We start from the raw sequence: 144,179 nt of genomic DNA on the forward strand, positions 1-144,179 counted from the left end.
CCCATTTCACACAATTGGCCAGGTGTGTGAAGCAGGGTTATAAAATAACTAGTTGGTCCGACCACTCTCTCATGGAAAACATTCACAGAGTTGCACTTGTTTGTACACACGAAAAGTGACGGAAATAGTTGTGTAAAGAATAAAGAAAGACAATTTAAGGGAGAAGTTCAAACTGCGTCAACTTTCACACTTCTGCTTACCTGGCCAGTTGTAGCGTGAAGGTGAGATAGTCAGTTTTAAAAGTTATTATCGCACATGGCGCCCCCAATTCTGACGTCAAAAAGATGTGAGAGGAGGGGGTTTCTACAGCTGTTGGGTCATCCAAAAACCCTTTCTGATATAAATACTAACACTTTAAGGCAACCTCTTTCTCAAGCCCTGTTTTTCATTCTTTACACAAACTACTTAACTACTTCTCTCACTTTAAGTGCAACACTATGAATGACTTCGAGGACAGACTCTCTTAAAGTGTCCGCCGTTATCCCCATATTTAATCATCATCCGTTTTCCCCTCCCTCTATGACGGCAGGCTTTTCACCTTTTAGAACAGCCATAAACACTTCTGCCTTTAGACATGTTCAGACAACAGTCACGAAAGTACGAGCCAATTGTTTTCAAGCATGCCCTTGCGTTCAGAAGTCTCTCAACTTGATAGAAATGTCGTACTAAATCACTGGCGAGCCCATTTAAAGCAAAATGAGAGAATTGAAACAGAGTTTCTGAACTTTGGCACTAGCACAAGTTGAAATCAGTAAACCAAAAATGGCTCACATCCTTCACACTGAGCGCCTGCATAAATCATCAAGCCTAATCATTGTGTACAGTTCCTCTCTCTCTGCCTTTCGTTTTTTTTTCTTTGTTTCGCTGAACCTTGTGTACTTCTCCTTCTTGAAACGCAAGGAGCATTGAGTCATTTACTGGCAGCCGCAGGAGATGAGGGCTGAAATTGCAGGAGCAGACATTTCCATGGCCAAGTCTCATACGGCAGCACAGCTAGAAATTAATTAGAACAGGAGATGAGAGTGAGAGAGAACAAGAGAGAAAAAGAGAGGGGGGAGGTAAAGAGAGAGAGAGTGAGAGAGAGAGCGACAGACGGGAAGGGATCACAAGGAAAAATACAGACACGCACAGTAAAAGGATGCTGTGCAAAAGCATTGTTACTTGTGTGTGTTTGCGTGCTGCCTCGCATGTGAACACCAGTTGTCCTCTCTCGACTCTGCCACAGACAGGCGAGGGGAACAGTGCGATCCTGACACAAATCCTTGGTAAGGGTCCTTTTTCTGCCCTCCCTCCCTTGCCCTTTTCTCTTTGCCATCAGTAAATCCGGGTTTCACTACAACTTAAGCACTTAGCTGTAATCCCCATGAAGAGGCGATAGCCCTGCACAAGTCACTTTTCCACCATTAAAGGCATACAATAGGGGCGTGTAAGGGACTCACTTAAATGGATTGAGCACAAAGCCTGTGCTTGATAAGTTTTTAGCTGGGAAGAATCCGCCATTTACACCCCTCCTTTTGTGCATTCTCTTAGATGTACTTGTCTCAACAGTCTAAGCCGATTTTATCCCTTTTTTGCGTTTGTTTAATTCCTGCAACACAGAAAGGCTTTAGAATATGTCCTATTTCTTTCTTTCTCCCTCTCCCTTTTTTTCAAACAAATGTCACAGTGAAAGATTTACAATGGAGGATATCTCTATCCACTTCCTCCAAACTAAACACAGGGGATGATGTCCTCTTCTTGATATTTCCAAAGCTCTCACTTCAAATTAAGCCACTGTTTCTAATCTTTTAACATGGCGCATGAGCCGGACTGAGGGGAAGTATTTTGATATGCTCGTCTCCCTTGGACGAAAGGCTGCGGAGGAAGTGTACTCCAGACTCTTCAGAAAACACTAATACCCATCATCCTCTGGGCACAAGGAAGAATGCGCTGCGATACGGCTTATCAAAGCAAGAACACTAAAACACAAGCAGCCAAGAAAAGAGGCCAGGGACAAAACCGGCATTGTTACTGCTCGTCATTTGCACACTGGCCATAGAGGAACATTTCGGAAAGACAATCCACAGTTGTCGCATGTGAAATCAATTAAGGAGAGAAGCCGTACAAAACCAGGGTGGAGGATCAGTCTGAGGGGGACTCACCAAAAACCAAGTTCCAAATCTTTGGAGAGTGGGTATTTTGTATATTCAAGGACGTGAGAGTAGTTTTTTTGGGATGCATAGAGGTCATTACTTAGCACAAGTTGTCCAAAGAATTTCCGGAAACACCTGCACATCCCACTCTCTGCAATGTAGCGGCACTATAGTCTATTTTATTGGTGGATACCAGTGGTTAAAAAGTTTATGTACATATTTTAAATGATGGGCTTGTTGCTGCTCATTAATCCCTCACTGATCTGTGAAAAAGTCCAACGCCTGTGTTTGTACTTGCATTTACCTCAAGACTCTTTTTAAAGGCCTCTAAAGGAAGTGCTTTTAGTCTGACAGACAGATAAAGCCTGGCAGAGAGAGAGACAGAGCGAGAGAGAGAGGGACGCCGCTAAGTCGTTGAGAGCCGATCTAATCCAGAGGTTTGAGTGTTTGCCACTGCCACCATGTCTTAAAGCAGATCTCAGTAGGAGGTGGTGAGATGCTCCTCAGGGCTCAGGACTCTAATGGTTTGATTAAGCTCATCCAGCCAGGCCTGTGCTGCACAGACTAAACCTCCATTTAAGGACCAGACAAAGACAGGACCGCCGGGACGGATAAGAGTATTAAATCTGACTGCCAGGCTCACAAACACACAGATGTAGATTGTACACATCGTATAAACACACATACACACAGACACACGCACGCACACACACACACACACAGTAAGTGTTTGTGCATCACACACAGCAGCAGCAGCAGCAGATCTTATAAATATAATGTTAGTTAGTTTTACTAAATTCTGAGTTACTTCACATTAAAGGGAGATTACTCTTTGAGATATTGAGTCACTATCATTTGTGCTGTCATGTCAGTTGTGGAGTGTGTGTTGTATTAAAATGCAAGACACAACCACTATTGCAGTCTGAAAACAGCAAGTCAATCTAATATTATACTTTTCTTTCACCATGATGGTAATGTTTTTCGGTCTCAGTTCGTTTGTCTGTTTGTCAGCAGGATTACGGAAAAACTTCTGGCCTGACTTTCATTGAACTTGGTGGAAGGGTGTAGAATGGAGGAATCCATTAAATGTTGGAGCGGATCCGAATCACTGAGCAGATATTGAAAAGGCCCTGGCAGGGTTCTTCTTCTTAAGCATGATTTGTAATGAAATAATCACGAGGAAAAACAGAGATAAAGAAAAAGTCATTAGAAGAAAAGTAACCTACTATATGATCCCCAATGCTGAAAATAACCACATCATACATACAGTACGCACAATGCAACGGCACATACACACAAAAGAAAAACTAAAGCATGTGTTTACATCTTTAAAAATGAGTATACATATAATAATAATATTACATGCACACACAGAAACCAGTGAGTTGCCTGTGTTCAGCATTGTTTTGGAATATAAAGGGTTAAGTCCACCAGCTCACTCTCCCTGACTTTGCTGGCTGGGCTGTAAGGCTGCTAAGTAGCAGCTGTCCACCTGGCGAAGGAAGACCCTTTTGCTGACACACACACACACACGCACCAAAACGCAAACACACCAACATAGACGTACACATATATGCCCTCTTGAGGAGAAACTGCTCTCGAACTCACGCTCACACACGCCTGTCTGCATGTGCACACACACAAACACTTACACACTCACTTTCGTGGAGGAGAGGCCCAGATGGTCAGGGAGGGGAGCAGTGCCCAGTGTCAGTGAGAGAGAAAGAGAGAAATGGAAAGAGAGAGAGAGAGAAAAGGGAGAAAGCGAGATAGGAAGAGAGTGAGGTAGTTGGAAACAGAGAGAGGAGGGACGGCAGCCACACTCGAGTGGAGGAGCTGAAACAGGAAGACAACATCACACCAGTTCAGTCAGCCAGAGCTGCAGACAGACAGAAAAAGGGGCCATCTCTGTTACCAAACACACACAATCTGTAATCACATGCCTCCACTGAACTGTAGTCTCCACCAGCACTTTGAGGTCCTAATGACAACAGTGAATGATTTAATTAAATGAATAGTTCAACATTTTAGGAGGAGTTTTCCTGAAAGATAGCAGAGACAGCCAAGCTTAGCATAAAGACCAAAGCGTTGTATAAAGTAAATTACAACTACCAGACTGGCATTTGTGATTTTAGGGTGAGTTAAGTAGCGTAGCTATCTCTTGACGTCGAACAACCTGACCAACGGCTGTTGTTCACCAAGAAATAATAATTAAAGTACGCAACTCCTCCTACTGAAACAACAAACGGTCTTTCTTATATTTAGATACGTTGTGTTAACTAGAAGCGAGAGCACGAACCTCCGACAAAGCCATGCTCTATGTCGCAATGTTAATGAATGTGAACAAATTATTTGTGTATCCGCTCCGTGATTCGGATCTGTTCCGAAATGTTATGGCTTCATCCTTGGCCCATTCTTTGCCCTCCCACCAAGTTTCATAAAAATCATGCCAGTAGCTTTTCTGTAATCCTGCTGACAAACAGACAAACAAACCAAATTATAACCTTCTTGGCGGAGGTTATAATTTGGCTATAGAGGTGTTGGTAGACATGTTTTTCAACTTTGGACCGAGCCAAGCTTCCAGTCTTTATGCTAAGCTAGGCTAACCATGTCGTGAAACCAGCTTCATTCTTGACTAATATCAATATTCTCATCTAACTCTATGAAAGAAAGCAAACGAATGCTTACTCCAAAATGTTGTTTAAATGACACGATGAAACCAACGGGCGGTAAAGTCATTTCAAACAATGAGACAAATGAAAACGTTGACTCTAGTTTCGCCTACGTACTGTAGCAATATTCAACTGATAAGAAAAAAAGGGTGAAAAGCAAAACAAAGGCAGGCATCTGAGCAGTGAGTTGTTTCTGGGATGTGAAACCCTTCGTCCAGATGGCGATATTTTTTTCCAGCTTTAATTCATTTATTTCATGTCACAGTTGTGCTTTGATCGCTCCTCTCTAATAATTAATGTGGTTTTGCTGTGCGCTGCTCTTGAAGTCATTGTTCCAGTCTCCGCTGTACCAACGCGAGCTGGCTTTGACTTCTGCACCTGATGGGAAAAGCACCGCGCTCTCCCCCTCAGCTCACCCTCCTTCCCTCTGTCTATTTATCCATCTCTCTATTACTTTCCCCCTCTTTTTATCTGAGCTTTGAATCGTCTCAAAGGGGGTCTCACTCACTGTTGCTTTCACACATTTCTACTTGCACACACACATAGAGAAACACACACATTGGCCTTGTCTGGTGTCTCTCAAGAGTGGTTGGGATACAGTGGTTGGCATGTGTCACTCATTCATTATTGATTAGATCCAGCTGCCATCATCTACAGATCACTTAGAGTTACACCATTGTCTCCGTCTCACACATTCAAACTTGCTTGTTCTCGCTCATTAACTGATCTATTTTCTTCTTCGCTCAGTTTATTGTCTTGCAGTCATCTCAAAGTGTGTAATTAGTTTTTTGCTATAATCATTCCTTTACTGACTTTTTATTTCTTTACTAACTGTCCACAAGAGAGGGAATGGGTTTCCTCCAAAATACACACTACCTCTATGATGTAGAAACGTTTTTTATTATTATGGCTGCAAGATTTAAAACGAGAGACTTCAATCACACACGTGAGACTTTGCTGAGTTACACCCAGCTCCCTCATTACGCCTGTAAGTGAGTAAGTGAGTGTCAAAGACAGTAGTAATGAAAACATATTTGGGTGCCACTCTAATAAAGGGACCACGTATAAAAGCTTTCTAAATTATAATATGGCTTTATAAAAGGGTAATAAATAATTCACTGATGTTGTATAGATCAGTTATATGTAGGTCATTAATAATGTGTTAAATCTCCCCCAGTGTAACTTTGTATTTTTAACTCTTTAATTCATCAGGAACTTGAACAAGAACCGTCTGGTTCCAGATATATTTGCCGATTACATCTCCAATTTCTTTTAGGGAATATAAATACCACCAAAGACAAAATGATTACGATCTATAGAGGATGTGGTACACAATACATTTACTAATCAACATTTACAACTGCAAATCTTTTACACTTTGTCGCTAAATAATACATTTATTTACAACATTATGATTGTTACATTACATGAGCACAATCTCATGCAACAGCAATTGAAAGTGATTTAAAGAAGGATTAAATAGCAGAAAACATGCTACTACTTTATGAAGGGGGGAGAGATGGAGATGCACTTGTTGGTTGAAGGTTTAGGGGGGTAAGAAGAGGGGGCCTGAGAGAGACATGCAGGGAGGATAGGGGGGGGGGTTGCCCTCTGCAACATATCCACTCAGCCATGTCTGTTCTCAACACCCCCTCTCACTCTCTTTCTTTTTTTTCCAAATGCAAGTCACCGTGAAAAATGTGCTGGTCCAATATTTGCACAGAAGTGGTGCTGGGACAGGCAGATAACCTATCAGTATTTGAGTTTGGCTTCCCATGCTCCAAATAGCCATCCTCCGCCTGTTTAGCTTATTGATTGGCTTGGCAAGAAACTAGGTCCCCTCAGCAGTGACCAAGGTCATACAACACATGGACTCTGTGCCACCCATTCACCCCCCCCACCCCCTCCCTCAACACTACTACCACCCCTTCAACACCCACCACAATCTCTTCCTCTTCCTCCTCCTCCTCCTCATTTCTCTCTTTCACACACACATGATATGCACACATGTATGTATGTATGAGCGGGCTTGTGTGGATGCATTCACTCTATAACACATACTTGCACAAAGGGAGAGGCATTAACAATGTAATGACGTTTTAAATGTGGGAGCTATAAAAATTAGTTGCATTAGTGCTCAGCATGAAATCACTGAGAGTCCAGAGAGATTCAGGAGTGGTTCTGTGAATGGTCGAACAATCATTTGGATTTTTCTTGTGTAGAACATTTGCAGTAGGGCAGGAGCAATTGTCTTGTTTTGGAAATCGTAATATGACATAAGTGTTCCTGGTTATACAGGCTGCATCAGAGTAAAGTGATGTACTTTTCTGTATTCATCAGACTGTTATAGCTGTTGTGTTATTTGCCTTTACCCTCTTAGTCGTTATTTATCCAAATCACTAATGATTATTTATCAAAGATCTCATTGTATAAATATTTTTGCGAAAGCACCAATGGTCAACGCTACAAAATGTTTGCAATATCGATAATGAGGTATTTAGTCAAAAATTAGATTTTCTCCATAGCACCCAGCCCTAATTTGCTGACAGTTACATTTATATAAATATATATATTTCTTTTTTTAGCAAAATACATAGAAAAACTTCCTTTTTTATGCTGAATTTCCACATTTCATGTATTATGAGAAAAAGCTTAAAATGCATGAATTTAATTAACATGCACCTCTACTTTACTGCGTGTGTGTGTGTGTGTGTGTGTGTGTGTGTGTGTGTGTGTGTGTGTGGTGTGTGTGTGTGTGTGTGTGTGTGTCTAATGACTCAGGGTATGGACCAGAGGCAGCGTCCTCCACTCCTCTGTGGGAGAATCAATGAGATTGAATTCTGAAGGTTTTCTCAGGGGCATCAGCCCTGCTTGTCAATACTGCTCTGTGTCACAAGTGCATTTTGTACACACACATACGCACATATACACACTCACACTTCCAGTTCACTGTCCCAAGCCAGACCTCTCCCTCGCCCCTCCTCTTCACTTCATCTCCCGCTTTTCCAGCCCTCAATTAAACTTGCCCCATTTTTCACATCCCTCCCTTTATCCGCATCACCACATCTTCCCACTATTTCTTTTTTTTTTAACTCAACCCTTCTGGTCTCAGTGCTCTTTGTCTTTCTACTTTTTTACCATGTAGGAATGTTATAATTAGTAAAAGTGCTGCTTATGAATTGCATTGTGTGTGTCCTATTTGATTAACTTGAACACACTAGTTCCTTGAGCTGAACTCATTTGTCAAATTCAAATTAAGTTATTATCTTAATTAACAAATCTATAGTTAGTGGAATACAATCTTAGATTAGTTGATAGAAAAAGTTTATTCTTGACCTTTAAATAGTTGTTAAAAAGCTTAACTCTTACTGCTATCATGTGACTGAGTTACATACTTGATGAAAGGAGAACAGATGAAACTCTGTCCGCTGAGGAAGACCGGTTGAAAGCTCTAGGAAAAGCTGGTAGGTGGACGTAGAGTTAAGACTTAGAATATGTTGTTTTCATGTTTGTAATGCTCTGTACTCACGTAGACTTGAGTTATTTCTACCTCAGGACATACACGGATACTGTAGGAAGCAAGGAGGGTAGGAACAAAGAAAGGAGGAAAGGAAACGAGAGAAAGGAAAGGAAAAATATACCGTATAGTACTTATAAAAGCAACAAGGTGATACTTGATTGATAACATTACTTGGAAAATTCTGGTCATTTTCAACCTGATGCTCATAATTGTAGCCTATCTGCCTGTGGGTATGCAAACTTATCACTTGCCCCTCCCCCCCTGTTGTAGAAACACATACCGCAAAACAATGTATATCAAGGCAAGCGGCACAAATTTGACCTTAACCATTTGAAAGGTTGTCTCTAAATTCTACAGAAATTAGCTTTGGATTAGTTATTTGAAATCTCCTTTGTGGGGAACTTGCTGGTTGACCAAACTTTAAAGCTTTAAAAGTCTGGCTCCTTGCATGGAGGTCAGAGGTGAATTACAGAACAGCATCTCCGAAACTGATAGGGATTCAGAGTCTTGCTCATGGACAGTCGAGCACAACAGATATTAAACCCCATTGCTCCGGTGTAGTGGCAGTCTCTCCATTTTATTCTGACTTTTACTTGACTACAAATCAAGAATAGAACAGACAGTGTAACCTGTGGCCGGTAGATCATGAGCGGGACACGCTGTGTGATTTATGACCGCTGCTGTGATGTTCTGCCGCGTTCCACTGTGACAGATATTCCTGATATTCCCAGAGTCCTTGCTCGGAAACCCACCGGGCTCTGAGGGGAATCGGCCAACACCCCCACCCACCCCGTTTCTAATTTGAAAGGGCCCTTGAATACCTGCTGGCTGTGGGCTAAAAGTCACACACAAACACACAGATACAGTTGATACACACACATAATCACTGACTGTTGCGCTTAAATATGGCTCTGGGGACTTTGAGTGTCATTCTCCGGGAGGAGTGAAGGCCCCTGGGCCACAGCTGTGTGTGTCTGAGTCCGATCTGGTATTCTGCCACACGGAGGGAGGCCTTGGAGCCTGAGGCTTGCCTGGAGGCTGCAGCCAGGCCTTGAAGGACATGAGATGCAGACAGAGGAGACACTGCCCCTCTTCTGTACCAAAGCAACAGATTTTGACAAGCCACAAACAAAAAATGAAACTAGTGTACAGTGATGAGGAAGTGATTTCCGTTTAACGTCCTTTATGTTCTCTCTTCTATAAATACGCATTCATGTTCTTTCACCTATTCTTGCAGAACCACACTGCAGCCTCCTCCACATATGCGTCACTTACACCCTCCACACACACACACACACACACACACACACACACACACACACACACACACACACACACACACACACACACACACACACACACACACACAAACACACACACTTAGAGTGTTAGCCCCCGTCGCTAAACAGCTGTCTGAGATGTGGCAGTGTGGCGCACCCATGCTTCATCATTGTCATCTCCCCATCACCTGCATTCTTTCTCCTCCTTCGCCTTTTCCTCTCCATCCCTCCATCCATCAGCATTTTCAGACACAGGGCTCTGACAAGGGCACATCCATCCCCTGGTCATACATCACCTTTATAGGGGGATGGTGGAGGAGGTGTTGGGGGGGGGGGGGGGGGGGGGACGTGATGCTGTCCCAAACTCCTTCACAAGTTGGGACAGAGCCAAGTTTCTGTTTGTCTCTTTCCCTTTTTCCTTCGTGTCTGAGGAATGGGTTTCTTTTAAATCAGCATTCTACAAGGATATGCATTAAGGGTTAACATTTTAGGTGTTAAGTTTTGTGAACTTTGACCACAAGTATCCAATAGCAAGTCCTCTTGACTGTACTGACCTTGGAAAATGGAGAAAGCTATCGAAGCTTATTAGCTGTGTTGCACAGTCAACTTTTATTTAACCTCCTCTCTAAAGAGTATAAACTGCTGCGCAAAAGAGGAACAGTTTGCAGATAGTTATGAGACAAAAGTAAATAGCACAAATGCATGACCGGGCCTTAAGCTTTATTTTTAGACATCTATTCGAGGTCAAGGGTCAAAGATATGTAGTAAGAGAGGTGTATCGAAATAGGATTACCTTTAATCACCTATGGTAGCTCTACATCCAGCTAGAGACTTGTTAAGCATACCGTTTCTTGTTTTAACTTCTATTTTTGCCTCTGCATTGTGCTTGTCGTTTCAATAACTTTATAAATCTTTTCATTTGTAAAGTATTTTGCAGCACTGTGAAAATGTATCACATGATCATGATTATATATGGAGAGAAATATATAAATCAAACTCTTTGGTCTCTTTAGTTTTCCTCTTTGTTTACCTTCAGTGTGTTGCACAGCTTTAACTTGGAGGACGACTCCTGCTGACCCTGCCTCGCTCTTCCTTCAGCGTTCTCCTCTATCCCGTCCTCTCTATCCCGGTCTCCCTCACCTGTTTCTTCACTTTTCACACCTGGACTCTATTCTTGGCTGTTTGTTTACTGCTTCTGTTTTCCAAAGTCCCATCCTCCCTCTCTTCCTCTATATCCCCTCTCCTGCTGCACCATCTATCACTCACTCCCTCCTTCTCACCTCTCCCTCTCCCTGCTACCTTCTCTCTGTCTGTCCTTGCTCGCTTTCTCCTCTGGCTCACCTCTCATTAAGCCCCTGTGCCCATTGCCACCATGCCCAGTGTCCACCCACACGTCTCACACCTCTCTTTCTCGCTTTGTGTCTCTTATCTCTGTCCTTATGCACCTTTTATCTCATACTCAAGCTTGATCTCCTTCTATTATGTGGTTACTTTATACTTTAAAGTGAAATCTCTAATTAAAATGGACTAATTGAAATGGATACCGTGTAAAATGTAAATCAAAAATGCAAAAGAAAATGTTTTGCTCCTGCGACAAACTGCAGATTGCCATTGGGGTAGACGTTGGTTTATAATATTTACATAATTAAAAATGGCAGCTCATCTCTCTTCTCTGTTGTCCTATATACAAGTGACCATCCATAATCTATTCTGGAGCAGTATGTTATTTTCCATCGTTACTGAAATTATTATTCTAATCCTAATTGTGTGTATTGTATAACAATTCCTTTCTTATCTTGTGTAGAATAGAGACAACTAAATACAGTAGAAATCCGTAAGATTTGACAGAGTACAACAACTCCATGTTGTGCTAATATGTTCTTTCTTCAATGATAAACTTTCATTTGAAATGTTATGGGGGGGGAGTCCCCCTTTTTCGGTGACCTGTTTTAATAAACCCTATTGGGTTTCTTTCTTCGTCTTGTTATTTGTGCATTAAAACTAAAACTAGCAGTACTGTATGTGCGTCCTCCCCCGAGTCCGTTATTTATTATATCAGGACACCCTGGAGAAAGAAAATAAAGATACAGTGTCGTATCGCAATATTAGGTTTTGTGATACTTAAAAAAAAAAAGTATGTATAAGGTAGTGTATTCTTTATACTATGACAGTTTTCCTAACATTAGAAAATTGCCTTGTTTACAGTATTGCAATATATTTAATTGTAACCCCTATATCATGATGTGGATCATAAAGCCAGATTATTACCCATACAGAGCCTACCCTTGAGTATATTATTGTGCTTATGCCATGGCCGCCTTCCACAAAAACAGAAGCTTGCTTCAAAATTATCATCCATTTTTTAACATTTTAACCCACGTTAGGTACATATAACCCGTCAGAATAAACGTGTGATGTAGTAGCGAGCACTGTTGCTATGGTTACCTGAAATCAAACATATTTTCTACACAACTGTGGTGAAACTGTTGCCAGAACTATGTTTGAGGATTTGCGCTATATGATTTCAAAGGACACCTGCCAGCCAATCAGAAACGAGTATTCTCAGTGCTATTGTCAGCCTTTATGCATACAATACATCATACATCAGTATTTTAAATTGCCGCACCCCTCCCTCTCTCCCTCCCTTCCTCCCTCCCACGTACGTATGTGTTTAGATCACCCGGCAGCCTTACCTTGACCGTACGGCTCCTCCATTGATTACTGCCTATACTTCTTCGCTCAAAAACACAATGCATCACAAAGACCAAACTGTCCGTGAAGGGCTAAAATAATTGTTTATAATAGACCCTCCACTTGCAATGACAAGAGTGCTATGATGTGTTTTAGGGTGTAGACAAGAGCTCCCGCTTTGTGCTCAGGTAATTTTCTTTCCAGGCGTAAGTGGTCAAGGTCTGGCGTTTTTAAACGCATGTGAGTGATGTGGTGTGGGGGAACCGTATTGTTTCAGGAGATGCGCCAATGTCCATTTGGAGAGCAGCAACACTCGTCTCCCCACTTGAGGAACAATGGAATACACTTCAGAGATGCTGCGTATGAAGTATGGTTATGAGTGAGCTCTGACAATGGGGGACGATGTTACACAACACAAGAAATGGGTTTGGCTCCGAGAGAATTGAGGTGGACCCAGCAGACATCCTTGACATTCAGCGCTAATTAAAACCCGTTGACATGGTGAGAAAAAGACTGATTCACTGGCGGTGTTTGCAGAAGCATATGATTGCAGAAAGAGCTGCGGCCACTTTGAGTGCAGGAGAAAGTGGGCTGGAGTCACATGGAGGTAGAGAATTGTTGAGGTACAGTGAGAGAGAACACATTGTGTTGGTGTTTTGTTTGACATAAAAGCCTGCTAACAGCTACTGTAAACCAGGAGCTCTGCCAAGGCTCACAGGTGTCATCAGGGATCTGGCTACGTGCCAAAGAGAGTAGACCCAAAGGCCCTGAGGCTTGCCTGGAGGTGTCACCTTGCTGCAAGATGTACCAAAACATCACAGGAATGGGAAGAGGTCAGGAGAGAATGGAGATAACATCTGAAAGTGTGTGAGCAGGACAAAGAATAGCTACTGAGTATGTTTATTTATTTATTTGTCACTGTATCCAATGCTCAGATAGGTGAAAGGGATAGGGAAAGGAATTATTTTTCACACTAATTTGTTAGATGATATAATGACATGTTAATGATAGCAGCATCTGGCCGTTCCATCAAAGGTATATATTTATACTGAGAAAAAGACGGTAAAAAAATACAGCATGCAGAGCAAATGCCTTTGGTTAGGTCATAGTGTCTTCTAATGACCTCATTTACTAACAACAAACCCTGCAACCAAGCAGGCAAACACACAGCACAGCAAGACCTCTCCTTTATCCCTGTGCGACAGTGGACAGGAGGGAAAGAAGGATGGAGGGAGAGAAGCAAAGAGGAGGCCAAGGGAGAATAAGGATGGAGACAAGGAAGAAAGAGTGGGAGAAGAGATAGAAGTGGAGAAAGTGTTGGCTAAGAAAGAAAAAAGAGAAAGAGAGGATCTTCCTGGAGAGAAGGAGACAGCAAGGTAGCAGAGCCTAAAGGAGCAATGCCATCAAACAACACAAACACAAACACAGTCTCCGTGCGACTGCTCAACCTTGCCAAAGAAAATAGGTTACCTCGGTTTCTCCGGATGCCCAGGGAGAGTTGTGCCCCTGTGTCATCCTGTAAACATTTAACCACAACAACCTTCCCACAACACTAATCACAATACTTCCCAATAACACAGGACAATGTGTGATCTGTAATGTAAAGAGTGTTTTATGTGCACACTCTGGCAAACATTTTAAATGTTCACTGTAAGAACAAAAGATATACAATATGCCTTTTAGCTGGAAAATTCAAAAGTAATCACACAAACTGGGTAGATTGTCAGTTTCATTAACAAAAATTGTGATGAAAAGCACCTGCTTAGCTTAGCTTAGCATAAACATAGGAACAAGAGAAACAGCTAGCCTACCTCTGCCTAAAGGTAAAAAAATCCAGCCGCATTAATGAAACAAATATATCTTATTATATTTAAGAAATTGTCACGCGTATAACCCCGCATTACAACCCCCCCGTATAACTGTGAATTGTCTTTTTTTTAATCATGGTTTTGTGTCTTTTGGACAGAGTCAGGCTAGCCCCTTCCCCTTGTTTCCAAACGTTATGCTAAGCTAAGCTAACTGGCTGTTGCCGGTAACCTTATATTTAACTGACAGACAATAATAATAATAAGAAATTGAATTTATATAGCGCTTTTCAAGCGTGCTATCAATCCTCTCATCTCACTCTACACCAGAAAGCAAACAAGCATATAACTATTTCTTTAAAGATGTAGCCTCAGAATGCTAACGAGACATACACAAAAAAAAACCGCATAAAAATTAGACAAATAAAAATGTCATTGTTGAAAATTGTGATTAATTCTTTGTTGACTGAAACACTGAAATGTGACTAAAAGTAATACACATTTTTTTTGTCAAGAGACTAAAACAGCATTGGCTTGATGCAGTTGTACTTAGCATAAATGAACAACAGGAGCAGATTGAACTACAAAAGGCTCCCTTCCTTTCTTGACAGTGAACATAAGTGCATCCAGCCGTCCCTCCATCCCTCTCTCTCCTTCCATCCATCTGAGCATCACTAAAGCCCATCTTAATCTCCCTCTTCCACAATCACGGAACAAAGAGCAGAGTGCTGGCAGATCCTTGTTTTCCTAACTAATGTCGATTACATATTTGATAAACATGCATTTGCATTAGCATTAGCCGAGGTCAGGATTAGCAGCGTTCATCCTCAAACTGTTCTGTCTCTATGCTTCGCCTGTTTGTTGATCTTTTTTCTGGTTGTGCCTTTTTTTTTTTTTTTCTCCTGTTGTTTGTGGCCATCTGAAATCCTAAAGGACACGACTCCACACAAGCGACGGCACAAATATTTGAAAGGGTGATTAAAAATCGTTTGGGAAAACAGATTATTGACTGTTTTTTTTTCCTTTTTTTTTTCTTTTTTAAATCAATCTGTAAACACAAACAGACTGCTTTAAGGAGTCAAAGGGGGTCAGAAACAGTTAACATTTTATCTGTTAATTCAGATTTCACCGCACTTTAAAAGTCTCATGAATAACATTACTCATCAATTTGTGTGTTGTATCTCAGATTTACTTGATCCCTCAGTTTCATGGACCCTTATCCCTTGATATGTAACATTTTTACAGCTAAGTATTTCAACAAGTGTAGAGGCACAAAAAAGATTTGTAAGTATTTCATAAATGCCCTTCTTCTGTCTTTTTCTCGCTTCTGTACAATAGCAAAAAGAAAAAGAAAAAAAGAATTAGCTCCAGACAGCTGGGGCTCACGAAAAGTTTCAAGTGCCTCTGTTGACCGCACACAAAGACACTGATCTGCTTAGCAGGCTTAAAACTCTCTCTCTCTCTCTCCCTCTGTCCTTTCTTATGTCAGGCTCTTCCTAAAACCCTTCTCCTACCCCCCATACACACCACACAGACACACACTCTGAGATGCCTCAAACACCGCGGCCCATATCGCTCGTCCTGAATGAGGATCTTAAAGACCTCTTCCCAACCACCTATTAAACGGCTTAGAGGCATATAATTGTCAGCCAAACGCTTCTCTCCGAAATGGGTTTCTAAAAGCCACATTGTTCCTCTCTGCCACCAAAGGTTGAGTAATCCTGAGGCTTAAGCAGCATAGAAATGGTCCGTCTCATTCTGTTTTTCTCCAGCTAATAAGACCCTTCCCTTTATGAATACTCCTGCTTTAATTGTTTGACCTTAATGCTAATCAAGCTTTTGTCTTTCTTTGTAACTTCTCCGACAGACTTACTAAGTATTTGTTTCACATTTCCCCCTCTGTTCTGCTTGATCATTTTGAACGCATTTTCTTTTTTTAAGATTTGTTAAAATACGTCTTAGTGAAAAGGAGGGCAATAATAATTGGTGGCAATTATAGAACATTTAGTAGAGAATATGACAGAAAACTGATGTAGTGGTGAAACGAGGAGCTACATTAGTATCTAGAGTTGAACCTAATTACATTTGTGGAAAACAATATCGGACAAGAATCAATCAAGGAGTCCTGTGGCCACTGCTAATCTGATTTTATTAGTGTCCTTATTGCTCGCTCATGGATCTCAAACGGAAAAAAGAAATTAGCCAGTGACTTTCTCCGACGTCCGTTTGTTTTAATTGGAGAGATGACAAAACAACTGCTCTGGAAGTTTTGTTATCTGGAAGATAATTTAAGGGCCGGAGTACAAACGAAGTGAGGAGAGGAAAAAAGCTCCTTAATTAAAATGTTTTGGTCTCCTTCCTCCCTGAACAGACAATAACCATATTAGAGACCTATTAACCGTATCAACGCAGGCAGAAAGATGCACAAGATTCTGCCTCTAATAAAGCAGGATTTTATTCTCTGTTTCAGTGTCTTGGTTAGTGGACTCATTAGTCAAACTGCAACAACGCTGAGTTTTCTGAGGGCATATTATACATTTGAATTTGTACATTAATATGTGATTACTATTTGTTTTTCAGCTTTATTCATATCATTTGGTGGAAGAGATAAAGCAACTTGTTTTTTTCTTGTGTGTTTTACTAAGAATCAAAGCAGTCCATTTGTCCTGGACGACACAACAATGAGTTTTTATTCTTACATTTCCAAAAAGGCAAGTGCGCCTCCAACGCTGTTATTTATGTCACCGAGAACTTAAACCAAATAAAACGAGTTGAGAGATTAGAATTGTTCATTTAGTTTTCATTGAAGCCAAGTGATTGGTGGAAATGAAATCAGGGCTCTCCTGCTGGATCTCCGGGGTCGAGGATTTGTAGAGAACGTGATTGGTTGCTCGTCCCTCCGAGAATCGTCAAAGTGCTGGTCCATATGGACCCCTCTGACCCCTCCAGCCTCTTCATACTCCCAACTCCATGGCTCCATTTAGCAAACAGAAGCTGCTAAAGGACTGCTAAGTTGTACTTCAGCGGTCCTCCAGTCCAATCACTCATTTACCTGAAGTGATTTTATCACTCTCCAGAGATAATCATGGAGAGTCCGACACAAAGTGCTGGGTTATTGAACTGACAACGAATAATTAACAAAGTTACAAACCTTGTCCATGTTCAAGCTCTGTGTTAGAAGCATCTTAATAAGGTATTACTGGGGTAAGTTTGGGGCATAAAATATGCTTTATTTAGATGCAGTGATGTAAATAAATACTGCAGAGTTAAAACTAAACATTAGTCTCTAAGTAATGGACGGCGGATATCCTCTCCAGATGGATTTCTCTCTGACAAGTAGCTCTAAAAGGTTTTAGGATTTGTGGAGTGGGCATGGCCACTGGTTTTTGCATTTTGGGTCCTGCACTCGCAGTGGTTGGTCTGAGGGGAGATTTTAAGAGGGGAATTATCTAGAATGGAGAGGGAGGAATGAAGGCGATTTGTGTGTATCTCTGTGTGCGAGTGTGTGTGACAGAAGGGGGGGAGAGAGAGAGACAGACAGACACGGAGAGAGAGAGAGAGAGAGAGAGAGAGAGAGAGAGAGAGAGAGAGAGAGAGAGAGAGAGAGAGAGAGACCATGCTTCAGCAGTCCCTTTGGTCAGTGTGCAAAAAACCCACAGAGGGGCATGCACCGTTTTTTGAGAAGGCTGCCTGCATCAGCTTTGCTCAGATCTCCCCTAATCCTTCCCACTTGAACCTTATTCCACCACAATCTGCATGCCAACAGATTAACACAATACGCAAAGATAATTCAGCCGGCCCAGGACTGACAGTGATCTCGCAAATCTCTGAACGGCCAAGGGAAGATACCTTCCCAAAACCCAGATTAAGTCCACAGATCAGAAGCCTTAGACCCTCTTAGGGCATATATTAGCATTACTGCTGGATTCTTTATTTATATATTTATCTGATTTTAAAAAGAGATAATGCTGCCTGGTCAGCTTGAGTGTCACAAAATCTGCCTTGGGTAGGATGGAGGGATGAGATCACGTCCCAGATTGAGGGAGAAAGAGTGGGAGAGAGCTCTGTAATCCATATTATATGATGCCGAGAGCGAGGGAATTATTTAAGAAGCTCTTTGTTGTATTCTTTTTGGAAGTGTCATTTGGGGGTGGGATGAGGGCGGCCGTTTCTATTCTGTGACAGATTATGCGATTTCAATTAAGAGGCTGAAGATTGAAGATTGGAGAATTATGATTTCCATTTTCAAAGGATGTCAAATTGAGAGATTTAGATACTGTAGAAGGCCGAGACTGAGTGACAAAGCGAGACACAGAGGAGATGAAAACACTCACAATATGAATTTTGCACTTTTAAACAGAATAGGGATAAGGATTTTTGCTACTGTTCTTTTATATTGTAGCTGTGCTACAAAAGAATGGCATAGGCCAGTATTCAGCGCAGCAATGATTACAGTGACTAATAAATGAACATATGTTATGCGAGTATCAAACCCTATCCCAAGACTACAAAACTGTTGATGATTCTGTAAAACCCTGGACCATACGTGCAGTGTCAACGATTTTTTACTTCCAACGCCAACGTTTTTCACATTCATGCTTTCTACAATATACACGTCACTACGGTCTCGATAAGGATAAGAAAAATCTCCACTGGTAGTAATTAATTACATATATCTTCATGAGAGCATTATCTAGTGTGCGGACTCTGTTTTTTCAGTCTTTTACGCGTTCTTCTGTCCAGCACCTAGTATTTATCGTCTGGATGTGCATTACTTTCTAAATTCTTTTTTCTTATTTGAAAGAGGCCAGTCCGCCAGCACAGAAAATGGCAATAAAAAACAGAACAGAAAAGCTGAATCTGGCTCAACATTAGCCAACACCATGACATCTTCCGGCAAGGCCAATGAAAAATAAGTGCAAACTCATATTCCAGGTAGATTACGGATGAACTAAATCGCTGTTGTGATAACTTCCCAGAGTCGTGAACTCCATTGTCAGAATATTATAAACCTCTGTGCAGGGTTTGGGCGTCCAATACGCCTTCGAATCCATGGATGTGTTCACTCAAACCAGGTGGAACAGCACGCCTCCACCACCCCAATATCAAAACCTTTACCATCCAGCTCACTACTTTTGGGCACATTGACAATGGACATGAATTGTGACGCGGCATCGTTCAGTGTGAACATATTTACAAGGATACTGGGATTAAATATTGTATCAAGACAGATGGGAAAGAAATCTCTACCTCTCCTTTAAAGAAATGCAAATGTTTGGGGTTCATTCACACAAACACACACAATTGCACATTAGCTAAATAGACAACATCTAATATGAACAGCCCCAATTTGCATCTCCACTCCCTGAACTCATAACTTTTTTATTTTTTTGAGGAGAGGGGGGGTGGGGGGGGGGGGGGGGGGGGGTTTGGACACGAAGTTGCCAATCTCCTTCCCCATTGTGTTTTTCCCAGTGCAGTGCTGGGATAGTTTGGAGAGCTTGCTGTGTTCCCGCGGCGACAGACTGCGGCCCCTCTCTGCCGTGCTCAAGGGCCCTTGAGGCGGCCATTATCTGGACGCCCGCCTCGCTGAGGCATATGGGTAATTACTGAGCTAATAGAGTGATGGAGGGAGAGGCAGAGGCAGGAGCCTAGGCCAATTAGATGATGCATTAGTGCTCTGTCTTTTGTAAGCACCTAATGTGTGGGGAAAGGATGGGGTAGATAGAGAAAACGTGTCATTTCTGAAGGGTCAGGATCCTTGAGCAAATGCAAACAGTCTCTCTCTCCCTCTCTCGCACACATACACACACACACACACACACACACACACACACACACACACACACTTACGAACTCACTTGTGCACAGTAGCTGCAGACACATTCACACAAGCGAGTGTGCGCAGACATACGTAGACACTGAGACCACATTTGCACAATTGCACTTAGAATGTACCACACACACACACACACACACACACACACACAGATTACTGCGCTTTGTTTTGCTCTTTTCTCTAAGTGTCTGAAGAGTGTGAAGTTGTAATTATTGCACACTCTGGCTCTACCTCATGCCTGCATGTGCACATACACACATAAACATAAACACACACACACACAAACACACACAAATGCAGATGAGTCCAAATAAACGAGGAGACCCTGCCCAGTCTATTGAGGTCTGCTATGAGAATCCACTCCATCAATTACATTAAAGAGGCTGCCTAATGATGGCCACAGCTGTAATCACGCTCAGCTGAAGCATTTTACACCCCGCTTTTTTGTTTTCACCTATTATCATCCATCCCACAAAGGAGAGAAATTCTATCTCAAGCATCGCCACAGTGTTTTGTGTTAAGAATGTGCTTTTTGTCATCATCCAGTTTTGTCAGATTGTGAATCAGTGTTTTGGCAGTTGCAGCTGGAGTCATTGAAGTTGGCAGGCAGCGAGAGTAGCAGAAAGTTGTCAGTTTGTTGTGTCGAGTTTTTGTCTTTCAGTTTTTCACTCACACAGGTTGCAGCGTAACATTGCACTTTAACTTTTAAAAAGGAGTTTTACTTTCAAAATCTTTTCTTACTCAGGATGTGCTAAAACTTTGAGTCCCCTTAACGTCCCTATTGTCACCCAACTTTTGTAAACAGCACCACAAACATGTTCTCTTAAATGTCCATGTCATTAACTTTATTATTATTCCACTGTACAATTAGCATCAAAACAGTATCATCAAAGGGTGAACACAGCCAGGACTTTATTGGTGGACTAAAGCGTATGATTAACACTCTAAATCGACTTCATTGTTAGCACCGTAACAATACCTCCAAGGACCTTAGCTTTCCTCTCCATGCTGCCTGACCGAGGTGGCCAGCCACTTCAATATCAACCCCACAATTATAAACATAAAGAATGTGTGTGTTTTAGTGTCACGCTGAATATTGCACGAAGCATTGTTATTCTTTCAATCCCAACAGATGAAACTGTAATAGCCATGTATTATTATTCCCTATCAGAAATAGCATCTCTCATTATCAAACAAAAGACTCTATTACTGATATCATTATCAAAAGGGGAAACGGAGGAGGGGGGGTCTCTGGCTTTCAGCGTTTAAATTATTTTGTTTCACAATCCCTTAGTGGGATTTTACTGTTGTCGTCATTAGCATGTACGTTTTTTTTTTTAAAAACAGGTCAGCTTCACATCTTTGACCTTGTTGCTGCTGAGTGACAATGTGTGAAGTTAGTGGGCGATTATTGGTAATGGTGATGCCACTGCTGTCCTATCATGTGGTTTTTGTTTTATGGTGGCTGTGGAAATACCTTAATTGCACCTAATTCAAGCTCATCTTTGATGAGTAGAGGAGGGGAGGGGGATAAACTCAACTGCGCTTGAATTTTCGCAGACGCATTGATCTTTTGTGCAGGCAGGCATAGCTTCAGGGAGGTTCAAAGACATTCCTAGACTGAATCACCTTGAGGAGCTAGCTTCAGGCGGTCTTAGCTCCGCTGACACACAAATGAAAGCGGCTCACGGATGGGAGCTGGCATTAAAATATGTTTTAAAAGACCCTTTAAAATATATTGTGACCGCTGAACACAACCTTAGCCACCAAGGCATGTCTCACTCATGCAAATATTCTCAAGTATATGAATCAACAAGATCCTGAGGTTAATTTTGAAATATTTAGTTGGTTAAGTTGCAGAGAAGTAGGGATCATTATGACCATGGTTAACTAATGACTTGGGTATGTGGTCCTTGTAAAGCAAACAACATCTTATATTAACATAAGGTTTGCAAAATGATGTCCTGAATGTCTCAGTAGTTTTGACATTACTTCTGTCAGTAATAACACAATTATACAACCCAAGTCAACTGATCTGCCAAGTCAGTTCCCTGATCCCAGCACTTACTTTGATGAGTAAAATGTTATCATAGCCAATATAAATGATGGCTAAAACTAGAAAAATAAGACCCAAGTTGTAATAAATCAGGGGCCTACTTTATCCACCTTGCGTACACACATTTCTGTGAGTGAACGTAATGTTCGGCCATTTCTACAAATAGATTCGGATTGATCAGTTTCTTCTTACGCTTGTCAAGTGTGTACATTACAACTATTCCAGACAAGGCTTAGCAACAAACTCCCAGTGATGCACAAGTGTAATCTTGTTTAAATTACAGATACAACAACCCCAATTCTACCACCAACCATGCAAGTGTAATGTACGGATTGTACTACCTTTCCCTTCGGTTCATGTCTAGATTATATATTTTCTTCTATAGTACTGCATCATTGAGCACACCAGACATCCAGATGATCTATTAATGCCATTCAATTGTAATCAAACTGCATTAATAATGACCTTTATGTTTTGGTACCATACATTATATTTGATTGAAAGTTCTAATCCTTAATATTTCTATGTAATCAAACCCCATTTTTGTTACCTGTAATAGTCTTTTAATGTATTTAGAAAGTGTAATTATCTCTCTATATTAGTTTTTATTGGTATCCCAAGATGCATTCAGGTTTCCTATAACCTAAGCACAAGAGATTCAGAGGAGAATTATGCAGCACGTCATCATAATCATTGATGAGAGGGATGTGTCGGTAAATGGCACCATCATGATAATCCTCAAACTTTCCTTCATAGTTTAGTTTAGCTGGATTATATTCAGCGCTGTGGTGGTCTAGGGTTCACGGCTACAAACAGACACAAAGTTTTATGCATAGGTAGCAAAGGGGTAGCAACATTCTAACCAATCCCCTGTCTGCGTAGTATAAATGTGTGTTAGAAAGATTTACATACTTTACATAAGCCTAACACGCTGTGCAAATACTGCTCAGCAAACAAGACAGTGGGTTTACCCTCCTCTACATCCCGTGGTTGTTAGTGATACAACTGAGTAACGGACTCTGGGACAGTCGAGCCGAAAACAAAACACATGCTAATGCGTGACCTGGCTCTCGAGTCTCACCTCCTGCGATAGAGAGCCATAGTTCTCAAGTACAGCCAACCTGGTCCTTAATCTATCAATGGGAGGCCCTCCTCTCCCAACATTCAGACACATAACCATCCTTCCATCCTCCAGACAGAGAGCCCTCTCCTTTCCTCCTGAGCCACCAACCCACACAGTGGCCCCTGCCCCGGGTAAGACCAGTCCCCATCTCCTCTGGGATGAAGGGCCCTTCAGACGTCTACTGAGAAAGAGCAGAGGGGTGGGAAAGAGAGGCAGAGGAGACGAGCAAAGAACAGAAAAGACTGGAGAGGGGAGAAAATGTAAAAAAGAGAAATGACAGAAAGGTGTGAAAAGAGAAAGATTGAAGGAGGAGGTAAAGGAGATGAATATTGCATCGGGCCCCTGAGGGTTATGGCTATAGTTCATGTTGTGTATTAATGTGTGGAGCGCTGGTATTCTCTGTCATGCTAATCTCACTGTGTTTCTTTGTTGTGTTGGATGGTGTCTGCTAGTGTCACATACACTCATCTCTCCTCTCTTCCTTTGCTTTCTTCTCTTTATGTGCTCCCCTTTTGGAGTGGACGATCAGAGGGAGTAATAGGGGGTAAACAGTGCTGTTGTCTAAAAGGATCACATTTGAATAACTAATACATTGTTAGCATTAGCATACATTAATTATTCAGCCCTGCAAAGGTGCTAGCCATTTTCCAAATAAGCCTCAGTTGTTTTTTCAGTTGTTGTTTACAGAAGGAATGCTTCCAGGAATCAGGACACATGAAAGAAAAAAGAAAAAAGGAAACTGTTAAAAGCACCTCAGCTTGCCATCATGAGCTCTGTAGACCCTGGGGCTTAACAGTGCAATGTCCGTCACCGTTTCACATTTTTTATGGAACAATCAAAGTGGAACATTTCAGATGTGTGGCAAGTGTTGAATAGTCAGCAAGCTGTTTTTTTTCTTTCAGTTTGCTCCTGATTACTTTATCGGTTTGAAATCTTGGATGGGAAGAGAAATTGCGAGAGCGAGCCGAGCCAGAATTTCCTGGAGGTAGCATATCTCTCAAGTCTCAGTTGGTGTGGATGGAGGAGAGGAGGGGGATCTCCTCCTGCGTGTTTATCCACAGTAATCAGGAGTCTGTGGAGCAGGAGCGGAGGCTTGGCAGTGGGGGGACCCTGCCACATTAGAGAGGAATGAATAGAAATGTGCCAAGCCTGGCACACCAACACTTTAGACACAGCATCCTTTCTGATTTGGTCAAAACTTTAGGGGAGAGAGAGAGAGAGAGAGAGAGAGAGAGAGAGAGAGAGAGAGAGAGAGAGGGGAGGGAGGGAGGGAGGGAGCGAGAGAGCGGGAGAGAGAGAGAGAGAGAGAGAGAGAGAGAGAGGGAGAGAGGGAGAGAGAGAGAGAGACGTTGAGACTGTTAATCTGGAGCAAACTGGACCAATGTTTCAGTTTTGTTGTGTTGTTTTTTTCTTTTTTTTTCTTCTCTCCGCCCATGAACTTTTGCAGCAAAGCAATGGGGAGGAACAAAAGAAGCCGTTCTGGGTTGACAAAGAGGAGAATAGATGGTATGCGAACGACAAGCCGCCATCTGCTCTGGAGGACGACCAAAATCTTGACACACTTCAGCAATCCCACAATCCCCTGCTCCAGGAACGTTCCAGGCGCCCCATTCATACGCTCCCCTCCGCTCCCAGAGTCTGTGTGATTTCCCCCTTTTCTCTCCTCCTCAATTAAGTCATTAATTCCTTTCTTCGCCCCCCTCTTAATGACCGCAGAGGCACAAACAAGCCCTGGTTGCTTCCTATTGAGGCCCTGTGATTGGGCATAATTGCTGCGAGGGCCTAAGTATGGGGAAGCAGGAACGAGGGCGGAGGGAACCATTGTTTTTTGGGAGGAAAGCAGAGATGAAGATGCACATTAGGTGGGACCCTTCCTCTCTTGACCCGCGCCACATTAGTGTCAGTGAACATTCGTCTATCTGAGACGGAGGGATGATGAAAATGAATTGAACAAATCCGGACATTGAGGACAAAAAAAAAAGAAAATGCTAGATTTAGCTTCATAGAAAACACAGGGGACTGCATACATTTCCATGCTAAGCAGCAGATCCTTTGTCCACCTCCTAATTATTATGACACATCATGTCTTCATCATGCAAGTTTCAAGACTGCCATGTGTTGAGTGCTTCAGGGGGAAAGGTGCTTTTGTTGGCAGCAAAGGAAACCATCTTTCAAAAGCCAACCCCATGACTGCAACATCCATTAAAAACACCGAAAATGTGTTTACAAGATTTTTGAAAATAAGTGCTTTTTAGGGGGTTTATTTGTCGCAAGATGTGTGAGGTAATCACCTGATATATGCATGGCACACAGGATGTCTTTCTGCAATCCAACTACATTGTTTCAGGCAGGCAAGCTCCAGTTTTTGGACTGGAACTCGGTCCAGTTAAAGGAAGATTCGGGATTGGTTGTGACTGGTGCTGGCTCACTGCATACAGCTAACATCTAATGGCGTCTAGCTAGCAATGTCCACCAAGGATGCCCTCCAAGAGAGAGGGAGTCCAACATTCCACCCTGAAATCAGCTGTCTTGTTTGGCTGATTGTGCATTATGTGGCCATCTGCAAAAGAATAAGTGTGTGTGTGTGTGTGTGTGTGTGTGTGTGTGTGTGTGTGTGTGTGTGTGTGTGTGTGTGTGTGTGTGTGTGTGTGTGTTGTTGGGCATGGTCAGGGGGTGGGGTTGGAGTATCTGAGGGATGTGAAGGGAATTAGACAGTCTTTAATAACACATTTTGGGGATGAATGCATTTTTGAAATACTCACAGATTGCTCCATTTATAGATGTTGAGAAGTAGAAACAGAGAGAAAGAGAGAAACAGAGGGAGAGGGGGAACAGATATCGTAAATCTCCAGATTAGAGATTAGCCATAGTAACAGATTTAAAGGGGTGTCTGGTCCTCGGCCAGCCTGCTCAGGCATCTATCTGGCTTCTGCTGGCCGGGCCTGCCATGAACCTTCTAAGTAGATCACTCAACCCTTACTGGGGACGCCATGTTACCACCGTTATCTCCTATGGTCGCTCTTTCTTTCTCTCTCTCTCTCCCTGTTGTCGCTCAGCTCTCAGAACGGGAGACAAAAGGTTCTGCCTGAGTCAGTCCTCGGCAGAGAATGGGATGGATGGAAAGCATTTTGTCCACCCTTCCTGGCTGCGACTCTAGCCTTTTTGGGCCCTTGCACATGATTTTCCCCCTCAAAATAAAACTCCAAAGCCCCCTCGCTAATGTCCAGATCAGAGGAGCAGTTAAGCATCACTGCCGACAGCTCAGTTTGCTAGTTTCGGGAGGGGTGGAGGGGATGGAGAAAGGCGGTAGAGGGGTATTTACTCCTTTTTAACGTGTAATGGTGAGAGAGGGTGTTTGCGTGATGTAATGAGCGATGTTCCCCTTGGCCTAATGATTATCTTTAACGTTTTTAGGCCCTGTAAGCAGTTCTTATTGGGAACTAATTCCTGTTTTTACATGGGTGTAAGTAATCTGCTGTAATCGGCACATTCACCCAAACACACTCACATATGTATGCACAGAAAGGCAGGGGGTCAAATAACTATTACACACACTCGTGGTGTAAATCTCATTGAGGCTAAGCTTTAGGGGCTAGGCACAGGGGGTGGCTCCAAAGGTAAGAGGTTAAATATGATCTGTGGGAACTTTTACCGCCTCAGTCATTTAACCCCTTTAGATCTTTTTAATCGGTTTTAGAATATGTTTAAACAGACATTTTGGGCATCTGTTTACTTCCCAAATCTCTTGAGCATACGAGCTCATTGTCAACAGCTGGCCACAACTGCAAGTGCACTGATCCGGAGACTTCGTTTAAATAACAACATTATATTTAAGAATTATCTACTGAGCATCATTTTCTAAAAATGTGTTTAGTTATAAGCACATCTGCAAATTAAACTCTGTGTATTTCCTCCTTTTGACAGAGCCTTAAACAAAGACTGAGCTGCTCTATCTTGCCCTGCATTATTCTTCTCTAAGCTGCTTGCAACCCAGTTGTCTGATACAGAGATGAAATCTTGGAGAGGCGTGTCTCTGGACCCAGGAAGCGGTGGCCACTGATTGAAGAATAGAGCTCTTGGATGGAGGATGTGCTCTGGAGGTATCACATACACCCCAAAAGACGGCGGGACACAATGAGAAATCACAGCTCTTTCACTTTCCGTCCATCTGCCCGCCATGGAGCGTGCTCAGTGTGTGCCACTTGGCTTAATTCTGTCCCATCAGCCACCACAAAAGCCCCCCGATCCAATCGCAGGGAGAAAACCTGGGCCAAGACCATGAGACGGGGAGCCAAGGAACAGACCAGAATCAACAGCCCATTCTTCCAAGATCACACACATACACACACAAACACACACACACACACACACACGCACAAACACACACACACACACACACACACACACACACACACACACACACACACACACACACACACACACACACAAATAAAGGGGCAAAAAGAGACATGGAAAAGAATATGGATGGGAAAATGTCATGAAAAGTGTGGACAGAAAAGTGAGGAATATTTTCACCTTTAATTCTTTATTTCTAAAAGTTCAGCTAGCTCCAACTCTGCTTCCAGGAATGGATGAAGAGATGACAAAAGTCAAACAAAACGAGAGGAAAAGTTAACATATGTTACAGCTGGTAGGCCATTAAAAAAAAGAAAAAAGGCCAGAAGATCAGGGTAGAAAGATGAGGGCAAAAAAATGCTTTTCTCAAATTCCACACATTCCCTCCCTATCTCCCTCTCTCTCTCTCTGCTTCAGCCTCGCTCACTCTCTCACTCGCTGACTGTTAATTGTGTGAGAGCAGGTCATCAGTAGCAGTGCATTAGAATAATGGAAATAGATGGCAGAGACCTACGGATGGCAACACAAGCCATCTTCCCTATTTGCATGGCTGTGTGCTCCAGGACTATTATGTCATTATCACAGACCTCTGTGTGTGTGTGTGTGTGTGTGTGTGTGTGTGTGTGTGTGTGTGTGTGTGTGTGTGTGTGTGTGTGTGTGTGTGTGCGCGTGTGCGTGTGTGTGTGTGTGTGTGTGTGTGTGTGCGTGTGTGTGTGTGTGTGTGTTTGTGTGTGTGTGTGTGCAAACGAAGCTACTAAGAGCGAAGGAAATCTGAACTCGCACACGATTTTAAAAAATCACTTTAAATAGTATGTTGCTCAAAAACGTGTTGTAGTTTCCTGATTTATCTCAAACAAAGTGGGATTCCTGTAGCTAAGGTAAAGTTTTTCTCTACTATGGAATTTTTTGCTTTCTTACTAAGAGGAACCACTCTCATGTCTCTTCGTTAGATATGAAGATGGAGCCATGGAGCTAAGCTAACCGGCTGCTGGTTGTAAAAATGATTCCTTTAACTCAAAATCTAAAAATCTTTATGCTTTCAATTACTCTTTTGTAGAAAGTGGACTTTCTACAGAGAACAAGAAGACTTTGTCAATCCTTAAAGTCAACAGTTTTCACAACACACCATGAACAGAACCCAAAGGCAGGGGAATTCCCATCTTAGCCTAAAGTCTCTTCCACCCATCACCTTCTGACCCTGCCAGGCTATATAGGGATCCAGACATGGTCTTCCTCCGTTTCCAGGATGTTAGTAAAAAGCCCAGAAAGGCAAAAGAAAATAGTAAAACTCATCAATGACAGCATTTTCCCTCTTTCCTCCTGTTCCTCCTCCACCCCTGAAATGAGCGAGGCCTTTCAAAAGTGGCGAGACCTCATCAGGGACCCCAGACTTAAGAAAACAGTGCAAAGAGAAGAGAGGGATGACCTTTGACTCAAACAAGTGTCCTCTGCCTCCGCTGTACACGGCTGACACTTCCTGTACTCATCAGGACAGGGAAGAGAAGGCCACCTGCTAACCATTCACCCTCACCTCTCTCATGGCGGATGTGGTTTGTGTGTGTCTCTATGTGTGTGTGTGTCTCTGCTCTGTCCCTACTTAAATTTGATCCCACTAAAATAAGTAGTAACCTATTGAAATTACCACCAGCCGGGCGCTTTTCACTCTACTTTTCAAAAACAGCAGGAAACATACAAAGTACATGTTTTGATGGTGGCAGCCGGATCACAGCGCCGTTTGAATTAAAAAAATTAGTATTGACGTGACAAATCTGAGCAGTTATGAACATGGACAACAAGAGGCCATTAAACCCATCAGTAGAGTCTTCAGGCTGTTTCAGTAGCGTCAGAGATGTTGGACAACATGCATTTATCTCACTAGCAGCAGGCATTGTGGAGAAAAGGTGCGAGGTCTTTTTTTTCTGTGAAACCTCTTAGCGTCCCATAATCAGGAGTGATAATGTGTCTCATTCTATGCTAATGTGTGTGTTTTACAGCAATCAGGCGACAGGTGATGATAGCACGCGCTGAGAGATGTTCTGCAGGGTGCATGCTGCGGCGGCTGTGTGTGCGAGCGCGCAAGTGTGGACGCAAGGCACCATTAGTGACTTCCCAGGTCCTCTTCAGGAATACAATGGGCGGCAAAATTGCTTTAATGGAAAAAGGCTAATATGAGACGCACACACACACATGTACACATACACACACACACGAACATACCGCCTTAGCAAATCACTCAAGCCGGTGAGAGGTAGAAAAAGGGAGGATATTATCACTTACACTTGAAAAAATAGAGCTGGAGCAGAGAGAATAGACAGCGAAGAGAGAGATGGTGCTGCTCTTCTTCCACTTGCACATGCTTCCACCCACTAGAGTCAGTAGTTTTCCAAAACAGAGGCATACATTCTCAAGTTAAGATAGAGAGAGGGGTTTTTTTTTCTAACCTGTATACCATCCTTAAACATGCAGTTGTGATTTGTGGAGAGAGACCGGATGAAAAGAGAGGAGGAATGGCTATAGTTAGATATAATGGAACCTATCCTCTGCCGTTGCTAACTCCAATTGATGTTGCATCCGTTCATATCACTTTTCCTTTTTTTGTGTGAAATGACATCTTAACATGAAAATATGTTTTCCTAAAAGACAACTCAAATGTAGACTCAATAGAACAGATAAGCATATTCAGCTACCATCAACACGATGTCAGGCCAAATGAATGAAGCGGAAACAAAACTATTAATGATCAGGATAATCCCTTATAACCCCGGTAACATCACTTATTTATTTATTTTCTCAGATTTAACAAAACGCCTCCACAGCAACAGAAGACATTGATGTTTTGACAATTAGATTTGTATTCCTAATGTCCTAATGTCCTAATGTCTAGTTAGCTAATATTGATGTTTAAAATGCCCCAAGACACTTTTTTCCTGCTGTTTTCTAGCTGTTGCCTCATCCTCCCAAAACAGAAGATATACATCAAATGAGCGACACGAATGAAGGTCCATTAACCCAAATGTGGGCCAGTTTTAACACAGTTTTCAACCTGCAAGGAACACTACTTCCTGTCAGCTGCTGACTGCCTGGGCATAATGGTCTGAAAACCCATTGAATGTGCAATCAACTGAAGACAACTGATGTTCATTAGCATAACTTCAACAAACAACTCACGCTCTCTTTTCTTTGAGAGACAGGTCCACACACACACATGCTCCTGCACTGCTCGGTAAGACAAGGCACGTCCCTCCTTTGCTTCTAAATGGTCTCATATGTGCCCTGCTCAAGGCTGGCAAGGCCTGCAGCATCTGTTTGACTGCAGGCCATGCCATAAGGTGCCAGGACTCCAAGGATCCTCCACACTCCCTCAAGAACACTGCTCTACGCCCTGCTAACCCCACCCTTTCACCCCCTTTCACCCGCTTCACGCCTCAACGTCAAACATGATATCATGGAGTCCAGCGAACTCTGTGGCCTCTGCTCATTGCTTCACAAAACTATCTCTCCTCTCCCTCTTTCTCACTCATCACTTCGGTTCTACAGTTTCTTCACCTCCCCTGCCTCATCAAAGTTACCCTTCCACCTGGTTCCCTTCTTTCCCTAATCTCATCTGCCCCCACCCTTTCTCTTCTCCACCTCCCTGACACCCCTCCATCCTCCCCTCGTTTCCGTCTAATGCCCCCCTGTCAGGATGTGTGAGATGTCATCTACCTCCCTAATCTGCTTCCCCTTTTCCCCAGCCCCCTCGCTCCCCTTTCTCTCTGAACCTCTTCCTTTGCTCTCTTTCCCCCCAAGGGTGAGTTAGATGTCGTCTGGCTGGGACTGTAACTGTTAAGGCGGTGTGTGTGTGTGTGTGTGTGTGTGTGTGTGTGTGGTAACAGAGTGTGTAACATCGCCAGGAAGACTTGCGCCTCGGAGGAACAGACAGATTAGCAGGGTAGATTCTAGCTCCCAGCACGGCATTCAAGCTGCATTCCCAGGAACGTCTCCTTAACAAGCATCACATTCCCCTCCAGGTCGCCCGCAGCAAAACCCTCAACGCCGACCACAAGGAGAGGAGAAAGTGATCTGATGGCACTCTCTCTGTTATTTTTCCTTATCTCTCTTTTCTTAACAGGATATTCAACCCCTGTTGCCCCTGAGCTGCAGCTGTGAGATGTTTCTGCATGTGTGTTTGTATGTGGCACTAACAGGAGTTCCTGCTGAGGCCTCTTAAAGCCTTGATAGAGAATGGATGGAGGGAGTGAGAGGGAAGAAAGAGGAGGGAGAATAAAGGCCTAGAAGGAGACACAGTCAGGGGGAGGGGAGAAGGGGGGGGTGGTCTTATGACAGAGGGGGTCTGCAGCTAACAAGCGGTGTGGAGCCACAGAAGGTGTGTGTAGCCGAGCGTGAGGAAACAGTTGAGACAGCACAGGCCCACTGAGATGACCGTGGAGCTAATGCTATGTTAGTGAGCTGCTAACGGCATGCCTGGGCCCTGGCGCACAGCCCTTCCACACAGATCACAGAGGCCCACAGCACAACGAAAGGAGACACCTCAGGTCTGCGGGGGAGGTATTACTAGTGACACGTCTTTTGGGCACCGGTTGGGACTCCTTTACCATCTGAGCCTCTCGTATTATGACTCACACGCAGACATGTGGGTTATATAAAGAGACCCGTAAATGCAATGTGGCGGGGAAGGTGAGGTAGAACAACGCTCAGAGCAGGAAAAATAACAGGCACTTCAAATCGAGGCATAGGAAGAACGATTTATGCAGCAAGGCACCTTGGATAATTTGACTTGAAGGGAGCAGAGATATCTCTCAGGGTTAGCAGGCATTTAAGCTGTACTTAGACTTTCTCTCTTTCCCTTGTTCGCCTTAACTCTAGTGTCAAAATGCACACATTTAAAAGCATACAGTTGAACTAGTATCTTTTAAATCAAACACACAATTAAACATGTTCAAAGATGTCATGCAAAAATAGTTTTAGTTCCAGAGTTCTAACCATGAAACCACAATAACTAAAAATACAGAATATGCTATGGCATTATATGGAAGCAGACCATGGCCCTTTTCTATATGGGTTTCTTGGTCTTGAACAGGTGCACGGTGAAGATCTCAACAACAACAAAAAATACAATGGTCCAGCAGTCTAAACGCTTTTGTAATGTCCTGCCAATACTTCTTAATCAACATAATCAAGATTCAAGGATCAATTTATTTGTCCATAAAAACATGAACATCCTCTTCAACGGGGTTGGAAAGAGCACAGTATACGTAGTAGATAATACAAATATGCTACAGTTACTTTAGAAAATCTTTACTTAAGTACAAGTAAAGTGGCTACAAATAGTAAAAATGAACTTATGTAAAAGGTCAGTTAAAATGTACTCTAAATTAACACGCTACATTTTTAAAAAGGGAGTGGAGGGAGGGTAAACAAAAATGGTAAATTATGATGATGTTATATGATAGACCTATAACAAAATACAGTGCATTAATATGTCAACGTGCAGGCCTGCACATCACACAACAGAGCTATTCATTCTAAACCCTTAGTGCTACTTATACCTTTCTCACTACAGACTTACTAGATGTAACCAGCTTTTGGGAATTGAAACAAAAATGATTAAAAGCAGGGTACAAGCTGGCTTTGTTACAGTAACACTGGTGACTTCCAGCCTTACTAATCAGCTGATTGTTGATTGCATTATGTGTTCTTTAAAAAGACATCCCACTGATACTATATATGTTCTGAAGCTCTGAGGGCTTCATGCTGAAATGCCTCTGCAGGTTTGTCAGTTCGTTCAAATAAATGATCAATAAAGATCAAGAACGATTTTTGGGATAACAAACACAGACTAATAAATACCTGAAAATTATACATTTTTACAGTTTTTTTGTAAAGTGACTGACGTGAAGGATCAAAGGTTATATATGTTAACCATAAAACCTTTAGTGTGGCTTCATATAACCTCACAGGCCTATGTTTCCATTGACCTAGAGACCTGGTTGTATTGTCTTGAGGCAGCAAAGCCGAGCATCACAGTATGTAACCATGCAGCTAATGAAGGTCCTCTGCAAATGGAGGGAGTGTGGTGCACCAGCACACTGCAGGTCAAAGATCTGTTTGTAATATCCCTGAACCCTTAAGGCCAATTTGTGGTTAATTTTGGGGTTGTGTTTACAGACACTGATATTAACTGATTCTGTGACTGCACGTGAAATGTCTTGCACAGTTACCTCATCACTACTGCAGAGCTTCATTTTTGTTCGGTCGAGTAGAGGAGCTGAGGTAAGAGGCAGAGCTGCTTTGTACTATCTGATCAGATTAGGCGTGAAACAGCCCAAGGCACGAGGTCAGTGACAAGTAGTATTACAGCAGTTAATTAAAGGCAGACCAAGAGGAGATTTAATTAGACCTTTAGTTTTTATATGGGGCGGACGATTTTTGAGAAGATATGCTGTAATATTATGTTGCCTTATTCAGAGGACCTGAAGATACGAAGTAGGAATCATTTGATCTATTGTACAATTGGATACATTAGGCTTTTTCTCACTCACAAATGTCAGTAGATTATTGTGCGACATTTTGAAAAGACACATTTTTGCTGTGGGTGGTTGCCGTTTTGTTTTTCGGCTCTGCTCTTCTTCTGTTTACAATATTGTTTGGTCACGATCCCTTCCCTCAGGAGGACTCTGGACACCAGCCGCTACTGATTGTTACACTACAAACCCACATTTACCACTTTAGAAAGTCGATGCAATGGGCAGGATTTCTTCAGCAATTTCTAATTTGTTATTTTTCAAAACCAAATGTAGGGAAAGCAATATGAAGGTGTTTTCTTGTTGCAAAGATTTCAAGACCAAACATCTTATAATATATGGGATGTAACTTGAGAAATAAAATAAAGATGTACAACACTCAACTAATCATCTACATTCTTTTTCACACCTTTATCTGTTTCACAGTGCTGTTCACCTGTACCTTACCGTGTGCTGCTCCTAATTCTGTTGACCATCTAGCTAGTGTGTGTGCGTGTGTGTGTGTGTGTATGTGTGTGTGTGTGTGTCGTGGTAAGGATGTGTGTGTGTTTGTGTGTATGGGGGGGATAATGAAGAGGCATTGTGTCTCTTCATAATGACATCATGGGTCTGACAGAAGCTGGAGAAGATGCCCGGGGTCTCAGAGCGGAACTCTTCAGCTTGGCGCAAGTGTGTTTGTGAGTGTGTGTGTGTGTCCGTCCCTGGGCAATAGGAGTCCTCCTGGGCTTTGTGAACGAAAGTCAAACCGTCAAAGACAAAAACAAAACCTGACCAACAGCAATATGAAGCAGAGGGCAGGCCATTTGGCTGCTGCCCGCTCGCTGGTGCCTCAGTGTGAAAGCGATGGGTGCGAGGGCTGAGGGGAGGCGCGTTTGAAGAGGGAGGGAGAGGTGGGAAAAGACTACAGAGAAAGAGAGAGGGAGGTCCAGGAAGTTGCAGAAGGGGTTCAGGGGGTCAATTCAGCCTGCAGGCCTGGGTGACGCTTTCAGGGCTCTGGCCTGTATTGCATCATGGGAGTCCTTGGCGTGTCCTCTTAATCTTGCCTCTGACCAGACGGATCCTTCCCTATGGCTTTGCACACACACACACACATATATATATAAAACACACGCACCTTGGTTCTTTGTGTGTGTGGAGACAAATAGTATGGTGGGAGAAGCACTCAGATACTTTACTCAAGTAAAAGTGCTGCTACAACAATGTAAAAATACTCCATTACGAGTCCTTCATTCAAAATCCTACTGAAGTAAAAGTACAACATTGTTATGAGGGAAAAGTATTAAAGGTCAAAGTAACCATTCAGCAGATGAGTACCCAGGTGAGTGATATATTACATTACTATCATTAGTACTGATGCATCAATGCGCCAGTAGCATTTTACTGTTGTAGTTTGTCAAGGTGAAGAATAGTTCAACTTTTTGGAACACTTCGTCTCATTCACTATCTGTCGTAGCGTTGGATGAGATGATCATGCCACTCTCAGATAAAGGAAATACTCAAGTAAAGTACAAGTACCACAAATCTGTACTTCGGGGCAATACTTGAGTTAAGGAACTTAACTATGTTCCACCACTGCTAATAGAAGTCAGTTTTAAAAGTTTGAGATATAACAACAAGAATGGCAGGGCATCATGTTTGTTATACAAGAATGTAGATTTTAGGTTTATATTATATGTCCTTTTATGTCCATATCAGATCAATTTGCATAAGTGGAAGAACTTCTTCATGTACAGCAGCGTAAAATATGCTTGGAGTGTTTCTACATCTATTGTGAACACATTGAAGGCACATCTCACATCTACGCTGAGTAAGATTGACAGGTTTCTTCTCTGAGCTGAAGTGAACCTCTCGCCCTGAGTGTGTGTGTAATGAGAGACAGGTCTTATGACAAGCACTAATCAGCCCAGACTCTTGACCCTGTGGCAGTGAGGCTGACACAAGAGGAAACACCCCGACACTGCTAACAACTCCCCTGACCTGTGTGTGCGTGTGTGTGTGTGCGTGTGTGTGTGTCTGTGCATGTGTAGATGAGCATGTGTCATTTCAGGTAATAGAGGATCGTGTTCATGTTCAGTTAATTCAAGACCGGGCGTGACTTTTCAAAATGTGAAAATGTTCTGATACAAAAAGGTTATTGAATCAGTTTTTAAAGAGATTATTAGGAAGAATATAAAGTTAGATCATCTTATTTGAGAGTGGTCTCAATCTTCTCATCTAACTCTCTGGAAGAATTTCCCAAATCTATATCTCCTCCATTGGCCACTTATTAGAGTTTTAGAAAAATACACCTTTACTTCCAGTTTGCCAATACCAAAAAGAGCCCATCTATATCAATGAGTGCTTGGTGTTTACCATGCTATGCGTGTGTGTGTGTGTGTTGGCACATATTACCGTCACAGTGACACTCAGCAGGAGTGACAGCGGCTTTCTAGGAATATCATCGGCCGTGTCGATAAGAGGAGCTGTAGCCTCAGCACAAACAACACACTCCCAGCTCCATACACATGAGTAAATCTATAAAAGAAGCATCACTTTACGTTCTCATCCAGGTATGTTTATTGTTATCCAGAGTGCACTGACACACCAGTACAGACATACAGCACAGACAAAAGTGAGCATTCAATAGAAAACTGAAAAAAAAGACTCTGATCTCACTGTGATGTTAATGTCTGATAAAAAGGGTTACTAGGTGGAATATGGACCTGCTCATATACAGTATCTGTCAGTTAACATGTAGTGCAGTGGCGTACAACAGAGTGCAGCATCTACAGTGGCGTGATTATCTGTGTAGAGTTAGAGAAATGTATTACAAAGCGTTTGATATATGATCCAATAATTCTGAGAAGTGTCATCTGATTATACAGGAAGTGATATATGACATGTAATGTATCCATGGCAATGATTACCATATAACTCAGTCATGATGGATATTACAAAATCACCATTAAGATCCGTGTGGCTAGTTAGCAGATGTGTTGTGTCAAACATAAAAGAATCAAATAAAAAGGATTTGATTGATGAGGCAGTAAGTGATTGACAAGTTGGACAAAATCAAGGCTTTGAGATTTGGGGTGTACCTTTCACTCAGCGCAACATCCTTTAAAAAGGTATATTTACAAGACACACGTAATAGATTTTTTTTTTCTTCATATTATTAAATATATTACATAAATCATATTCTTCCATGCAGAAAATGCAGTGTTGGACAGTACAGGGAGTTTCCTGTTATTCATAAAAACAACTACAATCTGTAAAAGGGCTGGTTTCAAATGTGTGGTTCAAGACTTCTTTATTTTTCCTCATTGACGTCATCGACCCGTCTATGGAGGGAGACGGTTTGTGTTGTTTGTAAACGGGCCCTTTTTCCAGCTATAATCTATTAAATAATCAAATCTTCATATAACTAAATACTTCACTCAACAACAAAACTATCTCCTAACTCAAAATATTTTGTTCATTCACCTTGTATAGTGTTCATCTCTGTTACTGCATGTGGGCTGGTTGGCTGTAAACGGAGTTGATGTAGGAAATTAGATATCATATCTGTTCCAAAACCCACAGCATGAAAAGTGTTATAGGTGGCAACAAACTGAATGTATTGCACATTTAGTTTTTCTTAGGGAAGTTGACTTAAGTCTACGTCGGTTTGAACGTGTGACATAAAGAACTTAAAAAATTTAGTGAAAACGCAAAAAATGTCACCTCTCACTTGTCATTTTTGGCTTGCAGCTACTGTATGGGGAGTGTAAAAGCAACAACGTCATCTCGGTACCAACTCTTACTGTAGAAATTATTGCACCACACATGTTAGAAAGTGTTCTCCTGCACAAAACAGGACACACAGTAAACCCTCTATGAGATAAAGAAATGAGCGATGTACAAGGAAGGTAATACTGCTTCTTTAAAAAAAAAAAATCCAATAAAAAAGAAGTACATGAAGAATGAATGGCCGTCCAAAAAATAAAAGCGGAGCTGTGTGCAGAAATGCATAATCTGTATGTACTGTATTATCCGTTTGTGCGACAAGTCTGAAAGGAATTCATTCAGCCAGTCTTCCCAATCTTCCCAGAATGCAGCTCTGGTTTCTGCAGTCCCACAATGTACAGCGTCTATTTGGACCAGTCCACTCTGGCAAAGAAAGGGTGGGATTTGATATCATCCACGCCTCCAACCCCTGCCCCCAGTCTCTCCATTGGGTTGTACTGGAGCAACTGCAGGACAAGACAGACACCAAAAGAGACACATTTTTAATGCAGTACAAGTAACAATAGTAGTAGTACAAACACAGGATAAGGTTAAGCAGAGATAAATCCATGCTGACCATATAAATATACATTTAAAGATTATCGGTGTTGAGGATTTGCGATTAGCTTTAAGATACCAGCATGGTGCAAGCTAGGTTATTAAGAATATGTCCACTATGTTTAGGATGTGTGTTTATCTGTTATAATCTGTCATAATCATTTAAAGCTGTAGTGAGGTTTTGATGTTATATTTTCGTAACATCTTTGGAGAGGAGATCTCATCGGGTAGTGTTTTCAGCACTCTGTCAATTAAGGTACAGGTTTAGCGGCCACTATAGCAGGTCATGCTAACTTAGTTCTAACTACTGTATTCATTGGAAACAAACCACTTTTGCTGGTGTGGGAAATGACTTACTGTGCTTACTTCTCCCTGGGAAAGACCTGGCAGAAACTGAACCGTGTATTTTAAATATCACATTGATATAAACTCTGTCCATGTTAAATTATTATTTCATTATTATTTAACATAGGCAAAGTTAAATATCTTGGGTTTACCAGCCAGTGAGAACCAGCAGTAACTTTTATTTCTGTAAATAGATTATTACTTTAACATTATCGTGCACCACCCACCTTTTGTAAAAGCAGCAAATGTGGCATTAGTTAACGTTTCTTTAATCTGCACTTTCAAGTGAATTTGACTTTTGTAATGAATATACAAGTTACCAGTAACACACTCGACTCTCACCTTCTCCAGCAGAGATCTGGCCTCTTCTGACACAGACTCGTGGATGTTGAGAGCGGTGTGGTGACCGATTCCCGCAGGATGGCACCGCAGCAGAGACTGTACAGAGGGAAGGAGGGGTGGAAAGAATAGATAACTATCAATCAAAACAAAAAAAAATCCCTGACAGACTGAGCGCTAAAGGGACAGATTTACTGACACCCGCAGAGCCTAGGTCAATGGGAGAGCACCAGGACTGGACAAATAGGAGGAGACCAAAGAGCCAGAGCACCTGAAACAACACTGATCACACCAACTACAACAAGGTAATAATGATTCAACTTCTGTTGCTCTTTTCTTAGAACTGCTGCGTGTGAGTCAGATAGAGTGAGTGTCACAGAAAACCTTTTCTTTTTGGTTTGTTTGTCCTTCGAGCATACGGAGCAGTTTTACTGGGAAAACCAACAGTTAAGCAGTCGTAAATATAAAAGCTTTTAAATTTGTTTTTACAGTAAAATATGACCAGGTTAAACTGTCGATTATAAGGAGTTGTCGCACTCACAGTAAAAAAAAAAAAAAAAAAAAAAAAGACATAATCTCAGAAGTGAGAGAAAGGGAGCAGAAGACCTGCAAGTGCTTTTCCAACCACAGAATGAAGCCCCATTGTTAAAATAATTGACAATAATGACCATAATCACTGTATGCTGCAACAGCACATCTTTCAGCGCATCTACAACTACAAATTGAAAATGCTAGAACAGAACGTGTGCAGCAACAGAAAGCCTGTGAAGTGTTTGTGTTGTGTTTTCCATCAGTTAGGTCGTTTGCCTCTCTCTCTATCTCTATCTCTATCTCTCTCTCTCTCTCTCTCTCTCTCTACATGCTGCAGGAGTTCTGGCTGGGTTCCTAGCTGTAGTCAAGACTGCTCCAGGCAAGATCTTATCCTGCAAGGATCAAGAGACACTATGTGTGCCTGTGTGTGTGTATCCTTGCCAGGGCTGTACCCAGACTTAATCATCAAAGGAGACATCTGTGTGACTGAGTTGTTTTTTTTCCAGGTAAGTGAGTGTGTATTGTTCAACATAGGACCACTAACCTAACACTCCGACTCATGTTTGGGGCCATTGATGGGAACCACTGATAGCGGATATGAAAACATGCCCACTGGCAATCAGTTAGAATTTATTCAAATGTAATAGACAATGAAATATTGCAGGGACGCTCTGCACCTGCACTCGGTGTCTGCTTGTGCAACTGTGTATGCGTTTGTCCTTCAAGGGAGCAGCAAGTTATAATTAGCATGTGTACATGTATAACAGCTGAACATGTGTCTTTAGTCTTCCCAACGAAAAGGTGCAGAGATGCTCCCCTTCCTACCAAGCCTGTCTTAAAAGATTGTCCCTCAGACAGCCCTGATGCTGGTCCAGCCGACTTGCAGCACCTTGAGAGCTGCCCCGGTCTTCCCCTTCCACGCCGACCTCAGATCGTCGTGCTCCAAGCCCGGCGCTGCTCCAGGAGCCAGAAAAAAGGCCCGGGGAGAGCTGACCCCCTGGCCCAGCAGATGGAGCTCAGGCTGGGGGAGAAAGTCACACCGACACCCCTGGCACTCCCCGAGAACCAGAGTAAGAGACGGCAGCCAAGACGCACCTCTCTCTCTCACACACACACACACACGCACGCACGCACACATACAAAAACAACAAAAACTCCACCTACAAACACATACAGACACGCGCACAGAATCATACACACCTGGCACAACCATAAAGAGTGTTGGAAGCCAAGACACCTACAGACATCCCACAACACCTTAGCAACAAAGAGAACATTTTTTCCTACTTTTTCACTCACCATGCCCGTCAGGAGCTCAAACAGGACGGCGCCCAGACTCCACCAATCGCACGCTGCAGTCTCCTCAATGATACCTCCGACCTCTGAAAAAAGAGCAAAAAAGGAGGCAAGACGCTGAATTAAATCAACAAATAAAAAAGCAGAACAATAGCGTAAGTGTTGGGGAAGAATTATTAACTAGTGAAAATAACCAAATATGTATAATTAAAATCATTTACTGAGACCCCTTTAGTGTTTACATAAGATAAACTCTCAACATCAAACACGGTTTCAGACCGACATCTTGGATTACTTATTTAATTGAATTGATACAATAAAAATGAGCACAAAAACATGGACACAGTCAAACACACACACACACACAAACAAGTGTGTGTCTCATAAAAGGGTGATTTGCATAATAAAAAAGCAGTTAAATTGAGGAAACCGTCTGCTGCAACTTCACACCATCTGCATGACCTGACCTCAAACACACACTCCTACAACACGCACACACACACACACAATGAAATTTAAAGAAGAAAAAACAGAGAAGAAATATTTTCTCATTTTAAATCAAATGTCTCGTTTTGTCCGTTGAACAGTCCAAACGCCAAAAGATTTTCAGTTTACGATAAACAGCAAATCTTTTGCTTGAAAAATTACTTAAACACTTAATCCATTACCAAACCGGCAAATTTGCATTCTTTCTACAGACACTGATAATAGTCCACCATTAAGGTTTTTGTCTTGACAAAACTAATGAAAGAGTCTCAATAATTACAGATCATTTACCATCTCTTCTTTTTTTTTTTTTGGTCTTGTGTTAGTCTTCAATGGATCCTCAACCAGCCTGACTGGCAGCTTGATGGTCGGGTGTTGGGACTCCCCGGTACGCGTTTAAGTAAGACACAGAAACCAAGACTGATACTTCTTTGCTAAAGTCGAAAGTGGAAGTATGAGAGGTGTGTGTGTGTGTGTGTGTGTGTGTGTGTGTGTGTGTGTGTGTGTGTGTGTGTGTGTGTGTGTGTGTGTGTGTGTGTGTGTGTGTGTGTGTGTGTGTGTGTGTGTGTGTGTGTGTGTGTGTGTGTGTGTGTTATAGCTCTACTGGGTACCAGATGGCCTCTTGTGCCGCTCAGCTTGCCTCTGCTCTCTCCAGAGGGCCGGGACCCAGGGTCACGGCTGCGTGTGCCCAGAGACCAGGCTCCTCAGCTGGGGGAGCATAGGAGACAAAGACCCCTCATCTCCCAGAGGCTGCCGGGGAACTCCAGGGGCCTGTGCGGCTCTCTTGCAGCAGAGGTTAGAGAGGGCTATGATACAACTTGCACGTTTCGTATACACACAAAACACATGCACACGCACACACACACACACACACACACACACACACACACACACACACACACAGCCAACTGAGCAACCAGTCTTCAGGGCTCCCCAGGACTACTGTTTTGACAGCCAAGGAGAGAAGATCGTCATTGAACGGACTAGTGATACCTGCGTAGTTATGAGCTGGAGGGGAGATACTGGACACACACACACACACACACACACACACACACACACACACACACACACACACACACACGCACACGTCTCAGAGCAAGGTCGATGTCATCACAATGGATTAATGTCTAAGGAGCTGCAGGGAGAGTACAGTGGAGCTGGCTACACTTACCGCTCTGTCAGAGCGAGGCAGGGAGAAAGGGAGATAGAGAGAAAGAGGATGGGAGGGGAGAATTAACTGCATCCACAGGCCATGGGTCATTTAAACTTCACTGTTACACTGCACTGTGGGATGAGTAAACTTGCGATACCTCCACTCAGCTTTCTTTCTTGAACAGCACATGAAACATTTTAAAAATGAATCATGGGTTCTAAGAAAACAAAAAGGACACTGACGTGTTCACCGGTAAAAACAATACAGTGCGGTCACCTCGTGGCCTCTTCTTCCCTTTCCCCTCAACAATGCAGTTCCCTCCTGCTTCGTATCTTAATCACACTCCATCTCCTCTCTCCTGGGGGCCATAAGGAACTTTCTCTCTTCTCCTCTTAGACCGACTTCCCTAAAAACTTAACCGACAGTCATTGTTGAAAGGGGAAGTGAAGTGTATGCAGGTAGGAAGTAAGAAGGTATTGGTGCATGACGCTCCAAGACTGAGTGAGTGTGTGTGTGTGTGTGTGTGTGTGTGTGTGTGTGTGTGTGTGTGTGTGTGTGTGTGTGTCTTGTGAGCCGGGGAAGCTCTGTTGAAATGGAGGCAACCGTTGATGAAACTGAATAAGTTATATATTCAAAAACAAAACAATGACTCTTATGGCTCATCTTCATTATGAGGACAGAATATTTGAAAATATTCAAATAATAAAGCAGAAGTACCTCCAGGGTACAATTTCTTACTTGAAAAGCTTTTCGAAACAACGAAATGACAGCTCTGTGTCAAAAGGGGAACTAAACTTTATCTTCCATTAGATCACACCGTGGCTGAGCAGGTAAAATAAAAAGCCCAGTGAAAACAAACAGCGAGCATGATGATGAAGTCATCAATAACTGACTTGTTACTTCTGGGGAAGAATAAAGAATTTCCCTTTTCTAAGACATTAAAGACAATCGGTTTTGGCGTGGCTTCCCTCTCAGCAGAACAATAAACAATTACCTCACACTGTCACTCAACAGCTTGTTTGTTTTTTTTCTTATTAGAGAACAAAACATTAGCCATCTGATGTTTATCAATAACGACAAAATGGTTGTAAAGTAAATAAGCAGAAGTGCAGAATAAATACATTAATACCCTCCTGTCACTGTATTTTCCGAGTCCACTCCCGTGTGTTTTTGGGTGTGAATGTGTGCGTTTTAAAAACATGTTCCCCCCCTGTCCCCACACACACACACACACACACACACACACACACACGGCCCCCTGCTAGCTTTCTGGCAAACAGTCATAAATCTGTCATCAGGAATGAAGCCATCGCTAGAGCTGACCCTGTCTGGATAAACAGCAATACATAACAAGGGCAGGAGAGACACACACTCACTAACCTCTGCATTACAGTGTGTGTGTGTGTGTGTGTGTGTGTGTGTGTGTGTGTGTGTGTGTGTGTGTTAACAAGCACATACATCTACCGATACACAAATGTACCAAACGTAAGGGTTTGCAGGTCTGAAATAAAAGCATGCAAGATAGATGACAGCCATTACTTAGTAATGTGTGTTTAACCTGAACTTGCAAAAACAACAAAGAAAGGTGGACGTAAGAGACACCGAAGAAAAAGGACAGTGTTTGAGTGGGACAGTCAATGGATGTGGAAGCCTTACCATCGTTCAACAACAGCATAACACGCCCCCTGCTGGCAGCTAATATGCATTGCATCCATTGATCCACATGGGATCGTCCCTTTAACTAACAAGACCTTTCACACCTGGGCTGAGGTCAATTTAATTCTTCTTCATTTCACTGGAGGCGCCGGCTCTAAAGTTTTTACTGGGAATTGTTTTTCCTTTTTTTCATAATATTTGTATGACCTGAATGTAAAAACTACCCAAATGTGATTCAAAGAGCACCACTCTATGGAGCTATTGTAAATGATGTGCAAGCGAAGTTTCCGATTGCGTCGCCTCCTTCAGCTCCTCTCATCATCCGCAGACAGTGTCCAGCTTTGGTTGCACTTGTATTTGTCTTCAAACTAAAACTACATCTAAGTTCTACAGTGTTGAAAAGACCAGTCGATTAACTTGTGGATGTAATTAAAGAACATTTTTGAAAGTCAGTTAAACATTTACATCATCCGTCAAGTAAAGAAAGCAAAAGCTGCTTACAGCCTTTCAAGTCTGAATACGTGTTTACATTTTCCAGTTTCATGTCATTACATAATGAATAAATTGCAGTTTTTGACTGCTGGTCATATGACATTTGAGTACAGCACTTTGAAAAGTAATGAATAAATTATTTCATGGTGGAAATAATCGTTCGTCAAAGCTCTAAACTTTTACTTTACTTGATTGACACCTGGCTTAACAGTGCTGCTATAACTAAACTTTAAGGAAAGTAAAACACATGTTTTACATTTTGTCAAAATCTAACTTATTATCTAAATCTAAAAAATTATTTGAATACCAAATACATTTTTAAATCGTCAAAAGGGTTCAGCATATTACAGGCTACCCTTCCACACTCAAGTGTAAACATCTCTCGCTGCTTATATTAATAAGAAAATTACCACATTAATTACACAATGACTTAAGTGGCCGACATGTCTCGGCTCGGCACTTAGATTTTAAGCCACATTATGCATAAAGCTCCTTGTGCCGAGCTTTACTCCTGTACTCTTGTCTTTAGGTCATCTACTGCTGGCCCATGAACATTATGCCTCCACGTGCTTCTATTTCCATTAGTAGGCTTTTAAACAAGCTGTTGCTAAGGGAATAAAAATGCACACTTTGGATATTAGATAGAGCATTTGTTGCTTTCAGATTTATTACAACAGTGGCATACTGTATGTTCTAGTCACAAGGAGGATTTAAATCTGAAGTGACCTTCCTGGCTTGAGAGAGAGGATGAATATGAGAGAATAACTTAATACAAGTGCGTGGGAGATTGAATGGATGTGAGGGTCGTTGTGTATGTCTCAGAGTTTTTCCCGCTAACAGTTATCCATCCTGCATATTTAAGAAAGATGTATTCAAACTCGTCACAAATAATCTGCCCCAGAATTATTTCCGGACACTGGGGTCAGCAAAGCCGTTAGGACAACTTTGAGTGTAACACCATCATTGGCTACAAGGAGCTGTCTCTAAGTACAGACAGGCTCCATTCATTTGGCATTATGCGTTCACATTTTGTTGTTTCTGATTGGTGTCCACGTTTGAATTTTGCACCGCGTCTCAACTGCCAATCAAATCAACTCTGATTGCTTTAAGCAACCTGCCAAGGTGGGTGACCATGTCATCGGACAAGAATGCTTTTCAGCGCTTGAAATTCAACAATATTTTCCTTCTGAAATGAGAAAAGGGCTCCAACATTACTGTACAGTGTAAAGCTCCAAATGCTTGACGTCAAACCTTATTGCCTAGTTTAAAACATTTGTTAGCAAAGTAATCAAATGTAGTAATTAACAATAGTTACATTACTTATTATATTTTAACAGGATAATCTGTAACCTATTGTATTTCAAAAGTATCCTTCTCATCAGTGTGCTTAAAGCAGCAACATATTGGAAAATGTATCTGCCCATAGAAGTCAAATGCACAGCGCACACATGCACGCGCACACACACGCACACACACACACACACACACACACACACACACACATCACACACACACACATCACACACACACACACACACACACTCACTAAGTGCTAAGTAGGGACATGGTGCTGTAGTCTAGCAGCAGTTTGTTTTAGGCAGCTTGTAAACAGCATGCCAGAGCTGCCACAAGCCTGCTGAGGGCAACACATGGGGTTACCGCACTGCTGCCTGGCTCACTGTTGCACAACAACACACTCTACAGGACAAAGAGAGAACTATTTCAAGAGCCAGCCTCTCAAAACTGTGGACCCTGACATTTCTAATTCATTCTCCAGATATTACCAATATGATGTATTATACATCGTTCCTTTAATGGCTAAAAAGACAAAACAACCTAAAGAACAGAATGGAAAGAGCACCTTCGGATATGTATGTCAATTTCAGAGTCAAGAAGAATCAGTGTTCCTCCGTTTCTACTCTCAAGAACGGTTTGTGTGCAGTTGGATTGTTTATTCATGTCTGGCTATGAATGAGGGTTTTTGTAACCATGGGAAATGGCCTACTTATGGCCCTGCATGCCTGCATAAAATTAACCCCACGTAAACCTTCTAACTGACCCGCAAACACACAAAATGAGGCTCCCAATTAATAAGAATAGAGTGAGTACATAAGAGAAATCATGTATATGTCTCACCTGGTGCACAGTACATATTGGCAACGGCCTCTTTGTCACAGGAATCCTCCACATCGTTCCAGCTGCAAAAGTAGGTAAGTTGAACGTGCCCTAAGGAGACAGGAAGAGAGGGAAAGTGTTCAGCTCAAAGTCTAAGTAAGAAACATTCACTTCGTGCTCTGCCTCTGGTCAAGCCCTCACAGTCGAGTGTCTCTCAGACTCTCTACTTTTCAAACTGTTTACTCATCTTTAGAGCACTTCCTTCCTCCGTTCCTTTCTGCCTCTCTACATCCCTCCGCGAGATTTCCAAGCATACAGCCCCAGCGATTACTCCTGTTTAGCGGCTACCCGTTAACGCTATCATTAGAACTAATGGTGTCATTAGGTAGCCGTGGCCATTAGCCTGGGCTAGCCAGACTGATGCACCACACTACGCCGTTGATGGGCCCTTTAGAACAATAATTACCACCAGAGAGACGAAAACAGCCACTCAGCTAATTAGACGCTTGTTGATAACGAGGTGGAGAGAGATGATTGTAGGACGACAAAGGAAGAAGTTGAGGGGGGAATCTGTGACCTCCTGGTAAAACAACACTTTGGGTAGAGGCTTATTTTAAGAAATAGATTACACAATGATTGACTGACAAAGACGGTCCCTTACGTCAAATACTTTCTGCTCTAAGAAAGGAATAAGCAGAGATCCCGACCCGATCAGGTTATTTGTTTTTTGATGGAGAAAACAAGCAAAAACAATATGATGTCCACATAGTACAGAGGGATGCGGCTTTATGCTCGCGCTAAGAGAAATATGAGCAGATGTCACCAATATTTCTATAGGATTTTCATTAGGTCTTTATAAAACTCTTTACATCAAGTTTACTTCTGGTTTCTTTATTTAGTGCATTGTTGTCCATCTTTGCTTAAAAATAAAAATCTAAATGGCTTAGTTATTATTAAGGAACAGGAATCATGTGTTTATATTTCCTCAGTCCATTCACGTTTAATAAGATTCAATGATGCATCTTGCACTAAGTCAATATACATCTTTTTCTAAACTTTCTGTAACTAAACTGTATTGTAATGCTGCCCTGATATTATAGATCGGCAGCAGTTGCGAGAATATTGTTAGAATGTCGTCCAATAGTTATTGTTTTTTCCTACACTTTCTGTCATCCCTGTGTGCATCAGTCTAGTACACTATTTAAGAGAGCTACTGTATGAGATAGAGGACACGATTGTGTACAATAAGCTGTGGTAATAATGGATGTCAAACCTTGGTGGTCGAGCAGGATGTTGTTGGGGTTAAGGTCTCGGCAGATGACGCCCTCTTGGTGCAGAGAATCCAGGGCTGTCACCATCTCTACCGCACAGCATCGTATAAACTCCTCCGGGATACGAGCTTGGGATGCAGCCAGCGACAGCTCGTCCAGCTCTGCAAACAGCCGCGATACTTCTTTATCAAATACGCTGCCACCTGTATTACTAATAACTCCTGATGATACACCATCAAGACCTAATAAACTCTCCACCACTGCGCAGGCCTCGGTTCCATTCGTGGCTGTGATAGAGCCTGTGCTTTTGCCACTAGAGTCTGTATTTACTCTTGCATTGGCCTCTAGTTTCATGTTAAGTGAGTCAGTAACTGGAAGGTCAAGGGGAAGGTCATTATTTTGGCATGCAGGTTGAACCACCATGTTGTCAGAAGCCTCTTGCCCGAACGTCAAGCTGCAGTCATCCCACAGTGAGTTGAAAGGAGAAGAAGATGCAACACTGGTGTCACAAGTTACAGAGGCTGTACACAAAGATGAAAGCTCTTGCTCTTGTGGCTGCTCCACCTCTTCCTCAGGCTGACAGTGTAGCTGTAAAACATCAGGCTGGATGAACTTCTGAGGAGAGGCCGTGGCCTCCAGGCCCAGACACACGCCCGAAGTGTCTAATTCCTGCTGTGAAGAGTCTACAATCCCACCCGTTACAGGCAGGTTGACCAAAAGGTCTGGCGGGTGACCCTCATCCTCCACTACCGCTTCTTTAAATGAGATGACTGGCACTGACTCGTTGGAGCCTTTATCACTACAGTCTAACCCCCAAAGCTCCGAGCTGTGGCCTTTGACCTCCTGAGCCAGCTCCGGAAGATCCTCAGTGACATCCGAGGTCATGTCGGATGGAGAAAAGAGGGGGACCTGCTTGTGAGAGGGACGCTGATCTCCTGAGTCGAGACAGGTCACCTCGCTTGCACTGTCTTTACTGTCAATACGGAAAAACTCCATTGGCGTGTGCTTGGACTGATCCAAAGACAGAGGCACAGCAGGGGAGGGCAGAGGGCTGAACACTTCACCGTGGTTCTGACCCTCGCCACGGTATTGCTCATTGTCAATGGTGTGGCCACTTTTGTCAGACGACTCGGTGAAAAAGCCAAGTTCCTGAGAGCTGATCGGCGAAGAGAGGCTGTCGTTGCTAAGAAGCGAGCGGCTACGCGAGGAAGTGGTGGTCGTCGCAGCGGGCACTTCCAGTGACAGTATATCCTGTTCGCTCTTCTCTTCCTCCACTTCTAGTGCGTCTGGTTCTACTTTGTCTTGTTCATACTCGTTGCAAAGAGTCAAATAACTGTTGGTGCATTCTTCCTCCGAGGTGGCACCGGAGTCTGACTGGGCCCCAATTTGTTGAATACGCCTGGGAGGAAGAACACTTTTCTTAGGAGACGCGATGAGTTTCTGTCCCACTTTGTTCTGCAGCCCTGACACAGAATCAGAACAAGCAACCGGCCCAGAACCAGAACTGGCCGAACCTGCATCCAGCTGTGGTACAGCATGCTGTGGAGAGTGTACAGCCGCTGTGTGGCTCTTCTGAATGAAAGGAATGTCAAAGCTCTCCTCTGGGCTGGAAATACGCAGGTACTTTCCAATGTGAGACCACAGCTTGCCACCTAAGGATAAAGGAAGCAGGGCATTCAAAACAAAGACAAAAGAAGGGTGCAGGGCTGTACCAAATGTCATTCCTTTACATTTAAAGTTTCTATTTAGGTTTTCAAATGAAGCTTTGAATGGTTTGTCGTCATTTTATGTTATTGTGGTTATAATACAATTTTAAAAGGCTAAACAACAAAATATTCCGTTACATAAAAACATGTTGTGACACATAGTTTAATGTTACACATAGTAACTTTAATACTTTGCATAAATAATATTAGTGTAGCCTAATCTTTAACTGCCAAAATAATAGAGTGCAAAACTTTCTCTCTAATTCCTCATCCGTCCTCTTAATACCTCTGCTTACCAATGTCTGGACAAATACACTTCACACTTCCGCTAAAGGAAACTTCTTCTGGGATGTTTTTAGGAACTCAGCAACCGCCTGTGTTTCAATGGGAGGAACTTGGGTCTAAATGTAGTTCCTAGGCCACAGTTCCCATCTTACAAAAACGTAGCAGCACTGAAAGTTGTCCACTTGTCAAACCCAAGCCTGCTATGACCTGCAGGCCCATGTTGAGGGGTTAGGGAAACAATGTAAATGCCCTTATTATTTCAGTTTTATTGTGCTGTAGTTGTGAATATTACCAAATGAATTCATTGTAATTGAATCCAAATACCATGCATTGCCACATGTGCAACTTGGGGTCTTTGGAGTAGTGCTCACAAGGGTGAATATTTATTTATTATAGTATTTCACTGAGCCAACACCAGAGAAGGCCAATGAACTAGCATCGTTTATTTATTTTTTATTTATGTATTTTTACAAGTGTTCATTGACACTCAGAAACAAGGAGTTGCTGCTATTTGCTGTTAAATTTATTTTATATTCAAGTTTAGCTTTTTATTATATTTTATTACTTGTAGTACTTACGCAAACAGAGAAAATGCAGACAATAACAGTGTTAATTTCATGTTCATTTCAGTTCAGCAATTCTGTGTCTTATTCCTTAACATTATTATTAATATATATAAATAATAACATGTATTACTTAAAAGTTTGGGGGTCCCCACTTGGTAATTTAGTCACTATTTGAGGCATGTGCCCCAAACATTGCATCTACAAAAAAGTGTTTTATCGCTTCACACACACACACACACACACACACACACACACACACACACACACACACACACACACACACACACACACACACACACACACACACACACACACACACACACACACACACACACACACAGCTGTAGTGTGAGCAATTGGAAGCCAGCATCTGTTGTGTGTGATGAGAATGGATAGGGAGTTCACAGTGATGATAATGATAGTGAGGCAACTCGATGGCTTAGAAAGTAAAACCATCCACATGTTGTTTTGTCCAATGTCACTCAGGTCACTGCCTCCCTCCGTCTGCCTGTCTATCGTCATTCAACCCATCAGTTGCTAACAGCATACTAAAGAAGCATAAAGAGCAACCCTGGATTTTGAGACTCACAGAGCTGGGATGCATCTGTGGGTAAACGATGCCTTTTCTGGCATTTGATTAGCTTTATTAGATCATGTTCATATGATATTAAATGCTGTTCACTAATATTAGCACAGGGTGGTTATAGAGTGCACCAGATTGTATAGGTTACAGGGCATTACAAAGTATGGCTGCATTATATTGTACGAACACCCACACACACACACCCACACCCACACCACACACACACTAGAGTGAGTGGGATGTAAGGAGGCCCAGGTGTTGGCTTAGCTAATGAAGCATGGCGCCACCTGGTATTCAAAATAATGACCTGTGACACACACCCATCTCTATCAAACATCTGTCTGGAACAAGGGCAGAGAGAGGGGTGGGAGGCGAGCGGAGGAGGGATCAGGTGAAAAGACAGTTGAGGTAAAAAATTTAAAAAACACAAAAGAGGGAAGATGAAGTGGTGAGCATGAGGTTTGTGCGTCTTACCTTCAGCATACTGCAGCAAAAGGAAAACTGTGTCTTCAGAGACGATGAACTTTCTCAGCTGCACCATGTGGGGCACAGAGTGAGGCATGATCGTCCTCTTCGTCAGCCCACTGTCACTGCTCTTCCTCAGACCCTGCAGGGAGAAGGGCGGAGAGGAGCAGGTGAGTAATTAAAGGTGAAGTAAGCAAGAAAATCTGCATTTAAGGACAAGGGGAGAAAGAGTAACCCACATATGGAGGGCATGAGTGGGAGGAGGTTAAGGAAGGTGAGTGTTTTAGTTTGTGTGAAGGAGGCAAAGGAGAAACCTCCTATTAACGAGATGCCAGCTTTGCCCCATGGCAACCCAAAGTCACTGGATTCATCAAGCCACATACAGCGCGTGACTTTAAAAAGAGCCGAACAAATCTATCAGCTCTACACGTAAAGTTCACATTGGCTGTGTGTGTGTGTGTGTAGGTGTACGTGTGAGTGCACTTGTGTGTATTCATCTGTGCCTGCGCTGTGCGTTGGCATCTGGCACACGTCTCACACCTGAGAGCAGAGGAGCTGACAGGGACAGGCCCATTAGAATCAATTACACCGGTCACACACAGGGGCCTCTGGCACACTCACACTTACAGTCAGGCAACACACACACACACACACACACACACACACACACACATATTAAACTTACTTTCAGGATGAACGTCTCTTGTGTTCTCTTGTCCATGACCAAAAGAACCTGTGATGGAAGAGTGCCATTAATTGCCAGATATGAACAGACAGTCTAAAATGATGTAGTGGTTGTGGCCTCCGGAGCAGTGTTTTTCAACGACTGGGTCAGGGCACACATGAGGGTCACAAAAAGATAAATGTAGGTCCCTAAATTATACTAGGCAAATTGGCGCTAACACAAATCCCGCTGTGTCGAGCATAACAAGTCCAAGCCACATAAAGAAAGGAATCTATAGATGTCTGTAGTGTAATAGCAAAAAAGGAAAAACAAATGCTAAATTAGCTGCAAAAACACTAAACAAAGCATAGGAAAATGTAAAGGTGACGATAGAATTAACAATGAATCTTTCCATTTTCTCTAATATAGAGTTATAATGCTTTTCCATTTTATTTATTTATTTCATAAGTCAATGTAAATTTAGTATTTTCAGATTTTGTACAATCAATCTGAAGAGGTTACCATGGTCATTTCATAGATTTGTAGCTTTAATATAAACCAAAAATGAAGAAAAAAAAGCCAAACAGCTGGTTATTCACATTTATGTGACTAAAAGCACTTTGTAAATTGGATTTTGAAAAGTGCTCTATAAATAAAAGTTAATTATTATTATTTTGACATGCACACATTTCTTTCTTGTGCTCCTAAATGTTTTAATGTTGGCGCACGTGTGTTCCTTTAAAGAATATGCCACTACAGATCCATGCAATGCTTCCTGGCAGACAGTAATTGCTACTAGTTCCATCTCTAAATCCCTACCTTCTTTCCATCTGTGCCTAAATTCCCCAAAAAAATTAAAAGGAGCTCCCACCATCTCTCATTTCACTTTCCTTTACTATCTCCCTCTGCTCTCGATTTCCTCCCACCTTCTCCCTGACATCTCCATTGCTCTTCTGCTCCCTCACCATCTCAGGGGAGAGCTTGAGCATATGTGTGCGACCCGGTCTGTGTTCGTGCGTAGTGCAGTGCGTGCGTATGTTTTGCGGGTGCGTTCTCTCCATGTGACCCTGGCCGGGACCAAACAGGTGCAGGCTAAATGGATATGAATGGAGCTGTGAGTAAACAGAGTGGCAGTGCTCGCCAGGGCGCTAATATAATTAAGACACAAACATCAGGGAAGGGGGGAGGTGGAGAGGAGGGGCAGGGGGAGCAGTAGGGTGAGGAGCTCTCTCCATCTGTCCCCTCTGTCCCCATTAAAAGTGAAAGGAGGAAGGAGGAGGAGGAGGAGAAAGAGGAGAGGAGAGCCGGCTCATTTGTGGCACTGTAGTTTTCACTTATGCCGGGTTTTTGTTGTTGCTGTGTGTTCGATTTGTTTCTGACATATTGTGGATTTTGCATGCACCTCTGTAGAGTAACACATGTTAGTATTGTATCAACATTTTCCTTGGGGTTTTGTGTGTGTGGAGGACGAGCATCATTGATTCAATGTTGTGTGCCGCTCTCTGAGCTGCTTGCCAAGTCATTTCATGGCTGAGTGGTGAAGTTGCTTCGCCGGCAGCTGGTTGAGAGGACCAGCAACCTAAACTGACCTTGTGGTAGTCATAACTGACGCTGAACATACACACACTCAGCCCTTACCATACCATTCAGTAAATCTATTACGCTTTATTGCTTCGGATAAAGGAGATGGTCAAAGAAGGAAAGGACACAAGGAGGAGAAATTTGACACAACCACATTTATCTGGGCCAGGGAAATGATTAAATAAATGAGTGCCTGCCAGACCAAAGTGTAATTACTTTGTTAGGACCTCAATTATTGTTGTCATCTTAAGAATTTTTTGTCTTACATATTTACGATAATATTCAAGGAGAAACTTCAGACGTCAAATCAAACAAAGTGACATTTTGAATTTGAATTTTTGTGTCTTTTACTTACTTTTTTGGTCAAAAGATTAAATAAAATAAAAAGACAAATCATCATTATAAATGAAACAACTTTGAAATAAACTCACAAAATATGGCTGCAAGTTGCATAACTTGTTGTCAACAGTGAACTGACCTTATCTATGACCCCTAACACCCTGTAAACTCTCAGCTCCTCAGATGGACTCTGTTGGCCTCCTCTGCTGGTGGACGGGCAGCACTGTACCCCCAAAGCCTTGGATTAAAAAAAAACAAAAATCAAATTTCAATAAGCATTAAGAGTGTGCTATTTCATCATGTATCATGTGGAGAGAAGCAAAAGTCAGTGTATGAGACGAGAATATAAAAAGATAAACTCCAGACTGTGATCATCAGATACAGGTTGCGTGCAGTGGCTTTTTATTCCATATCCATTACACAAAGATAGGTGTAACACTTTTCAACACAGGCTTGCGGTGATGTTTTCATCTGTAAAAAGAAACCAGACTATACTCTGATGTACTGTCTCAAGTGGTTTGAGGACCCTGGTGGATGCAAGCACGTAAAGCAGATTTGCATAATCTAACATAGACAGCGTACGGGCCAATGGCATTTCCCTCCCACTCACCACTGTCTGTGTTGACCCTTGACCCATGCTGCTTCTCAGATGCTGACTGGATATTTGTTCTGCACGCATCAGATACTCTGCAGTCTTCTTCTTCACTGCCTCTCGCCGCGTGGGACTGGGCTCACCTGAAAAGGGGTGAGTGAGATCAATCTTTTTTCTTTACGAAGCAGTTTTTATAGTGCCGGGTAAAAGTTTCTGTGCAAGCATTTTATTTACTGATAAAACAGCAGGTTAAAACTGTGACAGGATAATAAACCACAAAGTGGAAGTGATGTCATTTTTGTCAGTGTCAACTAAACAACCTCAACCCTGCTGCTTGTGGGTTCAGTATCAGACTTCAGCGGGGTGGGTGCTTGCAGATAGAAATCCATGGTTACCATATAATTTAACTGCTGATTTAAAAACTCTATCTCAAGAAAGAAATTGCTATTGTCATATAATATACCTGTTGTGTCACTGCTGCACATGTAGTTACCCAGCTCTCTCCCACACTGACCTTGCACGCCTTGCAGCAGCAGGTCCACGCCGCTGCGATAGCAGGAGAAAGCTGCCTGGAAGTCCTGCTCTTTCTCCTTCTGCACAGCCAAACAGATGAGCTCACTGGCTCTGTCTAGGTAGTCTAACTTCACGTCCTTAGGGTTGCCACCACTGCCTTTCTTCAGACTGCCGGAGAAGAGCGGCGTTCGGCCTGGCCAGTTGACCTCTAGGTTAGGGGCTGAGAATGCAGGGACTGGGGCAGGAGATGGGGTGCGCCGATTGTGCAGGGAGGGCAGGCGAGGGCTGCAGCTGCTGCTAATGCTGGTGGCTCCCCCCTGTGGCTGGTTTGGGGAGGTGCGGCCTGAGGCCATGCCATCATCTAGCCCAGCCAAAGAGTCCGTATCCACAGCCAGGGAGGTCAGGTCGCTGTCACTGGACGGGCCTGGGGAGGAGAACAATGTTAGGGACAAAACAGACACATACATACAGTACACGCTTCATAATGAGTTTAAGTTTGACCTCTAATGTAGGTGAATGTTATTTTGATACTTAAACAAACCTTACCTCCATACTCAGATGTGATAGTCAAATCATCTGCACCACTGATGTCTCTTTGAACTGAAAAACATGTGCACACATCTCTAAGCAAGTGTGAAGTAACAGTCGTGGTCAATTAAGAGGAAGGTCGATTCTTAGGAAGCGTTATTGTGTGTAATCCTACCGTCAGAGCTGCAGTCTGATAAACTGTCTGCCAGGAAGTCAGAAAAGGGCTCGGCTGGTCCAATGAGCTCTGAGCCGTCGTGGACCTCGCCTCCCTTGAAAATAATTTAAAACAATGTAATTCACAGTAGTAGTCTGGGAGCATGTTTGGGTTTCTGCATGTGGGTGATGGGTACCTTAAAGAAATCTTGGATGTGCTGACTACTATAGAGAGCGGGGATATTAGCAGAGAACTGGAGCAGATCCTCGGAGCACTGTCTTCTTTCCTCAACTACTGAGTCATCAAAACGACCTGCACATGCATTCAAGGATAGAACGACACGCACACACACATTAGAGTGATTTTGCCCTTAGGCAAGTGATCATGTCAAATAAGAGTAGCGCTTACTGACTGAGTAATAACACTGAGCAGAGGGGGGCAGAGTCATCACCACTGCTCCAGTGGTCAAAAGATCCAGGATTTATTGTCTTGTGCTACAGCAAAGTCTGTCAAAATGACAGTTTTTCTTTAGAGAAGGTCGCAAGCACTAACAACCAAATGTTAAGGGACCAGAGGAGAAAACGACTACACACACACACACACTTCTTTTTTTTCTTTTTAAATAACAATGGTCTCTTCTGGACAAATGTTTGACACAGGGGAATCAAGGGGATTAGTTTCTTACCAAAGACTTTGGCCTTGGCAAAGGGAGGAAACAGCTCCGACTGGCTACATGCATTCTTGTGCAGCTGCCAGAGGTTCTGATGAAGCTTCCGGAAATCACTGTATCTCTTCCATACTGTTATCTACAGAAAAGAGCAAGAGGAGTGACGGATGAAGATAATGAGGAAGAGGAGGAGTTGGGGAAACAATTGTGTTCTGTTTAAAGACATTTGAAGCTTCACCAAAAAGGATTATCTCAATGTTGTTGCTTGAAGTAGGAACCTGATTTTGTACTTGTCTGTAAAAGTAATCTAATTATCACTAAATATCTGAATAATTCACATATTCATTTTTTGGTTAAAGACAACAACAATTTAAAAGGGTTAACAACAGCACTCCATAGCCGGAAACTACAATGAATCAAACGTCAGCTGTTGTTCCTATGCCAACATTTGACAAGTTAAATGAGTCATCTTGTGCAATAAAACTTAAAAACACAAGACACAACATTCACACACAAACCTGAATGAAGTACTTCCTTAATGTGTGGCATAAAGCAAAAAGTAATGTCCTTATTTTGAGACGCGAGACCGGTTTGCTAAAACCCTGGTCAGGAAAACTGAGCACCATTACCAAAGAGGAGCACTGCTCAACAATGGAGGTATGCGTTTCTTGGCAAAACTCTTTTAGACACACAAGCAGTAATTGACATCATGCCTGCTGCATTAGCGCTGGTTCCAGGCCAGACTGCATTCCTCAGTGTGTGACAAATATTAAGAAGTTTTTGCAGCATGTTTGTAGATACATTATGAGAAAGGGGAATAGTTACATTTCTGTAAAACCTTTTAAAAAGACAAAACTGTTTTCTTGAGCAAATACAAATCCTTAGAATCATCACACTGAAGATGTGTCAGACGTTCTTTAACTGACAAGCCTAAGTGTCAGTATTCTGACATAAAGACAGTGGGCTTGAAATGTAAAAACAAATTGAATGTTAGCAATTCTCCTGATGTACAATTTCAACCTGTATTTGCTGTAAATTTCATGAATAAATACTGTTAAACTGCACATTTTGAAATGTATTATTATCTTGGTCTTGGAAGGTATCAACAAGCTTAGTCTGAGATAACAGATGACTTATGCGACTGTATATACAGAAGCTTAACTTCTGACCCTGTGCAAAGATATTACATCAAACTTCACTTTCAAGAAAGTCAACTCTCTGCCAATGCTTTCACACTCACAAAGTAAAAGAAATGGCTGCATGTCTTACCTCCTGGACATCCTCTGGGTTTTTCCTGGAGATTATCTGTGTAGGAAAGGGAGGAAAGAACTCATTCACTCTCCATGTGAAAGTATAAGATAACAGCGCTGGTTCAAGACTTTCTCGTGAGGCTGGCACAAGTATGAGCAGGGACACAGCTCTGAGTGCGACAATGAGTGCATTATATAGTGAATGACGGAAGTCTTGAGTGTAGGAACGAGACATCTCCAACAACCATAACAAGCAGGATGGCAGGCAGAGACAAAGAACCTCAGCCTGGCCTAATTCTTATTGAACTGGGAGCGTGCCCATGCATCTGTAAAACCACTGCACAAACTGGTAACTGGAGGTCTGGCAGAAATGTGGATGAATAATAGGATATTCATTTCACCATCAGAGGACTTACTTCTCTATACAAGCATTTAATCTGTGAGTTGCTGTTTATTATCAATGGGGACAGGAGCCTATTCTGCCTGATTGTCCAAAACTGAAAATGAATTATGTCCCGAACTGAAAGTGTTTTTCTCCTAACTTAAACTAGTTTCAGAGTAAAGCAGCACCTTACTATGGGAGATAGAAGTTTAGGCAATTACCAATGACATATACTTTACGAAGTAAGCCCAGGCTTTGACATTTCTCCAATTGGTAGTGGATCAGAATCCCCCACAACGGTAGTTACTTCTAACAAATGCATTTCTCTGAAAAACGTTCCTATAAATATAATGACAACATAAACCAGCTATCTATTTAATGATAGAGACTGGACATATTTTTTTATGATTAAAAGATGCTTAAAGATGGATGACAATTTCTAACGTCTAACGTAACACTACATATAACACGAACCAAGCTAGCTAGTTAGCTATCTAGCGGTTAACACAGAGTTAACTGCGTTTAGGTTGGATTCAATCAGTCTGGCTAATATTGCTAGTGTTAGCAACAAGACAATCCACTGTGGGTGAAAAATAACCCACATTTTAAAACATAAGCAAGTCTGAATGTGCATGTTAGTTACATCTACTGTGTTTACAAAAGCTGTCACCATTGTCAGCTTATCCTCAATCATTTAAATAACGTTACTTGTGTTTGCATCATATTAGCTTGGTTAGCACAGCTCAAGCTAGAAAGCTAGCTAACAACACCTAGCATTAGCCTTGCTGTCAGAGTGCCCATCATCCCTTTACTTACTCTTGCAGTCACTTTGTACACAGTGTAGCCTTTTAGGTGCTTTTTGGGATCCGTGACAGTATAAAACCGAGCCAGTTCTCCTCTGTCTCGCTGCGATATCATTCTGATAGTGACAACATTGCCAAAGCTACCAGTCGGCTAGCCTTACACATTCATTCCCTGACAGCACAATACAGGGAGACAAATAAGTTAGAGCTCCTCCTTGAGGAAAGCATGTGTAACTACATGCCTTAATGTCACTTGCATTCACCGGATATAAAATACAAAGTTGTATTTATTATTTGGGTTCGTGTATGTATTTTATTAAGTGAGACATTATTGGCTCTTTTATATAACTGTATATATCCATGTATACATCAGCAATTAGTCTTACAGTGCATGATTCAAGATTTCAAGATATAGTGCAAACTGTAGGTATTAGGGTATACATTTGTTAAATTCCCTTAAAACTGTATAAATTGAGTGTGGCAATCATTTATTTATCTACCGCCAGATAGTATTATGCGTTTTTATGAAACAGAGTTTAAAGTAAGAAAGGAATGTAAATCTCAATATGAAAATCAATATGACAGTTGCAAAATGATATGGCCTGATCTGTGATTATTAATCAACACCAAAAAATATATATATGCAATGAACAGAGAGAATTAAAACATAGAAAATGGTATACACCCTGTCCTGTAAAGTTGAAGCCAGTTGGACAATACAGATTTTATTAACTGTGCCTTTCTTTTATCAAGATTGCAATGGTTTTGCTCATACAACCATGTTACATTATTGCAATCCAGAGTGACAAAAGTGTGATTCCTGCTGGGTTCATAATCCAGGAAGTGCTGAGTCTGCTTGCCGCGTTGCTTTTCTGACAAGGGTCAGGTGTCTTCATCATCTCCCTGACCTTGCCATTTTTCTCCATTGAGAATTTGAACTGTGACAAAGAAAAGATGATATAATATAGAAATACCTTTTTTTATGATAATTGGTGAAAGCAACAACAGACAGGAGTCCACAGTCTTTAAAAAAAATAAAATCCTCAAAAAAAAATTATTTATTAGATTGGAGGTAGAAAAGAAACTACACTATCGAACAATTCAGTTACTTACATCGTCATCAGAAGCGTACTGAATTTGTGGAAGGGTCTTCAGGAAACTTTCCTGCGCAGAAATGCTATCCTGGTCTGAAGTTGTGCTGTTCTCAGACATGCTGTCAGAAATGAGTACAAAACTACTTTAAAAGAGCATATCAAGATACATCCACAAAAAGTAAATGTAAATTATATATGTATGTAAGCTATGTAAACCAGCACTGTTGCAGTCTCAACAGAAATAGTATGTGAAACACTGCATCGGGTCTTAATGGTAGCTTATAGATCTACCTTGTGTTCGGGAAGCTAGCACATGTGGTGATCTTGATTGCAGGGTAGTAGTACAGGAAGGCCAGGCACATCTCATCAGTAGTTCGTAACCCGAACTGAGGGAGGACAATGTGAAACATGGCAGAGACATGAGATTCTCTTTATACATGTGGATGGATTTCAAACAAAGTATATGATGCCATGGAAACATGTGAGCGCTCTAATATCAAAGTATTATGAGTTGTATTTATTTGTTTGTCTGAAGGAGCCCTGCCTTAACATTATACTGTATCTCATTTGTACAGGAAGGAACATAACATTTAGTCTTCATGGTAAGGTGCCCATATCCATTAGGTTTATAGTTACAATATTTCATCAATCTTTTTAGTTAGATACACGAAATATCAACCTGCTCATTTTTTTCATCAAAAGTCTTCATATTACTTGTGCTTCTCTTTCTATTTCTATTTCATTCACATTATATGTGTAATGACATGAGGTCATATTTACCCACCGTAGTGACTTTGGTGCGATCGGTAGTACTGTAGGTGCACTCCACTGCAATCTCATCACCCTGTAATGGGAGACAATCAATGTGTCATGATAAATTATAGAACACTACAATTATACAGTTAAGTTAAGAGACCAAATAACTAATATCTTACTTTAAAAAACTGCCTTGTAACACATGGGCATAATATTTGGGCATGGAGGCAATGGAGATTTACCTGCTTGATGGTCTTGATGTTTCCCAAACTGATGCTCTGCTGTAACTCAAAGTCAAAGTATTCATCCAAGAGCAAGAAGTCTCTCTGCTTTCCATTTCTGAAAGACCAAAAGTATCACTATGTTTACAAGAAAACAATAGTACAATGCAAAACTGGATTTTATTCCAAAACTCAACTACCTTAAACTCATTATTTAATAAATACCAACAATGTGTTACAAAATCAGTAAAAATCATTTATGTATCTTTTCTTTTTTATTCTTCAGCTTTAATATTGACGGACATAAAGCATCTTTGTTACCTGTAGTGGGCAACTCTGACTTTCCTCCCAGCTAAGTGAGTGTGCAGCATCCCAGCAAAGACTTGCAGTTCAGGCACAGGATTCAAAAGCTAGAGGTGGAAAGTGGAAACACTATCAGGAACACAGTCAGAAACAACCCAAAAAAACAATAACATCTTAATTTTTCTCAGTTTGAAATCCATACTGAACCATTACAGACCTTTGAAAAGAGAGTGGTATTACACACGCCGTAGGTGTGAAATTCAGTGGCACCTGGAGGGATGTTGTAGTGCACATCTGAAAGCGGCGAAATACCTGTCATCAGGATGCCTGCGTCATGCTGCCGGAGTTGGGCTGTATAGTGCAGTCTCAGACCTGAGCTGTCTGTCCTACCTATACAGAGAGAGACAGGAGTTTAAAAAGTTTGCATCTTGGTCATGTGATGAAGACAGACTATAGAATAAAGTATTCCATGTTTTATTAAAATGCACTGGAGGCATTTTAAAGGGGAATTCCACTAATTGTACACATAAAGGTCAATGTACAGATCATGGGGTGTACTGCTCAGCCTACAACAGGTCCATAATGTCTTCAGTGGCCCTTGAGCGAGTTATGTTAAGTCTGAGAAAATGACCCCAATAGTTTCATCAGGGTTATTTGTCTTGGGCTTGAAAATGTTAAAGACATTCTGAGTTACAAAATGTTTGGAACGGATCTCGGCATTTGCTGCTTTGTTTTTTGAGTCATAGAATCAATAAATGTATAACCTGTAAACAATTGTATATGTGTACTTTCTAATATCACAATTCAAGAAACAGAGGTATATACTGTATATTCCTGAGACCCGGCAAATTTATTTTGGTCCTTTGTGGCGGATATGACAGTGAGGTCTTCATTTCAAACACCATGCACTTTTGTTTGAGACCAGGTGTACTGTTAAAAGCACATCCTGGGCTTTCTGGTGAAGTTATACGTCTTTTTATGAGTGAGACAAAAGAGATCTTGTTAGCAATTCTTGAGGAAGAGATGTGTTTTATATTTGTTTCCAATATTCATCGAATGACAAAGAATAAAAAGATTGCATTTATTATTTTATTATTACCAAATCATGCCTTGTAATGTATTTTTTGTCCGAAAGATTGACCTGATGTTGACTACAAGTGAAATCTTATTTTTTTTAAACATTACAATAACATTATTGAGAAAACAATCTTTGTGATATGTTTCTTACATACAATACTTAAAATATGTATTTAAAAATCTAAGTATCAATTATCCCGGGTCTTTCTGGATAGACAGACAGACCGTGTGAAAATGTTCCAGTGTTTCATACTTCAGTACTTACCTGCTTCATTGTTTGGGTTATTGTAGTGGATTTCCAGCCTATAGATTGTATTACTGTCTGCACCTCCAATAGGAATGGCTGCATTTTCTGGAAACTCAAACACCTGAGGGTTTCGGGAGAAAACTCTTGCACAACAATGACATTGATATACACAGAAGAATGCAGACAACAAAATCTAAGCATTCAGAGAAAGCCACTTGATTCTCTCTCACCCCTCCTCCCACTGCCCATGCAGCCACCACACCGAAGCAGGTATCCCCCATGTCGCCCATGTAGCACGGCTTATCCTCCTCCTTCGTCACAAAGGAGGGGCAGCGGTACAGCAGCAGGTGATGCACCATGTCAATGTGCTCAATCACTGGTTCAATCTGGGGTAAAGTTTAGAAGAGATTTGGCACAGAATGTTTAAAGAACGGCAAATGAAGATATAAATAAATATGAAAATCAGGACGCTTGTCGTTCATTTTTCTGTTCACTTTTCGAAGAGTGGTACTAGTTTCTCTTCCACTGTTAGGAATTAACAAATGACACTCGTAACTACTTTTTGCATTTGATATGATTAAAAGGTGACTGATGAGTGATGACAGGAAGAAAGAAAGATTACCAGATATATATGATGTTTTGTAGTTAAGTTCAACTTCATGTACTTGCAGTGGTAGTAGGTATTCTTTTGAGGGATAGTGATCTGCAACAAAAGAATAAAGATAAAGGTAAACAACACAATTTGTGTTTGTCTTAGTTTGGACTACTACTATCAGACTTGCTATGGTTTTTTAATTGTTTCCCATCCATTCATCCAAACTATATTTTAATAAAGCAAAGAGTAAAGACTATTATGTATTCCTTAGTACTCTACATGATAAGTGAGCTACATGGTAAAACATCAGAAATCAAGTAAAAGAAATGTCCTATAACTTCCACAAACATGCCTTTTCTATCATTGTCATCACTGTTTTTATTCCTTTATTATTGCAGGAATTATTCCTACGTTGTCCATTTTGGCAATGAGATAGTTGAGGCTGCTTAAGGTCGTCCTGGGCATATAGTTCAGCAGGTTGACTTCCTTGGTGCCTCTACGGGCCCCATGGTAGGCGATTTCATCTGTTTCTCCGTAGGCATAGATCAGTTTAATGGGTTGAGTCTATAAAAGATGGCAATTTTAGACAACACAAAGCATGAATGAGGGTGCATTGGGCGGGGGGGGGGGGGTCAAAACATACATGTCAAAACATACAGCAAGGTGTTATCACCATGTGTTCAAAGCGCAAAACAATGTTAGGTATCCCTCTTTCTTTTATTGCCATTGTCTTGATATCTGAAAACACCCAATTCAATGCACGGCATTAAATAACATTCAGGTGAACAAAATCCTATAATACAATAAACACGGATACCAGCAGGAAACTTGAGCTTCAGAAGAATTAGATCAGCAATACAAAAGACTGCAAATAATGAGCCAGAGGGAAGGAAAAGTTCAAGTTTGTGACTCAGGTTAAACAGCAAGTTAAGTGAGGTTTAATGAGTTACTGTATATATATATATATATATATATATATATATATATATATATATATATATAACTGTAACTGTCACCATTCTTACAAAGAAAAAGGTTCATTATTTAAATCTGTCGTATTGTATAAAGTTTTAACCAGTCCGCAGTCCGACACCAACAAAGGTGACATTTTTCTGACATTATATGGCACGGACATTTCCAATCTCATTACTTATTCAGTGTGATTTAACAATGAAGAAATAAAACACTCCTAATAATAAATAATGGATAAAGTCCTGAATTCTCAAGCAGTTATCAATGGTAACTGAAGTTGATATTTTACTCACCAGCGTTACATATAATTAGGCATGTCACGATTATTCTGGCGAAAATAGTTGTGATTCACAATGTTATCCCGATTATCATCCGAATATGCTTAAAACTCTTGAAATGGTACTATAACCATACTGGAATCACTTTATCTTACATTCAGTTAATAAATCTGCATCGCAGATAGGACATAAGTCTTTTTTTTGGTGAAATCTTAAATAAGGAAATCCTAAATCATGAGGACCCCTGCATTAATAAAGTATACATTTAAAAAACAAAAGCAGCATGGGGTAAGTCTGTTATTTTATTTCAATAATTCCTGTATTTAGTTTTAATATCAGGCTCAAACTGCTTTTTCAAGTCACTCATGTGGGGATTATCACGATTAACCCGATAATGGAAATTTATCAAGGATCAACTCATTGTGAGTGATCCGCGATAAAGTCCTATATCATCCCATCCCTAATACCCCACGTGCAGAATATTACAATAAGACAAAATATGTGAATGTCTTACAGTGATATGGAAGTCATTGTCATCACACGACTGAATGGACCTCTGAAAGGTCATCGTGGTTTGACCCTCACTTTCAATCATAGAGAGGAGAATGTAGCTCTGCAGCTCGTCCATCAAGGGCATAAACTTTCCTATGGCATGACGATCCTAATGGACAAAAAACACAACTTTCACACAGCAGAAAGATATTGGCTTCACATTGTGTTGTGTTTGCTATTCATTTAAGAGATTTTTCCTGTAATACTTAAAGATATCCAAGTATAGATGAAACCAACATGCTACACATGTTAATATCTGGTGATGACTTACTGTGAAGTAGCTTCCACTGGACCCAATTCCCCCTATGACCATGTCTGCACCCTTCATGCCTCCGTTCGGACTGAAGCCAAAGCCCACCCAGCCTGTCGTGTTGACCACCAGCTTGAATGTGATGTTTCCTTGCGGGTTATCAAAGCCCCACTCCAGGCAGACCATATGATTCTGGTCCAGGTACTCCATGAAGGGCATGTTGGGGTCCGACGCCCCCGCTCCTTTTGTCCAGGCCGAGAACAGGTAGAGGAAAGGAAACAGAGAGAGCATGATGTCTCTGTGAAGTGGGATATCTTCAAACTGAGCTAACATCTGTGTAGAACTGCCAAAACCCCTCCTACCCCCCCCCCCCCCACCCTCCTCCTCCTCCTCCTTCGACACACCTGCGCTGCTAGATGAACTCAAGTGATACGGGCGAAAAATGCTCAGTCATTTCGCCGTTGTAGAACAAAAAATACACTGTATATCACTTTGGCTGTAGCCTCGTGCAGATTTTTGTGCTATAATTTAAAATTCCATTTCTTCATAGTTTATTCTCAGTGGAATATCTGCAAGTTTACTGTCTTTGATGTCAGAGGTGTGAACATTTTCAGCCTGGAAGTCAAGTCTTTTCATAAAATGACACACTAATACCCTCTTTCTGTCTCTCTCAACGGCCTGTGGTCAGGTGTGCTGCAGAGTTCACCTACTTACTGTATCCCCTCTCAGCTCCTCAACCTGTTCCACAGGTTCTTTCAAATTGAGACACTCAGGTGTTTGATATATGAGGAGGTGACGAGGAAGCAGCAGGAATGAAAGATGTACCTTTCATTTTGGCCAGAGACATGGTTGTCAATATTGGCCCAAATGAAAATTATATCTCTCATACCCTCTCCCTCTCTTTGTCACCTTCTATATCAAATATATAGGAAAGCAAATAGTGTGGTGATGTTTTAATGCCTTTAGCAATGCACCCTCATATTCTAGTATCTTCATTATTATTATTTACGTTGCACACACTTCCGCTATCCCAACTAAATTTCAACTGCTTTCAGTCTCCACACATCAACTGACGCTGAAAAATGTAATCCTTGCTCCTGTCACTCCTAACAAACCAACTGATATTTACAAAGCATTCAACGTTATACTTCAATTACTTTCATCTTTTACAACTCAACTGACAGTTCAACTGCTATCACTGCTTACACACATACTGAAAATGCAACTGCCTACAGGGATGAAACTTGAAATGTTAAATACTTTCACAAATTGTGCTTTAACATGATTTCAATAGCTTTCATCTCTTCAAAACACTTCGAACCCTTTCAGTGCTTCAAATTCAACTGTAATTCCCAATCGACATCCCCGATGTGAACGATTAAAATCTAAGTCAGTTTTATCCTTGTTAACAGCGTTTGCACCTGCAATTTTCAGCGTAAGCGAGCAGGCTTGAATTTCCTTTAACATATCTCGCCTTTTTCTAGTTTTGTTGTATACAGCAAAGAGTGACTAGACATATGTGAGCTGGACAGAATAAACAGACAACAGTATTACTGCTATTGATGCTTCGTCTTTGTCTTTTGATTTGATGGACAATAAGTTGGACAGTACACACACAGAAGGCAACTGTAGGCCTATCCGATCCTGACCACAGAGATGTCAACGATGAACCTTGGTTGTAATGTAATACCACATTGAGCCCAGCAGAGGCCGACTTCAGCATAAGAAATACATTCAGGGTCACTCCCTTTCAGCCGTTGAGCCAGCTGTGATCTGTCAACAACATTGTCAGTACACACACTACAGTAGCTGTTTTGAGATTAGAACAATAACACTTTGACCATTGCTCAGAATAAAACCAACTAAGCCTAATGTAATCGGAAACTCTGAGCATTGTTTAAATATCTTGGAAAATGGATAAAAGACATATTGTACAAGGAATTAGAAATAGTAAAACATTTAATATTTGGATTTACCAAGCATATTTACATGTTGATGCTATTATTATTATTATTATTATTATTATTATTATTATTATTATTATTATTATTATTATTATAATAAATTATTATTATTATTTAAGTATTATAATGATAATACTAATAATAACATTTGGCTTATGAATTCTTCTTATTATCACTATTAAGTATTATTATTGTGATTTTAACACGATCCATTTTGTATGTATATTATTTATTTATTATTTTTAGTTTGCTCCTTTTCTAATAAAAAAATAAAAAATGTTTAAGTCACGTCTTGAAGGGCCATGTCGGACCGACACTACCTTTCCGGTTTCTCTCCGTGGTGCAGGTCACTCCCTCCGTACTGTCAGCAGCTCTCTGCGCGCTTCAAACTTGAAGCTACACTGAACTAAGTCCATTCCTCCCGTCTTTTTCCAGGTTTTCGAGTTTCTAAGTAACACACTGTTGTTAGTAATGTGTTAAAGTCTGTGTTGCGGCGGCTGTTCACCGCGAGGAATCACCGTTTTGTCTTCGCTTTTAGTTAGAAAGCAGCGGGGGGAAATGTCCAGCTGAGGATTGGAAATCCTGAAAACCGCAGGGCCTGCTTTTGTAATGATTGATCAATGCTTCGACAATGGCGCTAAAGGTAAGTCTGACAACTTTTCCAAGCGGTTTTAACGTCAACACCGGGTGTATTGTCTCTCCAAGTTTCACCTGACAGCTGTATTTTTACAAAAGAAATGCAGGCTGTGTGGACTTGTAGAAGCGCAGACAGAGTTGTAGTTTCTCGCATTAGGTTTACAGTGAACACTTCACTCGATAAGCTACTTATTAAGAGTCAAAACATTTTAATACTCCGCTTAAGAAACGTTTAATGGATGCTTACGACACATTTGTATGCAGTAAATGTGACACATGTTTTTGCTATACTACATGGAAAATGTGCCTCATTAAGAAAGGGTCTTGTGACATTTTACTACCTTTCCAGTGCGGGTCATTTCTCCCGTGGAATTCTGGGAAATGTCGTCTTTAGCGTGTGAATGACTTTTTTTCATTCAGTACAGTATTGAGTGTTTAATCAATAATACATGTAGTTGTTATTAATACTATAATTTGATTTACTGTTAGTATTAATACTATAAGCAGCCTATGAGTATTACTATTATAATAACAGGAAATAAGTGGGTGGGTCTGAGGCGTATTTTGAGGATACCCATTAAAGCCAAAATAAAACTATATATATATATATATATATATAATAATAATAATAATAATAATAATAATAATAATAATAATAATCATCATCATCATAATAATCATACAAGATAAGAAGGTCAAACATTTGTGACTCTTTCTCTTTTGTAGTCCAGTTTAAAAACTTCTGGAGGTAGCAGGCTAACACTAAAATACATATCTGTTCCTCCAAGAGCAAATAGCCTTTGATTTCATCTCATTGGTTAATGAACAAGTTAAGTAGATAGTCTGTGAAGATTGATACTGTTTTGATCACAAACGGCATGCAAATGAATTGAGATAGTCAAGTTTGAGTGTGGTAGACTTTAAAAAGCATCCATGAAGTGACCTGGGAAAAACAATGTCAAGAATAGTACACTTTTACATCTCACTGTTGTGTGTGTGTGTGTGTGTGTCTGGAGCCGAGGGGGAAGGGCATATTAGAAGTGGGTCAGTGTGAGAACAACTGCAGGCTCCTGCATTAAACTGAACCAGGTATTGGGATGGTTCTGGCCTTGTTTTTGGTTGATACTGGTTCCTTTTTAAGAGTCAGCATAACATGCCTAGAAGAACTAGTTTGGCCTGTTTCACTGTGCTCTAATTAAACTCTACAATAACCTGAGGATGGTACTGGGTGTGTTACATGCAAATATATGTTCACGTGCTGTTGTCTTCATAAAAGTGTTCATCAAAATGCAGTAAGGGTTTTGTGTGTTTTATCTTCTAGGTACAAGTTTTATATGACTTCACTGCTGAGGTTGGAAACAACGAGTTGTCGGTGAAAGAAGGCGAGACACTTACTATCACTAATCAGGTACATTTATAAGAGCACGCCTCGAACTTCCTGCTTTTCTTTTGTGTTTTTTATCTTTACTTTTCTTTTTTATTCCACTTGTTTACATGAAGTTTTAATGTGTGCTTTTGTTGGTAGTGCCTGTTTTGTGTGGATCATGTACAATAATTTTTGTATTGATGTAGTTTGCATTATGTGATTATCAAGAAGGATTATGGACCTAATTGTTTATCACCACTGACAGTGGAAGAGGAAAAACAATTAAGTTTAATTATTATGTTGGTTTTTACTATGAAGTTAATTTTTTTATATATTTTCTTTTTCTGTGAGTATTTTATTTTTAGTGGTGCTATTTTCTGCCTATATGTTTAGTATTAGTTGGCTATAATAGCTTTGTGTGTTGTAGCCTCAAACCTTTTTAATGTTCTTCTGTAACATTAAAAACCAACAGTCATATAAAATATCCCAGCTCACATGATCTCAAGTTGGATATAAACGAGGAGTGTCACAAACGCGTACAGAGGAAGGAAAAAGAGAGAGGGTGTAAACATGATGTCATTACTGCCAGTCGACAACAGTTCAAAGGTCACTCGCTGTATGCTGACCTACATAGTTTTCTAATCAAAGTCGGTCTCAAGCCAATCAGGAACTACTGTATCAGGAAAACAGACTCTTTTTTTCTCTTCTCTAAATGAAGTGACTTTTTGTCCTGCGAGCTTTCAGTGTGTTAACAGATGCTCGTGTTTCCTGGTTAGTGTCAGCTAAATAACATGTGGGAAATGGGATGTTTCCTTAATTGCAATAACACATTAAAAGAAACACAGCTACAGTAAAACAGCGACGCTTTTCTGGAGAAATCTGGTTTCTGCAAAAGTACATATCAACATGTCAAATACTTCATACAGTATGGGAAAGTATTACTGTGGCAGCAGATCAAAGGGGACATCATCCCTGCATCATTAATGAGTTGGAGGGTGACTTAAACTGAAACTGAGCTTGTTTCTGTACATCAAAACAGTAATGATGAGAGAGCTAATATTACTGTCTTCACGCTATCACTCAAATGCTCCAAAAATGTTTAGGCTGCAGCTGTATCATTCAAACATACTGTAGCAAGCCGAGAGGAGAAATCTGATCACTGACCAGCTGCATGTAAATGTTGGTTTTGGAGTAATCGGGTTACTGGGATGCATTTAAACACATTCTCAGGTTTCCTTTTTATGTGATTTCCCCCAGTGGTCTGTGCTTGTGATGCAGACACATACTCTCTGCTGGTCTGAGCCGGTTTCAGTCGTTTACGCTAACATGCTGTTTTCTTGGCCTCACTCTTTTCCAGAGTATTGGAGGCGGCTGGATTGAAGCGCAGAACTCCAGAGGGGAGGTTGGACTGGTGCCAGAAGACTACATCGAGGTAAGATAGACACTTGGTGTATCACGGTGATTTCACCACAGAAAATGAAGGCGCAAAGCTATCGGCTCTCACGCTTTGAGCTAAAGATGCACAATGTGTACCATCTGTATCAAAGTACAGCCAACTATTTATCTGTATCTGTTAGATATGTGTCTCCTTTTGAATGTAAACCGTGGTGCCATGTCGTGTGCAAAGCTAAAATCACAACAGGATGGACCTCCTTCAGGGCTTTTAGGGGGTTTGTGTATCTGTGGTCAGTAACTGTGACTTCATCATGGGGATATGATTCACCCTGAAGACATTCAGAAAGTAGACACAGGGAGAGTTTGATTCAAAGTAAAGTCTGTGAAGTCTATTTAACAGTTGAGCCTCACTCTAAACAACCCTGACTGCAACATCTAACAATGTAGTGTCTGTGTGTGAAAGAGAGAAAGATATTATCTCTACTTTATCCCTACTTATACTTAGCAAACAAGCTCATGTGGATATGTTTGTCTGACCTTAAATTTCTTCCCCAGCTGCCCTGAGACTGTTTTTGATTTGTTTCCAAATCATAAAAAAACAGCTAATGACAATTGCACTTGTTGCTTATGTAACATCTAAGGACACAATGTCTTTCCCAAGCAACTACTTCCTATTCCAGTGTAAAGCAGATTTAAATGTGTTCATTTAAGTATCACCAGCCAGTACTGTCACCACACCGTTTGCAAAGCCAGGGAATGCCTAGGAGACACAATCACGTTACCACAGAAGATTGTACCTTTTTTAAAAGTCATTAAATCACACTGGAATATCTGCATTTGTTTTGCCAACTGGACTGTTTTCTGTCTCTCCTTCTGTCTTTTTATCTTTTCCTTTTGTAGTTGGGTAAGCCGGTACCATCGTTCCCAGTAGCAGGAACTGCAGCACTAACTCCGAATGTTGCAACTCAAGACCTGTCCATCTTTGATTCCTACGCTCCCGCAGCAGCACCTGCAAATAACCAGGTAATGCACTCCCCTAATTAAGGTTTGGGTATATTGCATGCCTGTTTGTTTTTTTGCTTTGTACTGACCTTTTACTCAGAGTTGTAGATTATTGTACAGCCATAACTTCTCTAAATTCAGCTGCCCAAGATGGTGCTGGAGAAGAGAGTGTAAAAACCTACAGCGTTGCTACGCGCAGAGCACCTGTCATGTTCATATTTGTCCACTCAAAACTATGTGTGATGTTGACGAGAAAGCAGAAAGAAGAAGTGGGCAATGACAGAGTTTTACTGACGTCCTCGCAGCCTGTGAGATCCAAAGATGCAGAAGTGAGAGCAGCTGCTGTGGAAGATACTCACCACCGTACATGTCCTCTACAAACCGATGCAGGTTTTAGCTCTAGTAAAATAGAACCAAGAGGAAATCATTTCAGTGGCATGTTTTTTTTTTTTTTAGCAGGCAGGAAGTTCCACAAGTGTGAGTGTACTGCTGGATCAGTAGAAATGTAAGGGGTTGGAGTCAAGGCAGGAAATGTGTCAGCCATTATTCCTCATGCTCTCTCACCCACACATCCATATCCAGCATCACGTTAACCCATCCCTTGCTGAGTGTAAACCTTCACTGCTGGCGCTTTGTGATGATGTCACCTTCTTTTCCCCTCAAGGTGGATGCTGGGGGCTTAAGTCCCCAGCCGGACACCCCTGACACCCCAGTTTCCCCCTACCTTCCGTCCCCCGATGAGGTAACCGCCACGTAGGGGTGGTGTATAAAACCAAGCCCTCTGCCCCCAAGAACCCCCCCCCCCCTCTCTGATTGGTCTGCTTTGGCAAATTCTCCCTCCTACTCCTACTGCCTGCCGAAAGCATGATCTCACTCTCTCCGTGCACCTTGCACTACAGTGCACACTCACACGTCACCAATCGATTCCCACGCCCTTTATACCAATTATATGAATCAGCACTACAGGGAAACTTATAAAAACTTAAAGATCAGAGTCCGTGATCTTCGTATCTCGTGTATAATTGACTAATCACACTGAGGAATCATCAGACCAGAACACGTGACATTTACTCCACAAATGATCAGATTATCATAAAAAAAATCTTCTGACTGTTGTATAAAATGTGATCTGTTTATGTGCAGTGAAGTTGCTGCTGAATCAGAAAAATGCTGTCTGAGCGTTCCTCGCTGCACTTCTGTGCTCATTCGTCATCGCAGCAATTGTTTGTGAAACTACTGGTTCATTCATTACAGTACTTTTGTGTCTGTCTGTGTGCATTATGGGGTGTTTTTAATGCCTGCACTAGTTCTGTGTTCAGGCAGCTCAGTACTTGGTTAGCATTAAGCTAGCTGCACACTGCAAGAGGAACACATACACTCTATTGCATGCCTACACGATTCTATAGTGGTTAACCGACACGGCCCTGCGAGCACGGCATGCAGTTGCATTTTCTTGTAAGTACTCTATATACTGGTGTGTGTGTGTGTGTGTGTATGGACTTGAGAATGGTAGTGTTTGTGTGTGAGATAGTGTGCATATTCATAATTTTAAGAAAGTGTATTTTTTCCAAATATGCAGCATTTTGTATTTTTAGATGTGTAGTTACTGCATGGGTTGAGCAGCATTTACAAACTACTCTCTTTACATATTCCCTGTTAGAGGCCAGATCTGCATCATGTGTTTGATAAAGCATGTTTTAAAGACTACTGTCTGCTTCTCATTAAACAGACTCTAAACTACACTGGACTCTACTCTGTGTTCTCTCTCTCCTCTCCCGCTCCATACTTAATCTGTCATTCTTTCGTCCCTCTCACTTTTCTCTCTCTGTCTCTTCCAGGCTAGTAACGGTAATGATCCCTGGTCTGTGTGGAACGCGGACCCCTCGGGGGGCTCCAACAATAACTGGGCGTCCAACCCAGAGGGCACGCAGACTGGGAAGGCTCCAGCTGAACCCTGGGGCCCCATATCACAGGGCCACCCTCAGGCTTACCAGGGCCCAGGTAAGAACAGCGTTTCAGTTGGCAACCATGGTTAGCCCGATGTTAAAAACGCAACATGTCAGTGCAGCAGAAACACTCCCTATGATCTCTTTATAAGATGTACATTTAATTCTCGTGGTTGTACTTGCACTAACTACTCAGTACTGCTTTTCAAAAACCTCAAATATTAAATCAAGGCTCTGCTGCTCTGAGGTTCTTCTGCTTTTTTTACGTTTTCTGTCTTAATGTTTAACAGGATAATTTAGGTTTATTTTAATGTCGGACTTCTGAAGTAACAGACTTAATGATCCGGAAAGTGTGGCGCTAAAAACAGAGATTACAGCTCTACATTGGGATTGCACACATGGGAAGGTCACACAGTGTAAACTCACTGTTTGTAGATGGTTACATTTTAAACTGTAATTGTGGGGACAGGATGGAATATGTGGCTGCAGGGGACGGGATTGTTCTGGTAAACCAAGACTTACTGCTGAGCTTTATTGATCAAATAATAAGCAAGTTTATGTAACACTACAACGCAGTTACATTATGTGGCTTGTGAATCGTTTTGTACATTTATAAATGCCTAGTAGCCTAAACGACTTTCAATGTTTTAGTACACCTCATGTATAAATGCAGTAAAAGGTATCTGAGTAAGATTATCTGCAGCTATGATAACTGTCTTGCTAATAACACTTGGTAGATAGTTTAAGTATTTAAAAATGTGCTTAATGTTTTTGCTTTTTTAATCTTGGAAGAAATCAATTATGTTATGCTCACTAGAAATATTATAAAAACCTATGTTTCACAGTGAATTATAGGTTCAGGTAGTCCTGGCAAACAATACTTAAAAGCGACTTCCTTGGAGTAGAATATAATAGAACAATATAAGAAGATAATCTTTATAATTACAGAGTACTGTTTCCTGTCCTACAATTTAACCTGATACTAAGAGAAAAACCTTGAGAATATTCAGGAAACCCTGTAATCTAGAACTCCAGGTAGTTCAAGCCACGATATTCTCCTTGGTTCTGCTCAGTATCCGTCTGTGGCCCGTCCCTCCACAGAGACACTGCAGCATGTAGACAGGACAATCAAATCACCACTCTGTTTTTGCCAGACTGGAAAAGTTAGCCTCACTCCTGACTCAGGACACTTGGCATGTTTTTTTTTTAAAATTCTCTAGTTGTTATTGAAGAAAGAGAACTGGGGGAACAAATGACAAGAAGAAGAATTAACAGACTTTTCCTTTCTTTCCTTCTTGCCAAAGACATCTACCCGTATCCTTACCTTATCGATTACAAAGGTATCCCGTGCGTCGCCTGGTGGAAGCTTTTTCCTAATTGTTGCGTGTGTGGACTGGCAATACGTACTGGCAATACGAGAGTTTCTAGCAAATCATTTTAGGGTGTGTGTGTGTGTGTGTGTGTGTGTGTGTGTGTGTGTGTGTGTGTGTGTGTGTGTGTGTGTGTGTGTGTGTGTGTGTGTGTGTGTGTGTGTGTGTGTGTGTGTGTGTGTGTGTGTGTGTGTGTGTGTGTGTGTGTGTGTGTGTGTGTGTGTGTGGCGCATTCAAGTTGTATCTTGATATTAACACTATATTAACTGTATTGCGATGTGGAAAAGTGCCAATTGTGACTGACCTGAGTGTGACCAGATTATATAAAGACTTTAACTGTGATCGGTGTTTTTATGTTTTCATAATGTCTCGCAGCATGTCTGCCCTAAAAAAAGACAGAGAGCAGAAACTGAAGAAGGTTTAAAGTTTTGAGGCCGGTTGGCCAAACCTTGTAACGGTTACAGCTCTGCCGGGCTAGTGGTCTTAGTACTTGTTGATCCATCATGATTACGCCCTCATTTAACACTCAGTTAACAAACTGAATTACTAAAATGTTGCATCAAAATTGATTCTTCAGTTAAAGGAAACGTGTAGAAAGGAGTAGCTACGTTTAGCTCGAGCTAAGGCTTTAACTTTATGACCGGTTTCGTAGTTTTGCAAACTTAACTTCTACGGCATAATTATTATGGAGTTATTGCATTTTGGCTTTGTAGGGCAGATAATGCAGCAATGTACTAATTTGCCTGTTGTGTGTGTGTGTGTTGAGGGGGGGGGGGAAATGAGCTGCCTAGCACCACAGTGTCTTAATCAAACGGTTTGATATTAAGCATAAATTGATATTCAGCATAAATAAGTTGGTTCCTATTTAGAACCAGGTTTAAACTGTTGGCTATTTATTTGCAGGGTTACCAGGGTGAATGCTCTGTTTTCATTGGAAACTTGAGCAACGGCAGAAAGTAAATGTCTCTGATGGCTCACAGCAAGTGCTGCATGCCCTCAAGCTTGTGCAACTGCATCCTTTTACCTCTGGAAACATTGAATGTTTAGGACCAAAGTAAAGCTAAGCAGAGTGTTCTTCTACTTATTAAATAATAATAAGAAACCCTAATCACATTAAAATACTCTTCCCTTTCATCTAGATAATAATATATGTCAACATGTAGTTCTTTGTCTGTCTATCCAACACAGCAGTGATTGATGATATAAGACATTAACAATTGGTTTAATAAACAGGATTAAACATTCGAATGTCTGTTCCTGCTAGTGTTTAATTGATATAACCGAGCAGAAGCTGTTGTTTCCATCAGGTAATCTTCCCCAGCAGCTATATACATATATATATATATATATATATATATATATATATATATACATGCTTCTTGTACAATAACACGTTGTACAGTAGGGTTGTTGAACACATAATTTGTACTTTCCGTACCTAAAACACAACCACGTGTGCATGTGTCTGCCCGTAGGAGCGGAGGATGATGAGTGGGATGATGAGTGGGATGACATAAAGTCCACAGGAGGTTACGCCGAGTCAGAATCTGGAGACGGCGGAGCAATGCAGAGAGGTGGAGCTCATGGGTCTTCGATGAAAATCTCCCTCAACAAGTAAGACTCGATAAGGCAGTAAGACCTGAGGCTTTGGAGTCTGGAGTTTTATAGACAAATAAAGGAGCAGAACAGCGTTGATGCTTCTAAAGTCAGTCACTGGGTACTATACAGCGCACCACTGTGTCAGAAATATTGTGTTTTTTAAACTATTACAAATGTTTTGCGACTACATTGAGTGATCTCGTGCTGAACAATGTGCTTCCGTTGTAATTGGTTTGTTGCTTTCAGGAATGTCACAGTCGTTCCCAGAGTTTTACGTACGACATCGTGGTGAAACTTCTCTTTCTCTTCGAGCAGGTTTCCTGGGTTCTCCAAGAACGGTCCAGAGCTCTACCTCCTGTGCAAGCAGCTCGCTAAGGGCAAAGAGAAGCTGCCAATCTATGTAGGCTATCTCTAAATATCTAACGCATTGTTTACAGATGATTATTATCATCATGTCTTTACTTGTATATCAGTGGTTGTGGTGCCGTCACCTTCACGACTGAACTAAATACCATATGTTGTATCCTAACACAAGAGATGTCTGCAGTAACAGATGTTATACTTCCTATAGGACATTCACTTTGATTACAGCATCATTTCATGTTCCTGCCAGTGTAAAGTGCAGAGGAGCAGGTTTCTAAACCATATGTTGTATGGTCAGGTTGGAGAAGTTGGTCCGGTGTGGTCTTATCCAGAAAGTCAGCTGGACTGTGTGGTGGCTGATCCCAAAAAAGGCTCAAAGTTGTACTGGCCTCAAGAGCTACATCGAGTACCAAATCACACCCAACGTAAGTAAATCATCTCGTCATGTTCAGTAAAATAATATAATGATAAAGTGTTGAGTGTTTATATGACATTCAGCGTTTATACCTCCTGTGTTATTTACTTTGCAGACCACAAACCGACCTGTCAATCACAGATACAAACACTTCGATTGGCTGTATGAGAGGCTGCTGGACAAATTTGGGTCAGCCATCCCCATCCCGTCTTTACCAGACAAGCAGGTGACGGGTAAGTGCCAGACTCTGTGACCGACAAGAGTGAGATACAAGGAACACTGATCACCAAAACATATATTATTTATTTGTTTATGTGCATCCTCCCTTCTATTCCAGGGAGATTTGAGGAAGAATTCATCAAGATGCGTATGGAGAGGTTGCAGGGCTGGATGACCAGGATGTGCAGGCACCCGGTTGTTTCCTGCAGTGATGTTTTCCAGATTTTCCTCACCTACAAGGATGAGAAGGTGTGCTAAGGCTCCTCCACTTCTTCTCCCTTCTCCCCTTCATTGCTGAAGGATTAAAGAAAGTCCTTTTTATTATCACTACTATTATTGCTTAATTAAAATGAGCGATCCATTGGCACAGGACTGGAAGATGGGGAAGAGAAAAGCAGAGAAAGACGAGACGGTGGGAGTGATGATCTTCTCCACGATAGAGCCTGAAGCTGGGGACCTGGATTCTGTGGAAGTGTGAGTTTAATCTAACCACTGGCTCAAGAAGCACTGACATTAATTCTGTGGCCGACTGCATGTTCGCCTTGCTTACGATTTTTACCGTATGTAAAATGGTCCGCAGGGAGCAGAAGTGTGAGCAGTTCAGCCGGTTCACCAAAGCCATGGATGACGGGGTAAAGGAAATCCTCACAGTGGGCAACGAGCACTGGAAGAGATGTACAGGCCGTACGTAAACACTGCACAGAGGCTGAACAAATGTTTTACCACACACAAGGCCACACCTTTGTACCGTAATGACTGTTTATATTAAAGGATGATTGATTGTGTTCAGTATTTTGTCAACTTGAGACAAAATGTGTGTGTGTGTGTGTGTGTGTGTGTGTATGTCCACCGTAACAATTGATTTCTTCCCCTCCACAGCTTTGCCGAAAGAGTACCAGAGAATCGGCAAAGCCTTCCAAAACCTCTCCTCCGTGTTCACCAGCAGTGGATACCAAGGTACAGCAATAAATACAAACGTGACGTCATAATCATCATAGTGGTCGTGGCAGATGTAGATGCAATTTGCTACGCAGCCAATTATTATGTGGAAGTCTTGTTTTGAACCAAATTGACACACAAATGCCGTAAAACCATATTTTGAACCCGTTCTCTGCTGCAGGCGAGTCGACCCTGACTGATGCCATGACGGCAGCAGGCAAGACGTATGAGGAGATCGCTCAGATGGTAGCAGAGCAGGTCGGTACTATTATTAGAAATCTTTAAGTGTTTCCTTCATATGTTTTTATCCTCCCCCAAACAACCTTTTTACTTTTGCTGCTCGTGCCTTAAAATTCAACCAAGGTCCCGGCAGGGGTGTTGACTAGAATGTACCGCACTTGTTTGCCTTCACGAAAGGTCTCTCTTTCCTTCAAAGGTCTTGCGAGTTTCCGTCACGTTTATCAACAACAATGTTTCGTGTTCTCAATAATCATGATATCTCCCACGGCCTGTGAACGTTTCCTGGCTGCACTGAATGTTTACATCCTGTTTGTGGCATATTTACGGCCCCTTTAACCCCGCGTCCTGTTAGTGAGGTCTGTATGTGTAAAAGAAGAAGCCACAGTGTGTCTCTAGTCTTCTGCTAAACCTTCTTTTGACCTACTATTTCTGACCGTTCTATGTAGTCTGATTGTTGTGGTGTGTAATAAAATCAAACTTGGGCCTTTTTTGATGTTCATGCAGCTTCCAGAGGGACGATTCATCTGGTAAGCTTATGCTGCTGCAGACACTTGTTGTCAGTGCTACTGTAGAATTGTGAGCTTTAGTTTAGTTATGAGCCAAAGGTGTAACACAATGCAGTGTGTCTGTATCTGCACACAGCTTTCCCTTGATACTTTTAAGGATAAGGCAAGGGTGTAGGTGTTGAGTGTTCTATCAGCTAAATATACCCCTTCTGTTATTGCACATGCTTTTTTGTGCACAACAGCAACTCTTTGTTTAGTGTCTGGCTCTGCTGGATGCTCAGTCCGTGGTCTCTTCAGGAGTTATAAACTTGAATCTCTCTTTTTTTTAGGCTGTTAAAATTAAACGTTGGGAAGTTATTCCTGTGATGTAATGTTTTCCTGTGTTCTTTCTTATCTGTGTGATATTTCCTGTTTTTAGGTTAAATTTCTCTTTTTGTTTTTTCCTTCTCCTTTTACAGCCCAAGAAAGACCTCCACTTCGTCATGGAGACCAACAATGAATATAAGGGTCTTCTTGGATGCTTCCCGGACACCATCGGAGTCCATAAGGTACACTGGGAAATAGATCCACGAAGGTTTATTAGAAAACAAATGAATTGTATTATTTAAATTGTTATACTAAACTTCTGCTTCAAAGAGGAAACTGTTTCTGCAGCAGCTGTTAAGTTCAAGTCTTTGTAGTTATGTATAGAAACTGTTTGAATACTGCTAGCTCATAAATATCCATGTAAATACAAGTCCTACCTATTTTGCCAAAGCATTAACAGTTTATTATATTGTTTTGCTCCTAAAACTGTTCTAGTAAGAAGTTGTTTTACAGCTAATGATGCTGCAGTGACTTCCTGTTTACACAGTTGATTGCCTGATTCCTGGCTGAAGCATTCCTGATGTCTTGATAGTGCAACTCAATTTGGTGCATTGCTAGTTTGGAAAGTAGCTAATTGAAAACTCTTGTGTTGTTGTTTGCTCAATGCTTTTGATTCTTGCAGGCCGCCATAGATAAAGTGAAGGAGGCCGACAAGCTGGTGGCCACCAGTAAAATCACCCCTCAGGAGAAAGTCACCATGGCTAAACGAGTCAGCATCATGTCGTACGGATTACAAGGTAACGCGCTCACTCGGAAACATCGCAGCGGTGGAGTTTATCGTGGCGTGTATCTGATATCTGGTTTCCCCCCTCGTCTCCCACAGCCGAGATGAACCACTTCCATAGCAACCGCATCTATGACTACAACAGGGTCATGCAGTTGTACTTGGAAGAGCAAGTGAAGTTTTACGAGACGGTAAAGTGTTTTTATCCACCGCCTACCCGAGTAAATTGGACAGTTTGTCCTTGTTATTACCTGGTGCGCAGCTGCTCTGTGCTCGCCAGCCTCTCGCTTTTGTATTAATGCGACTTTTTCTTCTTTTGAATCTACAGATTGCAGCAAAGCTGAGACAAGCGCACAGTCAGTTCACTACAATGTGAAAGCCTTCAGTCTCGCACTACAAGACGAGTTAAAGCAGCTCAACATCCAAAATATTCTTGCTTACACTGCATTCTTCTCCCTCCCTTTAATTTAAATTTCACTTCTCTCTTTCTCTCGCTCTTACCTCATCTCTTCCTTTACTGCTCAGGGTGCTGCATTCGTGCGGTGCCCTCAGAACTTTATGAACAGTTGATGAGCATGTGCAGCCTCTGAAAGGGCTTTGACACTTTTTTTACGGCCAGCAATGATAGCAGAACAAGCCGCACTTGAGACACACACACACACACACACACACACACACACACACACACACACACACACACACACACACACACACACACACACACACACAGTTTCCTCTGTACAAGGTCCGCAGCTTCTGACACGGGGAAGTAAACCCATGAATTGCTGCTTTGCATTGACTTTCCCTAAGTCATAGCTTTGTACAGCTATAGGTGCCAACATGTCTGCTCACATTATATCTACTGATTTTAAAGCAATACTATTTTCTACACGTTGTCTGCACAGTGATGTCGTGACACCAAAGCCATCCTCCTCTCTGTCAGAAGAGACGGCAGGGGGGTGGGTTTTCTGAATGCAGCATTGCTAACAAATCAGAGCTTTACTGCCGATGTTTTATAATTGTTTTGCCTCTTAGTACCGTTAACATTTGAGGGAGTCCTAACATCTCGTGTAAAAGCAGTGGAGCATTCTCTTTTTATGAATCCAAGTCTTGGAAGAGTTGTCAAAGCCCGAGTGTGTGTCCTCTGTATGTCCACTGCTAGCACTCCCCTTGCCCCCCTCTCACCCTGCACTTCCTCAAAAGCTAACAGGAAGCTCCACCCCCTTCCCTTCTTGTCCACGTGCCTTGCCCCTTTTTGAGGAAAATGGAAATGGTTGACTTAGACCCCAGCCGGCGTACCATGACACTGCAGTTTACATTTCAGGAAAGACGACAACATGTGGGATAATGATACTCAAGTTGGGGTTCATCATTTAAAGTGTTGGACTTTAAAGCCAAAAGTCTTTAAGAATTATTACCTCCCGTCTTTCTCCCGTTGTCCTGAAGAATATTTGTCCTATTTTTTCTTTTTGACTGGATAACGGTGTTTTATATGAAGGTGTAACGGCAACGTTAGCTGTAAGAATCTGTACTATAAATAAAGTTTGGGACGGAGCCATGGATTATGTCATGTATGCAGTTTTTTGCTTTTGCTTTTCACCACCCAAGTTTCAATCAGTCTCTAATATTGTTCACGCTTTGTTTTCTTATCACTTGATACATGAAAATATATACATATATTCTATCTGACCTATCAGGTGCTTGTTGTCTTTGAGAAACTATTTTATGTATAGGAGTATTTGCAATACTGTGTAACTCAAAGAGGAGCAAAAATTCAGTTTGATTTATTAAACAATGATTTGTACTCATTTGGGAGTTTCTTTGTTTCTTTGTGTGCGTTTGAAAGAAACCTTGTCTTGTTCTCCGCACAACACACTACGCGCACTCTCACTTACTCACAGTAAAGCCCTTATTCGCTTTAGCAGCTTCTTGCGTAGAGATGGATAGGAATGAGAATGAGTCGGCAGCCTGTGCGAAGGGTCAAAGAGTGTGTTTGTGCAGTCTTGTAGTGGAGGAAGTGAAAGAGCCCTTTTACCCCACACTCGGCTCTCGGCCCCCATCAGGTGCAGCTGGAAGTGTAGGCCACATAAAGCACAGATCCTATACACCACACAGTACAGGCATTCTCGTTAGTTTTTTGAGTGTACGTGTTCTAGTGTGTTTAGGGGTTGATTGGACATCGGACCACTCGGGTTTAAAAGATTCTTCCGCAATTCAAAATCTTATAAAACATTTGTAATTGTGTTTTTAAGTTGTATAACAGTTTAACTTGAACTGATTACAAACCTTCTGGATCCGTAGGCCGACCTTTGACCTCTGCTCAACACATGCTTGCTATATTGACACAAACCTGCCAATAGGAGAAAGGTCTTTGGAAAGTCATGCGTAAAGTCATTTGAATGTAAGAAGCACTTACTGGATGTCACAGATATACAGTAGTGTGCCTACTGGATGATGAGAGTTATTTCTTATTTCCCCCTTTCACAAATGTTCTTGGTTTTCCATAGAGTGCTCTTGCAAAACGTAAACCTTATTATTACTTATTACTACTTCTGCATTAATGTCAAAGCAGGATTTTACTGTTTTACAGTTGAGTTAACTAATTATTATTTTCATTATGGTTTAATCTGCTAATCAATTGTTTGTTGGTTTGTAAAAAAAAGTAGTCCAAACCTCAAAATTATTGAAAAGAAAAGCAGCACATCCTCGCATTTGTGAAGCTGGAACCATGAAATGTTTTTGCATGAAAAATGACTTAAAGATAATAAAATGTTTGCTAATTCATTCTGTCAATCAACTAATCATTTCAGCTGTGCTTGAATGAACTGTTAGGTTGTTTCTTTAAAGTAAATAGAGCTGTCAGACAAATTTAGTGAAGTAAAAAGTACACTTTCAGTCTTTGACATGTGGAAGTAGATGTAGAAAGTGGCCTGAAAAGAAAATACTCAAGTAAAGTACAAGTACCTCAAATTTGTACTAAAGTACAGTACTTGGGTAAATGTACATAGTTACATTCCCATCCACCACTGCATTTTGTATATACATGTATAGTGTTTATTATACAATCCATACATACTCATATATCTTCTCTGCCTGACTATACTGTGAGAACGTAGCACTTATCAAATCAAAGGGTTATTATATCTAATATAATTCAGTGTTCTTATGTTCTGACTTGTAATTGTATTGTATTAAAACCCTTTTTATTTCAATAAAAAGTTTACACAATGGATTAAACTCATAGTTGGCTGCAATTCAAAATGAATAAAGTTGGATTATAGAGTAATCATAAATATGCAGATCATTCAATAAACAGTCTCACGTGATCTTCCTGCCAGTTGCACATGCCTCCTCTGTCAACACATCATACAAATGTACCTTTCTTTTTAAAGTAAGTCAAAGTATCAAACTAAAAGGTACAAAATAGAAGTAGAAAATAAGGAAGAACTCACTCCATGGTGACTGAAATGAAAAATGTCCATGTCCCACATTATAAAGTTAGTGCTTTTAAAAATATGAAGCAAAAATATGAGTCCACAGGATATCGAACATACCGGCTACATTTGCACGTAGAGTGGTTCAAAGATTGCAGAAGAGAGGCCGTTGTTGACATGAGTGGCATTTAGTTCCTTCTTGTTGAGCTCTGTCAAAAAAAAAACCCCATCACTGGATGTCCTCATCACCACGGTGTCCCAGTGAGATGCACATGTGATCCCTACACCTTGTTCTTGCATCCTAACCGATGGTGACGGTGGCTCATGGTGACGTACGGGTTCGGAAAGAGCGTGGTCGGATCATCATGCTGACTTTACGTAGGGAGTAATAGTCCGAGTCTTTCCAGGAGTACCAAACGATCCCATCAGGACCCAGCGGCCCACGGCCTTTAGGGGTGTACACGCCTCCCTGCAGGGATCAGGTAGTAGTAAACACTCTCATGATTTAAGAAGCATAAAGTGAGGGGCCGATCTTTGTACACTTACCCTGTAGTAGACGCCATTAAGATTGGCGTAGAAGCACTGGTTGTACCACCAGCCGCCGTGGGAGATCTCTGCACAGATGTTGCCACTGTCTGGGGTACTGAAGCCCTGCTTGTCGTGGTACCAGCTGAAAGAGTCCTGCGCTGTCCCACTGAAGCCTGACACATGGAGACGGTACTGATGCTCTTCATCTTCCACACTGCACACACACACACACACACACACACACACACACACACACACACACACACACACACACACATACAGAGGAACAGTAGAGACATGATGCAAGAGGTAGAGATGGTTGTGAGTAAGGTTTGCGCGGGCCACCGACCTGAAGCTCTGGTAGATAGCATGTTTGTGCCTGTTGCTCCAGTCCTCCAGGTCAACGCGAAGGCTGTAGTCTCCCTGGGTGCTCAGGTCATGTATGTGGTTGTTCCCCAGCCAGAACTCTGAGTGCAGGTCACCGAAACCATCCCTGTAGTCCCTCCAGCTGCGGTCAAAGCTCAATGAGCCGTCAACGCGCCGCTGGATCACAGTCCAGCCACCACCTGAGGAAAAAAAGAAGGTATGACATTAACTGCAACTAATGATCATTTTCATTATCGTGAAATCTGGAGATTATTTTCTCGATTTATCGGTAAACTATAAGAAAAATGTCCACCCCAGTTTCTCAAAGTCCAAAGTGATGTCTTTAAATGTTTTGTTTTGTCAGTCCAAAACCCAAAAATATTAACGTTAATATGATATAAAAGAGAGAAAAGCCAGAAATCTCCATATTTTACAGGCTGAATTTTAGCCTGAAAAATGAACGATTAATTGATTATCAAAATAGTTGGTGATTATTTTTCAGTTCTGTCTAATCAAACAGTCAACTTATCGTTGGAGCTGTAATGCAATGTCTAGTGGGTTACTACGCTCGTTCCCATCCGGCCAAAAGAGGAACACAGGTCGACTGCACTCACTAGTGTGTGCTCGCCAACACATGGACTGAAACTCAGCTGTGTTCGATCGTGTACGTGACTCACCATCTGTGTCCATATCACAATACACCTGCACAGGTATGCCGGACAGTGCTGGTACTACTGTGTAGAGCCCTGATCTCCTCACTCCATTGTAGTGGATGGAAGCACAGTCTATGGGACAGTTTCTCACATGCTGATACTCTGATGGAAGAGAATGTGAGACAGGATTGAGAAGGAGAAAATCCACAAGGGGACATTGCCGCCCTCTGCTGGGAGATCATAGCACGTGAGACTGCGTGTCCAGTATGTTTATGAGGGACTGTACCTGAGTGCAGAGCTTGTTGAGCACTCATCAGCGGGTTGGGACGGACCATGTTGACCAAGCACCCGGGGCTTCTTTTTACATTATCCACCAAAAGTGTCAGATTATGGAGCTGGTTCTAAACAGAAACACACAGCGGAACAATCAAAAACCACCCAGTGCAATATAGGTTCTGATGTCTGAAGGTAACTACTCATGATGGCTTTACCTGGAGGTCTAGGATCAGAGTGCCCTGTAGGTGCAGCAGGGTGGTGGCTTCACCATAGTGAAGCTCCAACTCGTGAAAACGCTGTTCCAGGGAGATATTCAAGTGGTTCCTCTCTTCACTCTGACTCCATCACACAAGCACACACACATACAAAAACATAGGCAATAAATCTCTGTAAGAAAGCCTTTTGCAAAATTGTGTAATGGATCTTAGATTCCTTTCTGTCACCTTTAAAGGAATTACTCACCATATGTTACTTTGAATTCTTTAAGAAAAGTTGTTTTCCGCACGCCTCCACGGTGAATGAAGAATCCAAAAACGGAGAAAAACTAATACTTGCATGGATGAGCAGCGTGCAAGCATGAGACTGTTATTGCAGTAATGTTCTGGATAAACGAGACTTGGATCACACTGCACAAGTTGTGTGAGAGTGTGTAGACGGATGTGTTGATATAGTTTTGCTGTTGTTAAACGCGACCCCCATTTAATTCAAACCTTTCTGGATTCTTTGTGCACCGTGGCGGCATGCAAGACGTTTTTCTTCACGAATTCAAGGTAACAAAGGGTGAATAATTGATATATAGCAATCATTTTGGGGCTGAAGTATTCATTTAACTTAACAGCCACTATGCCTATAATTGACTACTACATCATCCAAGTCTATCTCTTTGCACACATAAAAACTTGCAACGTCTCCCATGCTCTCGGCACCAAAAGGACGAGCCCTCTCTTCTAAAACTCAAAGCCAGACACTTCAGTATGTGTTCTATTCCTAGCCTTGACATGGAGGATAACACTTAACTCCCATTACCACAAACCTTGGATCTCTCTCTCTCTCTCCCTTGCACTGTTTCTCATGCACAACACATGAACCCTCTCCACCTCTCCACCTTTGGCTGCTGACCGGTCCAGCTGAGAGCCTCTGTTTGTATAGGCTCACTGCCTGAGACGCATGAGGCAACACGTGGAAGAGTAGGAGGCTAATCCTGTTAGTGACTAAGGTCAAGGACATGCTGGGGGGGAAGCCAGCTTGATGACCAGGCACTTAGTTACAGTGCAGAACTGCACACAACTAATGTGTGTCATGTAGTAAAAAACTGCACGAGAGGATTTTTAACTGTAATGAGAGTTCAAGCAAATTGCAAAGTGTGATCTTTAACAGCCAAAGTATTAAGAGAACAATTTTAAGAAAAGTTGACCCATTTCTTTTAAAGCAACATATTAAGTCAAACCACGTTTAAGACTTATTTGATCAAATATTTATGTCTAGTCTTAACAGACTCTCCACCAAAAGGCCCTGAGCAGAGGAAATATATAAAACAAGTTAATATTTAATACAAAACAGTCTGGCTGTGAAAAGTTATATTTACTACACAAAGAAGAACAGAATCCTTTCCAAATAAAGTAGAAAAGTTCTGTCACATGGGTAGTGTGTATAAAAAAGCGCAGTCACATTGTTGCAACATCCGGTGAGCTGCAGGTGCACTAAAGCGAGCACTCAAAGCAGTTGAAAGGATTGTTGTTGATAGTTGACCCAGGGCTGCTAAGTCGATAGGGAGATCTCACCTGCAGCTCGAGGACTCTGATGCGGTGCCGGTGGTTCCTCAGCTCTTCCTGCAGCTCAGAGATTGTCTCCTTCAGCACCACTATCTGCTGCTTCCTCTCCTCGTTCTCGTGCAGCCAGTAGGAAACCTCGTCCGTGCAGCGAAACATATCCGGACACTTCTGCTCGTCCAGCTGAGGCAGCGTGGCCACCAGCCGACACTTCCCATCCTCCATCACCTTTAGATGGCAAAAACAACAACTACTAACTTCCAGCCCTGCTGTTGCTCAACACAGTGTGTCAAAATATATGTTAATATATAATATAACTACAGCCTCAAAGAAAGCCCGGGCTAATAATACATTTTGCATGTGTCAGATTCCTGCCAGTAGCAGAAAGAGTTTTTATGTTCAATATATCTTGATGTTGACGTGTATGAGGCTGGTGTGCAAGTGATGTTGCAAGTCTATAAACAGCACTGTTTTATGGTAATATTATATTTAAGTACCTTTAAGTTTACTTGTCTAAAAACATACATTCTTGTCTGGTTATGTTATCCATAAAATGTTTCTAAATCAATTTTTCAGAAGAGTTGACTTAATCATGATATATGTCAATAGTGTGATATTAAATTGCATATACCATGACAATGGCAGCACATTTGATCCCCATCACTAACCCTCAATTTACAATAATAAAGTGGATGGCATTGTTGATCATATTAATAAAACTGCAGTATTTAATGATCCGGAAAAGGGAAGTTTGCGGTTCCCTACTGGAGCTGCTGCCCCCGCAGCCCAACCTCGGATAAGCGGTACACGATGGATGGATTCTGCACCCTAGTTGATGGTCATTGTCATCATTCGAGTTACTTTTCAGATAATATATGATCAGTTTATAAAATACAGTATAATGCAATGCTTTTAGATTAAACTACCCAACCTTTGGAGGGGTCTGACCCCCAGATTAGGAACCGCTGGACTAAACTAACAAACTAAACTAGCTGCAACTTGACCAAAGACACAGATAAAAAGCTACTTGATACATCAGTATTAACAATCTAATAATGCATAATATATGTCACAGGGACCACGTACTTTTGCTTTAGATGCTCTCAGTATACAGTATGTTGCTGATAATACCTCTATACTTTAACTCAAGTAGGATTGGTACTTTGGTATTGGTACTTTCTGGTAGAACACTTTATTCATTAAGCGTTTTAGGACTGTACATGTACATGAAGTTGAAACATAATTCTGATTCCAGCCGAGGTGAGATGCTCTTTCACAAAGCTGACACATCTCTGGAGTAATAGGAGGAAACAGAAGCTCATTCAGAGAACATCCCTTTGGCTTGTATTCAGGATGTTTATAGTAATTACCTGGTTAGTGTACTCCCCGCACTGGGTTCCCCCGCCATTGGGCTGAGTGGTAGTGTTCAGGTTGTTTGCTTTGGCCTCTGGGAGCAACACAATGACGATACAGAGAGCAGAGCACAAGCTCCAGCCCGGAGTGTTGGTTAAGGACAGGGGAGACATTGCTGCCGCCCGTTTAGTCTGTCCCTGCCTTGTCAGTGAGAGCGAGGACGGGACACGGGAGTGTGTGCTTCACCATGTGAGGCTCTGCTGGAAACTGAGAAAATCAGTGTATCATGGCCCTACAGTAGAGCACACACACACACACACACACACACACACACACACACACACACACACACACACACGCTTACACACGTAAACTGAGTATTTGACCTATTGAAGCTTAATTAGCAGGTTCAATAACATACACACATGCACAGATATCCTGACAAAATGTGGCATTGTCCTTTGCAGCAATATATATATATATATATATATATATATATATATATATATATACAGGACTGTCTCAGAAAATTAGAATATTGTGATAAAGTTCTTTATTTTCTGTAATGCAATTAAAAAAACAAAAATGTCATACATTCTGGATTCATTACAAATCAACTGAAATATTGCCTTTTATTATTTTAATATTGCTGATTATGGCTTACAGCTTAAGAAAACTCAAATATCCTATCTCTAAATATTAGAATATCATGAAAAAGTATACTAGGGTGTTCAACGAATCACTTGAATCGTCTAATTAACTCGAAACACCTGCAAGGGTTTCCTGAGCCTTGAAAAACACTCAGCTTGGTTCAGTAAACTAAATCACAAGTATGGGGAAGACTGCTGATCTGACTGCTGTCCTGAGGACCATCATTGACACCCTCCATCAGGAGGGTAAGACACAAAAAGAAATGTCTCAAAGAGCAAGCTGTTCACAGAGTGCAGTTTCAAAGCACATCCACAAAAAGTCTGTTGGAAGGGGGAAATGTGGCAGGAAACGCTGCACAACCAAGAGAGATGACCGCAGCCTTAACAGCATTGTGAAGAAGAGTCGCTTCCAGAATTTGGGGGAGCTTCAAAGACAGTGGACTGAAGCTGGAGTCCAGGTATCAAAAGCCACTGTTCACAGACGTGTCCGGGAAATGGGCTACAATAGCCGTATTCCCATGGTCAAGCCACTTCTGAACTCAAGACAACGGAAGAAGCGTCTGACTTGGGCTATGGAAAAGAAGCACTGGACAGTTGCAGAGTGGTCCAAAGTCCTCTTTTCAGACGAAAGCAAGTTTTGTATTTCATTTGGAAGTCAAGGTGCCAGAGTCTGGAGAAAGGCTGGAGAGGAGCAAAATCCAAGTTGCTTGAAATCCAGTGTGAAGTTCCCACAGTCAGCGATGGTTTGGGGAGCCATGTCAGCTGCTGGTGTTGGTCCACTGTGTTTCATCAAGCCCAGAGTAAATGCAGCTGTGTACCAAGAGATTTTAGAGCACTACATGCTTCCGTCTGCTGAAAAGCTCTATGGAGATGAGGAATTAATTTTCCAGCATGATCTGGCACCTGCCCACAGTGCCAAAACCACCAGTAACTGGTGTACTGACCATGGCATTACTGTCCTCGATTGGCCTGCCAATTCCCCTGACCTGAACCCCATAGAGAATATGTGGGGTATTGTGAAGAAGAAGCTGAAAGACACCAGACCCAACAATGCTAATGAGCTAAAGGCCGCTATTGAAGCATCCTGGGCATCCATAACACCTCAGCAATGCCACAGGCTGATTGCCTCCATGCCACGCCGCATTGATGCAGTAATCCGTGCAAAATGATTCCCAACCAAGTACTGAGTGCATTAATGGACATTTTCAAATGTTTGATTTTGTTTTGCTGTTATAAATCTTTTTTTTTACTTGGTCTGAGGAACTATTCTAATTTTTTGAGATAGGATTTTTGAGTTTTCTTAAGCTGTAAGCCATAATCAGCAATATTAAAATAATAAAAGGCTTGCAATATTTCAGTTGATTTGTAATGAATCCAGAATGCATGACATTTTTGTTTTTTTAATTGCATTACAGAAAATAAAGAACTTTATCACAATATTCTAATTTTCTGAGACAGTCCTGTATATATATATATATATATATATATATATTTCTTAGTTACTGTCAAATGTAGTAAATGTTGGTGTACTCACCCCAGTTACAGACCATCTTTTACCCCATTCCCGGCTCATTTCAGGCCGAGGGGTTCTCTCCATTTTCTTCTTCTCCCTTTTTTTTGTATCTCCTGTATTGCTCTCTCTCTCTCTCTCTCTCTCTCACTCGGTGTGCTTCATGCTTTCCTTCTGTCCCTCCCTCTCTATTCCCCTCTCTCTCTCCCTCTCACTGTAGACATCTTAGTCCCATAATCCACCTCTAAGAGGATTCAACACGACTGAGGGATGGAGGCAGGCAGACGAATAAGGAAACGATAATACAATTATTGGTAAAAGAGAAAATGCTACAAAATGTTTTCTACTAGCCATCTCCATCACAACTTTACATCAAATGCTGTGGCGATATGTAGGGATTTGTATGTTGTAAAGCTTATTCAATTTGAAAGAATAATATGATTATGCCACAGACAGATCATAGAAATAGAGATTTTCAGATGATAAACTTAAAAATAAGGAACAGATTCAGTGCATTTAATTGTAATTGAATGCACATGGATAACACATCACAGCACCTACAGTAAATAAGCATCACCTCCCGGCACAATAATCCTGCTCAAAGCGTAATGAAAGCTGATGTGAGTGAGAGAATGAGGGGTGCTGATCCTATTACAGTAGCCAAGCTGCTCTTTACATCTTTATATTCTCAAATAGCATACATGGCCTCCTTGTTATAAGAAAAAAAACTAAATGCTATTGAAGGTCCAATTATTTATTTTTATTGGAATTATAATGTAACAGCTTTTCAATGGACTTCAATGCAAAAAACTGGAACTGTACTGTATCAATTTGCGACGCTGCCGGAGGGAGCTCTGCAGAGGGAAACGAGCATTTTCATATAACCTGTGAGGAATGAAATACGTCCCTCATAAAAAAGTTTGGCAGACGTCCCTGGTGGCGTAGGCTGTATGCTTGTGAGAGAAACCGTGTGTGAGGCCACATGGTGGCACCATGTTACTACTTAATTACCTGCTGGCCTTGAGTGTAGTGATAAGGAGCTTCCCTACTGAAGTGCACAAGACAATACAAACAACACATGAATCAAAAGAATTTCAACAAGGCTGCTGCTGATTTCTGGCAGAAGACATTGAAGAGAGATTAAGAAGAGCAGGAGGTTTAAAGTAATGAATAGAGCAGAATGAAAGTCTGCTGATCTGATGGGAGGTGGGATATTGGAAAACTGGTGCCATTAAGGCTGTTCATTAGCAATAGCATTCATCATCAAGTTGGAAAGAAGGACAGAAAGTATTATTTCTTTCTTTTTTCAGCAGTTTACGTCCTCAAATCCTGAGTTTTTGTTCAGTTCTAGTTCTACAAAAAAAGAAATGACATTTGCAAAACTTCATGGTGCCAATTGAACATTTTTGTGTCATCAATTTGAGCCCATATTACAGTCATTCATCATAAAGGATTTCATCAATACACTCACTGGTGTTCACTGCTGAATACTAATACTTTTGCTACACAGTATTTCATGAACTATTGTGAATGATAAACTGCTGTTATCTTAGACGGTGTACTTTCTCTGCAGCAGCAGATTCAGACCCAGTAACATAAACAAAGGCAGACATCTTCACAACGACGAAGAGCTGCTAATGATGTTGTTTTAAACATTAAGGTGCGAACAGAAATCACAGCGTGAAAAAAACACATTCAACTAACTTTTAGGAAGCTTTAAAGCAAAACAAAGTCACTTTTGCTAAAAATAAATAAATAAAAACAATCACTGTGGCCAACTGGCAATTACAGTTTAATCACATATTGAATTTCTGAAGGTCCTCTTGAATCAGATGCTTTTAAGACTTGTAATTACTTCATGTCAGTGACAACATAATGACATTTGGATTTTTTGCATTAAAAACAATTAATCTTGCTTTATTCATCCTGCGAAAAGGACAGGTAAACATTTGTCATGATGTTAAGTGGCTTTGAGCTAAAAGGTGAGACTGAGTGTGCAGGACAGGATGCAGGACAGGTGCTGATGCTGTGAGGAGGAGGTGGGAGCTATTTCCCCTCCCTGTGTTGGAAAAATGATGCGTGTGTAGAGCACAATGTATGGAGTTGTCACCAAGGGGCGAATGTACATCACGCAGGGTGAAAAAATGACTCTGGAAATAATTGTAAATAGGCTGAGAGAAATACGACGGTTTCCTGGAAACCAATTTATGATTGCATCTTAATATATACTGTGTACATACATTGTGTGTGTGTGTGTGTGTGTGTGTGTGTGTGTGTGTGTGTGTGTGTGTGTGTGTGTGTGTGTGTGTGTGTGTGTGTGTCTGTGACATAATACAAACCCAGTGAACTGTCTAAACTCAGACACAGCATGTTACTTCTTTGATTCAGCACAGCTTGATCTATATTTTCTGAATTGAATGAGTTGTTACACAAAGCCCACTCACCGTGACAAACCTCTGGAGCTCCAGTGTCTTGTTTTCAGTGACTGGAATATTGATTTTTGTGGATACAAAAAGACAAACCTTTTCATTATTTAGAGAATTGCTGTTATCTCTCAGTCACATACGGGTGACTTATTCAAATGAAAAATAAACGAGCTAACGATGCTTCCATACGGAGCAGGGAGCACGGGTCACTGGATGAGTTGACTAGAAAGAGTCGATCATATCATAATGATGCTCCGGCCTCTGCAGTCACAAGAGCTCAACACTTTGAACACGTATGGAATTTTAGACTAATGTGTCTGACAGCGCACATCAAATAATGGAGTATCTTTCCAGAGACTTGGAGAATCTCTGTGAAGGATCATTAAAGCCCTCATGTTTGATTTGTCACCCATCTATGTGTGTGTGTGTGTGTGTGTGTGTGTGTGTGTGTGTGTGTGTGTGTGTGTGTGTGTGTGTGTGTGTGTGTGTGTGTGACTACTATCTTCACACGATGGCTTCATTTGCAGCCAGTTTTAAACGCTCATTTTCTTATCATTTCCTAGGATGTTTTTCTGGAAAGAGCTATAATGTGGTACATATTCTAAGGGAAATAGGAATTCCCTTGTAAGCCCCGCTCCATTAAACAGAAGTGAATAGTGTTTGCCTGTAAACAAATTTCACATCTTATGATTTGCACTAATTAAAATCACTCTCTAAGTAACATTTTCAGTTAATCGGAAGCGTGCAGATTGAATATTGTCTTTGTTTTCCTACAATTAGCCATTCCAGGAAGCTGCCTAGCACATTTAGATAATTAAAGTGATGTGCATGTAATCTCTTTGTAAAGTTCAATTACATGTGCATAAACTCAACAGCTAATCAAACACATGCGCCCAGCGTCAGAAATTAATCTCAGAATACCTTTAAAACCGTGATCGAGAGGGACGTACTGTATATCAATTTGTTTTAACCAGTTTGGCCAATATCCTTATTAACCCTAATTAAATTTGGGGATGAAATAAAGCATGCTAAAAGGTTTAATGTCAAGGTTATTTCCAGGTCTATCTATAAACTAATGCATTATACAAATATAAAGGCTAATATGAGCTTAGTAAATGCTTGAAAAATGAAACTGTCCCCTGCTTTCTCTCACACACACATAAGATGTTCTATTCACATACAGATGCTTGCACACTTCTCTTTGGAAAGGCGTTTTTTATTTACTCACGTTTGCACAAGGTGGAGGTGCATTTTAGTCTGGGCTCATTCTACATTTAAACGGCTACTTTAGGCACTAATTACTATTGTTTAAAAGTGCCTGCCAAAATGTTGTTTTAGACGGGGGGGGGGGGGGCAAAGATTGAATTCCAAATATTTTTTACATTTCCAACATTAACAATAAAAACCTGGACAGCATGTATCGACGCATATATTTCTCAGCATTTTTTATAAACATTAAATGAATGGTGCTTAAATAAATAAACAGCTGGTTCACTTTGTCGGTGAATAACAGAGTCAGCGTTCTGTGGCTGAGAGGTCGACATTTTTTATAATGTCATAAAATACATGACATTCTTGAAAGAAACACTGTGACAAAGCCCTCATTTGCAACACAAAGGAAAAAGGTGCTTTTGTGAATTAGATGCAGTGAGATTAGAAAATACAGAACACACATTCATGTTACAAGACATTACCTTGGATCAGTGCCAGAAAATGGTTTGCACAGTGTGTCTGTTTAATAGTACAGAAAACCAGATTAATGTTTGCAGATGGATTCATTGTTTCCCAGAGCCACCGGTATTGTGACATGTACACTTAACCTACTGCTTTCCAATAAAGTCAATTTGCTCCAGCTCTCCTTTAACACAGATTCATGTCACCTGTTTGTGATGCATTGAATGCAGTGAGAGGCTCCGAGTATCCGTCTCAATCAATCAGTCAATATCAATCAGTTTGCATCGCCTGTCTTCTTCGGGAAGGATTACATTTGACAGTGCAGTTATTCATCATGATGCAACCATTTCCAACAGATTTCAGTCTCTTTCAGTCTTCCTCATACTGTACACACACACACACACACACACAGACACAGACACAGACACAGACACACACACACACACACACACACACACACACACACACACACACACACAGACACAGACACAGACACACACACACACACACACACACACACACACACACACAGACACACACACAGACACAGACACACACACACACACACACACACACACACAATTTGAGGAGACTACGATATTCATCGCTCCCCTCGGTATCATATATCATGTTGACCTTATTACCCGAGTGCACAACAGGGACTTGAACTAAGGTAAGTAAAAGGCAGAAGCAGCTGGAAGGGGTGGCTCGGGCTGCCACAGACGGTTACTGTCTTTGATGAGAACAGCTTCAGATATCTTCTTCGGAGATTGAAAATGGTCAAATAGGGCAAATGGATGAGTCCGTGTGTGGTGGTGGCATTTACCGGGGAACATTCATTTGGAGAAGGAGAGTTGAAAAGTTGAAGACAGGAGAGTCATGATGTGCCATTTTTCTAACTGAGCAACATCTGCTTCTACCTCGCATATAGGGTTTTTAATCTTACAGATAATAGAAGTAATTTAAACATAACAAGGCATCCTTGACATCCTTTTCCACATTATATTCCAAGGCCTCTCTGAATGATTTAGAAGGAAAACCTGAGGGCTTCATCTGCACTAATTACAGTCCACTTCAGAAACATCACAGTCCTTCATTTACAATGTCACTGGCGTGTTGGAAGATTTATCAAGCACAAGGCAGCCTGTTTCATTGCCTTGCCTGAAGGGAGACTTAACCTACTCCTGCACATTGCAGCGTGGAGGAGTATGTTAGCTCGTGTATTTAGATTCAAACAGTATGCACTATGTATTGAACTCAACTCATTACAAACTATAAGTAATTCAGGTAAAAGACTTCTAACATATTGTGAATGAACATAAACAAAAACCAGAGAAGAATATGAAATGACTTAATGACAAAGCTCTTAATCACCAACTTATAGTGTTGGACACATGCTTAACAACTATGTCAACCATTATTGTTAACATTTTGAGATTTAAACCTGTATTAATTGATTTTATAGCCACTTTGGGACAAGCTGTAAACGCAACACTGACATAGCCTAGTACGTTGATATGGCGAACTTGCCTATTTATGCATCCAGCAGATGCATTATTACATTTGAGAATAATAATAATAATAATAATAATATGATATTATTATATAGATATGTTGGGCTCTTTAGCTGCTAAATGCTCCAATATGTTCACCAGATGTCTTTGTTAAGTGTCTTCTGGTGTTTGGTAGTTAGCGTGCAGTCGGCTTTTAGCGATTTCGAGCTGGAACCCTGGGAATTACGCTAATTGTTTTACTTTTCTGAAACGGATTCGGTTTCAATTATTTTTCACTATTTAATTATCTGAAACACACTGATCTATTGTTTTTTGTTTATTTTTTTCTATTTGTTATTTGCTTTCTAGGTTTAGGCACAAACAAAGTTCACTATACGTTGTACTGTGTATGGTTGTATATATGACCAATAAACTTGATTGATTTGATTTTACTGAGAGCAGTAGGAGTGAATCAAATCAGGAAAACAAAAACAAAGATGTTAAAATGCTCAATAAGGTAATTATAAAGTTGGGTGATAATTTATTGTAGGTTTATCACTATTAGCAACTTCTTTAACATAATACGCTCATTTGAATCATTGTTAATATACAAATATTGATTAGAGCAGCTTTAAACACAACCCTTACACATAACTTAATTTAATTATAATTTCAAAAATTGCCTTCAAAGAGCAAACAAATCATAAAGCTGTGTGTCAGCCAGACACCTCGGGGTTTAAACTGGTCTCCTGTGTTTTACATCAAGCTGACAGACGTATCAGACACAAAGCAGAGCTTCCTCCTGCTGCCTCGACCTGCTTCACAGGACAAAAACAGCATTTCCCACACACACACAGTACTGCTCATGCTGAACTGACAGTCCACAGGGAGTGTGTGTGTGTCTGTGTGTCAAACCAGAGGGACCATGTAAGTGACAAAAGACAGGTTTAACAAACCTAGCTGGACAAGCAACACTTGCTTCACCTCGCCAACACAGCCATTCTAACTCTGCACGTACAGGTACACTGACCCTAACATTAGGATGATAGAAAACAGCTTATTTTCAACCCAGAGTGCAGAAAAACATGTGTGATATTCAGTACAGACATAAGTAATGTCTTCTTGATTGAATAATGAAAGGACCGAATGTATTTCTAAGAGAGAGTGACCAGACCGTTTCAAACCACTCAACGCATAAGAGGAGAACCAAATACAATCCCTGGAATAAAAGAGAGGTCCATGTGAGGGTTATTGTTGGCTTTAAAATCAGCATTCTTTTAAAAAGTACTCTGAAAGTGAACAAACAAACACAAACCATAAATGACTAAATAATAGATCACCAAAACGAGGCCTTTTATCAGACTCCATTTAACGCTGATGAAATAAATAAGTTTCCATGGAGAACATTATGTCTATTTATCGTAGATTAACTGTTTTCACTGTTATCTTAATGTGCTCAGTGGAGCTCAAAGCTTGAGTTCTGAGAGACAGCGGATAGCACTCTTCAAACTGTCCTCTAATCCGTATTCCAGATGTTCATCGTCATATTGTTGTTTTGTTCTTTCTTAGGAGTTCTGTGGAAGAAATGCAAATCAAAAGCAACAAGAGAAGTAAGACAATTTAACATGGAGCTATAGAAAGCAGCAGCTCACGGAGGCAAAAGGAAAACAAGTCATGCTAGCTGTGAGACTATACTATACAGCGGTGCTTTGAGTCAATGTTAACAAGCTAACTTGCTCACAGAGATAATATTGACATACTTAATGCATGTTTAGCAGGTATAATGTTTGCCATGTTCACCATTGTTCACAATTTTGACTGGATTGATGGCGCTAGAGGAAAAGTGAAGAGATCAGAGATGGTTCACTGAAACGTTAATAGGATTTATTCTCTGGGAACCATGATGTTTTGTGCCAATTCATCTGGATGAAGTGAAAATATTTATCAAGTGAAAACTTTCCAAACTATTAACTTTCATGGCATCCAACTGTTGAAATATTTTACTCTAAAACCACAAATCGACACCTGGTTTAGCTGGTATTTAAAAAAAAGTCAAGGTATCAACACGTAGGTTTCATCCTCCAGGGACCATGAAAGAACTAAATTTCATTGCAATCCTTTCAATAGATGTTGGCAAACCAACCGACAGATGGACATTGCCATCCCCACAGCTACGCGGCTAGCGAAGCTAAAAGATACAGCTCCAATGGGTCCAGAACAATCACACCTTCTTTGAAATTATGAAACTACTGCTATTTTTTTATTCTAATCTAAAATTAGCTGAAGAATACTGATTAAATACGACGACTGTTGTTTTTCCCCCTTGTGTCCACACACCCTCTGGTCAGTTGTAGCACAGGAACGCACTGATCTAACAACAAGACAAGAGCAACACCACACACACAAAAACACACAAGTGCTGCCTGCAAGGGACTCAAAAACCCGTTTACACTTTATAAGACCCAGATCACAAGGACAGTTAATAATATTGATTGGATAATTGTAAAGGTTATGTTAGACCTCAGGCTCCTCAAGGCCTGCAGCAGTTGAACTGGTGAGTCATAACAAATTAGTGACCTGTTGTTTCTCCGTAGTGTCATGCGCTTGAACTCAGCTAAACTCACATTCCTGCTTGGCCTCTGCTACTACCCAAAACAAATTCCAACCTGCAAACAGTATCATATACTATATTTGACATCTGTTGCTTTTACTGTATTCACAGCATGTGGTTACTCTCCAGCAGAACGATGTGCTGAATAAATGTTTTATGAATGTGTTCCTCCTCTCACCCGGCTGATGACGTAAAAAGGAACTGTGGTTTTCCGTCAATTGCATTATCCATGCTGACGCTTTCGCTGCCTGCCCATCCTTCTAATGATTTCTGAGAAAAAATATGGCTCCATCACAGCAACACACACACAGACGCACTGATGGTGGGGAAAATTAACGCTGAGAATAAATGTATGCTCAATACATGGCTTTAACCTAAAAGTCTTGCATTTGTAAATTTGTTCTTAACTGCTGTGTTATATTTTACAGCTTTAAAAAAAAACAAGAGCACTAGCCTTTCACCAGCTCTTCTCCTAACTTCAGTGTCTATGAAGAGTCTCAATATTGGTGCCAAATGTTTCAAAAGCTATAAATAAAAATATGATTGTATGTATGTAACAAATGTGTATTATGTGTGAGTAATTTATAATAATAAGTAATTAATCACTATTTATTTCAAAATAAATTATTAATAGGTTTGTAAACTTGGATGTGGAATACTGTTCAAGTCGGGTTGTGTTTATTTGTAAAACAATTGTGTTGGTATATGTCGATATGTCGATTTAAAAATGCATTTGTGAACATTAAATACTCAGAAATGATCCAACACGTTTCTAAATCTTAGTTGTGTATCATGAAACATTCATTTATCCCCAGTGTTGAGTCCTATTTCTCTCCACTCTGTGTGCTCTGTTTCTCCCTCTGTCCTGTGCAGATCTCTCTCCCTGATGCCACACTGACCTCATTGAGTTTCTGTCCGGTTTCTTGAGTGAAAACACTTAACCACGCAGTCCACTTTTGTGTTATGTTCTTGAGCAGGACGTGAGCCACGGCAATGACTCACACTTGAATAGTTTTATGCAATCAACTGTCAAGTAATTGTATGTATCGTGAACAAAAATGTGAATCACACACTTAATCACACGCTGAATGTGCGTAATCACACTGAATCAGAGTGGCTGTATTAGCAGAAGTGTATTTGCATTGCATCGAACATCCGGCGAATTAGCATTAACATGTAGGAAGGTGAAAACCTTGTATCTCCCAGATGTCAGATTTCATGACCTGAAAGAGATTCAGGTTGACCAGTGTGCATATGGGGGTTTGTGTGGATCGTCAGATTTTCTCAATGCAGACAGTTTGCAGTTAAGGAGGAAGGGCCATCTTTCCTAATTTTGAGTCGCCATGAGTTTCCCTACACTAGAAACACACATGAGTTCACACTATCTCCACCAGATCAAACCCCTCCCAGACAGGTGCCCTGACCAACCTAGTTGTTAGTATAGCAACAGAGTCATGATCCTTCACTGGCTCCCACCCATGAACACAGCCAACATTCAGACAGCACTACCTCAGAGCACTGAAAGGTAATGAACATGGACATTTGAGGTTTTCGCTCATGATCACTTAAAATGAATTGGTTTGCTTATACAGACTGTAAAATGAATCCAGGCATAATATGGATTCCCTTCTTATTCTTTCAGTGTGTTTATCACAAACCCATATTGTCATGACTTTGAAAACACGAGATTGGACCCACATGGAGACAATACAAAGTGGACAGAGAGACCATCTGCGACATGTCTTGTTTTTGAAGCAAATATTGTTACTGTGCTTTTCATTTCTTCCAATGGCTCACCTTTGCCAAACAGGAGTGCAACAATAGTGTGTGTGTGTGTGTGTGTGTGTGTGACGTTACATATGTACTTGTTGAGACAGTACACACATCAATGAAGTGAGAAAACAGAGATATTTTTATATTACCTGACTCCTAAGTGTCATGTTTGTATCTGACCCTTTAACAACTCTGTGAATGTGGATCGGCAGTGCTTTACTCACATCACAGTCGACTATCCATCCATCCATCCATCCATCTTCTACCGCTTATCCGGGGTCGGGTCGCGGAGGCAGCAGCTCCAGTAAGGAACCCCAAACTTCTCTTCTCCGGGCCACATCCGCCAGCTCCGACTGGGGGATCCCGAGGCGTTCCCAGGCCAGTGAGGAGATATAATCTCTCCACCGAGTCCTGGGTCTTCCCCGGGGTCTCTTCCCAGCTGGATGTGCCTGGAACACCTCGCTAGGGAGGCACCCAGGTGGCATCCTTACTAGATGCCCGAACCACCTCAACTGGCTACTTTCAACGCAAAGGCTCTACTCCGAGTCTCTCCCGGATGGCTGAGCTTCTCACCCTATCTCTAAGGGAGACGCCAGCCACCCGCCTGAGAAAACCCATTTCAGCCGCTTGTAACCGCGATCTCGTTCTTTCGGTCATGACCCAGCCTTCATGACCATAGGTGAGGGTAGGAACGAAGATTGACCGGTAGATCGAGAGCTTTGCCTTCTGGCCCAGCTCTCTATTCGTCCCAACGGTGCAGTACCGATTGCAATACCGCCCCCGCTGCTCCAATTCTCCGGCCAATCTCTCAGTCCATCGTCCCCTCACTCGCAAACAAGACCCCGGGGTACTTGAACTCCTTCACTTGGGGTAAGGGCTCATTCCTTACCTGGAGTAGGCAATCCACAGGTTTTCTGCTGAGAGTGGTGGTGGTGACAGCCTAGTGGTCTGGTGGTACACCTTCCAAACTGAACACCAGAAGGTTGTGAGTTCAATACTGGGGCTGCACCATTGTGCCCCTGAGCAAGTAATGTAATGTAATGAGAGCCATGGCCTCAGATTTTGAGGTGCTGAACCTCATCCCAACCACTTCACACTCGGCTGCGAACCGATCCAGTGACTGCTGAAGGTCACAGACCGATGACGCCATCAGGACCACATCATCTGCAAAGAGCAGCGATGTGATCCTCAGGCCATCGAACTGTAACCCCTCTCCTCCACGACTATGCCTCGATATCCTGTCCATGAAAATCACAAACAGGATCGGTGATAAAGCGCAGCCCTGGCGGAGGCCAACATTCACTGGGAACGAGTCCGACTTACTGCCGAGTATCCGGACACAACTCTCACTTTGGCCGTACAGGGATTGGGTGCCCCTCAGAAGTGACCGCTTACCCCATACTCCCGCAGCACCTCCCACAGTATCACCCGGTCATACGCTTTCTCCAGATCCACAAAACACATGTAGAGCGGATTGGCGTACTCCAATCTCCAGTTTTCCAGTTTTCCTGAAGCACCTTGGTGTGGCAGAGTCTTCCCCCACCCCTTAATCCAACTCACCACCAGATGGTGATCAGTTGACAGCTCCGCCCCTCTCTTCACCCGAGTGTCCAAAACATGTGGCCTCAGATCAGATGATACGATCACAAAATCGATCATTGACCTTCGGCCTAGGGTGCTCTGGTACCACGTACACTTATGAGCATCCTTATGTTTGAACATGGTGTTTGTTATGGCCATTCCATGACTAGCACAGAAGTCCAACAACAAACGACAGTTCAGGTTTAGATCAGGGAGGCCGTTCCTCCCAATTACGCCTCTCCAGGTGTTTCCATCGTTTCCCACATGCTCGTTGAAGTCTCCCGGCAAGACTACAGAGTCCCCTACTTCTCTCCAAGAAGGCCGAATACTCCGAACTGCTGTTTGGGGCATAGGAACAAACAACAGACAGAGTTTCCCCCCCATAACCTGAAGGCAAAGTGGGACCCTTTCGTCCACCGGGGTGAACTCCAACGTAGCAGCGCTCAGCAGGGGACTTGTGAGTATCCCCACACCCGCCCGACGCCTCACACCTTGGGCAACTCCGGAGAAGATTAGAGTTCAACCCCTATCCAGGAGTACGGTTCCAGAGCCTGTACATAGAGGTAAGCCCCACCAGATACAACTGGTAGTGCTCCACCTCCTGCACTAGTTCCGGCTCTTTCCCCCAGAGAGAGGTGACGTTCCACGTCCCCAGAGCCAGCTTCTGCTGCCCGGGTCTGGTCCGTCGAGGTCCCTGACCATAACTGAGACAAGCCCCGGGCTTCCTCCAGCCAGGGTCTCTCCTTTCCTTTCCCTCTTTTTCATGAAGTCGTTTTGAACCATTCTTAGTCCGGCTCCTCGCCTGAGACCAATTTGCCTTGGGAGACCCTACCAGGAGCACTAGGCTCCAGACAACACAGCTCTCAGGTTTATAGGGACACACAAACCTCTCCACCGCGGTAAGGTGATGGTTCCCGGAGACTATATTTTTAACAATTCACCGGGCTTTAAAGAACTTGATAAAAAAATAAAATTGTATATAACATTGTTTTTGAAGTTGTAGCTTGTATTGTATTTAGATGTCAGACTTATTGGCCTCAAATTTCTCTGAAAACATCATTGTTTTATACAGTGAATAAATACAGTCAATAAATAAAGCATTATATTATCTTATCACTATTATTTGTGACTTGTGTAACTTATTAATGTAGAACTTATGTAGAGTAACGGACAAGCAAATTATGTAAATGTAAACTTTTTATGTATTTCTAATACAGCGCTTCCAGGAATTTCTGTATTTCAATGTGATCTTTGTGTGGGCTTCTCCAGGCTGTAAATGCTAAGTAAAACAACTATCGGCAAACAGCGAGAAAGTGATTTATAATTACACTCAGGCTGAATATTGACTAAGATGTAGACTGACAAATGTTTCATTGATCATATGAATATATGCTATGAGTTTATAAATGCAATACCCATCTACAAATTTTTGTAGATGGTCGTTACCTGGTAACCATGGCAACAATGCAGGGTCATTTGTGGAGAGGAAAGAGTCTCTTGCCAGCACAGATGAAGGTTGCATTAGATGATGCATGGGAAAAAACCTCAGCTGCAGCCCTCCATGACTGACAGTGATTGATGCATTTCAATAGCCCCTCAGACTGTATCAAACAATAGCTGCATCCTCCCACTCAGCCCTTTTGACTTATAGCTCTCTCCACCCACTTTGTGTGCTAATCATAGTGCCATACTTTCAGGAATGTGTGTGTGTTTGTGTGTGTGTGTGTGTGTGCGTGTGTGCGTGTGTGTGTGTGCGCGCGCATGTGTTTGGCCATTTTACAGACAGGACATGTAATTAGAGGATGCTGCCGCCTTCAACTATAGGACTATTAAACAGTTTTCACCGGGTATCCCCATCCTTAGCAACAAGATCATTTCAACTACTTAATAGCTGGGAACTCTATAAATGACTCATAAGATCATTATATGAGTTAATGTGATCTTTAAAGTCAAATATGATGAAGTGAGACCATACTCAATGTGGTTATGAGAATAAATCTGTAATTCAAAGATGATTGTTTTGGTTCAGGTCCACTTCAAGACGCAAATTCAATACTACCACGATACAAGTTTATTTTGTGTAGTGCTTTTCAGTACAGTCAAATTATAGAAAAACAACACAAAGAGAAAATTATCCGATACCATAAGTGAGTTGAGTGAAGTCGAGGGGAACCATGCAGAAGAAATGAGGCATGTTTGACGTGTTAGTATGCAAACATTTGTTGATTAGCACTAAACACAAAGCTAAGTGTGTTGGGAATGTCAATTCTTTTACAGGTACTCCTCAGTCATAAACTTTAGTTCAAATTTTTACCTGATGAAGGCTCTAGATCAGAGGTCAGGAACCTTTTTGTCTGGGAGTGCCATAAAAGTACAACGGGACGGGGGGTGGGCTTTTGGTAATTGCATTTACGCTTTAAAAAATCATAAAAGTGGTGTTAATATGTAAAGATTTTCTTGCCGAAACAAAATGTGTAAGTATCATAAATGTTTGTTTGCCACATAACTTATATTTTGCAATAATCCAATGGAAAAAACCCATTGGCTTTTTGTTGAGGGAACCGGTGTGACATTAACTTCCAGGTTGGCCTACAAAAATACGTCATCCCTGCAGAACTCCATGACACAAACGTCAACCTCATGGTGGCGCTAAACAAAAAGTCATTAGGATTCCTCCTCTGAATGCCATGGATATTTGTCACGTGAGGAAAATGTGAGAACCCAAATGCAAACAGCAGACGAGGAAGTTTTCAAAAAGAGGGCTTTGTTCAAAAAGCTTACAAAATAACAAAAATACAAAACGGTAAAAAGTAAACTGAAAAGACAAACCAGGATGACACAGGGAGCACGAGGAAGCACGAGGAAGCACGAGAAACCATCAACAAACTACGGTGACACATGGATGATGAACTGTCAAGGAACAACGAGACACAGCTGAGAGAGAAAGACAAATACACAGGAGGAAACTAATGAAGGGAATGAGACACACCTGGGGAGAAGGCAAAAACACAAGGGCAGGAAGTAATACAAGACATGACACAAGTGGAAGGGAACATTTCAAAAATAAAACAGGAAACAGAAACCAAGATCATAACAGATATTATTGACCGAATGTCATGGCAATCCATCCAATAGTAAGAGAGATATTCTGGTCAGGACCAAAATGGTGACCTAGCGACTGACAGATTGATAATGCTATCCTTACAGCCATGTCCTTGGTAATAACCAATACTTACCTAAAATATATTATCCTACATTTAGCATTAAAACATAGATTTATCTGTCCATCCACATCCTCTGTAAGCTATTGTTTATATGTTTCATACCTAGAGGATAAAGAGCAAGCGGTTCTCTTAAATCCATGAATTCAAATTATATGGAACAAGGTCACTCGTCTGCTCATTCTCTACACAATGTTTATTATTTTTCATATTTTATTTACCAAGTTGAACTTGCTGTCCTTTGGCCGAATGCCATGCTCTCATGGTATTGTCAAACACTCACCGTCTCTTCTGTTTATCCTCACTTTTTTTCTCCCTCGTTTATATATTTATTTTTGTCAAGCGTCTTTGAGTTACAAGAAAAGCGTTATACAAGTCTAATGTATTATTCTTATTCTTTTTTTTTTCCAAATGGGAGCATGTGAGCTATGGATTTATTTTAAGCTTCTGTAGGTGCAGCAAGAAAAACAGATAGATGAGGTGATGAGTTAAATCAAGCAACTTTTCCTCTCTAAGCACTCTCACTGCTTCCACTGAGAATCAAAAAGAAGAACATAAATTGAGAAAGGCATTAAGTATTTACATGTACCTATAGATATGTGGAAATTAAAAAGAAAAAAACCCATCTAGTCTAGTGTCTTCGATTTTCTTCATTTTCACTCATTAAATCACTAGTGCCGTGTATGGAGGCTTCTGCATTCATTATGCTTCTGAACTAATTTATACCAATATCATTAATATATATAGTATGCAAACACAACTCTGTGTGTCTTTTAATAAAGGACAGTACAGTAAAGTAACTAGATTAACTGTTGGCGCTAATTGCTAAGCAGAAATAGTCTTTCTATCATCAGTTAGCCAAATGAGCCACTTTGTCACAACATTTAATGACATTAAGTTACCCCAAACTATCTCAGTTACTGAATAATTAATTTGTACAGAAAGGATTTTCTCAAAGAAGTAATTTCACAATAGCTTTCTACTGCCAGAAACAGAGATGCTGCCAGACACAGACACATAATTGACATTATAAATGTATAGAAAGAGGAAAAGGTTTAGGCTACTCGATGAAATGACTGTTAATGGCTCAATTTGTGTTAATGGCACAGGCCAGCGCATTCTGGAGCGCAATATTCATTTCAGAAATGGAAGGGACATCTTCTGGGAACTGCTCAAGCCACGACAGCAGAACAGAGTTGCACCATTCGTGGAGATACTAAATTTAATATTCAACCCTCGCAAAATGCCTTTGAAAAATCAACCTGCTGCTTCATAATATGCACAAAAGCAACTTGGATTTTTTCTAAAACAAGATTTACGTAAGGAATAGTAAGTGACTGAGTCAGGGAGTACCTAATCTCTATGAATAATCTGCATATGAATGAATACATGTTGTCTTCGGTTGAATGCAGGTAAACAGTCCATGTGGAGAGCAAAACAGACAGAACTCATTGGCCGGAATTCAATCTCGGAAACCATCGGCTATCATCTCACGATGATTCATCTTTTTATTAGCTGGAAATTAGCTTGTAAACTGGTTACTACAAAACAATCCGGTCGTAGACGTCGTCTCTTAACTCAAGGTCCATTCAGGTCTACAGCTGCTAATCAGACTGTAAACAATGAGCTCAGAAAAGTAGAGGAAGTCTCGGCTGGCTACACCGGACACCCGTAATATTTCCCCTTGCCAGTTCCCAGATTGGGGAATAGCCTACTGTACAAAATGGTGAGATTACAAATTGGGCTGCCTGCTGACTTTAGCTAGGTAGCATGAACACCCCTTGAATAATAATAGCTAACATTAGCCATTTACAGTGCATGGCTATAACGTTAGCTGCAAATAAATGTTGGAAAACGTTAGCTAGCTATACTTTATGTAAGTAAAACTATTATTTTACATGACTAATTTATGGGTCTGATGTGTGCCTCTTATTCAGTGTCACTGAACTATTCTCAATTCATTTAATTATGTTTATGAAATTAAGGGGGGGTTGACATCTATGCCTGTCTCCCCATGCGAATATATTAGCCATAAAACCATTTGGCAGTTTTGTCACTTTGTTATGTGGAACAACTACATTAAAGCAGAACAAATGTACCTTCCACAACAGCAGCAGTATCGGATGTCTAGCCTGTGGTCCGATTGGGACGGATCAAAGGTCATTGAGGAGACAAGGATTCACATAATTTGAATTGTCAGTCAGTCTCAGAGTGCTCATTTTACTTTTACAAATGTTATGAGACTGGAAGTCTCCTTTCTCGTCTGTAAGACCTGTGCCGCTGCTTACAGGCATGAGACGAAGATAATGAAAATTGCATTGTTGAATTAAATCAAGGATTATATTTCAGACAGATGAGAAGGGTAATTTAATTTCTCTAAATTCAGGGGTCATTCGTGGTAACAAATACAGGAGCTTCCAATCAGAGCAAGTCTCTCATCTCTCTGCAGACTCAAACCTTCTGTCATTCGTTTGTCAGCATTACAGACGATTATATAACAGATATAAGAATTACAAGCGTTTTCAATCAGATTTTAATGAAGAATAGCTTTTTAATATCAATAACTTTGTTTTTACTGTCAGTGTGACAGACCTCCTCTCTTGCAGTTGCATTGCAGTGGCTGTAGTGAGAACAGTGTCTGTATGATGTGTATGATTATGTAACACACAAAGTGAAATGTTGCGTGTTTGACTGATGCCTCTGCATGTTCTTTCGTATGACTTGTGTGTGTATGTGTACTACAATACATGTTGTGATCTCAGATTACTACACCCTCTTTAAAATGATGAGATTAATTTAATACTCATTCATTTTCCATCTAAATCCATCTTATTTTGGTGATGTTGTTCTATAACAAATCAGTTTGTCTAATTATAGTCTGCTGCACGCCTGTATACTGCGACCAAGGCACTCCTGTTCTTGGTGGCACATCAGTGGCTGACAAATTGCAGTGCTGAACATGTAGGAGGTTGTGATTTTTCCTTCACTGATTTAATTTTCCAGTATTGTCATGGTCCACAAATAATCCTGAGAAAGATGCTGAATACATGTGTGAATTTGTTGATTTTTACATTGGACAATCCAGAGTTCAATATCTGTGTCCATCACAACAGAAATCTAAAGGGCCAATCAATGATCTGGCTCATCCGACCAACTATACATTAAGATTCAAGCTAATAGATGAGGAAAGGATGGTGGTTGAATTTGACATACGATGATGTGTAGAATGAGAGCCAAGGCATATGGTAACCTTAATGTACAAGGACGCAATCCATCTCTCATGATTTAATTTATTTAAAGAGCCAACATCCTTTTTCATCCAATTCCATCAAATGTAAGACTTTTCAGACAGAAAGACACTCGCTCTAATTTACTGCAAACAAGAATTATATTAAGATGCATTGTGCTACTAAGGAAGTACTTATTTACTTATTAATATTATTACTTTAATGTCCATCTGTAACGGCTCAGAAAAACAACTTGATCCCAAAAGCTTGAAAGTGGAGATGGGCCGGTATGTACACTGAGAGGCATAATAGGACAAACAGACAAAAGATTGAACACTATGAGCTGGCTGGAGTTGTGACACCTGCTCATTATATTTTGTTCAATGTATTTGAAAAAGGGTATTTGGGGTGTAACAGTATCTTATTAGTGTGGTTTATCACAACAATGGGAATCTGTGGCTCAGAGGAATACGCTATATCAGACTGCGACTACTTGTTAGTGGCATCAATTCATTGTTGGTTCTGGGCTTTTTAAGAAGAAATATAAATGATCACTTTTCAACACTGTGTAGTCTCTGCAAGATGATACACAATACATTTAAATACCTTTCAGCTATAGTTAGAATGTGTACATTTATAAAATAAACTGGAAAATAATGACAAGTTCATTAAAGCAGAATGGGTTGGAGATAACTTGTAATTAATGACCTCTTATGGATAACAGCAAGTGTAAACATGAATTAAACTAATTTTCTCAGAGAGCCCGGAGCCTTGTAGTTCCTTTACAATATCCCTCCTCGTTGTTGTTCAATCTCACATCACGCTCTGGTTTAGCTAATGAAGCTTGAGATACCTGTCTGGGGAAGAAACATTTGCAATTACAGTCCAAACCATGTTATATCCTGGAAATTGGCAAGCCACATTAGCTGCAGAGCTGTAAAAAAACATCTGAGTCTCACTGCAAGAAAATGTCTTGTACAACACCTCATCACGCAACACTTGAGGCATGAAGAAGAAGCACTTCTGAGAATTACGAAGTTCACCTGGCTCTGAAATATCTGTCGTTGTAGCCATCTGGTCACTCGCTGCTCCTCAGGTTGACAACTACACTTGGAAAGAATAATCACAGCACTTATGTTTCACTGCTTTGCCTTCTTTTGAGCAAACTTTTAACTGACTGTCATCACAGAGAAGATCATACTCATTTTCATTCGCTGAATATTGAATCTCTATATTTTGTGCACCACAGGGTCTTCTTTCTTACCAACCTAATCAAGATGTGAAGAGCTTTTCATGTCCTTAACGTATGACAGTATCACACTTCCACTGAAAGGTCCCGAGCCTTTCCTCTTCTTGTGTAGGTAGATAATACCTCAAGTCAAAGAGGAAATAGCTTTTGAAAAATGCATACCAGATGCATTGTAAGGAGTAACTATTACCAATGTGTGTGTGTGTGTGTGTGTGTGTGTGTGTGTGTGTGTGTGTGTGTGTGTGTGTGTGTGTGTGTGTGTGTGTGTGTGTGTGTGTGTGTGTAGTGTGGAAGCAAGATGAGGATTTGCAATTCAGTTTCCCAGAAACACTGCAAGCTGCAATTGTTGCTTCCTTCTTGCTATTACACTTCTGTCAAGGGCATCCTACTGTTGACCGAACACAATAATTGACTGGTAGTCCCCTTTCAGTAACTTTAGCAGCAGAGCTCTTTTTCTTCTTCTTCCATAGTCCCTCGTCTGACTTGGTTTTAGAGTCAACCCCCACAACCTTTTCTTAGGTATGTTCAATCACTTGAGTATGATGACTACAATTTCACTGTAAAACGATGAAACTTTTCTCTCTCTACTTCTACAGCATGAGGAAGATTACTGTGAGACGCTGTGAGCGGGGAGACACATGGACCCACAGGAGCATAACAGATTGCAATACATTTCCGGGATGTAGAAGACAGAAAATGATGTGCATGAGAATGATGAGTTTTGAGGCGAAAAATGGAGACTGGGATATCGATAGCTTACTATTTTTTTGATACAATAACTATATCACAAACAACAGACACGCCATATTAGAGAAAGGTCTGGTAATGACAAGGGTTGTAGCAATCTCTGTGTGTTCTCTTGGGAATTCTACAAAGGCGGGGTTGTCCTAATATCAGTGATGTTGTTTTAAATGTGGGCACTCGTTAACAACACTTAGCATATAGAGATACTGGTTTTATGACATACAGTATTTACACAGCTCTCCGCTTGGTTTGCCCTAACAACATTGTAAGCACTTTAATGTTGTAGGGTAAGCCTTGTGATGTTCAATATTTGTTCTACTTCCTTATTCTTCCTGTGGCACTCAGTCCAAACCACACTGGTCGCTACTGAAGACATAAACAGGTCATGAATACATACTTCTGTGGTTGTAATTAAAAAATGAATCAGCTTCCAGCAAGAATTGAACAAATATAGCTTTGGTGTTATTTAATGAAGAGTTAGACGTGTTTAACAGAATTAAATACATTTCAGCTGAAAGGACAGAACACCTGCAGGTGGTGTGCTACAAGTATTTGACCCTGAGTATATAGAAACACAAGTAATTTATACAGCAGAATTGCATAGGGAGGATGAGGTAATACACATTTCTGTCTACCAAATGGGAACAAAAGGCATAGAAACATCACACATGTTAATTACAACGGTTAACATCCGTCTGCTAATTACCTGACAGTATGGTCAAAGTGACGCTTTTCTTTCTAGCAGACACACGGACATCAGACATGTGTATTACAACTGTGAGAAAACACAGGGTTAATGACTGTAGGGCCAAACAACTTTATAGAGATCAAATATAAGAAGACTACATGATACATTTCCACGACACTTTCATTTTAAAAAGTCTATATCATTTCACAAAACTGCTGGCCACTGTTGTATAAACTAACATAACTCAAACAAAAATAATTAGCATATTTTGTTGAGTATTTAATCAATTTTAGACACAATAAACTAACAGTGCCAACGTTCATAGTATTGAAAAGACATGTCACCTTGTGCAACGGCTCATTGATGTATTTTGGGTATTTTATTATTTTGGCAGCTACTGGAGCCACTGGCAGCCAGACAAACAGTGTCACTGTAGCAACCGTGTCAAAGAAAAGATATTGTCGACTAATATAATATGTTGCCTGTTGCAGGTAAGCAGAACAAAATGGATTAACATCAGGTTAGCCCATATCTGATTAATTTCCACACAGATGGAACCGGCTTACTGGCGAGATAGTAGAACGAACACAACAAAACGAGACAACACCTGGAGATTAACACTGCTGAGCCGTTTCCCCATTCTTATTTATTGTGTTCGTAAGCTATATCTGCTGTGACGTACATGGCAGGGAGCACTGTAATCTTACACCCACACTATTCATCGAACTGCTAGTAGCACAATGACTGTTTGAAGAGTCAATGGGCGGAGCCGCAGTGACTTCCTCCAACAGTGACGTCACGTGTATAGCGTCTTTAACAGTCGTTTTACAAACATATTGTCATGCGACTCTGATTTTATTTTAAGATACAAATGACGGTGTTGTTAGAGAGAACCCTAATCACAGGCTTGTATGATCTGGATGTTGCAAATTGCTCACACATACAAAAGCTGCTTTCCAAGCATACTTTGTGCCACCAAGACGAGTGTGTTATCCAGCAGATAATGAGCCGTTCGGCTGCTGTGGGTTGAAAGATCCAAAAGGAAAAAGGGTAAGCACAAAGTCATTGTGTTGGGAGCTTTCTCATTAAAGCCCACCACATAGTAATGTCTTTGGGCCTTGTTATGCAAGGTGCAAAACCCCAGTCACACATGTTATAGCAGACTCACGCTCAAAGGTATTTTTCAAAATACTTTTGGTATTTGTCTCCACAGCAACATCCTGTTTGTAAAAAGAAATCAAAAGAAACCAGAAGGTAAACGTCTGTGGTCTGGTGATGTTGTTGTTGTTAATGATTGAGTCTGCGGGGAAGCACATGGTGGGAGGTAAATATGAGAACACAATTCAGTTGTATGGATTCTCCAGTTCACCTCTCAGATGTAAATTGATTAGTCTGTCACTCTCTCTGACCGCTGTTAGTCTGTGAGGACAGAGCCAAGTGCTCGGGCGAGTGAGCTAAAAGCAAAGTGAAGATTCCCATGTGTATTGTGTGTGTGTGTGTGTGTGTGTGTGTGTGTGTGTGTGTGTGTGTGTGTGTGTGTGTGTGTGTGTGTGTGTGTGTGTGCGAAAAGAGTGACGGATAGCGAGGATATAGCAACAGAACATCAGAAAATCAAACAATTATTAAACCCATCAGTTTTCTGTTCCAAAGACACCTTTTTAATTAAGGGATCAATCTTCTGTCAGGGGTGGAATTCAAACCATGAAAGAAATATGTCACTCTGTCAGTGTTATGCATGGTGCACATCATTTCACCACACAGACTGCTATTATTTATTCTATATATGGCATTTTGTGTGTGTGTGTGTGTGTGTGTGTGTGTGTGTGTGTGTGTGTGTGTGTGTGTGTGTGTGTGTGTGTGTGTGTGTGTGTGTGTGTGTGTCTAGCCCTCTGCAAAAGCTCTGTATCAAACAAACAACCCACCAAGGAAAGGTTTTCTCTAGATGACAGGATCACGCTGATGACATAATAATATTGGATCCTGCAGAAGGAAGAAAAGGCTGGAAAGAGCAGATTATCTATCATCGGTTACACAGGAAGAGACTATACTGTCTATTATCATCAAAAAAAGCATCAAGCATCAACAGCAAATACAAAACTATTGGTTGATATTATTGCAGAGCTGCTATTTTGTGTGACATTTGTGTTTGCGTGTTGCCTAACATATAACAGTTGACTACAATCAACAAGCAGTATTCTTAAAGCCTCAGCCTGCTGCTCTTTCATCAGCTGCATGCATCGAATAATTAAAGCTCATTGTTTTCTTATTATAAAACGCTCCCCTGAACAGACCAAAGCCAGAAATTAATTTATAAGCCGTGTTAACATGTCATGCCACTGACAGAAAGTCATTTCAAGAGGCCTTTCAAGGATGAGGATGATCAACAGACAAGCCGTACAGACCCAACACACAGTTAACATCTGTAGTTTATGGCCCTTATGTGGTTTGTGATGAACTGAAAGTATCTGATCTGCTACACTTAAGAGGCCGCTTGAGAACGACATAAACATTTTAGCTTTAGAAGCTTATTTTGTCGAATTACATCTCTCAGCATTCTGCACTCATCACACAGCTCAGCGGTTATCTCCTCTCACCAGCCTGCATAGTAAAGTGCGTGTATGAGTAAACTGTATGTGTGTGCTCGTCAGCAATACCCTTGTCAGCCGCAACATTAATCTTAATTAACCCCACGTTGCTGAGGTGGGATAGGTGACACTGACAGCTCAGTGGGTGGATGAAGAACACGGGGACATCAAAGTCTGATGTAACAAAAACAGGGGAGAGAAAATGTGTGCGTTAAAGCCATTAAACAGGTCCTAGACAATAGAAACTCACTGTACAGGGTGACTATTGTTATTATAATAATAGGATCTGGCACTAGCAAGGTAACCTGTTGAGCTTAAGACCAGAGTCAAGACCAGAGTCAACGTTTTCCTTTCCCTTTCAATCCCACACAGCATGTTTACCTGCCCATTGATGGCGTTGCAGTCAGTCTCTAACTGTGACATTTACTGCCTGAAGTTTAGTTTTGTCTCCTCCCTGCTGTGGTAAATATCACTGTTGAAGGAAGTGACTAAATGACTATTTTTACCTGTTCTTATTAGTGTGTTTTTGTAATGTTTCTCATCGCAGGTTCTCTTGTTATTTAAGCAAATTCTAGGCACTTTCTAACACTTTGTCAAGTGTTTTCTGTAGTATGCCACAATTAAGAAGCACATTTTGGGAAAAGACCTCCCAGATAGCTTTGTGATGAGGATGAGGATGAAGGCCACAAGCCGAAATGTACTGATCTCACAATAAAGTTCTTCTTTGTACTCTAAGTGTTGCTGGAGTTTTCACCTCTCCAGACTATTTTCACCAGTTACGCACGAGTCCTGTGTGTTGATTGAGTTATTTGAAATTGTGTGACCAGACAGAAAAAAGAGAAAGAAAACAACATGTTCTTTGTTGAACACTGACTTATGATTGTTATTTAACTGAAAATCAATTTACTTTAACGTTGATTCAACCATGTAGACCTACTGGATCCACATCCTGTAGGTCCGTGGGTAAAATAAGTCTCTACTCTCGACGCTCTACCTGTTACTGCAGATATTATAGAGAAGCATCTGAGTAAAGTGTTGGACCATTAGTGACTAGACTAATGTGTGTTTTTCAGGAGCGAATAATAAAGCAATTCTTAATAATCGAGTGAAATCCTGTTGACCTTAACCACTTTAACTAATTAATTATCTTTGACATTCTATCATGTGCAAAAGGTGCCAAACTGCTGTGTTTTCTCCCCTTCTTTTCAGGCTTTTATACGTCAAAGCACTCCAGGCACCAGAGTTAGTTCCTATTCTTTGTGTGAATTTAATGGATATGCATGTGTGTGTACGTTTGCTGGTGTCTTACGTGCAAACAAACACATCAAAGCTCATTTCGCTCAGTTGATTTCCAACCGAGCTCAGTCGAATAAGCAGGAGATGAAAGATTCTTGTGCACTGTGAAACCACAATTATTCTTTTTGAGCTCTGTCATCTATGAAGAACCAGTGACTGGATGCAATGTGGCATTAAGCTTAATGAGGGAGCAGCTTGAGACCAGCATCCGTTACAGACACGAGTGCTAACTGTATGAAACTGTGTATTATCTGCTTTCAAGCCCTGAACACAATCGGAGGCGGACTGCAGTTAACTGGACTCTTTGTTCGTGTTTTAAAAATACTTAATTATATTTATGGTCTCATTCACTAACATTAAATTCAGTAGGTTAGTTTGTCTCCATAGAAATCTTTTCAACACTTGTTATGAGGAGATTTACTTTACTTTTAGCGAAGTTACACGCGATGATTTTCTTTCGATCTTGCCTCACTGATTGATAATATTTTGATAAAACAAAATCAATACCCGGGTGAGGAATTGCACAACACTGTTATATCCAGTATTTCAATTGGATTACAGATGGCTAGATACAGACAGATCAATCCAAAAGCAATCATTTTATATTCAGTAAAGGCCCCGTGCTTCTGAAAATACTGCTGATAATTCTCTGTAGGATGAGGAAACTGCAACCTCAAAATAAATCATTCAGGTAGATTCAGCAGGATTTGGTGTCGAGATGCATTTCAGTTGTGATACCTGGAACCCTCTTAGTCTTGACAAAGCAAGCTTGCAAGCAAAGGTATAAAATATACATGTTTAATCACGTTAAACGCTTTCCACTTTCAGCATTTCTGTTTGCTGAAGTCGCGGATCATCTGTGTTCTGAGTTTTTCTCCAGCTATTGCTGTCAAAGTTTGGAATATTACAATATGTTTGTATGGCTCTGCGTTTCTAAACAAGTAGGGCACTCCATTGAGAATAAAAAGCATTTAGAAATGGATCTCTGTTCATGAGATAGTCCTATATATACGTATATTGCATCACTTCCCACTTAAAACAACACTATACACAATACATTTGTAGATTAAGTTAAAACCACAAAGTTTAGAATTTCAAATCTAATTAACATCAGTTTCTGGAAGCACTTTGTAAGCACCTTTTGGTCACAGGGGAACTGTAAAATGACTTACTGCACCAGTGTCTGGCATTTTGTTGTGACATTAGGAGAGATAGCTACGGTAATAGAGTCCATTTATGTAACAATGTCACCGATAATAAGATTACTGTCATGTCACAAAAGCCATATGATCCTGCTGCAGGTGACGTCCGCACATTTGGACAAGAGATGCTGAAGGGTGACTTTATACCTCATGAGGAGACTATTAATGAGATGATAAAGAGACACATGCATTCATTTCTGTCCAAAAACACCTAAATGGATCTGAATCACACATCTGAATGGATCAAATAAAATTGTTTAGCCTCGTTTCTTCAGACCAATCATATTGAGAAACTCTAATTAAATGTTGCACATATACGTCATATTATTCATAGAAAAGATGCTTTCAAAGTCAATGGAAATTCAGGCCATTTAACTTATAACTATGTTTGCAAATTACACTCCGCTCCATTGTGTGTGATTTCAACACACAGTATAATAACAGATAGCAAACAAGAGCTGGCAGGCAATTTAGAGATAAGCCGAGTGTGTCATTATATACAGCACATATGACTCGGGTGTAATAGCTTCCTTAATAGAAGAGGCTTTTAAATTGAATTTTTTTCCCCTCTTTTGACCTGATAAGAAACACAATTGTTTTGTCTGGCTGCAAATTTCACCTAAGAGTGGAAATAATTAGAAGAGCAAGAAGAAGCCATGAAGTCATGAAGTCACATGAACATTTTCATATTTATGAATTTCCAGCATCTTCATCCCCTAGTTTCAGATGGTTACACTTATATTCAGATGCTAAGAGTGACAAGAACAGATGAAAGGGCCTCGCTGAAGCAGACAAAAGTTACAAAACAGCCTGAAAGCAAAGCAACGCTGACTGTCAAATTCCCACTGCGTGGGCATTGCAGCAGTGTTGCAGTTCTGCTGGTAAAACATGGCGGTGTTAATGGTAGGAACCTATTTTTAAGTATTTTCCGGCAGCATGGCCCTATTAAATACATGTTTTCGCTTTGCCTGAGTGCTAATTAATCTTTCCTGGCTAACCTGACCTCTGACCTGTCCCAGGACATCAAGCAAAAAAGAAAATATTCAGATTAATAATACAAAATATAATCAACAAATAGACTATGATGTGATATTGTAGATTAAGATAAAACTTTATTGTTTCTGGGGGGCACCACCCAGTGGATAAAGTATAAAAAGTAATTGAGAGTACCTTCACCTTTACCAGCTGCAACAATTAAGCATTGTAAACATTATTGCATCAATAATTCATAATAATTAATTCAATAACGAAATAAATTATTCTGAAATGGCCCATTCTTTATAATGAGTACTTCTGGTACTTCGCTGCTCGGGAGACATTTCCACTTTTCTCTCAGTGTGCCTGGAGGCACCGTGACTCACTGCACCAATAACACACTGCCCTATAAAGGTGATACACAGCGAGCTAGTATAACGCAAAATAGCCCTAAACGGGGCGATTCCTTGTGTTGTCTCCTGCTTATTAGATGCTGCTGCTACAATTACAGAAGCGTAACCATAACAACATAAGAAAATCCTGCACTCAAAATCCTTTGGTTCTTTGGAGGTAATTAAAGTTAATGTTGGACAAATTATTACTTGACTTCGTCTGTATGCAGTGACATGACTGGATGTGACAAAGGAGATTCAACAACACTGTTACACATAAAAGCCATTTCCATTAATAATGTGTGTCTATAAAAAGAATAAAGAGATAATTTAACATCATTATACAACTATTGCATCAAAAAAACCTCAAACATTATTATATTTTAAGGAGGAATATTATGTCCACCTCTCCATCGATGCAGATCCTCATCAAGTAGACGGTGGTCTGAGAACACCGCATGTGTAAGGCTATCAAAATGAATCTGCCATTCCACTCTGTGAGTGCAGATTGGACGCATGAATCATCTGAAGTAGAAGAAGGGAAGACATGGGCAGAAAAGGAGAATAACGAGAGGTACAGGAAAGGACAAAGTAGAAAACCACGGTTGCGGATGATTTATAATGGAACAAGCAGTTTGTTAAGATCTGGACACAATCCGCTGAAAGCCCTTCAAAAGGTGGAGCTCAAGCACGTGTGGCATTGTTTTATGGTTTTATTACTGTCATACTGCAGATTACTATTTGTTTCTTTCTTTTGCTTTAAGAAGCATTCTTTCCGCAGCAAACTCAGATACTGGAAGACAGACAAGTGGGGATTCTTATGGATTATTCTTACCATTGTGTGTGTGTGTGTGTGTGTGTGTGTGTGTGTGTGTGTGTGTGTGTGTGTGTGTGTGTGTGTGTGTGTGTGTGTGTGAGCAAGTCTCTCAATTCAATTAGCAGTAGTAGATCATGCAAATCAATATTGTGGACCCATCTGCACAAACACACCTTTTCTTTTCTACACACATCCTCGTGAGGACAGAAAAAGGAGCTGAACTGCAACTGACAATCAAATTAATGAAAATCCCTGGCAGCCTTGGTTTTGTGTGTTACATAAGTTACATCAGGGACATAAAACGTACAGACAGCCTCACTAATTTAAATTTATTTAATTATGGCAATGACAATTGCCATTCGTCCTGCTTCTACTTACTGATAATCTGTCGGCTGTGAGATGTGGACTTGCACCTGTGATGTCAAAGCAAGAAATAAATCTCTTATTTTCTCTCTTAAAACAGGACGTAAATGGCCTTGGATAAGAAACTGAACCAAAAAAGCACAAAGGGTTGTTGTAGGTTACCTGGAGGCTTTTTACAGAAAGTCAATAAAACATGTTTTGTCTGTTATTAATAGTGTATACTTTTGTATTTTCATGCTTTGGCAACTGTTTCCTGAAACTTCCATGCCAATAAAGCCCCTTTGAATTGAATTGAATGGAAGGTTCTGCAGAGATAATTTATGACATACAATTAGCAAATGTAACAATTTGGTTGTGGTTTTGTTTTGTTGTTTAATTCAAGAAGAGAACACTCTTTTTACTTAGCAGCATCTGTCAGCGTGCTCTTGAGCCAGGTACTTTAAACCTTAATGGCTGCTCAGAGGCCACCAGGGGACAACTGTTGGCTGGCAGTGGTCTTTTCGAGTATAACCATATCTGTGAGACATTTTTATGCTTAACACATTCTCAACTGTGAGCATCTTGACTTACAGGACTGTCTCAGAAAATTAGAATATTGTGATAAAGTTCTTTATTTTCTGTAATGCAATTAAAAAAACAAAAATGTCATGCATTCTGGATTCATTACAAATCAACTGAAATATTGCAAGCCTTTTATTATTTTAATATTGCTGATTATGGCTTACAGCTTAAGAAAACTCAAAAATCCTATCTCAAAAAATTAGAATAGTTCCTCAGACCAAGTAAAAAAAAAGATTTATAACAGCAAAACAAAATCAAACATTTGAAAATGTCCATTAATGCACTCAGTACTTGGTTGGGAATCCTTTTGCACGGATTACTGCATCAATGCGGCGTGGCATGGAGGCAATCAGCCTGTGGCATTGCTGAGGTGTTATGGATGCCCAGGATGCTTCAATAGCGGCCTTTAGCTCATTAGCATTGTTGGGTCTGGTGTCTTTCAGCTTCTTCTTCACAATACCCCACATATTCTCTATGGGGTTCAGGTCAGGGGAATTGGCAGGCCAATCGAGGACAGTAATGCCATGGTCAGTACACCAGTTACTGGTGGTTTTGGCACTGTGGGCAGGTGCCAGATCATGCTGGAAAATGAATTCCTCATCTCCATAGAGCTTTTCAGCAGACGGAAGCATGTAGTGCTCTAAAATCTCTTGGTACACAGCTGCATTTACTCTGGGCTTGATGAAACACAGTGGACCAACACCAGCAGCTGACATGGCTCCCCAAACCATCGCTGACTGTGGGAACTTCACACTGGATTTCAAGCAACTTGGATTTTGCTCCTCTCCAGCCTTTCTCCAGACTCTGGCGCCTTGACTTCCAAATGAAATACAAAACTTGCTTTCGTCTGAAAAGAGGACTTTGGACCACTCTGCAACTGTCCAGTGCTTCTTTTCCATAGCCCAAGTCAGACGCTTCTTCCGTTGTCTTGAGTTCAGAAGTGGCTTGACCATGGGAATACGGCTATTGTAGCCCATTTCCCGGACACGTCTGTGAACAGTGGCTTTTGATACCTGGACTCCAGCTTCAGTCCACTGTCTTTGAAGCTCCCCCAAATTCTGGAAGCGACTCTTCTTCACAATGCTGTTAAGGCTGCGGTCATCTCTCTTGGTTGTGCAGCGTTTCCTGCCACATTTCCCCCTTCCAACAGACTTTTTGTGGATGTGCTTTGAAACTGCACTCTGTGAACAGCTTGCTCTTTGAGACATTTCTTTTTGTGTCTTACCCTCCTGATGGAGGGTGTCAATGATGGTTCTCTGGACAGCAGTCAGATCAGCAGTCTTCCCCATACTTGTGATTTAGTTTACTGAACCAAGCTGAGTGTTTTTCAAGGCTCAGGAAACCCTTGCAGGTGTTTCGAGTTAATTAGACGATTCAAGTGATTCGTTGAACACCCTACTAGTATACTTTTTCATGATATTCTAATTTTTTGAGATAGGATTTTTGAGTTTTCTTAAGCTGTAAGCCATAATCAGCAATATTAAAATAATAAAAGGCTTGCAATATTTCAGTTGATTTGTAATGAATCCAGAATGCATGACATTTTTGTTTTTTTAATTGCATTACAGAAAATAAAGAACTTTATCACAATATTCTAATTTTCTGAGACAGTCCTGTATGCTCATGCATGTGTGTGTGCAATGTTGCAGCATGTGAAGCCTGTGAAGAGTTGGACAGCACGCAGCTTCTCTCTCTCTCTCTCTCTCTCTCTCTCTCTCTCTCTCTCTCTCTCTCTCTCTCTCTCTCTCTCTCTCTCTCTCTCTCTCTCTCTCTCTTTATAGTAGGAGCATACACTGGCACACCAGAGCAGTGGGGGTGCAGCGCAGCGCATCCAACGTGTCACTCTGGTGAATACCTCCTCTGACCTGTACAATACAAACCTTTGCGTCCTGCCATAAAGGCGCATCACTCACTGGGCAACAATGTCTCCAAACACCCGCATGGATTTTATGGAAGCGATTTCTTCTTTTACGTACTAAACGCGGCTTATCTTTTTTTTTTGTGGGAACCCGATGTACTGGATGTATTTTCTACGGAGATTGTAAAGTGCAGTCAAGCAAAGCTCGCTGGGGAAGCCATGTGGAGAGCGGCCACGTCCCTTGGTGGGAGTACCGGAGGCAAAAAGCGACACTAACAAGAGATCATTATTTGCCCTTTCTTGGAGAAAAAGATCCGTCGATGAGGAAACAAAGAGAGGAGAGATGGTAGAGAAGTAAGTGCGTTAACTAGTTGAGATTCATCATTTGAATTGTGAGAATGTTACAAATATTCTGCATGACTGTGCACCATCAGAGAGTGATGAAAAAGGCTGAGGAAAACATAATGTGTGTGTTGTTTAATAGTACATTTCTTGTGCAGTTTAGTGAATTGAGGCATTTTCTAAATAAATGTACGATTTATGCACGTGAAACCCCAATAAAACGGCAGAAATTAAGAACATTTTCATGCAGTTATGTAATACAAATAATATAGTAAAAAATACTAATAATATTTTAAATAATGTCAGTTTAGTATTGAGAGAGTGATCCTCACCACAAGTTGTTTACTGTAAAATACTGGCTATTAGGATCTCATGGGGTGGTTATGTAATTGCATGTAATTCAGCAAGCTGTTGGGGAAACGAGATTGTGACAAAGTGTGTTTAATTTTTAATGTGCTTCCATTCAGCCGTTGTATTTATTTGTATTATGGGACCCTAAAGCAAAAACAAAAAAAGAAAACACAATTGTTGTCATGATTCCTATAGGGAGACATAGTATCACCTGCTCCATTGTCTTTTAAATTGGTGGAAATAATAATGGTTGACATATTGACAGTAGTGAATATGTGATAGACATTAATTATAAAGTTTAAGTAAAGCTCCCAACTCTCTCTCTCTCTCCCAAAAATTAGTGGATTAATCAATAAGTCGAGGGACTGATGATTAACAACAAGTTGGATAAGCGATTCATTGTTTGAGAAAATGTCAAACGTTGTCTGGTTCCAGCTTCTGTGAAGATACGGATGTGATGATAGGCTGCATTCTTATCATTGCAAACTGGATATTTTTTAAGTTTTGCACAATTGGTTGGACAAAATGAGACACTTGAGCTCTTTGTGCTTGAGGAATGTTCCAAAATGCCAAATGTTTAATCGATTAATTGAGAAAATACCTGCCAAAAATAATCAGCCCTACTCTTACATTGTGTGAAACACATGGTAGGCCTGCATGTTGCAGCCTGTTTATGTCTATATCTAATACATAGATAGATAGATCTCCCTTATGGAAATATTCTTTACTGGCGAGACAGTACTGATTTGGGGAATACAGAACGATGTGACAAATAAGTGAGACTAAGATGAGTATGCCCTGATGAGTCCCTTGCAATGGAAAGATCCACATTAATCAGTTCCGTCCTCCCAGTGGCCACACCTGACCTTCTTGACCCGAAATCTGCCGTCCACAACTCCAAACCTCGTCTGTCATTCTCGATCCAACCGGTAGTGCTGTACACCCCAGAGGACGAGTGCGACACCCGGACTACTGTCATGAGGTGGAAAACTGTGTCAGCCATCTTCTTCTTGGTGGTGCTTTACCTCATTATTGGGGCGACGGTGTTCAGAGTACTGGAGCAGCCTCACGAGAGCTCCCAGAAGCTCGCCATTCTTGCAGAAAAACTGGACTTCTTGGCGATGCACGCCTGCGTGAACTCCTCTGAGCTGGAGGATTTGGTCAAGGTAGGTGGAAGCATCAACTTCATATTAATAATTCAAGTCTTTTCTCTTCTGCAGGACCTGGTGATGACTGACAAAATGTGTTAACATACTCAAACACTGTGGATACAGATTTTTCTCTTTTTTTAATACATTCTGAGGTTATTACTAGTATTTGGTGGTTTTACGTTGTTTGTTTGAGGATTGTGGCGAGTGATGGACACAATGGTTGTGAGTAAACACTGCCAGAGCTTTAACCTGAGGATATTTGAGCGCCGGCGGAGCAACTGAAAAACTGCTTTGTTTGTACATATTTATTCGGTGTCCCCCAAAGACCATATAATGTCATCAAATTTCCATATTTCCCATACCATGGTTTGTCATGCTTCTGGATTGTGAGACATTGCTCTTCAGCCACTGTCTATCACCGAATGAGGTAACACAATGGTGTTTGTGCCTCTGGCCCACTGATGAAACCCCTTCAATTGGCAGTATTACTGGGAGTCTGTAGACTCACCAGTTAGTCTCTAAACCAGGGGTGTCCAAACTTTTTTCACTGAGGGCCACATACAGAAAAATATACTTTTTTCTCATATTTTTGAGGTATATTGCCTAAAATACGAAGGACATCACAGAGAAGGCTGTTGGTCATTTGGTTCTCAATCTGCTTTTGTTCAGAAAATGTTCAGAAAATGTTTGCTCATATGTTTGAGTGGGGAAGTGCGCAACATTGAAGTTGCGTAGTTGTGTCTCAAAGAGACGGAGCTTCACACAGAATGCTTTCACGCTTTATCTGACACATGATGTTTTAAGTTAGCTGACAAGTCAAAACTGTGTTTCTGTGTTAGAACTAAGAAGTACAAAACATTCAAGCGCAAGTTTCTATCTGGGCCTTATTTCATTATACTTTTAGAATTTGCTGCGGGCCAATTAAAAATGGCCGTAGTTTGGACACCCCTGCTCTAAACGCTTGACTCAACTAGAGACTGAAGACAATCTCCCTGTTTTGTTGCTTAAACTGGGTAGAAACGATCGTAGAGGTTGTTTTTTTTTAATAACGGCACAGCAGAACCAATCTAAAGTCTTTACAGTGCTAAGTGGACATGACAACTATGTTATCCCCATGAGGCACCCCCGCACGTCCCCGTGCATGTAGATAAATGGTTGTCATTGGCCTGAATGAATCCAGGACATGTAAATGATAGGTTTGTTAGAGGCCGTTCTAGCAACAACTTTGCATTTAGAAAGCCACAAACATCCGGAGGCGGAGATCTCCGATTGTGTGGCGTCGCAAGACTAAGGTGTCGGTGGTGACACTGACACGGTTGGGAAGAGAGACCCAAAAACACACCTGCAATTATCGCCATAAGTACCCTGATGTTTCTCTTAACTTAACCAAGTTATTTTCATGCCTAAACTTAACCATACAATTTACCTTTATTTCAGACACAGGTCCATATTCTGTCTCATTCTAAAGGGCACAAACAACTTGTTTTAACATTTAATTTGGAGGATGAATTTTTTTCCTAAGCTTACTGCCACAACTCTACACTTACATCTTTCCCTCCAAAAATATTATCCAGGTCACTATATGAATTATAGGAAACTATCAAACCTGTAGTTTCTTATTAAAGCTACATCGATGTCAAACATATTTCAATTGTTTTGCTTTTAATCTAGGCTTACTGTAGCCGAAGTATGAACTGTGCATTTGTAGTTAAGATAGAAAATAAAAGATGACTAAATAGCAGATTGGACTCGGTATAGGCAAATAATATTAAAGCATCGGGATCAAGCAAAAAAAACACAAGCAAAATCACAACCTCACTGATTTTGACTGTGCTCTCGAGGCTGGAAACACATTTAGAAATGTTTCTAAATCCAGCCGAAGAAATCCGAAATTGAATTCAAGATTTATTTTCCTTTGAGTCTTTCAATTTCATTACAAAAATGTCACATAAAAATGCATTATACATATCAGTATTGAGTGAGCGTTCTTCTCATAAAAGATACACACATACTTCTTTCTGGATTGGTGGGTCTCAGCATCAACCACATTTGTCAGAGAAAAGCATTCCCTCGTGGGGAATCCAGCTGGCATATATTGGACTTGTGGATAAAGATTTTCTCCTTTAATGTACCAGAGCTGAAAGGTCTTTAAATCCCGGGGGAAACTGATTTGTCTACTGCCTATAATTTTGACCTCTACTATAGCTGAATCCTTCCCACCAAAAATGCCTACTAATACCAAAACGTCCTCCAATTATACTGCATAAGGGATATCTAGGAAATGCAAAAATGCTTATTTTCTACCCAGTATGTAGATCTAACACTTTTACTATATGCAAAATGCCTTTGATGTATATGGTCAAATGATTACCGTTTGGCTCTGCAGGAATATGCAAATACGCATGTTCACAAACGTCAAAAGTTTCTGAAGATATAAACCGGCAAGTATTTTAATGATTGTTAGTTTATATATTTGTTCTGCTCCCACATTAATTTACCTCGAAATCAACTGTCAAGCCTGGAAGTCTTTTTGATGAAACTCTTTTCTTTCTTACATCTTTATTGATGTGTGTACAGCAGTGCAGAAGTGCCATCGTTTCTCAGATAGAAAGAGTGGCGTCTCAGTATTATAACAAAGCATCTCTCTTATTGTTCTATCAAGGTGATAAGAGAAAATATTTTTCATAATAACGAGAAAACCTGCACGTTTAAAATTAGTTTTTTAGTAAAATTAGTTAGTCAGTGTATGAACAGAGTGTCTGTGTCCCTGAAATGTTTCCTTTTAGCACTAAAAACACACAATGAAATAATAATAAGGGAGTCTGCTTGTGGGATTTCGTCAAATTAGATTAAATGAGGAAAAAAGCCTGTACTGTAACGAGCAACTGCTTTTGTTTTAATGACATATGCCTTCTGGTAATTGTGAGAAACCTTTCCAGGTATAACGAGGTACTGCGTGAATTATTGTTACTTACTGTTGCATCTCCGGGCTGCAGTATGAATGACATACTTGAGAGCAGTTCAAATGTAGTTCAGGCTAATTCACCGTTATCCAGAATAGAATGTGTTATTTTTAAATGATATATTAATGTTTTCCATATTCTGGGTTTGCTATGAGAGATGCTGTAGCTTGGTGGTTAAATATGTATACATGTTCTGTCATGTTTGAATTGAATATTAGGCAGTTAGTTTTATTGTGATCTGGCTGATCTGTCAAATCTCTTTTACTTTGTTACTTGAGGAATTTAGTAACATTTACAGTTTGGGCTCTTACCGTATTAAAACTGATCCAAGCTGACTGGATTTATTATTGAATAATATTCACCACCTACTGTATGTAAATGAGTTGTTTGTGGTTACGAATGGCTGATAACAGATGGCAGTTATTTGGCTTTAAGGTGCTGAGTTAATATTCAAAGGTGGTGATGATGCTCTCTGTACTGAGATCATTATCTCTCAGATTGACTGTTAGATAATGAGTTTGTGTCAAGAGTGGAGTTAATGAATGTCCTGGAAGAAGAATGGTCACCATAATTGTAACTGTTGCTTTTGGCCGTAGTGGTGAAAACATTTGACTTGGCAGACATCATGTAGGTTGGAGGCAGTAGAAATAGTGAAAGCAGCAAACAGTAGCAGCAGTTGATACTTTAAATAAGAAAGTATAGTGCTCCTTGTTTACGGCACTACCTTTTGGCCACGCTAGTAGCGTCACTTTGGTTCCAAATGACATATCGACAGGAAATGTTGTACACTTTTAAATCTGTTTTATGGAACATAACGGGCGAAGCACCATGACTTGTCCAGGCAGCATCTCTAGGCTATTAGAACATCTGTTGTACAATGTGCTTAGTGAATGCTAGCATGCTAATACATCAAACTAAGATGGTGAACATGGCAAACATTATCATCATGTTAGCATACTGGCAATTAGCTCAAAGCACTGCTGTGCTGAAGTAGAGTCTCACAGAGGTGTTAGCATGGCTAGCTAGAGGAGGGAAACATCTATGAATAATATGTTCTATCTAAAATATTAAATCCGTTGTGTAACAAACCACAGGTGTTTTCCATATCTTGCTGTGAAACTGATAAACAATAGTGTGGTACACTCTTTTTAATAATAGCATAAGTCTCCTGTAGGCTTACTCTCTGAACCTTATTCTAAAATTCAAAATCCCTCTCTGGCCTCTGTCTTGGAAAAGTCAAAAGACAATTGAGGGCAAACTGTCCTCTGTCCACAAAAATGTCTTTTCAGCCAACAATTTGTTTTCTGGCAAAGTATGACTCCTTCTGTCACTGACCTTTCCACTGAATCAGTCTGTGCTCATAGCTGTTTATAAGAACAAACTATTTAGTCATGGACCTCGAAAAACACACTGCAAAATGAACTGAATGAATTATTGTCTCAGGATTTTAAGGAATTTAAGTTTAATAAAAAAGAAAACTTGGCATTTTGCCTGTAAGAGGCATTTAAGAGCACTTTAATATATTTGTTGAATTTCTTTTTGCTTTTACTTATCATCATCCACCACACAAAAGCCTCATACATTTAGAAGCCTTGCAAGCAACTCTTTCTCTTCTGATGATTTATTGATAAATGGCTTCACTACAGGTGTCCCACACTCATTTCTATTTAATTATGTACAGAAAAACACACACACACTTCACCGTTTCTTGAGGCTCTCACTGATCAAAAGCCAGTCAGCAGAGGATTGAAGAGAGATGTGCTCTCAAAGGGAGTAATTAAAAAAGTAAGACATGTCAAAAAGCTCAGACGAATCAATCTCTCCTAGCTGTTTGGCTCAGCATGGAGACAGCCAGTGGGGTCTTCACATTGTTTAGTCATTTCCTATGGCCGTGGTTGGTTTGCGAAGACAGTGACTGTAGCCAGTAATGTGGTTGCTTTGGCTGGGAAACAAAGGGGCCGACTGAGCCAAGCCTTTCTGATTGTGTGCTTTGCTAAGTAATGTTTTTAGAAGCACAGTGTATGTAGAGTTTCAGAATGTTATCTCTGAACCGTCTCTTTTGTTGTTTTTGAAAATGATATTGAGACAGAAGTAATGGAAACAGTGAACTCTTGTTGTGTTCACCTTTGTAAGTAATTGTGTCTGTGAATACATGTGTCAAATGTTTGCGTTTACATGTGTCGATTTAAAAATACATCCATTGTTTTTGGTTGTTTTTTTCATATCGTGAACCAGCTCCCGATGGATATATCGGACTCTTTAGCAGCTAAATGCTTCACTATGCGCTAATTTTGATTGTGCTGTGTGGCGCTGGGCCGGTTGTGTACTGAACCAAACTAGTAGCGTTGCAGTTCATAGAGCTGAGGGGAACTGCAGAGTCGGATGACTATTCTCTGTGAGTTCCTCGCTACGTAACCTTTCATATTAAGCTGGAACTAAGCTTCACCCGGCTGTGTACGCTAAGAAGCAGTGTCGTGTTAGGCAAACTACAATGTAAAGAAAACATAGATGGAAATCATGAAATGGAAATCAATTTCACAATCCATATGTGAAAGAGCTGGGAGTTATTAAATCTGTTTATCTACGTCCTTGAGGTATAGGTTTGCACTATGCGTTGTTGAGTCCTACAGTTGTGCAAAACTTCCCAAATGTATAAGTATAATTCCTGTTCTAGGCTACACGTAGTCCTTTCATCTGTTTTTAAGATCAAATCATTTTCTCACTTACCCCTGTTGGTATTCATCTATGCCGATAGTTTTAATTTTCTTTGTCCAGTTGTCATTAAAAATATTTTCTACCATAAAGAGAATCCCTACAAAAACTATTGGCAGTGGGGTCTTTTGTTTCTTTAAGCCCCATTAACAAGACGTGCTTTCCTCTACATTGTATTGGGGTGAAGGATATCTCAAACTTGGGCAAATCAAACTCTCTATATGGTTTGATAAAACTAGAGCTAATTCAACCCTATCGCCACATAAGAACATTGATATTAGACGATCCTGCAAAAACTCTAGATTATGTTGAATTATGATATTGTTCTAAGTATAGTGCCAACATTTTTTAATATCTGATATTCCACTATGGTATGGATGAGGTGAAGGAAAGATCATGATCATAGTTAATAAACAAACTAACTTTACCTTTATATTTTCCATATTGTTAAATATAGGGCACACTATTTCCTGCATTGGCACTTAACATTTGCAAATAGTGAGGTGCAAAATCATCCAATATAAATATGCTTTTCTGTGATTTGAACCAAGCCTTTAAACTGTTGTGCCTTTGTGTTTGTCAGCTTGTGTTTATAAGCAACACATATTTCCTTGTAAGCCTCAAAGCATAACTACATCGCAGTAACGTTCCCTGCCATCTGCCCGTGTCTCCCGTGTCTCCCTGGCCCCTGACCCATAACGTCATGTTAACTCTTGTGTCGTTACATTATATCCATTATTCATCCATTTCAGCTCTCACACACGCGATGTTCACTGCCTTATCACACTTGTAGTTGTAGGTTAATGAAAGCTCTCTCAGTTTCACCAAAGATGATGAATTACAACACACTGACATTGCAATGACTCTATAGTGTGTGTGTGTGTGTGTGTGTGTGTGTGTGTGTGTGTGTGTGTGTGTGTGTGCGTGTGCGTGTGCGTGTGCGCGTGTGGTTGTGTGTGCTAGTTCAGGAGGTCTGTGGGCAGTATGCTGTACATGATTACTGTAGCATCACTCTGTTCCTGAAGGTTTAATGATGTTAAATACTACAAGTCTTACATTTATGGTGCACCACACATTCTTACATTCTTTGTATGGCTCTCTAGTGGCAACAATCCCACATATACATTTGTGGAATAAAATCTTCAGTCTAGTAAAATATTCCTCTGCAATTTATTAGCATCAGCTCTGTAGCCGTGTCTGCGGTTCCCCGAAGGTCTCAAAGTTTTTCTCTTTCGTTTGTCTCAGTAATGATTCTGTATCTGGAGGAGCCACTTGGGCCAAGAAACCTTCTGTTTTACTGCAGTGAACTGATAGAGTATGTTTTAAAAAACTTGCTGAGATCAGTTTAATCCAGAGCAATTGACAGTTATTGTTGAGCCTCAAATCATAGTAGCTGTTAAACGTTACATTCTTGCACAGCAGCTATGCAGTTTACAATAATAATGGGGGTACAGTATTACAACTCAAAATGCTAAGTAAAGTTTGAAACAGTGGGTCCTTGATCTTAGACAGAGACAAATTCAGGCTAAGTCAGTTTGTGATGACAACTGTTGCTGACAGATTAAATCTGATCAGTTGTAACTACCTAGCTAAGCTAACATTAGCATCTCCTGCATACTTTTTCAGGGGTTTCAGCTGACCCTAAAAACCTTTTTAAAAGGGGTCTTGAATGTGCTTGATGGCTACATACATGATATAACACTAAAATATTGGGGTTAAAGGTAAATGTACAAAAACAGTGTGTTTTCACTTAACACGTAACAAGAGAAAATGCTTTTAGGGTAGGCCTAACTTAAGGACTAACCAATCTTTTTGACAAATGTAATGCGATTTCTGGTAATGTTGTTCATTTTGCTGGAGTTTAAACTTCCTCAAATCCAGTTAAGAGCAGGACAGGACTGCTAACATTAGCCTAAAGGCTAATATAGTAGCTTCCAATAGCAGCATCCTCGCAGTGCCATGCCATTGTTCCCGACGCCCCATTATTCCAAAACCCCAACAGTCTGAAGAATGTCCCATTGGACCGACATCCCGAAAAACAAACACCCATTGCTCCGAAATTACACACTCTCCCTGCAACACACAGAAGCATATGGCTAATTATTATGCAGAATGACAGCAAAGGCGTGATCCGCCCTACTCTGCCTCTGATTGTCTTACCCTAAATACTCGTATATATATTCCCTCATCCTAAACAAATCTCACTCCTCATGTCTAAACTTAACCAACCGAACCAACAAATTCTATGAGTATTAACCAGTCAGAGGCAGAGTAGAGCCGGACATGCCTTCGCCATAGTAGTGCTTCTTGTTTGTTACAGGGAAAGTGTATTTTTTGGGAGTAATGGGCCTTCGGATCAATGGGTTTGTTTATTTGTTTTTAGGTAACGGAGTGTCGGACAAATGGGCGGAATTGGAATTTATTTGGACTATTGGGGTTTTGAAAACATGGGCTGTCGGAACAATGAGCGTCTCCTTCCTCAGTGGGGACATACTACACAGTGGTTGTGTAAAGTTTTTTATTTATTTTTTTCAAATTAATGTATTAGTTAATGATTTGAAGTAATGTTAGTCATTTAGTTTGTCAGTTACCCAGACTATTTAAAATAGCGCATATAAACAAACTGTTTAGCCATATACCGTCTATTTTTCTATAATGCAGCATATACTTTAATGTCTAGCTCTGCGCTTCACTGCTCCTCACGTCTATGTTTAGGTGATCGTGGGTGTGCAAAGTGGTGCAGTGGTGTGTTTCCTTTCCCGCTGGTGGCTTCACTCCCCTCTTGTCTCCTGTCATGAGAGTACAGCACTGAGTGAGGAAACACGTTGCTGATCTGTGTCCTGTACAGCCGGCTGGCTGGTGACTAAAAGGCTCGTCACACTCAGCTGTGACACCTTTTGCTCTCCCACATACACACACTCATAGTCAACCAATCACCTGGGCAAGACTGATAAGCACCACACTGGCCCAGCAATCACATCAAAGCCACAGTCACGGGGCTACTCAAAAATCAGCTTAATGTGTTAAAATGTTTGATCCAGACCCTGCAGCCTGAGTGCTGGATTTGCCGTTTCTGAACATGCTGGCTTATAGTATGAATTGTAATGTCAGAAAGTATTGTTTTTGATGCATAATGTTTTACACTGTAGATGATGTGTTTTGCTAAATTAGTGGTGTAGATGAAGTGTCCATGTTCAATGACTACCGCTTCTTTTAATTATTTATAGGCTAAAATCAGGATCTTTCAGCTGGTAAAATTACTCAGCAATTAATGTAAATGTGTAAAAATAATAAATTAAATTACTTTTAAAGGATACAAAAACAGATTCACTTGTACATTCTGGGAATGTGTGAATAATTTGTGTTAAATGTTTGACTAAAATGTATGCACAAAGCACCAAATCTTAAAGACCTTCATTTTAACCCACAGGGATATAACTGTGACAGGCTTTGCTCTTGACGTGAAGTGAAGTGTACAGGTGTTTAACATTTTAACCTTTCTTATGCATTTATGAAAGTGACAGATGCTCTCATTGTTTCTCACAACTCTTAATTGGTTTTAGTTGGATGTTTATCTTGACTGTCATCTCTATTCCCCAAGAAAGTTGATGCACACCACTAATTTTCCAATGTTCCTCAGCCCACCTCGTACCACACTCCCATTGGGAGACAGTGCATTACGTGCTAACTTTGTTTTTTCTTTTACTTTCCACTCCAGCAAGTGGTTTCAGCAGTCCGAGCAGGTGTGAACCCCTCAGGAAATGCATCCAATCAGACGAGCCTCTGGGACATTAGTTCCTCTTTTTTCTTTGCTGGGACTGTTATCACCACTATCGGTAAGAGAAGTAGTTTCTCACTCTTTAACAACTCAGTCTTTATTCTTATGTCTTTGTGGAGGCTTCTGACACAACTTCATACTAGTTGCATGCATGCTTTGAAAATGCCTATAAAATGTTGAGACGTTTTCTTTTTAAGATGTGAAGCATTTGTGGTTCTACAAGCACTGTCCATTTATCATTACTGCAGGCACAAAGAAATTGTGATGACCAATTAAGCATGAAATTTCACTTGCATACAAAAAAAGCCTGTATCAGTTTCTTTTCCAGATTGCTCTTCATTCCACCATTATTTCTCGAACTACTGGTAACCAAAATTGCTAAATTTAGTTTGCCACACGCGCTTGCACCCCAAGTTTGCAGTTTCACAAAAAAACAACTATTCATTTGCAACAAAGCAAAAAGTGTGAGCTACAAAATAACTTGACCTTCAAGCAGGTGTACCAGGGTATACCTGATGCAAATTGGAACCCAAAGGTGTAAAGGACTCCCAGGTGACAACCAGGAGGCCAAAAACTTGCTGAATGGGGCTTAAACGGGTAGTTTCATACGTGTTTATTTAATCAATTGGGCAGGCTCCTGCCAGCTTTGGACCATAACGCCCGGACCACACTGCTTGCTTGAGCAGCGTGCTTTTTATTTTGACGGCCATGTGAACAGTTCAGAGCAGCTAGGCTGCGTGTTAGCTGTGTGTTAGCTACGTGTTAGCTGTGTGTTAGCTACGTGTTAGCTGTGTGTTAGCTGTGTGTTAGCTGTGTGTTAGCTACGTGTTAGCTGTGTGTTAGCTGTGTGTTAGCTGCGTTTCTTCTAGAGATTTGAGATGTATGTATACTCACATCATATCAGCAACATTACTACAGTTTCAATGTGTATTGTCTGTATTTGTTTATAAGAATTGTAAATATTTACTGTAGCCTACTCTTTTCTTTAATCCCATATTTGGGACAATGGGAGCTTAAGTTCATCTGAAACTACATAAGAATAATATTGTTAAGGGCCTGTACTCATTTGCACTTAGTTGCTGTACTATATAATCTTGGAGCTGTCAACTGTATCAGCCTGTCGCACATTCTCTGTCGCCTCCAGCTGTAAGAGTTTACTAATCAGAAAAACAGAACCACTCTCATGCACACATACACACACACTCACACTCACACTCACACACATCTAGCCGGACCTTGACAGATCAGTGCATCTGTTCAGTGGGCTGTCGGGCTCCATTTCACATCTCCAGCATCCTGTCAGAGCTCAAATCGTTGAGTTGGAATAAATTGATTTGGCTTGTTTTTCAGATTAACTGCCCATCAAGTGTCGGCAAAAGTGCAATATTGCAGCAGACTTATGCACATACCTCTGCTTACCGAATTTGCAAAATTGTATTGGCCATACACAGAAGCAGCACACACACACACGCACACACAAACACACACACACAGAGACACACACAGAGACACTGTCTGTTCGATGGGCTGTTGAGCTTCATTTCCCATCTCCAGAAACCAAGATTCCTCAGTCAGAAAATGTTGCAAGTGTTGCAATAACTTGACATTATGTGTGCTTTTGTATCAGATTAAAGGTAACCGTGTCTAGAGTTACCTTGAGTTAGAGCTTCACTGTGGGTTTTCCCTTTGCTCACCTTAGTCTGAGAATGTTGACTTCCTGTTTTTCACTCAGTCGTTGCAGTGATTTAGTCGATTATGCTCTTTGCAAAAGACAGATTTACTGATGTTTGACTTGAAGATGTAGTGGTGTTTTCTTAAGAAATTAGGAAGTTCATGGTGGTTTAATTTCCGTAGCAGAGAAAAACGAGAGCTTGTTGGCTTTATATTTCTTTTGAGTTCATTAATTTGTTTGCTTTTTTTGAAAACTCAAACATCAAAAAAAAGGTTGGAGGGTACACAAGAGAATGTTTTTGCTTTTTATTTAACTTTTTCATTCACATTAGACTTGCTTGAGGAATATCCTGAGTCAGTTAGCAGTTTACCACAATTTCCATCTTTCACTGCTGACATTTCTTAAAGCTCACAGTATTCTGCTGCATCTGTCTCCAATAGTGTTATAGCACTGTCAGGCTTTGTAAAAAGTTTTCTTGTGTAGCCAATTTAGTTTAAACTGATATTACTTCTTCTGCCAGCTTTAATGAAATATGATGTACACTAATAAGATACAGAATGTGCACCAAATACAAATTGTACCACACTTCCCAGGACTGTCTTTCATGGCTTTATTGCAAGGCACTAGCATAAGTTCCCTGCAACAACAAAGCATCTACTGGGTCTGTCTTGCATAATTGTGTAACCCTTGCATACCAGGTAACATCCCACAACAAAAAGAGCAGAAGACAGCATAATGTGCACACTAATAGAACAAAAAGATTTATAAGATTCCTCATTATTTAAACAATCTAGAGAGAAAATTTGGGGGACCAATGGTCCCTTTCCTCACTTCCTATCCCCGCTACTTCTGGCACCCTTACTTTAACAACATCTATCTTCGAACTCAGCCTTTGCTTTGATCTCAACTACACACCTGTAAAGTTTCGTCACGCCAAATCAAAATGCTAAATAATTCATGCAAGCCAACATGGTTTCAACAGAACACTTAAGCTCTGCAAGCTACCACACACATGCAATATTCTCTTCTTAAACAGATCTATGCATAAAAGTGAATAAAACGGTTGCTTCAAAATGCAAATACATTTACAAATTCTACATTAGAAAATATTTACTCCAATAACAGTAGCAACACTTAGAAATGAGGAAATATGACACCACTGGGAGTGTCAACCGGGATACTTCAAAATAACAGTCTTATAGCAATTTACAATGTCCTGTTCAAAGGGCAACAACACACACACTACCTTGCTATGTTGCAGCTAATTTATACCGACATTTTGAATTAAATGTTGCCTGATGAGCTAACAAACTATCTGTGTCTCTTCTCTGTTAGGATTTGGGAACATCTCTCCTCACACAGAAGGTGGGCGGATCTTCTGTATAATTTACGCTCTGCTTGGGATTCCACTATTTGGATTCTTATTGGCTGGTGTCGGGGACCAGTTGGGGACCATTTTTGGGAAGGGCATCGCCAAAGTAGAGAAGATGATTGTGGTGAGCTCCTCCATTTATACGAGCTTGTTTTGTTTGTTTTTTATCTCTGAATCATTTGCACTAACCCCCTAACCCTTTGATGACTTAATTATCCAGATATTGCAGAGCTGTAAATTGCTGTTGCCTGAGATCCTATAAAGAGCTGCAATATCTAAGTGTCAAGGTTAAAGCTGCAAGAAAAACACCCCTAAAGAATATAGCTGAAGATTCACTTTCAAAATTGCAGGATTTGTTTCGGCAGTCAGCGCTCACCGGCGGATGCAGCTTTTTGAGTTGCCATGTCAACAGACTTCTGGAAACCTTTCCAAAGAGCAGACAGTTTATTTCAGTACCGAAAGCCCGGAGCAGTAAATTAACAGTTGTTTTACAGCAATATTGTACAGCAGTTGCTTTTGTTCTGAACTCACTGCCCTGTTCCAATCTTATTTGTTTATGGCAGTGGATGAACTTGCAGAACACAGATCTTTATACAAGCTCACATATACTATACACATGCACGCAAAAACATATGTTACAGTCCTGCCAGAGCAGAAAGAGAATATAAATAGACTCTGCTGGACAGTCTGGTTGATGGTTAGTCATTAGGTTTTTCCTAGAAAAGGTTCCTTCTGAAAAATGAAAGCAGTCGAGCAGCTGCTCACTATGCACTCCAATAAGGACGGTATCTGACAAGAGTGAGGTTTTTAAAATCATTCCTTTTCTGCTTGTCCCTGTAACAGAATGGTATGTGCTTTTTATAATCATTTAATCAAATGGACTGTGCGGCTGATGGATGACTGGAAGAATAATAATGAATTGTAATAACAACAATCTATAATAAATCTGCAATCACACAGATGGATGCAATACAAAGTGGTTAAGATAATAAGTTATACTTTACTGTCCCGAGGAGAAGTTTTGCTTGGGCAATAGTGGTACACTAAGCAGGAATAATCTCAAAACAATACTTACGTTAAGTTAAACATTGCACATCCTTTGCGAGATGAAATAAATAAATACATAGGCATTATAAAATTGAGGAAAGAAAATAAAAGCAGACAAATAAACAAAAATACTGGTAACTACAGCTAAATAAATAAGTAAAATAAATAATAGTCTAATAGTCTAAAGATAAAATATAAGATCCTAAGTACACGCAAAGAAAAGATGTGCTTCTGTTTTAAAGTATATTAATGCGCATGCTTAAAATGATGGGAAGAATGTTGCCGGGTGTAGGGGTGTATGACATAAAGCATCATAAGGTCAGCCTTTTGTCCCGAAGTGAGCGACAGCTAGAGTAAAGTAAGAGTCAGCAGAACGCAGAGAAGGGAGAAAGGAAGAAAACACACCAAATGAGAGTGCTGTGAAGAAAAACAGCAGAGATGCTCGCAGTTACACATCATTTTCTTTACATGAGAGTGAAGAGTAAATGATATGGTGAGTTAATATTGATGCGGCCTGGGTGTCAGAGGACTGTGATTGGAGCCATGTGCAGTATGTTTGCTAAGGAGTCACAACCAGCTAATATCATGGGAGGCTGCGGAGTGAAAATCTTTTTCCATCATCGACCCTGAGTGATTTGAAACAGTTCAGACGGCTGGCAGGGGGTGTTGTTATCCAAAATCAGCCGTCAAATCATCTCCGATGATGCCGTGCCATAATGACATGCTGTAATCAGAGCCGGGGATAGAGAGAGTTAGCTTCAGGTAAGAATGAAAATTTGAAAGAAATTGCATTTAAAAGACAATAAAACCAAAAAGCAAAAGCAAGTCAGCGTTGACATTTTCAATATTTAACCAAAACCAAAATGTATACCTAACCTTAAGTGCTGTGAGTGCCGAAACATAATCATACTACTTTTTAATAATGTTGTTGTTTCTATGAACTGACATGACAAGGAAAACCAATTAAATATTTCTCAGTAAACCTTTTACTGATTTACAGATTCAGTGTCAACATAATTAACCTAACTTAATTAGTTAACATTGCTTCCCACTTATGTTGATGAAAATATAACCTGTGTGGCATTTTGTTTTTCCTATTATCTGTTGCAAATAACTAAAACAAAACATACTTTCAAGGAAACAGTGTTATGCGGAGAGTCATCTGGGCGGTAGCAATGGTAGAGAGTCCCCAAAACATTATATTTCTCACATCTTCATTGAGTTACCATTTAGTTTCCACGAAAACGGTCTCTGATTTCAGTATAAGAGCCTCCATTTTCAGTGTAAAATCACTAACAATAGCTATTTCAATTCAAGTAACAGGTTAATTAAGCTATTTTTCATTCACTGCTGGCTCTGTGGCTTCCCTCGCTGGGGAGGAGGAGAGACGTTTGAAACAATGGAAAAAGATGGACTGAAGCAGCTGCTGTACAGAGACACCACCTCAGCTTCACAAGTCCCTTTGGAATATATAAATGCATTGTCTTCAGCTAATTGGGTTTTGTAAGGCTCACTGTAGGTCTCCAAACTGTACACTACTGTACTTTTCTCTGTGCAGCGAGGACATCACAGACTCAGTGTATTGAGGCCTGCCTGCTCTTTATGCTTCCCCTCAGAGGCCCTGTGCTTTGGTCTTACATAACTGGGAGGGAAAAGGGCACGATGAACAGGGAACCAGCTGAATGCAGTCACCTCGAGTGAAAAGGAAGCAGAGAAAAGAGCAGCCTGTAGAATATACTCCAATATTTAAAGTGTGATGCACAAGAGGGACTGTGGGGCTTCTGTCCAATTTAAATCCACATAGTTACAGTTGATAGCACAGGCTGTAACTGCAATGGAAACAATATGGTGGCTGCTGCTATGACTGCAAGTTAAATATTTGATAAGTCGGCAATATTAGAGCACGCGTAAGGAATGTCAAGGCACTTGCCAGCTCTCCACAGCTCAGGTGGGTTGCCATCTGACAGAGAAAGTTATGTCACATAACTTTGGCAGATTGAAGTTTGAGATGTTAGAAAACAGCGAGTGTATTCCTCGAAGGAGGGCGAAGGAAGTGACTCATCAGATTGTGAAGTGAGGAAGAAAAAATAAGGTGTGGGATATTAGGGAGAGGGACCGCTTGTTAATTTTCTTCACAATGGTGGTCTCATCCAATTAACAATTGTCCTGTTGGCAGTTGCATCGTAACACAAAACCATCAACCCAATCAAAATTCAGGCATATTGAACACATTAAACACACGTTTAATGTGTTCAATATCATCGTTTTCTTTGTTGCAACAATTCCTCTTATCTCCCACCAGAAGTGGAAAGTCAGCCAGACGAAGATCCGCGTCATCTCCACGCTGATCTTCATCCTGTTCGGGTGCCTCATCTTCGTGGCTCTGCCAGTCATCATCTTCAAGCACATCGAGGGTTGGAGCACGCTGGAGTCCATCTACTTTGTGGTCATCACCCTCACCACGATCGGCTTTGGAGACTTTGTCGCCGGAGAAAAAGGTCGCTTGATTTTTATCTTTCTGATTTATTGAGTTGTTCCTCAGCCTGACTCAACAGATGTGCACTGAAGCGATAAGCTCTCCCTTCGCCTGCTATTACACAGTGTGCTTCACATTACGATACATGTGTTTTCACAGTTTTTTTTCATGCATCCCTGCAATATGTTCACTGATCTGTCAAACCAGAAATCTATACTTTTCCCCTAATCATAATAGCACATTACAATTTACATGTTTAAACAACAATCATAGTGATCTCAAGCTACACTATAAAATGTATTATATGTTATAAATTACAGACATAAATTCTCTTTTGTGCCGAACATTTAAAAGAATATTTTGAGAGGTGGTATTAGCTTGATTTGACCTGCTTGACCAACAAAACGTGACAGGCAGATGGGAAAAATCACAACCACTTAGCAGCTAGATTAAACTTCCCTGAGTGGGCCTAATGATTATAGATTAGATTAATGTTGCTGTTGGCACAGGTGGCGTAAAGTAAACCTGGACTGTTTGTTAGTGAAGCTGGTTTTGTAATGGGTGATTATCTAACTGCACACTGAGTGGGCTGGCTGTGCTGCATCATACAGGTGTATGTAACACTCTTGTATAACCCACTTGTTGTGTTTTTGCAGGTGGATCAGAGAATCCAGAGTTTCTGAACTACTACAAGCCTGTGGTGTGGTTCTGGATCCTTGTGGGCCTGGCGTACTTTGCCGCTGTGCTCAGTATGATTGGAGACTGGTTTCGGGTCATCTCCAAGAAAACTAAAGAGGAGGTAAGTGCTGATGAGTTGGGAGTTGTGTCAGACCAGAGGTGAAGCAAGTGCGAGATAAGAAACCTCTCTCCGATAACGGAGAAACAATTGAATTTCACCTCAGGGGTTTTTCACAGAAAGGTGATGAGAACTTTGCGAGACAAGGATCGGCTGCTAGTAGCTTCGTGTTCAGTTGCTTGGAGCATTTTTAATTCGGTTTTTTTAATGAATTAAGATCCAGCTGTACAGAGAAACTTAAAAACATTTCCCAAGACCAAAGATATTTTAGTCCAAAATCATTGTTATAACCAAACCGGACAAGCACAGAGTTGTGTTTCGTCATTTGGCTCACAATCTGGCAAGAGTTTGATTACTTTCTGACTGAACTACTTCTCAAGAAACAATCTCAGAAGATAAAGAAAGAGACTTTTAGGCACTGCCCCAACTTCAACTTTCTAAAGATATAAGGAAGAAAACACTTTGTACTCAAATAGTAGCCTCCGGGCATAACATGTTTTTTTATTTTGTGATGTTTAACTTTTAAGCTTTAAGTATGCTTGAAATTAACTGAATTACTGCCTCCCCAATCTCTCTAAGCATGGCACAATTAACTTTTAGGGGCAAAAAGGGGGACAAATGTGACAAAGACAAAGTACACGCGTATTGATTTTAGATGTGTCCAGACTACAATTATTGGTCAGGATGTAATAATTGAGTCGCACAAGTACTCGGGCAGTATAAACGATATATACTGAGCTTTCATTGTAACACCAATATGCTGTGTTTAAAAAAGGCAGCAGCGTCTTGTTTGTCTCGGAGGAAGCTGCTAAGTTTGATGTTGGCAGCTACCTGACTACCTTTTGTTTTAAATAAATCTTATATTGAGTCATTTTTCCTTTTTCCTTTTTCCTTTATCTGTTGGAATGTTTCTTCAATCTAAAACTGAGAAATGCATTGACAAGGGTGATCTGTAGAAGTATCACAGCTACCCAACAGAATTTGTCAAACTAATCCAATAGAAAAAGGTATTATGAGCTTGACCACACAACCACATTTGTGTTATTATATGTTGACTTTAATTGCCTTGTGTGTGTGTTTTGATCTTGTGTTATTACTGTTTTCCTTATTGTAGTAAGGGTGACATTTGCAGTAAGTTCAGGTGTGATCACATGTGTCTCCCCTCACAGTGAAGTAACACCTTACAGCGTGTTTCCAGTTAGCTCTTTAATCTGAAGTCGCACATCTCTATGGCTGCGCTTTGTGGAGAAAATGTCATCACTTGCATGAGTTAGATTAAACATTTGGTGTGTTTCCAGTGGCTGCTGCTGAGTAATAAGTTACCCCACCCTTCTGGCAGGTTTATTATTTACATGTTAAAAGGATGGAGAGAACCACTATTCCTCGTACACATGCAATCCCCTGCATAAACCAGCCACATCGTATTTCTTTCTACATATACATATGGAAATCTGCAGTGGGAAACCTTGCTTGTGCATCATTAGGAGTGCAGCTGCAGCAGCTGTGAGCTCTTACAGAGAGAGAAGGTTTCAGTGGGGAGAAAGGCGGGGAAGGGGGGGAAACGATCAGGCAGAGAAAGTGAGAAGAAGGAGTAGAAAGCACGTACTCTAGTGTGTGTGTAATGTGAGCACATATACAGACAACACGCAGTGATTTTTATTTATAAGCGCTCAGAAATATCGCTTTAAACAAGCACACCTCGGAGCCTCATAGATAATCAAAGAAAGACATTTTTTCTTCTCCTCCGTTGCCTCTGAAGGGCTACAAACAAACAGACTGTGCCCACCAGATACAGTGCATAGTCTCTAGACACCCGGGCCATTAGGCCACACACCGTGGACATTTCGTTTTTATTGCTTGACGCTCCTGCAGTCAACAGTGAAGTGATGGGTGTGTAAGGTGCGAACACATCTTCACATCTGTACAACACTTCTCAGCAGTTGCCTACAAATGTGTAGAAAAAGAAGTGGAAATCACACGACAAAGCTACTTCTAGTTATAGATTTAGAACTTTTGGGAAATAAGCTTATTTGCTTTCCTGCCGCGAGTTAGATTAGTTGATTGATACCACTCTCATATTATATAGTTAGTGAGCTTTACAGGTGCTGCTAGGTGGGTTTTGTTACCAGTTTTTTTTATCTGCTAGGGAAGCTTCAACTGTAACAAGTGGTATCGATCTTCTCACCCTAGCAAAAAACAAATAGGCATATTTCCCAAAAATGTCAAATTGTTGTTTTAAAGAATCATTAACTCTGAATCAGATTCTAAATGGCAGGTAACCAATAACTACCTGATCGCATCTGCCCAAAAGATAAAGATAAATATTCTTCTCAGTTTAGTCATTTCACTTTATTTCCTCTGCAGACACACTCTGATAGAATAAACATTTACTGCAAGTAATAGAAGAAGGTTATAGAGTTCTTTGAATCGCTAATTGGAGAGACATATGAAGACAAGAGCTGTTTAAAAGTAGTCTAATTATTGTACATGGTATTTATGTTCACAAGAGTAAATGTCATTAGTTAAATGACATTTAGGTGGTCAGCTCTAATAACCTATTCTGTCTAATACCAATGATTACATTCAATAGAAAAAGAGGCTTTTGTGGATGACAGGTCACTAATTAACTATTAAAAAATAGCACACAATAAATACCAGCATTGCTGTGTCATTTCAAATGATTTGAATCTACTTAAACTGCTTTCACATGATTGTTTTACCTATGGAGAGCGTTGCCGCCCGACTAGGCGGAAACTCATTTTATTGTCTCTTTGTGCACATATCAAGCAACTAGCGTACCAGTATTTAGTATTTAATTTCTTGGCAATCTACTTGCACTAACTCCCACCGGTATGTTTCTTTAGCATGCATGCTAACAATGTAGCATGTATGGATAGTATATTGGAAATGATTGTATAGGGAGGAACAGCGTGATCACCTGCAGACGTTAATCTTCAGTCTATTTCTGCAGGTTGGGGAGTTTCGGGCTCATGCAGCCGAGTGGACGGCAAACGTTTCGGCAGAGTTTAAAGAGACCCGGCGGCGACTCAGCGTTGACATCTATGACAAGTTCCAACGTGCTGCATCCATCAAGCGCAAGCTGTCATCGGAGCTGGGTATCAATCAGGAGATGACCCCTGGTAAGAGGTCGCTGTCCACCACCCTGTGCGAGGACAGAGAGGCCTACCCAAACTTGACTCTCTCACTCAGTCCCGTCACAGGGACCCTATCCAGGAACGGCAGCCTCTACCTGAACGGCCTCAGCCCAGACTACGCTGACCGGCGGGAGATCGCCATCATCGAACATTTTAATTGAGGAGCGGCATGAAAATGAGATTCAGGGACTTCGGACAGAGCTTACAAACACATACACACTTTTGTGCTTATTGACTGAGCATCCCATGCGCATTCATCAAGTGGATTGTACTCCAATCATTAGTTGAAAATCTTGAAAGAGACTTAAACACAGATCAATCGTCAAGCTGCGTACTTTCATGCGTGTGTTTGAAACATCAAACTAAAACTTATGATGTGCCAGCTCACAGGTTCCATTCATTCAAGGTAGGAGGCCGACTTGCTTTCATTGCGTCTGTGCCAACATGATCGACAGCTGTGCTAGCGATTGAGCCAAATTAGAAGCAAGCTCCGGACTGGAACTAATGATTGTATCGGAGGTATTAGTTCAACAAACTTATCTCATGAGCAGGAAGGAAATGAAAGCCAATATTGAGGTAGCGACGCACTGGAAATCTTTTTCTCATATACCTAGAAACAACCTGTGAAC

At 41.0% G+C, this 144,179-nt stretch overlaps 5 protein-coding genes across 8 annotated transcripts in view; 2 read left to right on the plus strand and 3 right to left on the minus strand.

The window, feature by feature from the left end:
* Positions 1-36,530: 36,530 nt before the first annotated feature.
* On the minus strand, positions 36,531-59,271 carry rps6kc1 (ribosomal protein S6 kinase polypeptide 1). 3 transcript variants are annotated; one of them, XM_029425182.1, is made up of 16 exons: positions 59,079-59,271; positions 57,900-57,935; positions 56,649-56,769; positions 56,160-56,275; positions 55,985-56,078; positions 55,828-55,881; positions 55,283-55,705; positions 54,787-54,911; positions 54,316-54,414; positions 52,278-52,325; positions 51,602-51,734; positions 47,990-49,639; positions 46,738-46,827; positions 40,815-40,897; positions 38,988-39,083; positions 36,531-38,209 (listed from the first exon to the last, which is right to left on the minus strand). In XM_029425182.1, exons 1-16 carry the CDS (start codon positions 59,178-59,180, stop codon positions 38,108-38,110), a joined length of 3,372 nt encoding a protein of 1,123 aa, XP_029281042.1. In that variant the 5' UTR covers positions 59,181-59,271; the 3' UTR covers positions 36,531-38,107. The 3 variants fall into 3 exon arrangements, with proteins under 3 accessions (XP_029281042.1, XP_029281043.1, XP_029281044.1); XM_029425183.1 differs by lacking the exon at positions 59,079-59,271 and adding an exon at positions 56,372-56,469 and having other exon boundaries at positions 57,900-57,918; XM_029425184.1 differs by lacking the exons at positions 56,649-56,769; positions 57,900-57,935; positions 59,079-59,271 and adding an exon at positions 56,376-56,453.
* A 115-nt stretch (positions 59,272-59,386) lies between these two features.
* On the minus strand, positions 59,387-67,798 carry moxd1l (monooxygenase, DBH-like 1, like). Of its 2 annotated transcripts, XM_029462913.1 has the most exons (14): positions 67,695-67,798; positions 65,432-65,652; positions 65,123-65,269; positions 63,770-63,922; positions 63,386-63,466; positions 62,994-63,149; positions 62,782-62,884; positions 61,657-61,829; positions 61,458-61,546; positions 61,158-61,254; positions 60,944-61,003; positions 60,451-60,545; positions 60,179-60,278; positions 59,387-60,003 (listed from the first exon to the last, which is right to left on the minus strand). In XM_029462913.1, the coding sequence occupies exons 2-14, from the start codon at positions 65,627-65,629 to the stop codon at positions 59,848-59,850; spliced, it is 1,608 nt and encodes a 535-aa protein (XP_029318773.1). In that variant the 5' UTR covers positions 65,630-65,652; positions 67,695-67,798; the 3' UTR covers positions 59,387-59,847. The 2 variants fall into 2 exon arrangements, with proteins under 2 accessions (XP_029318773.1, XP_029318772.1); XM_029462912.1 differs by lacking the exon at positions 67,695-67,798 and having other exon boundaries at positions 65,432-65,701.
* An 83-nt stretch (positions 67,799-67,881) lies between these two features.
* Positions 67,882-82,268, plus strand: LOC115028956 (sorting nexin-9-like). The gene is given in 21 exon segments (XM_029462911.1): positions 67,882-68,017; positions 69,332-69,418; positions 70,734-70,808; positions 71,672-71,794; positions 72,438-72,515; positions 73,612-73,774; positions 75,024-75,059; positions 76,565-76,703; positions 77,004-77,088; positions 77,350-77,436; positions 77,438-77,476; positions 77,582-77,699; positions 77,804-77,934; positions 78,056-78,159; positions 78,266-78,369; positions 78,565-78,642; positions 78,806-78,882; positions 79,829-79,918; positions 80,359-80,473; positions 80,560-80,651; positions 80,789-82,268. Coding segments are annotated over 21 exon segments (1,881 nt in total). The 5' UTR covers positions 67,882-68,005; the 3' UTR covers positions 80,837-82,268.
* A 1,273-nt stretch (positions 82,269-83,541) lies between these two features.
* LOC115003586 (angiopoietin-related protein 7) lies at positions 83,542-89,012 on the minus strand. Its single transcript, XM_029425437.1, has 8 exons — positions 88,857-89,012; positions 87,499-87,714; positions 85,933-86,052; positions 85,728-85,842; positions 85,466-85,603; positions 84,772-84,988; positions 84,441-84,636; positions 83,542-84,363 (listed from the first exon to the last, which is right to left on the minus strand). The coding sequence occupies exons 1-8, from the start codon at positions 89,010-89,012 to the stop codon at positions 84,217-84,219; spliced, it is 1,305 nt and encodes a 434-aa protein (XP_029281297.1). The 3' UTR covers positions 83,542-84,216.
* Positions 89,013-121,725: 32,713 nt separating this feature from the next.
* Positions 121,726-144,179, plus strand: part of LOC115003845 (potassium channel subfamily K member 2-like) — a 25,578-nt gene continuing 3,124 nt past the window's right edge. Inside the window, exons 1-7 of the mRNA XM_029425787.1 lie at positions 121,726-122,089; positions 123,281-123,594; positions 132,973-133,090; positions 136,040-136,200; positions 139,426-139,621; positions 140,256-140,398; positions 143,367-144,179. The exon at positions 143,367-144,179 is cut by the window's right edge and continues 3,124 nt beyond it. Of these exons, the coding sequence (XP_029281647.1) occupies position 122,089; positions 123,281-123,594; positions 132,973-133,090; positions 136,040-136,200; positions 139,426-139,621; positions 140,256-140,398; positions 143,367-143,711 (1,278 nt within the window). The 5' untranslated portion in view covers positions 121,726-122,088 and the 3' untranslated portion in view covers positions 143,712-144,179. The remainder of the gene's footprint in view (positions 122,090-123,280; positions 123,595-132,972; positions 133,091-136,039; positions 136,201-139,425; positions 139,622-140,255; positions 140,399-143,366) is intronic.

The sequence above is a fragment of the Cottoperca gobio genome, chromosome 24 (genome assembly GCF_900634415.1).
Source record: "Cottoperca gobio chromosome 24, fCotGob3.1, whole genome shotgun sequence".
Lineage (NCBI taxonomy): Eukaryota > Metazoa > Chordata > Actinopteri > Perciformes > Bovichtidae > Cottoperca > Cottoperca gobio.

Coding starts and splice junctions, on each gene's coding strand:
- moxd1l (XM_029462912.1), bottom strand. CDS start 65,701: ATGCTCTCTCTGTTTCCTTTCCTCTACCTGTTCTCGGCCTGGACAAAA. Junction 63,150..63,385: donor CAAAACATCATATATATCTG/GTAATCTTTCTT, acceptor ACTTTACCCCAG/ATTGAACCAGTGATTGAGCA. Junction 61,255..61,457: donor GTCAGAGTTGCCCACTACAG/GTAACAAAGATG, acceptor TTGGTCTTTCAG/AAATGGAAAGCAGAGAGACT.
- LOC115003586 (XM_029425437.1), bottom strand. CDS start 89,012: ATGTCTCCCCTGTCCTTAACCAACACTCCGGGCTGGAGCTTGTGCTCT. Junction 85,604..85,727: donor TCAACAAGCTCTGCACTCAG/GTACAGTCCCTC, acceptor CTCTTCCATCAG/AGTATCAGCATGTGAGAAAC. Junction 84,989..85,465: donor TTGTGATATGGACACAGATG/GTGAGTCACGTA, acceptor TTTTTTCCTCAG/GTGGTGGCTGGACTGTGATC.
- rps6kc1 (XM_029425182.1), bottom strand. CDS start 59,180: ATGATATCGCAGCGAGACAGAGGAGAACTGGCTCGGTTTTATACTGTC. Junction 56,079..56,159: donor ACATCCAAGATTTCTTTAAG/GTACCCATCACC, acceptor ATTATTTTCAAG/GGAGGCGAGGTCCACGACGG. Junction 40,898..46,737: donor CAATATGTACTGTGCACCAG/GTGAGACATATA, acceptor CTCTTTTTTCAG/AGGTCGGAGGTATCATTGAG.